Source organism: Dermacentor andersoni, chromosome 9 (genome assembly GCF_023375885.2).
Source record: "Dermacentor andersoni chromosome 9, qqDerAnde1_hic_scaffold, whole genome shotgun sequence".
In the NCBI taxonomy this organism is placed as follows: domain Eukaryota; kingdom Metazoa; phylum Arthropoda; class Arachnida; order Ixodida; family Ixodidae; genus Dermacentor; species Dermacentor andersoni.
The window spans coordinates 20970154-21089054 of record NC_092822.1 but is presented as its reverse complement, the minus strand read 5'-3'; the positions used below and the strand labels follow the sequence as shown (position 1 = coordinate 21089054).

Genomic DNA, 118901 nt, shown 5'->3' with positions numbered 1-118901 from the left:
CGTGGTCCAACTAAGTCTCTCGTCATCATCATCAGCCTGGTTACGCCCACTGCAGGGCAAAGGCCTTATTTCTCCAACTACCCCGGTCATGTACTAATTGTGGCCATGTTGTCCCTGCAAACTTATTAATCTCATCCGCCCACCTAATGTGAGGTAAAGCTATGCAGGGCCATACCCAGAATTGAGTTTTAAAAATTTCCAAGAAGACGGAGGAGGAGGGTGGGATGGAGGGACAACGGCGGCCATATTGAAATATGTAGCTTTTCTAATTTTATGATATTGCGCGTGAATCAAGCATATCGCCGATATGTAATAGTGAGAAGGGAACTTCTAAATTAGTTTTATTTCCACAAGAAAAAAAATTGGAGGAGGGTGTGCGGGAGGCGTGCCCGAAATTTAAACCTTGGTTAAGGCAAGGAATAAAAGATTGTTATGTAAGGTTTGGATCATGTATATAATAAAAAAATTGGGTATTGGGTTAAAAGTTTGGGTTCCCTTAAACAAACTTTGGATTATGAAAGTTGTTTCCAGCTTTCCTGGAAATAAATTGTGCGGAGGAGTGCATCTCTTCACTGACATATTTTGAGGAGAGTCGGGGAATCAGAAACCTCAACGCCTCCCCCCCCCACCCCCCACCCCACGACCCCTGGTTAGGCCCTCAAGCTACGCACTGTATTTAGCGAATCCTCCGATTTGGCAGTCCAGTATGCAACATGAGACCCCGTGCCAACTGAAACTCAAAAAATTTTGGAAGCGTTCACGCTAGGATACACCTCATCTCGACAACGGTGCATAATAACTTTTGTGTGTCCGATTCGCCTGATTGCTGCTGCGGAACCTGTGAATTATTCGGTATAGCGAATGGTTGGGTAGAGCGCACGCTGCACGAGAGTCGGTACAGCAAGGTCTTCTCCACAGTCACTCTCTTGTGGCGGTTACGGACAACGCGGCAGAAGCGCGGGCGACCTATGCGGACGCCATTGGCTCGTCACCGGTCAATTATTCATACTAGTCGGTATTGTCGTAGCTCAAGAAACATGTTTTTAAGTAACATATAGCTCATTTCTTTTTTCATCAAACTCTGCTAGCGGAAGACTCCGCTGTAATTTAGAAGGGGACCCGCCGATCGGTTTAGTTGCCGTCTAACCAGCGAAAGTGTTAGCAAGTGCGGTGTTTACACACGCCTTGCGTGTCGTAGAACTTCCTCTTAAAGCTGTTATATTTAAAAGAAACGACACTCTCTGTAACGCGACCGGTGGTCATATCTGTCGAGTGTAACTCGGTCTTCGTACAGACCGATGCAAAACTTTACACGCGGTTCCAGTATATATAAGCGAGACAGCGTATAGCCCTTGATGGTGAAACGTCATTCTACAACTACAGAAGCCGTTATTGCCCAGTCCGCTGCATTTCTTCGGACACATATTATATACAGTGTGAACACAGAAGACATACCGGCATGTATATTTAGATAGGGGAGGAGGGGAAGGGAGTGTCCACAAGGCGAACACGGACGAAGCGAGCAAACCCTCCGGAGGTAGCGCAGTGTATGTGGGAACGACGTATCGCTTTTATGCGCAGGCCGAGAACCCCGCATTCCTTGCAGGTTTAATCGCGCAAGGCACCATGATCGTCGCGTCTACCACACACTGAAGACAGTTTGGCGCTTTAATCTGTTTGCACAAGCGACATCACGCCCGCGTAGTCAACTGTATAGATTCCAGTGGCTCTATTATCCTGTGTAGTGTTTGTGAAATATATTTGGCTCCAGGAGTTGCGACGTCTTTCGCAAGGTCCTGATAAAACGTTCCGATTGTCGTCGGTTATCTTGTTTTTGTTATCTATTACTTTATTCCTCGCGCCTTCCTTTGTTATTGCGTCATTCTGATTCGGAGAGACAGCGCGAAGCGCCATCTGTCTCAATGTCTTGGGACTTCTGAGCCGCAAAAGCTCTACGTGGTATCCGAGTTTTAAACCCGTGCCGACGGGAGGTCCGGTTGCCTGCGCGGTGGACTTTGAAACTTTCGACAAGTACGCGTGCCCGCAGGCTTCTGTCGAGCTGGGAATTCAAAGCGAGTCCCTTGCGAAGAAAGCAGCTGTCGATGCCATATAGTCTGCTTGGCACGATACGTCTGCTCTACCACCACTGCAATGCGCTCGCTCTGTCTATAGGGCCCCCGCTGTTAGATCCCCAGGTGAACTTCGCGTTGGGGAGGAGACTTTAGAAACTCTCGGGAATAAAGGAACGCATGGTACAAAGCGTTTACCGCCTCGTGAATGACTAACCAACACCCCCGGCCTGATCTGTAATGCAAAAAAAAAAGAAAAAGAAAGAGAAACACGCCGTGGAACCATCCGAACCATGCTCGCCCCATCCACGACGGCTTCTCACGGGATCGACGTCGATCCGTGAGCAGACCAATCGCGGTGTACGACGCGGCGTCTGATGGGAGCAGACGACGCGTCCGGAAGATGAGCCGAGTTTCGATTGTCGGAATCTTTTGCAACCTGTTGGAACTTGACGGAACGGGCGGGCGTGTCCGACCGCCCGTTCGTGTCCCGAAGTGGTAAACACGGGTAAGACAGGAGAACGACTCGACGATCGACGCGTCAGAATGTATGGCCGCTTCGGCCGTTGAGAAGTCCGTTGGAAGCTCGTCGGACGCTTTTAGTGGGATATGGCTATATAGTCGGGGGCGACGGCTCGGGTGGTTAATTTAGGCTCACGTGTTCTGCGCTCTACGCTCCGATGACGCCAAATGTTGTTCTCGCGTCGTCGACGATGACGCGCATAATGAAGGGACAGCGCGCCATAACACTTGCCGCCAGCGAAGCGACGCACCGTCTCCTGCAAGTGCAGTTGCTCGTTCGAGAGGTGTGCGAAAAAAAAAAAAAAAAAGAAAGCACTCGCTATGCGGCTGCTGTGTATCTGCAGGGCCGCACAGTAACATTGAGGGTCCGTTAATTGTACGCCGACTCGACGCGCTTGAACAAACGCGTGCGCTGTCGACTGACGTCATTAACGATCCACTCATGGACAGAAATGCGGCACGCGAGTCGCGCGTAAGCCCCCCCTTCCCGTCCCCCCACCTAAATGCGAGAGACGATACGGAATCGAATAGGTGCTGCAGTTTTTAAAGAAATAGAATCCCTAAAAAAGTGGTTTTTCAGTTAAGGTTTTACTTATATTTGAAAAAGAAGACATGTGAGAACATCTTCGGGAGGGTCGAGTAATCAGTTTAAAATTTTCAACGGGAGTTCGTTGAAGTAATCAAACAGCTCAGTCGCGATCCCAGAGCTGTATTACTATGGTGCTCAAACTTCCCTCTGACGAGTGGCGGTTTTCGAAGCACCGCAGCTTTCGGGCGCGCGGTTCGCCCGGCTTCCGAATCTTCTCGTGCCGAAGGGTCGGTTGCAAGCGTGACTGACGTCACGGGCGTGTGACGTACGCGTGTACCTATGGCATCTGGCGCCTCCTCCCTGCAAGAGTGTGACGCAGCTTCCAAGTCGACGGCGCGCCAGGACCAGTGCCTGTCGTGTAGGTACGTGCTTCGATCTGTCGCGCGGAACGTCCTGTTGTCACCGAGTCGAGAAACACAACAGAACGATCGAACCTCGTCGTAACGACAAATTCGTTACGTGTCGAGAGTCGCCACCACAAATTTTTTTTGCCGTTAAGATAAACGTTTCTGTCGTGCGATTTTTCTCGTCGCGATTACGTCGTTCCTGTCGGGGCGCGGCAGCCATTTCTGTCGTAAATCCTAAACGCTCTTGTTTGTACGACAGGGTCCATTGTGCAGTGCCGACTGAAGACTCATTTGGTGGCACCGACACGAGGGAAATACTGCGCTATAGCTTTCGTTATATTTTGGGACTTGTAATCGGTTCAGACATTTTTTGTCAGTTAGCTGGTTAGCGTGTTAGCCTGATGAGCGGAGTGTCTGCTGAAAGTGAAATACGCTCTCAACAAGTTTTTATCCAATCAGTATAAACGCGTCAAATGTTTTTTTGCAGAAGCATTAATGGCATTATTTGAAAGGGATGAAAGTCATTTTCGCCCTGGCCCTTTCCATCCTGCACAGAAGGACTTTCGGCAAAGGCTATATAGTTACACTTTTGTAATTCAGTCAGGCCCTGGAAACATTTCTTTTGAGGAACGATCGCCTATTGTGACCTGCTGTTTAATTGTTAGATTACCACCAGCGCTGCTGCGGCTGTTCTTATGCGGTAGACCCGTGTACCGGGAGGTGTTGTACAAATGGCAATGCCAGTTTCTTAGCTGTTGCCACCAACTGACGAGAACACAAAAGTTCAAACACGCACTCACGCGCGAGACTTGCCGTTTTGCTTTGTGCCATGATGCGCCTCATTTTGAACTCATTCGACGATGCCGCCGCACGACTTATTCATTTCTTTTTCTTTTTCTTTTTTTTTGCGGGGTGCGGATATCATAGAAACAGCATCATTGTGTCCACATTCTTCGTGTGACGTTTTAGAGAAAAGAGGAAGAAACTGGCGAGGAAATCTTGACTGCGGCACAGTCTTCGGCCGCCTATCATAAATTATGCCCACACAAAATGTATGACGGCATACCGTTATGACCTATGAAAACCAACTGCGAGTATGTTAACATCTCGAAAGGCACGGGGGAAAAAAGGGTGCTGTAGCTTCCGCAGAATTGCGAGCCTTTGTGCGACTTCTCACCACAGTTTGTGACGTCAACACTACCGCTATGCGGTGCTTTGCTTTCGTACCGAGGAAGCATGCCAACCTAAAGCCCCTTAAACTTCGTAAAGTAGCAACATTCTCCTCCTCCGCCTTCACTCCCTCTCGTTTCTCCTCTCTCTCATGCTCCCTCCTCGACCGTGGCGCCGCCTACACCGCTCGAGCGTAGCAAAGGCGCCAACATGCGCTCCTCGCCACTCCGTAGACGCTTCTCGAGCAAAAATGGCGCTGATACACGGCGCGAGGGCCCACGTGATGCTATTAGGCCAATAGCGACGCGGCGTCGGCCAGAGCGCGCGAGGAGGAGGCGGCATTCTTCAAAGCGTGCCGTTACTTTGCGAAGTTTAAGAGGCTTCATGCCAACCGTGTGACGTCAAGAAGAGTGGCGCGGCGACGCTTGATCTCTCTGTGTGACGTCATGATGCGCCGAGATGACTCCCCGCGCGTTTTAGTGGCGGCTCTCTGGCAGATTCGCGCTCGGCTCTGAATTGTCACGTGGTGCGAATTGTGTCGATTGCATTTGTCTGATCACCGTGCTAAGAAAAAAAAAACGGAAGTAGCTTCAGGGATGCAATGTATTTGATCATCCATCACATCAACTGTAATTTGTGTTTCACCGAACGCGCGAAGACAAAAAAAATGTGCGAGCAGTACAAAAAAAACACTTAATTTCACTGTTCGCCGTTGAGTCTAGACAGCTAGCTACATAGAGAATGACGTACCACGTGCGACTGGGTGGTCAAACGAGCTCTCCCTCTCTCTATCTCTCTACTTTTCGTTTATGGAGTTCGACTATATGCCACGTGGAAGACAACGCGATGTTTTTAAAGTTTTTTTTTTTTTTTTTTCGTTTTCTAATAGTGCATTCTTAGACGTGATAGCGCGCTCTTTATCCAGTCGAAAAAAAAATACAACATAACATTTTAACGTCTTAGCAAACGGCATTCGTGTCGTATTCCGCGACGCGTCACTGTTTGCACGACAGAGACATTTGCTTCACATACCAACAATGACATTTCCGTAGTACGACCCGACGTTCCCTCGGCGAAGGATAAACTCCGTTGTGTCGTAGCTGTACAGCAATCTGTGTCGTAGACGACGTTCGGAATTGCATGACGACAAGGCCACGTCGGCCGTATTCCCGATCGATCAACTTCGGGAGTTCCACTGCCGGTGCACCCGGATTGGCTAAATTTCGGTAAAACGAGTTCTTGGGCGAGTTGGTCTCTCATTGCAGGCATAACAGCAGCGTCAAAAAACACCCAAGCTGATGTTATGCCTGCAATAATTGTAAAGTATTGGCCCAGTTCCATTTGAAGTTATTTTCACGTCACTCAATAAAAGAGAAACACGATGAAAAAAAAATTATTTATGCATGCCTTACATAAGCGTCATATTCAAGTCGCTCAGCTCCTGCATCACACTGTCAGGATGTGTTCGTCACTCAACGGAGGAATCGCACTGGAGATTGCGTCACGCAAAAGTGAAAGGACCCCCCTCGAAAGTGACCCGCAATGTGTCTGTCGTGACGTACGGAAAATTTTTTCTGCGCATTTAGAGACATCGTCAGTCGGGTCATTTTTGACGTGGTTGAACTCGTATAGTCTGTAGCTTTTACCTGTAGCGTGTCTGATTGCGGGAACGTTTTTTGTGTGTGTTGATTATTGTTATATGCCTTTATTTTCTTTTCCCCTTTCTTGTCTTATAGTGCAATGAGAGTAAGTCCAGGATTTTATACCACATGAGAGTGCTTTTTTTGTTATTGTTGTTGTTGATGTTGTTGTTGTCGCTGCGGCAATAATGAAGACACCCACACGTGTGTGTAAAAAAAAAGCGTGCATACACCACAACCCCCATGTCATTGTCGTTGAGGAGCAGCATATTGAATGAACTGCCATATTCCTTTATTACCTTTTATTTTTTTCAAGAGTGCAATAAAAATTGACGAGAGAGTTACCTTCTAGAACTGGGCTTCATCTCCATTTTCTTCCTACCCATCACACAAACATCTTAAGTGTGACGTCACGGACGCGCCATTTATGTATATATGTATGTATGTATATGTATGCGCGCGCGTGTGCGTGTGCGTGTGCGTGAGTGTGTGTGTCGTCAGGGTGTAGCGAAAGTGAAGAACCAAGACCAAGCACTGCCAAAACTGTGTTTTAACGGTCTTTAAATCTGTATTGGGCGAACTATTGGCTCCGTAGAAATAAACAACGCTCAAATCAACGATATCGGCAAGCACAGTTGTCGGTCGTCGCATCTAAGCTCACGGTTTCAATGCGTCCACTATTCATGAATGCCCACCGTGTTGGTGCAGCAGCTTTGGCCTTGACCTGATACGCCCGAGGGCGCGGGTTCGAATCCCGGCCTGCCGCGGCGGCCATATTTCGATGGGGGCAAAATGCAAACAAACACGCCGGTGTAGCGTGCATATTGGCTGCACGTTAAAGAACGCCAGGTGGTCCAAATTATTCCGGAGATATAGCCCACTACGGCGCGCCTCGTAATCACATCGTGGCTAATTGGCACTTAAAACTCCAGAATTTAATTTGTTTTAATTTATACATGACTACAGCCGTTCATTCAGAGTAATCTCTGCAGTGCTCGCGTACATTTGGGAACGTAGAACACTAGTCGCACAGCGCGCGCAATGTGGCCAGACACGCCAACTTCGAATTCGCGACAAAGCCTGAAAATTTTCGGATGCTCCAGGCGCGTCGTTCGTTGACGCTCAGTGCCCAACGCCACGATGCAACGTCCCCTTTAAATCATCGTCCACGTGCTCGAAAGACGGAAACACACTAAGATTTAGGGTGAACTAAAATATAGCTAAGCCAGAACTTAGCGTCGCTAACTAGTATGCGATAGCACATTCAAAATCCGACGATTGTGAGGTCTCGACTGCTGCACGGGCGTCCTTGCGCACGCTCACTTATCAGTGACGCTTTTATATATATCCTACGAAACACGGCTATTGCTGTCTAAAAGATGTACTGAACTGATAATTCAAAAGGTGTGTTGATCAAGACATTTTGCAGCCATGGACGCTTAGAAGTACATCAGCAAGCCCTGCTAATATGCTAAAAGTTGGCTAACGGACTTTTTGACAAGAACAACGGAAGACTTTTATTTCTGTGGCACAGGTTACGGTAACACGAGGTGTGTCCACATTACAATTTATTTGGCATGAGGCATGGACATCAGGGAAAAAAAGATGTTATTGGATACAGTAATACACAGGTTTTTTTCCAGATGTGAATCGTATGGCATTAGTGCAGCACACCCTATGTAGGCGACTAGCGCACTTTGCTTAGACCAATCAATTGGATGCCGCCTGTCACAATTACTTTGTAGATAAGATCTGTATTGTACGGCGATGTCATGCCAATGTGCCCTCCTTGACTGAAACAAGGATGTCACCTCTGCAAGAAACACATCTTTGTTGACGAAACGTGGCCCTGCTGGGTCTCCTGCGAACTGAGCAGAGAAACGTTTTGCCAGTGATGGTGCGGTTCAGACGCAAAAGCGACATCCTGGTTTCAGCAGCAGGATTGCGACAAGAGGATTGGCCCCCGTCTTGGAAGTCTTGACGTGCTGGTGGCGCCAGGTGCAAAGTGGTTTGTAGATGTTCTAGATTCATCATTGCATCTATAGACTCAGCATCTACATTGACTAGCAATTGAGAAGCAACTACACACAAAAAATATGTATTCAAGTAATGGTCCATGCTGAATTATTGCCCACCTAGCGAAAGGTCAAATGTGGCAGCCTAATCAAAGGGCCAAAGAAAATAAGTTGCTAAATTCTCATAACACCTATAATTGATATTATTGAAATAGATGACAAAGACCACAACAGGTAAAATTAGAGTTATGACAAAATTTTGCAAGGCAATTCTACATACTATACTACTGGAACCTGCACCATCATGCCTGTTCTACTCGCACGTGTGACACAACAAAATCTCTATATCGGACGTAGGTGCCTTCACACGTCATTGTGTGATCCACTCACAATAAGGTTGAAAAAAGAGTCTGCACAAGCTACCTGATGCGATTCATTCGGCTAAGGCGCAAACCAATGGTTGATGGTGGTAGAGCCAAATTGAAGTTCGTCTGGCATGGAAGCCTCTTCCCATATTTTATCAATCGAAGCAGCAAAGGAAACTCTCTGCAGCACACGATAAGCCTGGACATCGACCTGTCAAGTGTGAGAAGCGTTCGAGCGGGCGTCCCCATGTCGACATAATTGCCCTCTTCTACAAAACAGCATCACCCCTTTTATTCCCCGAGCTGACAGAAAGGACGCAGAGAAGACAAACCGAAGGGCGGGAGGTCGTCGACGACAGAACCTGACGAAAGCACTAATACTTCCACAGATTTCCCAAGACGGCAGCGACGAACACAATACCGCAAGGGGTTATTTAAGGCCTTCCTGCAGGGCCTCCGTGTTAATCAGAACCGCTCGAGACTGGATAAGAGTCACCGCCATGTACCAATGAAGTAAACACAATCCTTTCTACTATTTTTCATCATCACGATGCCCCGCTTCGTCGTCGTTTCCTGATTCTTGCGATGAAGACCCACCTCACCCGGTCGAAATCGTATCAGCTGGTTGGCAGCAATGGGATACTCCACCCTTCGTCCTGGCTTCAGCAGAATGGTGAGTGCTTGACTTTCTTTGAGAATTTGCCAAGTTTTAGCTCGTGTTTTCTAAAACAGTAAATTAGTTTCTGCACGTGCAGGCTCCTGTTGAAAGCTTCCTGACGTCACAGTAGAGTAAGAAAGTCATTGACCACGGATTTAAGAAAACGGAAAAAGCCAGAGTTGTTATTACTATATGAAGACTTGAGTATTGAGGTCAGGAAAAGTCAGGGAAAGCCGTAGCTTGTTGAGGCGATTGAGAAGTGCGGGGCTTTTGAGGGCGAAATTTCATAAGTATGGAAAGAGGTAAGAGACGAGCTGAGAAAACTGGAGAAAACGCTGCAGAAGAAAGGCAAAGAGCTGCAGAGAAAAGGCAGAAAGCTGAACAAAACGCTGTAGAGGAAAGGCAGAGAGCTGATTAAAGGGAAGCTGCAGGAAGAAAGGAACGAGAGGACCAGAGAGTTGATCAAGCTGCCGAGAGAAGGGAACGAGAGGAACAGAGAGCTCACGAACTAAAGCTAAAAGAACTAGACGTGCAGCGGGATCTGGCCATGCAATCGGCAAATAACATCTCAATAAATGAAAGACGTTCAGGTGAAGCAGGAGTAAAAATTAGGGATCTCATGCCGACGTACACACTCTAAAAAATAGTTTGCACCCTTTGGGATGTATATCTGCCACACAACAATAATCGTCCTCTGCCTTGATGCGTTTCCTTTCTTTAACGCTGTGAGCCCGGTACTTTCCAGTAACGAACGGCATGCGCGTTATCAGCATGATATAGCATTCCCGACAGGAAAGTAGCGCGAGCGGCGTTTTCAAGAAAGGAAACGCATCGAGGCAGATGACGATTATCGTTGTGTGGTAGAGATACACTCCAAAGGGTGCAAACTTTTTTTAGAGTGCAAGGCAAACGATGGCATGGGATTGTTTCTCGTTACTTTTGAACGAATGTGCGAGAAAGACGGGTTGGCACTAGAGAGTTGACCGCAACAGATTCTGACCGTTCTTCCTTGCGAGCCAACAGAAATAATTGCAAGGCTAACGAGAGACGACGCAGATGAGTATCGGAAAGTAAAAGCTGCGTTGCTAAGGAGATATCGGCTCTCAGTGGAGGTCATCGTTTTCGGGAGACAGCAATAACGCCGGGTGAGTCTTTTCAAGATTTCACCTATAAGCTGAAAGTCCATTCAATTGAGTGGCTAAAAGGAGAAGATGCGTTCGGTTGTCACGACAAGGTTCTTGAGTTAATCTGTATGGAGCAGTTCTATGGGTCCTTGAGAGAAGAGATGCGCCTGTGGATTCAAGTCGGGTGAAACAGACTTGGAACGTGCTGCAGTGCTAGTAGATGAATTCGATGCACGTCGCGAATCCGGGAAAACGCGTGTCAGGCCATTCACTAAATTCAGCAAAGAGGAAAACAGGCGCCCCGTTCACCACGAAAAGGCTGGAGGAGGCACAAAAGACGTGCAGCCCGATAATTCAGGAGAGGATAACACCGTAGTAAAAGACGAAAGAAAAATAGCAAAAGCGTTAGATCTAGAAAACCGGTCGTCTGTTTCCGTTGCCAGGAACCTTGACGCCTTGCGATCGACTGTCGGAAGCCTAGAATTGTTTTTTTTCTTTTGTAAAATGCGGCAATGACAACTTGGCCCTTCGCGACCTAGCAGTGAATGGAATGCCGTGTAGAGTACTTATAAAGACTCAGCTGCGACAATGGACATTGTCCGCCCTGCGTTTGTGAAACCTGAGGATTGCGTGAATCCGGCAGGTAGTCGAGAAGAATAGTGTTTGCTTGCCCATAAAATTAAAGGCCATTTGGACTATTGCTGAATGAAGCAGCAGCATCGCCAAATCTGTCGAAACACTATCTCTACTTATTTTAACATCACTCGGAAGTGATGTTGAAGAAAAAGGGCCCGAGTTTTGACGACCACACGGTCCAAGCTCTCACGCGTTCCAAGGCTCGCGAGATCGCGGAGGAGATCAATCACGGCAACCAAGCCAAAAATATGCCTCCTGACATAGACATTCAGGAAGCACAGCACATAGCTAGTGAAATCAGTGAAAAAAGCGCTAGCGAGGAGGCATCCGGGTCAGTGAGAATACCGCAGCAAAGACTAGCAGAAGAATTAGAGGCTAATTTGCTGCTAACACATTCGGAAAGCTCTTTAGACCTACTGAGGGTTGTTAAAGAAAGAATCGCGACGGAAAAAGACAGCAATTACGTATCGAAAGTAGAAACAAGGATTATTGCGGAGGACGTTCCTTGCGGGAACGAGACCAGTTTAAACAGCCCCAAAAGGTTCAAGGAGAGGGTGAAAAACTCCCTCGCACATCCGCACTTGGGCGATTTTCCGGAATCGTCAAAAGGCGAGGAGAATGCCAGGGCGGTCCAGCAGGGCAGAATCCCAACGCTCGGGAACTTCAGAGGCGCATTAGGCGACCGCCTGGCATGGCAAAAATTGGTTAAACAGCGCAAGATCAAGCGAGCCAAGTATTCGGCTCAGCAAAGAATGGAGAATGTCGCCACCCAGCCGCCCTTGTGAGACAAGAGAACAGGCCATCACGCAGAACTTCAAAGGGCTCGTTGGGGCGGGTGAGAAAGCGAAGGCGTCACTTAACAACAAAAATTTGTCTCTGCGAGTAGGGGTGAGGCTGGAAGGTTCAACCGGGCGGAGATATGCGTGTACGAACAGGACCAGTCAGACTGTCACTGCAGTAGAATGCGCCGCGAGAGTGAGGGAAAAAGGAGGCTGGCAATTTTTCCCGCGTTTATGGCCTCCTTTTCAGGGACGAAAAAGTAAGCCGCGGGCACACAAAGTGGCAGACGACGACAGAGGGCAGCGTATGACTGGTTGCCCTTTGTTGCCTTCGGCGAGGCCCGAAGGCCTTCAGACAGCGATCCAATCGAGTGCGCATTAAGAGGTAATAATTGTCGAATTAGGCGCGTCCATAAGTTTGTTGTAAAGGGCTCCTCTTCGTTCTTTGCTTTTCTTCGAAAGCGTTTTGTTTGTCCGTTTTGAATTTATGCTGGTTTTCAATACGTTCTGAGTCTCTCGACAACCGTGGCTTTCTCGGAAAAAGGAAACACAAGAACGTTAGGCATTAGGCTGGTTGAAATACGCACTGAAGTCTGGTTTTCTCCTTTGTTAGTTTTCAGAAATCTCGAACGAGGGCTGCAGCTACGATTCTGATAGGGCCTTATGTGAAGAACGTTAGAACTTGGCAGTTCTCATAGTTAGTTAGGTGCCCTCTACGCGCAATTTCTTATATATATATATATATATATATATATATATATATATATATATATATATATATATATATATATATTGCTTTAAATGCATCCTTATGTTGCTGTATTTGCCTGTTCCTGCCATTTGTACTGGGTCGTGGTCATAGTCGAGCCCGTGTAGCGGCTTTTTGACCACCCTCAGCATCCCGAATGTTGGAATAAAGTTTGATTTGATTTAATGTGTTTGTTGTGCCTTAGGCTTGGCGTGGTTTATTTCCAGAAGTTGTCACCTGGCAGGCCTTGAAACGATCACCGAAACAAAGCAGAGGCACGAAGTCTACCGGTCTCTTCGAGGTGCATGGATACTGCGATACCATTGGAAACAAAAAAAAACTTATGGATGCGCCTTCGAGACCTCCTGTGGGGGCGGACGGGCTGTTATGATCGACTTGTCAAGTGTGAGAGACATTCAGGCGTACGTTCCTGTGACAAGATGATTTGCCTCGTCCCAGAACAGGCTGTTACGATAAGCCTGGACATCGACCTGTCAAGTGTGAGAAACGTTCAAGCGGGCGTCCCCATGTCGACATAATTGCACTCTTCTCCGAAACAGCTTCACCCCTTTTGTTCCCTGAGCTGACACAAATGGAAGGATGAAGAGAAGACAAACCGAAGGGCGGGAGGTCGTCGACGACAGAACCTGACGAAAGCACTAATACTTCCGCTGAGTAGACCTTGAATATGATCGCTTAGGCGCAAACAAGGGAGGACGGAAGGGAGCAAGGGCAGCGTCCGTCCTTCCTTGTTTGCGCCTAAGCGATCATATTTATGGTCTACTCAGCAATATGAACCGACTAGCCCAGCAACCTGTCCTAATACTTCCACAGCCTCCCCGAGGCGACAGCGACGAACACAAGACCGCAAGGGTTTATTTAAGGCCGTCCGGGCTCTGGTGTTAATCAGAACCGCTCGAGACTCGGATAAGAGTCAGCATCATGTACCAACGATGTGAATACAATCTTTTCTATTCTTTTTCATCATCACGATGCTCGGCTTCGCCGTCGTTTCCTTATTCTTGCGGTGAAGACTCACCTCACCCCGTTCATCTCGTATCACTGTACAGTAAATTGCTGTAAATAAACTAACTCGTACAGGAAACGTTTAATAATAATAATAATAATAATAATAATAATAATAATAATAATAATAATACAGAACTTATTGCATACTGGCTTGAATATATTTGTGCATCAGGGAAGCAAGGTGCAACGTACACAGCTGTAGGAAAATTTTACTCGTGTTAATGGTAAATGATGACACAACAGAGTTAATCTGTGAGTTCTTACATAGTTTTGGCCAGCTGCAGTTGTTTTGTAAGGCTTGGGGAAACTACGTAGTATTAGTATAAGTATACTGTGTGCATTGGTGGTGAGAAACTGGGAATAGTGGTGGCAGCTTGTTAGATATCAATGCAAGAAAATGCGCGTTTGTAAGAGAACAACTATAGCTATTTTACCGCGTAGCGATCCCTGACCTTATACCCGATATACAAAGCACAGTGAAGGACCTGAGAGGATAGAGCACACTGGCTTATTACACTGATGAGAATGATGAAGTCACGTCATTCAGCTATCACCATGAGTCAAGAAGGACGTCCAGCCGATTTTACAGTGAAAAGGGCAGATTTGCAATTACAGATGAGGTGAACCACAGTCATTCATACCCGCCGTGGTTGCTTAGTGGCTATGGTGTTGGGCTGCTAAGCACGAGGTCGCGGGATCAAATCCCGGCCACGGCGGCCGCATTTCGATGGGGGCGAAATGCAAAAGCACCCGTGTACTTAGATTTAGGTGCACGTTGAAGAACCCCAGGTGGTCCAAATTTCCGGAGTCCCCCACTACGGCGTGCCTCATAATCAGAAAGTGGTTTTGGCACGTAAAACCCCATAATTTAATTTTTTAACAGTCATTCATTAACAAACGACAAGCAGTCGTGACTGTACTCCCAGATGAAGCACCTGCTAGGCTACGTCTTGCAGCCTATTTGGAACAAAGCACCAGCGCAATTTTTATATGAGCAGCCGAACGCATTCGACATTGTATGAATCAAGTAAGAACTCCAGTATATATAGATATATATACATATATATATATAGTCAAGCACGCAAGCTAAGCTGGTGATTACGCAAGCTCGTGGTTACGGCCAGCAAGTCCTCTTTGAATGCGCTCCCTTCGGTTGTTTCGCGCTACGTTAATCATATAGAATATTTAAAAAAAAGCAAAACCCTCGTATATTTAAAAAAAATAAAGTGACGAAAACCGGCAGAGCAGAAGAGCACAACCAACCATAATTGTCGCGGTTAACACACTGAAATAATTTCGGACATTGCTGACGAAAGAATAAGTGTGCAAAGTATTTCACTTACCGGAAAAGGTGATATCCGACCGTGCCACGTACAAAGACGCATCGAGAAAGACGAAGGCGGCGAACGCAGATCCCGCCATTGTGGTAGTAAGCAGTCGGCAGAAACACACAATACAGCCGATGTCACGGAGCACTGATGCAAAACACACGACAAACTGTGTCAGCAGAGCGTTAGCATAGTTAAATGATGCCAGTTAACATTCAATAAATGTACAGAATAGCTGAGAACAGCACGCAATTCTAGCATAACGTACTCAACCGAGCCCACGACCGAGGCGACGATGATGATGATGGTGATCCGTTATTCAATGGCACAAACATGTCACAAACTCACTTTGGGGATAGCATGTCTACTTGGCTACCGCCGAATAAGGTTCCTATATTATAAATAAAACAAGTTTGAAACTTGTTTTATCTAGAGGCCTTACCTACCTTACCGTCGAAGTGATTGCAGCGCCGTGGCTAGAACTGCGGTTCTCCTGCGATCTCAAACTAACCACCGTGCTGTGATCACTACTGCGATGCCAACCGGCATTTCGCTCCTGCTGTCTGCTCCTGATGCGCGAGCATGGAATACTACCTAGTTGCGAGGTGCCGTGGGCGCGCCATGGCTTGAAAACGATAACACACCCTTGATCGTTGAAGTTCCGGTGTGAATTTATTCATCATTGAAGTCAGCTAACTATGTTACGTCTTATGCGGTCATGTTGTCCGTGGCGTCTTTTGTTCATTAACGCTGACGCGCTTGGTCACCGTACATTTTACATGCCGTTTGTCATTTTACACACCTTTAACGCGCCTGACTCCGGCGCCCCATGAGCGAAAATTCCCGTACATATTTAGGTATATGTATATCCCTCGCCTTGCTATATTGCGTGCGGTATATGCGGGTTCATTGCCACACCGTTCCATCACTAAGGTTGCTCATACCTTGTATTACATTCTTGACAAAGTCATTCCACGAAATTTGGAGAATGACAACCCACAAACAAATGTCATAAAACAAACACCGACACCAAATGCCTTGTATGTTAAATCTCCTCAGACTGAAATATTAGAAGTGCGAAACAATAACAGAGACCTGATAATGATGTAACATTTTTGGTGCGGCTGTACACTGCCTCCGGGATCGGCCCAAGCAAGAGGCCGCGTTTTTACCAGAAAGCTCGCCTTCGTGCATAGCGTTCGCCGCCAGCGTTTCCCGGTAAACATTAAGGTTACATAAGCTGCAGTTGCGTCGATGCGTGAGATAAACAGTCAGGGGTCTTTGAATACTATGGCGCTCCACTCTTAAAGGCGAAAGCTGAAGCATCCTCCAATTTTTTTAGGCAGAAACATCTAAAAAGGTTCCTGAGTTGGACGTTCTGAATGCTTTTACCAAAAAAAAAAGAAGACTCTGGTGAACCAGTAGTGGATTACTACCGCAGACAGTATATATAGTAGTATATTTCAAGCGCTTAGGTTATGTTTAGAAGAAATTCAATTTTCAGCCTTGTGACATACCAAAACGTGTATGGCCGTTTGTAGCCGTTTCAAGACGTTTTTAAGAGGTTCTGTGTTTCGTGGTCGTACATCTCTTACAAACTTGCTATTTCGGGCACGCTGCGACGCGCTCGCGTACGCTCAACACACCTCGAATTCGAACCTCTGTTCGCGTGCTTCTCTAGATGTCAGGGCGCTAACTGAGTTAGTGCCCTGACACCATTCTGTATTTATTTATTTATGCATTTATTTATTACCCTCAGGGCCAAAGGCATTAAAGAGGGGAGTGGGTAACAGCAAATGAGAGAAGTAACAAATATAAGCAGTTAAGCAGTTTAAGTACACAGGCTTCTGATCATAAAGTTTTAGCTATATATAGAGTTAACAACGTCATGATATATTGGGAGCAAACTAAGGTAATAAAGCGGTAAATGCTAAGGTAATTAGGTTACAACCATACAGTAAACAACAACAAAAGTACTTGAATTACACAATGTTAGCTAGAACTGCTCGAAAATTTTGGTTATCGTAAATGGATACTTCACCAGGAAGCTGGTTCCATTCCGTGGATGACCGCAGAAAAAATTACTCTAAAGAAGTTTTAATTAGACAATGATTCAAGACCAACTTTATAACGGTGGTCGATTCGAGGCGATACGTATTGTGGCTGAAAAATGAAATCGTTGCGGAGTGTTGAATAATGGTACAATTTATGAAAAAGGACCAAAATTGCGATTTTACGACGAGAAGAAACTGGGGTAAGTGCAAGGTTGGTTTTCATGGCAGACACACTTGCAGTTCTGTTGTAATTACGTAAGATGAAACGAAGTGAATTATTTTGCACGAGTTCTAATGAATTAGTTTGTCAGTGGCGGGATCCCAAACAGCGCATGTATATTCAAGTTTCGGACGTATAAGGGTAGTATAAAGAAGTACTTTTAGGGATGAAGGGGCAGTTGAAAAGTTGCGGGGTAGGTAGCCAAGCATGCGGTTAGCATTGCGGATTACGTAGTCGGTATGAACATTGCAAGATAAATTAGCAGAGATATCTATATCTATAAGAGTGAACTAATTCCAAGGAAACATTAGTTAGGTAATATGTATGCATGCTGTGCCACACTTTCCCCCGGTGCCATGCGTGGGAGAGAAGACGGCGCATTTCCTCCTCGCTTTCCTCCCTTGTGCGCGCGAGACTGAGCCGCAATCGTCGGCTCATTCTCGCAGGCTTTCACCGCACATACAGCATTCGGCGCGCGGCGACGGTGTTATCGCCTTTGGACTTTATGCGGAACATCACGGCGACGGCAGAAACGAGCCTGGAGTGTTCATATAATTGCTGCCGCAATAAAATACTGCCGAAAAAAGGTTAAGGGCGTTTTGTACAGTACCACATAGTACCACATGTACAGTGCCACATACTTATAGATACCCAATTTGGTGTCAAAGACGTTCGTTGAAGAGCGACACACACATACTGGCACATACCTGAAGTGACCCGAGTTGGCGTCAAAGAGGCTCATTGAAGACCAGATCGAGTGACACGTACCCAGTGCTACGAATCGGCGTCATAGTTTCTTTGAACAGCGGTACCTACCCAGTCCCGCATCTACAGTGATCCATGTTGGAGTGAAAGAGGTTCTTTGAAGAGCGGCAGGTATGTATGTACATAGTGGCACATACCAGTGGCCCAAGTTGGTCCCATGGTTGGACTGAAAGTCTGTTACCTCAGCACAGCAGCCCGATACGCTAACCATTCCACCACGGACTACCAGACCTATAGGTATACAGGCGGGAAAACGGTTCGATTCAAACACACATAGATACAAACGTACATACATCGATAGATAGCCTCTGGAAAGCACGTGAAATACCCTAATAACGCGTTCAAAAATTTGGTAAAACCTATATCTCACAATGAATTTCAAAGCTAATGCGATTAGCAATGAAGCTATGTAGCGACACACCATACTGCTACCACAAAGGCACGTCATGTATGAGGCGCGTATGCAGCTGGGCATCTCTCTGGCGTTTCCCTTTGCACACGTTGTGCCATCTAGCGGTGCCGCCGCAAAGTCCGCACCTGGCGCGTGTGTGAACATATATATAGCGTGAACTCTCGTTAAAATTAACCCGGTTAAGATGAATTCTCGCATATAACGAACAACATGGAAACGTTTGTTTGGTTATCTATAGACTCAATAAAAAAAGATCCCCTTAAGACCAACCAACTCAGACACGCTCTTCGGTTAAGACGAGTATTCGGAGTGACCGACACCGTCACCGATTCCGGAGGCTAGGGTGCCTCGATGCGCCGGGGACGCGCGTATCAAGGCTTACTGGAGGCCTGCGGTGCACATCTCCCGTGGACAGAGGCGAAAACAAGAGGAGGACACAAAATTAGACAGTGACGTTTCACTTCGTGAACGCGGGCTACGCGCAAGCGTATGGGTGCTGTAGTGCTTAGGAAGCTATCGGCACACGGTGCGCCTAGACTGTCCGTATCACAGATCATATTCAAGACAGGGCTCGCGCGCCCGTGCCATACGCAGCAGCCGCCGCAGTAGTACGCCCCCTTGTAAACATTCATTTACTAATGAAATTCAAGCACAGTGTCAGCGCGTACAGGCAAACATGAGAACATCACACTCAATCATCGCGGACGCTCGCCGTCAAAACGCTGGAGTGAGGAATCGCGGCAGCAGCAGCGAGCGAAGTGACCTTTGCGCTGTTCATCGCTTCAACGAAAACAAAGCGGCGAGAACACAGCGCACGCCAAGCTACGAGTGATCGGCCCACCTAGACTGTGCCCCCAAAGAAGACGGCGTTCAAAAGCCCGCGCGACCGCGCGCGGCCGTAGTACCAACACCCTAAAGCACTTTAAACTTCCTAAAGTTGCGACACTCTCCTCCGCCGCCTTCACTCCTCCTCGTTTCTCCTCTCTTTCACGTTCCCTTCTCGACCGTGGCACCTACACCGCTCGAGCTTAGCAACGGCGCCAACATGCGCTCCTCGCCACTCCGTAGACGCTTCTCGAGCAAAAATGGTGCTGAAGCACGGCGCGAGGGCCCACGTGATGCTATTCGGCCAATAGCGACGCGGCGTTGGCCTCGGCAAGAGCGCGCGAGGAGAAGGCGGCATTCTTCAAAGCGTACTGCTACTTTACGAAGTTTAAGGGGCTTTACAACACCCCATCTCTCCCCTCCCGGTGCCATGCGCGCAACGGAAGATGGCTCGCTTACCCCCCCCCCCCCCCCCCCCTTCTTTGTGCACGCGAGATGGGGCTGCCATCGTTGGCTCACCGTCGCACGCTTTCACTCGCACACGCACCACATGGCGTGCGAGGGCGTGGTTATCACGAGACGAATCCGATACTTCCGCATCGCAAACGAAAGCTGTAGCAACTGCCGGAGGAGGTCAACCCCAGCGGTCCTCCGCCTACCTTCCTCCTTTGCGACGCTTCGCCTCGTTTCTCCTTCCCTACTTCACTCGACGTCCCCTAGACTTTCAGCTAGGTTGAGTTGCTTTGCCGCGCGCTCAGCGTGTTCCTTCGTACTTTCGCTAGCTCGGAGCCTGCACCGATGACCTGTGAGGCGGCAGATGCACGCTTTAACCCTCTAGTGAACTTTTTCCAGTGGCACGAAGACACAGAAGGATTTTTAAGGTCATTAGGTGAGATGACATCGTTTGTGGCTGCTCGCCGATTTGCACAGATGCGCCATACGTCGATCACGGACTGGATGAAACTAAGCAAGAGTGCCACTTGAAAACAGTTTTCTATTAAGTTCAGCTAAATAAATGCTTTTCTGTGTCGCAGAAAATCCGGGGTCGGCGTCCGGCGTCGGCGTTGCCGTGAGCGGAAATTTCCGTATGTTTACACTCTCTGAAAAAAGTTTGCACCCTTTGGGGCTTACCTTGTTCCACAACGATAATCGTCATCTGCCTTACTTGCGTTTCATCTCTTGAAAACTCGGCGCTTACTACTTTCCTGTCGAGAATGCATGCTGTGTCAAGCTGATAACGCGCAAGCCGTTCATTACTAGGAAGTACCGGGCTCGCAGCGTTAAGGAAAGGAACTGCGGGCAAGACAGATGACGATTATTATTTGGGTACAAAATGCAACCCTAAGGGTGTAAACTTTTTGTAGAGTGCACTCTTAAACAAATTTACACCCTTTGGGGCTTATCTTGCCACACAACGATAATCATCAGCTGTCTTGCTTGTGTTTCCTTTCTTGAAAACGCTGCGCTCGCTACTTTCCTCTCGAGAATGCTCATGCTGATAACGCACGTGCCGTTCGTGACTTGGAGGTACCGGGCTCGCAGAGTTAAAGAAAGGAAATGCGGACAAGATAGATGACGATTGTCGTTGCGTGGTAAGATAAGCCTGGAATTGCGTACGTTTGCTTAAGCGCATATATATATATATATATATATATGTATATATATATATATATATGCCACGCCTGGTTATATGACGTACGGTATATGCGGGTTATATTTCCACACCATTCTACATCAATAAAGTTGCTCATACCCTGTCGTAAATTTCTTGATACAGTTATTTCTCGAAAGACAGCGCATGCCTTTTATGTTAAGTCTTCTCAGAGTAAAATATTAGAAGTGCGAAGCGACAACAGAAACATGAAAATGATGCGCTTGGTTTGGCGCGGCTGTGCATGACCTCCGGGATCGGCGCACGCAAGATGGCGCGTTTCTACCAAAAAGTTTGCCTTCGTGCATAGCGTTCGCCACCAGCGTTTCCTTGTATTGATTGATTGATTGAAAACTTTATTATTCCACCGAGCTGGGGTGCCCGCCTCTGGTTACGTAATCATGGTTAGGTAATCTGCAGTTGCTGGGAAGCGTGAGAAGCAGTTAGGGATTTTTTAATGCTATTGGCGTGCCACTATTAAAGGCGAAGCTTAAGCGTAATGAGCTTCACTCCAAAGTTTATTTGTTCTTCCCTATTTTCATACCGCAGACAAATATCACTTAAATAAATTGTTCCTACAAAATAAAAATCTACGTTTAGAGCAGAATCAACCGGTAGCTAGCGCCATCTTTAAGTAGAGCAACAATCAATACTTTCGAGCCTGCGGACTGCCTTGACGACTCAGTTGGGGGCGCCGACGTCGCTGCGTTGGCTTCGTGGCCGATGGTTGCTGCTGACGTTGGAGGAGCCGTAGTAGCCGCGCTAGCGTGTATGCGGGTCGTTGCCGGTCGTGTCCGCAGGACTCTGGGTGCTGCAGCATGGATCTACCGCTCGGAACGGTCGTGAGCCCGCACTACGCGTTCCCCATTGTCGGCGTCATACTGTGCGCCCTGCTTGTTTTCGCCTTCGGCTTCAAGTCGCCCAGCCAGCCTCCCAGCTTCGGAAGCATCGACGATGAGAGCGACAAGAAGAAGAAGCGAAAGGCCAAGGAGTCCCAGAAGGTAGTACGGCGTTAGCTCCGCGAATGGGCCCACCACTGCATGCTTGGGCCTCCAAATAATTAGCTCAGTCCTCCTTCCTGACTCGGGCTATCAGTGCCGCAGCTGTGGTGTGGGCCAACCTGCCCAAAAGTGCATGTGCCCTCCGGGGGTCACTTGCATTGCGCCTGGCGATCCCGATCAGGCGGTGAAAACGAGTTCTCTCGCGTATGTCGCCCTCTGAGCTTCCTGCCATATGCGAGCTTCGAAAACCGGATCACCGTTTCAACGGCGGATTTTTCCGTGCTGCCGGGTGAAAGCACTAAATGTCAACCGAACAGTCGTATCGGCGCGTCGCCGTGTTTCGTTTTCAGAGCGCGTCGCCTGCAAACGGATGCACGCGTCTCTCAAGAGGCCGTTCGCTACCGCGTGGCTTCCGCGCAACGGCTTTCCAGTTTCTCGCGCGAGGACCCAATAGCAGCGTGTATCACCCGCCCCGTGCGTATCTCAAACTTGATAAGTGATTCCATGTGAGAATTACAAATCCTCGTTTGCGTGAGCCCACGTTCCCTGCACGCCAGCTGGTCAGCTTCCATTGGTCGCAATATGGGCAAGTCCGTAATGTCGAAGTGCCACGGCAGTACCGGCGCTTTTCTCCCATTTGCGTCGACGTTGCCGCGTCGCACGTCAGCTGTCGCTGTTTCGGCTAGCGCTCGAAGCACGCGAGTTCAAATTTGTGCAGCATTGTGGACGCTGTATCACGGCTGTGGTTTCTTTTCCTCTTTTCAAAGAGCGCATTTATCTTCGCTTTCCGCTCGTATCCGGACTCCCATCGTCATTGCCGCCGTGCCTCCCTTTGCTCCCGTATTTTAATAGTTTTTTTTTTATTTATTGAGAACGTACAGAAAGCTGACGGATATGCTGTGATTTGGGCCGTTGGAAACTGCTGGATCAGGGACACCGTCCGCCCCATGAGTACCACGTGTTTGACCGAACCCCAGTAAGAAAGGGTCGGGAAAAAGAGAGCAGTGCTGGAGACGTGCTCCATATCGCAAACCCCCATCTGGCAAATGCGCGCCTCTTTTGCGGGCACCGACCGTACTGCGCGAGATTAGATGCAAGCTCGGACCACTTCTCCGCCACGCTGTCGACTCTGGACGTTTGCGCCTTTTTATCGTGACGGTGCTCGTTTCGCTTTCTCCGCGGGAAGCCTCGAAAACGCGCTGACAGGCGAGAATTGCGAGCCCCTTCAACTTTCCTACGAGCAGCGCTGGCACTTAAGTTGTCGATGTGGCAGGCATCAAAAGAGATACATGATATTGGAACAACTCTTGCGGACAAAAACAACTTTTGGTTTTTCAGTTTAGCCTCACACGATCGATATTTCAAAGTAGTTTACGAAATTGTATGGTGCATGGTGTTCAGCATGCACTTTATATGGGACGCTGTCTGAGGGTTGGTACTCTAATACTGTAAAGCCATGGAAACTACACACTAAAGAAAAGCTTGCACCCTTTGGAGCTTTATGTCTCCTTCCTTTATTCAACGCTGTCTGCCTGGTAATTCCAAGTCACGAATGGCATGCGCATTGTCAACGTGACATATCTTTCTTGACAGAAAAGTAGCAAGCAAGACGGACGACGATTATTGAGGACCACATACGTCCCAAAGGGTGTAACTTTCTAAAGCATTCGCTTTTATGAGCTCGTTCCTCAGTTCGGCATCCACAGTGACGGCATCCACAGTGCCCGTGTCATGACCCCTTTAACCGTTAATGCTTTCATGAGCATCATGGCCGTGCATGGTAGGTAGCGGGCGCTAAGAATGGCACTTGCCACTGGTAGCATTGTGGCCCAGGTTGACCTCATTTCTCAGAAGTGAAGGTCAGGGCTTGACAGGCCTGAACCTTGGACAATGAAAGCTTGATTCCCTGTAACACGACCCGATGGTGTTGTCCTCCGCGTATCGCAGACGGTGGAACCCACTGATTGTAACCGCAGTGTGGTGAAAGCTTTGCTGCATTGCAATGACGCCTTGCCTGTCCCTTCGCGAGTCGGTGGTGGCATGGGAGCTTGCCATGAAGGAAGCAGGACTTTTAGACCCCCAAGCGAATTGACAAGCTAGAGACCAGGAGTGAAAATGCCTAGCCCGCATGACAGCCTAACGTTTAAACTTATGCATTACCCACTCGTAGTTGCCGCACAAGTTCTTTTGACTGTATGTACGATGTCGGTCTTAGTTGATACCGAACTTCATAATTCCTTGCAAAGCCATGATGCAGAGCAAAGAGCCACGCACATTGAAGCACAGCTTTTTCTTAGCCATTGTTGACCAGCCAGCCCATACAATGATAGTTTAAATTTTCTACAAAACAGTTTGCACTGTTGTAAATTGTGCGAGTGTGGTGATTGAATGACTGTAATAATTTGTACTGCTCTACAAATTATGTGAGCGTGCTTATTGAATTATGGTAATATATTAGTGGTTCTGCATCATTGCTGCAATATTTATGCATGTAGAGCTGACTTGTATTGTGCAACATGCGCAGATATATTCAGTAACAGCAGGATGTGTTGTTTGGAGCCTGTGTATAGTGTTGAAATTCACACTGTTGCTCAGGGCGTGTTCTCTTTTGTCCTTTCTAGAGCAAAACGCAAGCCAACGGCCATGCACCAACTGCATCCCCAAAAGTTGTTAGCCAAGCCAAGCCCAAAGTAGAGAAGGCACCTGCTCCTGCTAAACAGAAAACCGAAAAAACAGATGCGAAGGTTTGTGCGCCAGCTCAATTTGTCCTCTCAGTGTTCACAAGAGTGAGCCCCTTATGAAAGCTAATGAAACTGTGTTAAAATGAAAAAAGCCTGGCCTGGTAGCAGCACTTGACTTCGTTTTTAATTCTTTTTGTTGGACTTGTACTGGTAAAAATTCTGGAGGCCTTGGATATTTAGTCAAGCAAGCACACCAGTCTGGTCTCCTCATGCCACTGAAATTATCTGAAAGAAACAGTGGTTCACAGGAATATGTAGACTTCTACCTTCCGCATAAAGATTATGTGTGACAGTGGTCGAACAAGGCATAAAACGCCATGGTAGATCAGTGGGCATGGCCTTACACTGCTATGCTTGAGGTTGCGTGTTCGATAAATGCCATGGCAGCCACATTTTGATGGGACTGAAACGCAGAAACACTCGTATACCATGCAATGGATGTATTTAAAGAAACCCAGATGGTTTAAATTAATTCGGAGTCTCTCACTCTAGCGTACCTCATAATCAGATTGTGGTTTTTGGCATGCAAAACCACATAATGTAATTTAGCAAACAGAGATGCGGCAGTTGTTATTAAGGTGTCCTGTCACCACTCCATTGTCGCTCTCTGACACCTTTGTTGGATGCTAGTCGTGAAGGGTTACCACAATTGCACCGCTGCAAAAATAAAAGGTAAGAAAGGAGCAATGGGCATGGTATTGATATGTGGAGCCGCCCCTGCTGAAAGGAAACATTGTGTTGAAAAAGCAGCTGGGAAAATAAGCATCGAGCTTTTTATGCTTCCATTTTTATTAAGGTCATTTTCGAAGTTTTTTGCAAGAATATGTAAATTGAAAGGCGCAGCACTCACTCCAATGTGTTCTGAGGTAAAAAAAAAATGGTGCTGCAAACCCTTTAACTTGCAAATTATTTCTGAGTGAAGTGTACAAAATTTACTAGTTATTTTTTATTCCAGCAAGAAATTGCTCATTTAATAAGTATTCATATAGCATATTTAATGTGTAGATTATCTCTTATGTTTACTTTAAATGCCAGGGAAAGACATCTGCTTTGAAAAAGGGAGACATTCCCACATCACATGTGTTAGGTTAGAGTGTGCCTATCTGAACAGGTTTAACGGAAGGAATGATAAGCATGAAAGAACATGTTCAAGTGCAAGACTCAAATGCACAACAGGAGCTGGCTTGACAAGTGCCGCTTGTCTTTGGAAATATCAGCACAAACGGCTAGGACGAGTACAGCTCGAGCTTAGTAGTCAGTGGGTTAAGGGATCAAGCGGGGGCTATGTTGTGCACTGAAAACCTTTGTTTCGCCTCTGACTCATCGTAGGCTGCTCAGCAAAAAAAGCCTGCCCAACCCCAAGAGAAGCGGCCCGTCACAACCAAGGGAAAGAAGGAAGCTGCTGCGAAACAACCAGAGGACCCCGCTCCTGCACCACAGTCAGCTGAGGACGCCGGAGGTACCTTGCAGATTGTGCTGCCTATTATCCGTTTCGCACATACCAGGCAATGGTGCAGAAGCCATGCGAATAGCACGTTCATAAAAGACTCACTGTGCACATTTCACTGTGCGTGTTTTTCTTGACTCTGTGTTGCTTTCTACAAAATAGCTACTTCATACTTTACAACCACAACTTAAGCATAAGGTTATGTCAAATCCGTGTTATTTGCTTACCTTCATGCAGAAATGCAACGTATTATGTTTTTGTTACGAACTTGAGTGGTAAACTGCACCCACTGGTTACAGAAACAAGTTGCCCCGCTCGTTTGGGGGTAAATAGGTAAAGATCTGCAATACCTTCCATGTAAAAAATATATAATGTCTTGCAACATAAATGTATGGAATTTAATGTTATGTGAAATTACATGATGCGTACCCATATCTCTCTCTTTCCGTTGCGAAGGCAAACAGCAAGGGAAGTCTCTCTAGCTTTCATAGTGCTTCATGCTATGTATGAAACTGAGTACCGTATTTTCACGATTCTACCACACCATTGATTGCAACACGCAGTTATATTAGCACCCAAATATATTGGTACACGAACGAAGGAATAAGAACTGGCGACTATTTACAAAGTGTACTTACAAAGGGTAATGCAGGGCTAGCCAGTTCAGCCGACAGCTCGAGAGCCAGAGAGCGTTCGTCGTCTTCGTCGGGGCGCCCGCATGCATCGGCCACAAGAAACACGCAATATGCATGCACCAACATATTTAAAAAAAACTTGGTGCAGATTCTTTCGTGCACATCAAGTAACGAAACCTGAGTCGACGCGTACCGTGTTGAAACGATATTATGGGACCTCCGAAGGCACACAGATACGCAGCTGAATCTTAGCGGCTAGTTATTATCTGGATCCGATGACACCTCCTTTTAGCTGTTACCTGCCACAGAAGGTCGTCTTCAGTTCCATTTATTGCATTAGAAATGTCACGCATAAGGAAGCTCGCAGAACCCTCATCTGTGGGAGGGCATTCCACGCACCATGGACCCACCTTGCAGTGTCTCCGAGTGTCGCTTTCTTCAGACAACCCATTAGATGGCAATGTGTCTAGCTACCTTGCATGGAGCTTTTCTTTTCTTTTTAGCAAGAATCTTTCATTTTTTTTATTTTGAGTAGAATTAGTTACAATTGTAATATGCATGCAAACTTGAACGAACTTTTTCAAAAAAAGGTGTGCATTAGAATCATGCACACACAGTATATGCATATTGCCCATTACAGTTTAATTTTTTAAGCTAATAAGTTGTTGAAGATGATTTATCTAAAATATAGATACAACCTACCCTCTTGGTGGTGACCACCTAGGGAGAAAGTGGGAAGAGGAAGGGAACTTGGACAGGGAAAGTTGCAATTGCGCATACAAACACGTCTTCCAGAGGTGCTTTGGGAAAGAATTGCATGATTCTGTTTCTGTGTGGTGGCTCCCTCTCCATTGTTGGAGACTTGAGAGGCAGAGGGCTGTGGGCAGCCCGCTTATAATCTTGTGTGAGTGCATTCAAGGTTTTATGTTTCAATCAATACTTGGAAGAGTTGGTTTATTGATTTTTGTTAAAGCGGCCCTGACCCACACTTGGCGAAGTGGAGAAAGGCATTTGAAGTGAAAATAGGCTATTTCTGAAATGCTTTGCCACAAAAAGTACTTCAATGCTTTAAAAGACTTGAGAGGCAGAAGGCTGTGGGCAGCTCGCTTATAATCTTGTGTGAGTGCATTCAAGGTTTCATGTTTCAATCAATACTTGGAAGAGTTGGTTCATTGATTTTTGTTAAAGCTGCCCTGACCCACATTGTATCGAAGTGGAGAAAGGCATTTGAAGTGAAAATAGGCTATTTCAGAAATACTTTGCCACAAAAAGTACTTCAATGCTTTCAGCAGAAGCAGAGTCATTGGCAATCAAACACGGCCTCCGCTGTGCTCCCGTTCCTTCTTGAATGCCTTGCACTGCGAAGGCTACGGCATGGTGGGGCATGCCCACAACGCTCCGCCTTTCTGAATGTCACCGTGGCAGTTCAAATGGCGCAGTTCAAACTTCATTTTGAATGTTGACGTAGACGCCACGACTTCCACCTTTGGTGCTTACGATGCGCTAAACATAAGCCAAATGCGATTGCCCTCGGCAAGCCACAGTACGCTTTGCCAGTGGGCTCATGGCGGCACCCCATGGGCGCCGCAGTATCTATGCCATGTAGCCAACCGCAACTTGATGTCGGCTATCGGCCACTAGCAGCCACCTAAGGGAACATCGAAATAAAGTGTGCGATGACGAAATAAAGCATCCACGAGAGTGAGGACAGGGCCTTCTGTTGAGAAGAGAGCATTTGAGAGAAAGGTGACTTCGCGATCCGCATGCGAGCTTTACGCTCTGCGTATGACAGCAAAACTTGGCTGAGATGTTCACAGCAGCATATGCTACCTGCGGACTAGGTTATTTTACGAAGCTTGAGAGCTGGTTCAGTGCCCCTTTAATGATTTAAGCTCAAAGCAAGAAATAGTTTGAGTTGCTCTAGAGGACGGTCAACAACGCTGAGTTTCCAAAAGGACTCCCAACAAACTTGGCAGTAAGCGCCACGAGGTGTTTTAACTGCTTTTTATTTGTATGAAATTGTGAGCCTTCTGCTGTGGATTGTTAAGTGACCATGGAGTCACTGCTGTTTGTCTCTGACACAAGCTTCTCTTCTAAAACAGATGGGTGGGTGCAGAAGTTGAGCAAAAAAGAAAAGAAGATACGCCGCAAGGGAGAGGAGAAGACCAACGTCTCGGCTGAAAAGAGTCAGGCCAATGCACCGGCCAGTAAGTATCTGTCACTTGATAAATTTTTTGCTTAGCATAACGAAAGCACAATAATTAGGAGCGTAGCATTATGTACAACTTTCAGATGCATCTTTAGGGCCCAGTTTCTCAAAACTTCTGCATAGGCGCCTTCCATCGTTAGGCATCATGGTTGTGACCTCTCACAATCATGCCAAACGCTAACTTGAGTGGCGGCAGGGGCCCAAAACTGTCAACTGGGGAAACACTCTTATGTGAAAGAACTATTGTGGTTACAGGCCTCGGGGCTTTCGTTGGTTAGTTTCCTAACGACATATATCACCTACTTGAGTGGAAGACGTAGCAACGTACCTCAACTCGAAAGTGAATGCAGAAGTGTCGCAACTCGGTTTTTAAGTTTTGCATTTTAGATTATATACATGGGTTTTCATTCACGCTGAATACATTGCGTGGCACTAAATACCTTGCGTAGCGCATTCCACTACTTTAACTCATGCATGTTTAAAGGAAGTGCAACTTCAGATTGTGCGTAAACCTTCCATAAACTGCACATAGTGTAGAACCCAGTTAGTGTATTTTCCATAGGGCCATGGAAAATAAATACAACAGTTGGGAAAACGATAGGGCCTGGAATACAGTACATGCGAGTCTGCGGGCTCGAATTAGAATACAAAAACGCACTAATGCAGTCGACACCTGTTACAAGTCTACACACAACATAATTTTGGATATAACGGACCATACTTCTCACTCAGTTTGATCTGCCTATAATATTCCTGCAAGAAGTTTTGCTTTTAACGGACCAGATTACAATGGGCAAAATATTGGCCAAATTTTGTCTAGATGAAGCATATACTACAACATACTCCACTGTGGCAGTTGGGATTTGAGCATTGCTTGCCTTTCTGGGCCCAAGTTCACCCAAAACAGCGTTCAATTCTTAAATCACAGTTTCGGCTGTGTTTGGTTCTTTACTCCCTCTACAATGTGGCACTACGCTGCATGGCGTTAAGCATCGCGTCTGATTGATCAGTAATGTTGCCGACATCTGCAGCCGAAGAATCCAAGAGTCCTGCCACCAAGCGCAAGAAGCAGTCGAAAGAAGCCGATGCTAAAAAGGCTGAGCCAGACGTTGAAATGCCCGAGGAGCCTGTTGCCACTGAACCAGTTGCTGCAGCTGATCCTGAGGTGAGTCATGCTCTCCCTCCAAATAAACACATGTATTTGTTTACCCCATGGTCTTTCCTGCTGCTGTTGTTTGCAGTACACATGCCATAGAGGCTTTCAAGGGACACTAAATAGAAAAAAAAAAAAAACAAGCTGAGCTTTATTAATAGCTTCTAAATACCCCCCCCCCCCCTCCCAAAACAAAGCCACACTTACCATGACAGGACATTTAGGAAGCTAAAAGAGATGCAAGAACGAAAAATGGGGGGCACCTGCTTTAAATTCTTGCGCAAGATCGCCATGACGTCATGGATTTTGTTAACATATGCATGGGCCTGGTTAATTTTTTTATTGCTAAAGTAGGATTATACCCCGTCTTAATGATGAAAAGACTGAGCTTGGCAGGTTTCAAGAACTTTTACTTTGCGACTACGGTCCAAATAAGAAAGTAATACTTTGAAATTCATGATGTCACTGTGACGTAGCGGTGCTGGTGTTTCGGCACGAAATTCAAAACAAGGAAATTTCATCTTCATTTTCTCTTCTAATAATGAACTTTAATAATATATGGTTCTGAAAGAATACCATATCAACCTAAACCAAATTAATGTTCCTTTAATAAGGTGTTTCTGGGTCCTTAACCAAGAAGCTCTTAAAAATCTTTATTATTCATGTTATGGCAGAAAAGTTGTGGTTATGTGTAACCTATTTCATATATGAGGTCCACATTTGTTTGTCTCATTTGGTTCTAATAGTATTGTGATAGTTTCCTTTGCTTAATTTTCCTGAAAAATTCACAACACGTCAGTTTTCAGCTTTGCTAAAAAGAAGGTATTGGTGGCTTCTGCAGTTTTTTTTTTTTTATGCAATAAGAACAATGTTAAATAACTATGCCTGCCCGAAAACAGTAGTTGCAGCACTTCAATGTTGACACTCAGAAGAGAGTTCCTCTGGAATTTCTGTTTAAAATCATAACTCCTGATGTTACCTGAAGCGCAGTGGCCTATAAATGCCGGTGTCAGCCATTGGACACACATGCGTTATTGACAATTTTCGAGTGAACAGGGAAGCCACGGCGGTTAATATGTCCTACCCATCCCTTGTGAAAACTCTTTTGTCAGACGTCAACCTCCAAGGGTGTAACCACAGCAACCCATGGAAAAAATAAAAAGAGCAATAGACCTGAGCATCGCTGCCTGCACCAACTCGCGCTAGGGTAACCAATGGGCTGAAGGCGAATAGGGGAAAGTAAACATTGGCACTCTTCTTATTTTGTTTTCATTCATGTTAGGACTTTCTCAGAAAAATTATTTGAGAATGTATTGGTTTTACGGTTTCAAGAAAGGTGGTTGCAGGGCCCCTTTATATTTATTTATTTAGGAATTCCTTACAGGCCTTTGTGCTATTGCTCGCTTACTGTTCTTTGTGATACTTTATTGCCACATTTTGCTAAAAATTTTGTGACAATATTTCTTTTTGCCAAGTGTCGGGAAGTATCCACCTAAAGCCACGAACTGCTTCAATATTGCAATACAAAACATTGGTAAGGAGAGAACAATAATATATTGCATTTAACAAATATGACACCACCTATCGCAAATAAAAAAGAAGTGTGGTGCATATCACCTGATACTACGCCAGGGTGTCATCACTAGCCTGGGAACTCTCTCCTGGTATACTTGCATTGCTTGTAAATTTGTTTACACTCACATTTTATGCTATGCTTTGAGCAACATCTTTCGCTTCACATGTTTCTTTGTATTCTTGTAACACAATACAGTTGTAGCGCAGAAAACATTGAAGAGGTCACTGGAATTTTATGAGAGCTACATCTAGACAAATGTTCTCATGGAGCATGCTAGGCTCTCTCCACGCTCGTTCAAATATCTCTTGTAGTTCAATTTATGATCTACGTAGGTAATGCAAGTGTTATGTGCCCCTATACATGCCCCTAAATTCCAATCATGTGTTTACACAACTCTTAATAGGTTGTGCTTTCTCTTCGCAGTTCACACTTTATCGAGACATTGTAAACAAGGCAAGTGACAGTTTTATCTGTCATCAAATGGCTGTGAGGCAGACCTAAGTACCAAATGTATTAAAATTATCAAGTGCACATTTAGGTGGCCCAGCTTGCATGGGTTTGTGTTGTAGGTCTGCAAGCGGTCTTCCTTTGTTTTTTGTGTGTGTATGTGTGTTTTAGATGCCCGTGATTTGCACTTGTTTATTTTCATCTTGTATTTCTTGCTCGTCCTGTTCTAGCTGCTCTTCTTTCTGGGCTCAAGATGATGTTGCATTCATTTTTCTCTTTAATTTTGTGTATCTCTGGAATTACATTACTGTCAAGTTTCTGGACACTGTCTTAGGATGGACCTGATTTCATCTTGTTTTGCAGTTTCATGCCTCATTGCTCTTTTTTTTTTTTTAAGTGTTGTTGTCATGATTTCTCATTACTTGTCTTTGTCCTTTGTCTTGCATCTTGACTCCAACTTCCACAGCCCTCTTTGATATGAACCATTATTGAATCACATTTTCTTTAATAGCAAGCCAAAAAAACGTGATTGCTGGCTGTAGTGACAGCAGTGTTCTTTGTTCAACGTCTAGGAACATCCCAAGGATCAGAGGAACAAAAAGAAGCCAAAGTCTCCTCCTACTGAACCAGAGCCTGTGAAGAGCCCGGCCAAGAAGGAGTCAGCTAAGAGTGAGAAAGCGACATAACATCTACCGAAATCACCCCAATTCTAATGCGTACAAAGTTATTGTGGGTTCAAAGTACAAAACTAATGTGTGCCAGATCTAACATGCACCAGATATTATAGTTAAAAAAAAAGAATGGATACCAGAAAAGAAACTTGTGGGAATGTAAATTTGTCCACACTTAGTGTCCATCATCATCACTGCCAAACAGCTCTTTATTGCTGTCTTGTCTTCTGTGTGGAATCCACCGAGTTTTATAACTCCACCTTTCTTGAATGTCTCTGCAACTGTCGCAGATGAGATCGTGAGCCATGCCTCGACTAACCACTTTGGCAGTTTGTTCTGTAGCACGCACGAGTCCCCAAAAATGTCAAAAGTATGTGATGCAGCTTTGTTGTCCGTCAGATAACCATTTATTGGTTAGTGAACAGTTACATTAAATTTTTCTCACCTGTGTTTCATCTCACCTTGTTCTGCCTATTCTATTCCTTCTTTTTTTTTTCTTATTTAGTCTGTTATGTCACACGGCCCAGGCATAGCTATGAGTCCGCACCAACTTGCCCACCTTTCAGTTATTGTGCAACTATGCAATTTCATTTAACACATGTATTTTCCTTGTTTCTTTAGAGGACGTCACCAAGTCTGAGGATGCTGCATCAAAAGCCAAGGGAAAGGGTGGCAAAACTGACAAAAAACAGGCCGAGGATTCAAAGCCCAGTGATACTGCCAAAAAGGCTGCAGCACCACAGGAGAGCTCACCTGCAGGTATTTTCTCAACCTTAACATTGCGTCTTGTGTTCTGTGCATACGAAGGTGTCTAACCTCGAGAAAGCACAGCAGACTGTAGCAGTTCACAGTGAGAATAATGATGACATAAGACACAGGTCAAGGCTTGCATTCGTGCACCAAGACATTCCAAGATGGTGCACTGCCTTTGCGGGACAGTGTGACTTGTTATTAGAGAATTTCAGCTTACCTGCCTATATTATGTATACGGTTACCACTTACAGAATATACCATATCTTAGGAGGCTTGTGGGGCAGGGGAGGCAGCGGCATTGACGGCAACATTTTGTGATGCTGCATTCAACTTAATGCTGCATGCATATTCTCATCGAAGGCAAAAAAACACTATGCTGATGATTGTATTGCTGCCAAGGACTTTATGGCACCAGCTAAGTAGCGCATAGCTTGGCGCACCGCAAGTGCTACTGGTCCCACGTGGCGATGTTGGCGTCATTTGTGCACAATTCTTGCTTACAGCATGGTGGAAAGCACCAAAGGAAGCAGAGAGCTTTGATGTCTGTGATGTAGATGAGATTTCCTTGAATTATTTCTCAGCACAATTTTTAAGCAGAAAATTTCATCTGTGTTGAACTGTTTTGCAATTTTCGTGCTGGTTGTTAGGTTCATCTAGTTTGCTCAGGAGTCTGCTTTCGATTCTGCGCGCCGTTCCACACGAGATTAGAAGTACTGAGCTAGTGCACTGTTTGCAGCGGAGCCTTCTGTGAAGCCAGCCAGCAGCCCAGAGACGGCAGAGTCAAAGAGCAGCGAAGTTGCTCCACCTGCGGAGTCCAACGTGGCTTTTGACGAACTCGGTGGTAAGTCTATGAAAGAGATGTAAGAGGCTTCTGGTAAATTCGTATCGTGATAGTTTACTTTTGGAATAAGGGAGAGTGGCTTTCACTCAGGACCAACTCCAATTTTCCTTATTCAAGTGCATGCATGTAAAAATATAAATGCTCTTATTCCCTTAAAGGGATCTTGAACCGCTTTTTATCGAAGTGGAGAAAGGCATTTGAAGTGAAAATAGGCTATTTCACAAATACTTTGCCACAAAAAGTACTTCAATGCATTCACCAGAAGCAGGGTTATTGGCAAGCAAACACGGCCCCTGCTGTGCTCGTGTTCCTTCTACAATGCCTTGCACTGCAAAGGCTACAGCACAGTGGGACATGCCTACAATGCTTCGCCTTCTAAATGTCACCTTGGCATGCTGTTCAAATTTCATTTTGTGTGTTAATGTAGACGCCGCAACTTCCACCTTAAGGGCCTATGACGCGCTAGACATAAGCCAAACGCAGTTTTCCTCAGCGAGCCGCAGTACGCTTAGCCAGTAAACTTGTGGCGGCACCCCGTGACGACTGCAGTATCTACGCCATGTAGCTGACCGCAGCTTGATGCCAGCTGTCGGCCAATAGCAGCTATCTAAGGGAATGGCGAAACAAAGCATCCAATGACGAAATAAATCGTCCAGAAGAGAGCGAGGACAGGGCCCTCTTTTGAAAAGAGCGTTTGGCGATCCGCTTGCGAGCTCCATGCACTACGTACGACAGCAAAACTTGGCCGAGATGTTCACAGCAGCATATGCTACCCACTGACTATGTTATTTCACCAAGCCCAAGGCGTGTTTCAGGGCCCCTTTAACTGCTTAACTCTAACCCGCTTAACTGATTTGAATGAAATATGTTGCAGTTAAGAGAGAAAGCTGAACTTTATTGGCTGTTGCAGTGAAATTAGGTTTAGTGCCTTCTGTTGATTATGGCTACAAAATTTGCTAAAAATTGGCATAGTAAAGAAAAAATAATCTCTCTCTCTCTCCCTCTCTCACTCTGTATATATATATATATATATAAACTCAGTGTGGTTTCATTCAGTGAAGCAGGATGACCAGCGAAGCTTTGTATGTGGGCCGCTTAATGGCGAATTCCAGTTCTGCCGCGGGTCGACCCGACACTTCACTATCTTTGGGATCGGCTCACTTATGGGGAGTGTAGCACCTGCTTGGCTTCTGCTGCGGGTTCGCCCAGTATTGTACTTTCTTAGAAATCGGCCCAGGTATGGGGAGTGCTTAACGCCTGCACCACCTCTACCGCGGGTAGGCCCGGCATTGCACTATCTTCGGGATTTTTTTATACGTGCGGACACGATAGTGGGGAAAGTAGCCCTTAACAGTGTTGCTGTAAAAAAAATGAAGCACAAAACCTGTACCTTTGTGCCCAAAACAGATATTGCAGTTCTGCAAACTACAGTATTTGTTAGAGCATCAGAATTGGGCAAATGCAATATGCTATAGTTTAGAGGTTACAAGAAATTGTCAACATTTTGTAAAAGTCCCACTCACAAATGAGTAGTGTGCTTTAAAGTGGTGTAAAATACATCAGTTTTGTTTGCTTTACATGTCTTAACAGAAGCAGTTTACAGAACTGATATTGTCTTTTATTTCTAAGAGTTGCAAACTTCATGCCTCAGGGCTCTTCTTTTTTTTTTTTAGTTCAGAAAAAAAATTTCCGAAAATCAGTAGCCTAAGTTAGAAATATAGATTTTAAGCTCTCATGTTTTAAATGCTACTAACTTCAAAATCAGTGCAGTGGATGCTGACAAAAATGTTTTCACTGTTCGCATGTATTGGAAGGGTGTTTTGGGGTTAAAGCTGAGCTAAAGCAGCGAGATTCAGCTGTACGAAGTTATTTTACGAGTACTCAGTTGCAGCTGGTGCTTAGCGAGTTCTTTTTGCCTTTTGGCATCCACCTGATAGACCCACGAGTTGTTCTAAGCCATTCTCAAAGGTGCTAACTTCACTGACTACAAGATGGTGGAAAACATTTAAAAGCGTATAGTTTTTCATTGAGCCAATAAGGCAAAGCATAGGGAGAAGGAGCTCACATAAAACAGCAAAGATTATCTAAACCAGATTTATTTACGACAACCACCAGTGTAAAGGCCTGTTCACACTACACGAAATATCCGGCGAGCGAAGCGGATTCGGCCGCTTTTGACGCCGAGGAGGGCGGAAAGCGGCGTGGTCCAGCACCCATTTTTTCCCGCTTTTGCCGCCACCGGAAGTTGCGTTTTTGACGTCGCAACCCGTCTAATCTTAGCATGGCAGCCAGGATGTCTGAGCGACCGGCCTTCTCCATGGAAATGCTCGTCGATAGAATTAAGCAGCACCCCATACTGTACGACAAAAGGCACTTGAATTTCAAGGACATTGCCTACAAAGAGCAGCTATGGGACGCAGCTATGGACAGTCGCGAAACTAAAAAAGAAACTGCCGCGAGATCTCGCTGTCGTCGCGGAAAAGCCAGGAGCGGCGGCAGATCCGTCGATGCACCCGTCAACAGATGAGAACACGCTCTCTTTTTTCCGGCAAGCGAATCCGCTTCGCTCGCCGAATTTTTGTAGTAGTGTGAACGGGTCTTAAATGCTGTCTGTGAATATCATCAGGAAAATGACAAAGGTTGAGTGACTGAATCTGACTTCATATTCAGGCAGGAACAGTGCTAAGGACACGGACAACGCAAGTGCGCATAGAAAGCGACACATTACATTGTCCAACACATTGTTTGTGTCCTTAGCACTGTTTCCACCTCAGTATGAATAACCAACTAGCCAATGCCTTCGTGTTAAGAGTCCAACTTGCCCTTATGGATCAGGGCAACGAAGGCAACGAGGTGGTGGTAGTTCATATCGGCTAGCTGCATTAACTGGTAACTAAAACGACACACAGAGACATGCTTGGCCCTGAAAAGTGCTGTATAACTCATTGCATCTGGTGCCCCTTTTGTGTGTTAGACACCACGGTGGCTCAGTAGCTATGGTCGTAGACAGTATGTGCAGTTCACTAATACGAGCTCTAGCTGTACGATTTATGCTGTGTCACCTGTTGCAGTAGGCAAAGGACTAGTGAAGTTCCCTAATGTGAACTCTTGGTGCAAGATCATTGTTCAATCACCTGCCATATTTTTTTACATACAAGCCGCAGAAATAGCTGCATAAAACAGAGCTCTAGTCTTTTCAAAAACGGTCCCTGTTTGCGGGTGGGAACCTCGTACACATCGTATCTTCAGCCAGCGGCTCTGTCTGCCCCTCTACCAGCGATGCTAATAAAGCTTGGTTCACACGACGGACGCGATCACGGATGAAGCAGTCACTTGCATGTGGCGTGAATCAGATCACTTCGCAGTGCATATGGAGCAGCCCTCGAATGCGCAACGGTGATGGAGAAGCGTGACCAGGCATGGCAGGCACTGCCGTGAAGCCACACCTTAATGCGAAATTTGCATATAAGCCGCATGCCGACATTACTAGCTAAATTCTTCCAATTTTTGGCGTAGATTATACACGCAATAATATGGCATTAAAGAGGGAAGGAAAGGTAGGGAGGTCAACCAGATGCACATTCGGTTTGCTACCCTACATGGGGGCAGGGGTTTAAGGGATGAAAAGAAAGAAAGGAGACTATTAAAACACAAATAGCACTGGTGAAATTCGCTAGTTTGAGCCCTAGGTGTGAGGTCCTTACTAAGTCACCTATTACAGCAGGCTTAGTTTCGGAACTTAAACCATTGTTGCTCTTCCGGGTGCTCACGTAGATGCCTGGACGGAGGCCAAACCCCAGAAAAAGAAGAAGAAGGCCCGCAAAGACTGAAGCTGTGCCCTGCCTTCTTGCCTAGTCGCCCTGGAATCCAGGTGAAGCGACCGTCTGCTTCGACGGGACCAAACCGCCACCGCTGCGTCGAAAAAAGTCCCTGCATGTCTGCTGCCTGTTCACTAGCACCAGCAGCGAGAGCACTGGAGGGACCAATGCAGCGGGTGCCGATGCCCCCGAGCCATCACCTCTTTTCGTCTCTCGTGCAACAAGTGACTCTCTCTCTCTCCCTCGCTCATGTGACTCATGTGATGGCTGGCGAGCCGGGCGAGGTTTTCGAGCTGCCGTCTGTGGTGTCGTCGGGACGGCACATGCCAGAAGTATGCAAATGTGCTGCCACCACACCACACCCCAGCCACATCGTTTTATTAAGTCCCTGCATTTTTTTATCATTATTTTCTCGCGAGGTGTGGTGGTGGTGAAAGAAGACTTGCTGTGTAGCCCTCCTCGTTCCCCTAGGTAATGAGGGACACCAGTGTGTCGAATGTGTTCGTGCCACACTCGCAAGGGAATGCAAGTTTGTGTAGCTTGCCCCTGCACTGGTGGAGACGCTCACTCTGTGTAGTCTGCCTGGGAGGGAGCCTAGAACACACAAGAGGAGGGTGGCCTTTGTGGCAGCCTTTTCCCTCTTTTTGTTTGTTTCTCAACTTTTGTTGTTCCGAAGAGTTTTATTATTGCAAGCAGGCCACTGTACATCCCTGAGAGGATGTACAGCCAATAGTCTTTTAAAGGTCCCCGTGAGCAAATGGATATCTGCGCCATTTGCAAAGGTCAACGCTGCTCAACTTTTTGCTTCTTGAAGGTCTCCTTTTACTTTTTCTCTCTATTCTCGTTATTTTACACTGAGGCTTTTCATTTTTTTTTATCTGGGGAGAGCAAATGCTATATTTCATATGGTTGGTGGGTTGCATTAAGAGTTTTACTTTTGCCATTGTTTATATGGCACTGCCTTTTGCCACTCGTTTTTTTACTCTGACCTCCATGAGAGCACGGTTACGTGGCGGCTTCCACATTTACGTGCCACACTTTTTCACAGACACATGCATATTTTTTGTGCAGTCTCGTTCTTTTGTCTGGGAAGTTCTTTCTACACACACACACACACACATATATATATAGTACTGAAGGAACGCTGGAAGGAGCGATGGTTTTTATGCATTCCTCTTGTGTCGGTACGATTTGAGTTGAGACCATTATGTGCATATCTTTTCCAGGTTACTTTAAACGCTTCGTCTGCCGTTCTTAAACTGCGCCGCACCGACGTCCCATCCCCTGTCACCTGGGAGTGTTGTTTTGGGGCGCTGTACAAGTTGTTAGTTACCGAGAGTCGTTTATAACATAAAAGTGCGCTATGTGATGGCCCGTCAGGTCATGGCATATGTGCAGCACTGAAAAGTGATTGAGAACTTTCTTTCTTTCTTTTTTTTGGACTTGTCTGTACTTGCCAAAAGGTGTCCGCTGCCAAAAGTATGCATGCGGAAACACTTGTAGCAATTTGGCCACCTGTGTTGCTACCAGTGTTTTGTGATCTTATTCTCGCAGGTGCACCCTTTTTGCAGCAGACATGTCTTTCAGTTATAAGTGAGGAAGCGATACACTACCCCACACTTTCTTTTGTGTGTTTCTTTTTACGCTATCAAATCTTATTCCAACACACTGCATGGGTTCTGTCATTGTTGTATTGTTTCATTATTCTATATAAGTTTGCAAGGAGTTGTGATAGATGATTCAGGAAACGAATAGTGTTTTTGAAGTTGCCTCGAACTTTACCCCGTTGTTGGAGAGCAACTTGTTATAATGATTATCGAACACAAAACTGTGTACATAAGGGCCAAATGTCCATGCAAGGACACTTCCCACTGTTGTCTGCTCTCTTTGTAATAATAAAACAAGAGAAAAAGAACTTCTCTCGGGAAAATGGCGTCATTTATTTCGTCATTATTTTGAGTTCATTGCCATTTGCTCAAATATAAGTTCTAGAGTGACACTGCTAATCATCACAAATTGTCCTGGTCGGCTATGATGTCTTGCTCTTCCAATGCCCCAGGCATTGGGTCTCCACACTGCGCAGAGCATAGTAAAAAGAAAATGTGCAGGCTTTCAGAATCCATGTTCTCTGCATATTTGTTTGCAAGAATGCAAGTTGTCATACAACTGTAGCACAGATGGTTACGCAACCTACTCGTGGCAAGTACAGCAATGGAAGCCAGGACAATCGAATTGAAGCATTAACTTTCTTGCCATTTGTCATTTTCAGAATTTTCATGGAAGATTAGGCATCACAATCATGTGAAACTAACTTTTTATGCTATAGAGCAAACTAGTGCAAAGTAGTATAAGAAGATTATTTCCTGACAACTTCAAAGAACGAATAGCATGTTGATAAAGTGCTAAAGAGGAAAGTTGGTGCAGTGGTCTGAACAACATGTGTGAAAGAGATAGACTGCAATGCTATAAAAATTTTGGAACTAATTGTTCACTTAGTTGCAAAAGCTGTGCCGATTCCTTTGTGTTTGTATTGATGGCAATTGCCTGTTCTCGTCCTCCATAGCTTTATTTTAACTTGAGGCAGCCAAAACAGTGCTCTTAGTGCTGACAAGCAATCGGACAATACTGTTGTGAATGCAGATGTAAAGTCCTTGCACATGTCATCATGGCTTCTGAGTTATATCAGCTGCACTCTAAAGGGGGCAGAATGCAAAAAAAAAAGTGCTTGTGGACCAAACATTGGGTGTATGTTAACATGACCCTTGGGTGGTCAAAAATTAATGCTGCAAATATTGCTTCAATGTTTGAGTGGCAGCTAAGTCTATGCAGACCACCTGGCGCGCGGTACAGGTGCGACCACTGATAGCGGGAACACGAGAGGCCGTGGCAGTGCTCCATGGAGCGCCACCAACAGCACCTCATGAAGTCTTGGCAGATGACTCCCCGGGCTTTTCACCCATCACTTTGACTGCGCCGCAAGTCTTCATTGCGGAGCATTGCCATGGGCCCAGTGTTCCCACTAGCAGTGGCCTCGCCTGTACAATACTGTTTGCAAGGTTTATGCTCCCATAATGATGCCAGTGACACACGAATCCCGACAGTTAAAGAAGTACTGACCTCTTTCTTTTCTTTTGGTTGCTGTCAGTGAGGCCTCCATTCCTCAAACACTCAACTGATTAATTATACTATTGCTAGTGTGACAGGTTCAAGACATGCCAAATGGAGTGACGAGTGTGAGAAGTTCAAAACAGATGCCAAATGGAGTGATGCTGCAAGCGTGTTGGGTGGAACTCAGCGGCACGTCTCGCCAATGATCATCTGTGTGAGAAGCTGAGATGCCACTTCGCCAACAGCAGCATGCATATCTGCAGATGTGGCTTGCTGAAGAATGAAATACCACATGCAATCCACGCCAGCACCGTGTCCAACAGTGTTGAGAAGTTGCTTGGAGCACTGACCTGGTTGAGCTTTCGAAACTCGACGAGGCGTGTGAGCACGTGCTCTATGATGTGCTTCGGTTCACCTGTGGCTGTGCCGATGCCTAGTACTTGTCCGCACTGCAGCAGGAAATAGTGCAAGTCCTCATCGGTGCACTTATTAGCAAGCTGGGCCAGACGGCGGCTCTCCGAGCTCAGCTCTTCATCCAAGTCGAACAACTCCAGTGGTGGCCCACCGGGTTCTCTGAAGCAAGGTGGGAAGACCTGGAGAAGTTTGTTTGTCATGAGAGAGCATGGTACAATGTCGGATCATAATATTTTAACCCTTTAATGATGGTGCATACATCATAATATCCCAAGTGGATGCCCTGCCCTGTGAGAAAACCCACCCACGTTTTTGGCATGATTTCATACTTTTTTCCGAAATACCAAAAGATGGCCCACCAGGCGCAGATCAAGTTCAATGCTGCCCGCAAGGCCTTCGCATCGGTCACAGGCCTCGCGTATGTGCCAGGTGGCTGCATGTTGATCTTCCACCCGCCGTGGTTGCTCAGTGGCTATGGTGTTAGGCTGCTGAGCACGAGGTCGCGGGATCGAATCCCGGCCACAGCGGCCGCATTTCGATGGGGGCGAAATGCGAAAACACCTGTGTACTTAGATTTAGGTGCACGTTAAAGAACCCCAGGTGGTCGAAATTTCCGGAGTCCTCCACTACGGCGTGCCTCATAATCAGAAAAGTAGTTTTGGCACGTAAAACCCCATAATTTAATTTAATTTAATGTTGATCTTCCAGCCAGCAGATGTGATTTAGATGAAACTGTTTAAAGACAGCCTCTGCAAGGCATGGGCTGCCATCATCCGCACTGGGCAATAATGCCTAAGGGCACTCTGGAGAAACCCTTGTGGCAAGACGTCGCAAACTTCGTGTCCGAGGCTTTAGCATCTATGTCCGAGGAAGTTGTGGCCCAATCGTTTTAAGCTGCGTGGAAAACCTACCGCCCCTGATGGGTCCGAAGACAGTGAGCTCCACGAGCAACTGGCATCGGCAGTTCCCCCTTCTGCTTCCCTGCTGACCACATCTGACCACATGCGTGACGAGGTCATCAACATTTTGTTCGACAGTGTAGTGACTGTTCTTTTGTAGATTTTGAGGAAGGCTCAACAAGGTCACAAACTAATCTTCACAACCTTTGGTTACAATGTTTTCTTTCTTTCTTCTCTTTTTTTATTGCGATAGCAATTATATGGACACTCCAGGCACATTTCTGGAGGCAACGTTGCTGTGAGGTTCCGTGTGAAGTCCAAGGGTGATAAAATTGTCGCCGCTCGCCATATGCTGTATGTATGAGTGAAAGTATCAGTGAAAGTGAAAGCGAAGCTGAGCTCAATCTCGTGCACACAAGCAGGGAAGGAGCACACTGTCTTCCATCACACGCAAGGCTCCAGGGGGAGGGTAAGGAGGGGGGACACGCTCTACTTTAAAAAAAAAATTGAGAAAAACGAACATAAGCAATGCTATGAAGAAAAGCACTTATAGAGCAGGTCACGGGTACTGGTGATCCGAAATACTAGACACAATATGCTCAGGCTGGTCATTCAAATGTATTACGGGGCAGAGTAATGCAGATACATTAAACAAAGAAACGTTTTCGAAAATATGCTGAAGCTAAACTTCATTATCTAGACAGTGTGACAAGTGCAGAGGGGTGTCTAGTGGTAGTGGATGAGGCCTTGTGTTGTAAATGCATGCACAAAGGATAAAAACCATGTAGTTAAAGTGAATGTGATTAAATCCCCCGTACCTGGTATCACAAATATAGTGGAAAACTAACATCTGTGTACATGCTGAACTGTAAACGTTAAGGCAAAAGAGGAGCAAAGAGAGGCTCTCAACTCATTGCCTTTACCCAAATGCAGAGCTAACCTGCCAGACTGTTGCTCGTACAACTTAACTCTTGATCCTTCCTGCCATTTTGTAGGTTTTTTTTTTTTGTTGTTGTTTGCTTTCCTGTTAAAGGCCATATATATTTCATTATAGTGGTCATAGCCACATTGCTTGAACGTGCATGCACTTGTGTGCGTCTCATTTTTTATTTATGACACCGGCAAATGGTCAAACCTTGGACCAGTGTCTTCGTGCCTGCCGAGAACTTTTGAAATTTTAACTGCATAAATCTAGATGACTGCCAACTTACCGCAGGTTGAAGCGGTGGCAGCGGGCATTCAAATTGTGGACTGATCAGTCTCAGAGGCTCGTGTGGCACACCAAGCTCTTCATAGGCACTGGGTGACAACAAATTAAGGCTGACATAAAGACATCCACTGCAATGGGCACTTACAAAGCCTTTCTTTCTCAGGCACCTTATCCCTGTTTATAACCTATATACCACAGTGTGATATTCCATCTGTCAGCCCTTCTTGATTTTGGATTTCCTGTATAATGGTAATTCATGATGTACATACAGCTGTTTGTTTGGGCATGCATAAAGAACTCTAGGTGTGATGATGTGGACATGAAAGAGAGGGTGCAAACGTGCAGAGTAGCACTCAAGTCTTTACTCATTGCTCTTTTGGCGTGCTTAACATTGTTCCAAATTCAAGCTCGGCGCTTGTTTAAAAAACAAAGTGCTACATAGACTCAACTATGCTTGAGCTGAAGAAATACAATGCTATCAATTCTGTGTAGGCAACAGCACAGGTGATTTTGTACAAGAACAGAATTTCAAGCGTATAATTAGCCAGAGAATTTTAGTTGTTCTTCCAATGGTCACTCCGGCTTAACCCTTTCAGGGCCGATTATTTTCACCATATGCAACCGCTCAGGGTCCTTTCTTTTATTGCAGATTTAAATTCTTCAGAGGGGCCTATTTCGAAAAAAATTTACTGTAACTTTTGTAGGGTGATCTTAAAGTGAGAAAAAAATAATTTGCATTGGAATATATGTACTGTTTATTCATGAATAACAACAATTAAAAAAAAGGAAAGAAACTTATAAGAATTAAGATTTGATGCATTGCTATACGCATAGCTCAAGGCTTAGAAAATGTGCACACAAGAATATTTCACAAGTCTCAAATGTTCCTGCTCTTGCACTAATATTTGCGTCCATAGTGTAATCAAACTGCATAGGTGAGCGCATTCAAGAAAACTGTGTGGTTGTGTGCCCTTAAAAAAAGCAACACGTATGACAAGCTTCGGCTTGTCATACGTTTATATATTCCTTTCATTATACTGATGTTTATTTTTCCCGATTCCATACTAATGTTACTGTATTTCCCCCCTTACACAATGCCTTCTCGAAGGCCTGTAAGGTACATGTAAATAAATAAATAAATAAATAAATAATCTTCATCTTATCTCCAACCAGAGGCAATTAGTTTTAGCAAGTCTCCAAAAAAGGAGACGCATGCACGACGGCATCCTTTGTATGCGCACCCCTGTGAGCAGTAAACAAGTGAGTAACAGGGGGTTGCCTTTTGAGCGATTAGTAATGAGGTAACCATCAGTTTTGTGAGCACAAGAAGCCGAAATCGCCCGTGGAATAGAACCCAAACTACTGCCCGTCTGCACGCACGCCAATGCGCGAGCAGTAGTATATAGATGCTTCGGAGCAAACCGAGCAAACAAATCATGCAACGAAAACCGAGAAAGGGAGTCATGAGAGAAAAATTCCCTGTATTCCCACATAGTGACAGCACATGCCAGGAAAGAAAAAGTTAGGAAATTGGCGCACTTTTTAAACGTACAGACGGTGCCGTAAATATACGGCATCAACCATTTTGGACTTGTTCGCAGCACCGTATATTTATGTCACTGACCGTGAAGGGGTTAACGTTTGTCTTGTGCGAGTAACCAGCGTAAGCCTAGAAGCTAGCCAGTTGCTGTTTTCTGGTCTGTTAATTGTTGTCTCACTTGATAACTGCAGGAAGCATAGAGTTGTCGAGGGTGTACAGCTGTTTGCGGAACAGCTCCATGGGGTCATTGGGCAGTTCCTCCCCCTCTTGAAGGCAGCAGAATGGGGCATCGGCAATCGTGCTCAGTGATGGAATGGGGTTGTAGTCGAACACCTCAGGGTCTCCAGCATCAATGGCATTCAGCTGCACTTGATCATTGGTCAGGAAGTGGAACAACACATCCTGCACAGTAGGTCAGGGAGGAAGGTAAATGCTTGCACGTTAATACCAACAACATTCATGGCTGTTTGAGAAACCTTGGCTACTGCGCTGAATAGGTGAAGTTCATTAAATCTATGTAGCATCAAAATAAAAAAGCACAAAATCAAGAACAAAGGTTGCAATGAAGGACAAACCTGGCACCGAACTCGCAAAGCATTTTATTCGTATAAAATTTTTGTCATTGGCTAGCCGCTTTTGCTAGTAGGTATGTTTGCTGTCACAATTGGTTGGTGATTGGCCTGGTGTATCAACTGGTTGGTGAATATGGGCATTGTTCTTGGTTTATCCCTCTGAACAGCTCTATTTTGATTATGTTACATGTTGCTTTTATTTTTGTTTAGAGCTTAATGAATGCTGAGGTGATTCAATTGAAGCACTTGTTTACTACTCCAAGGCAGACAAAGGGACCTGGGCTTTTTGAAGCAATATATGCTCTGTTTGCCCATACAGTTCAATTCACCGATAGTTTGTATCACACTTAAAAGTGTGGTTGAAATTTCACATAGCTGTTATAATTATACAGCAACCAGCAAGATATGTGTTTTCTAAACATGTGATGCTTTATCACTCTAGCCATTTACTGAATGCCACAAGAACATTATGTCACATTTTAATATAACTCGAGCAAAACTGAATTGTTTCTACTGGTGCATGGTCCATATGTATCTTTAGCAAGCCAAAGAAAGGTTTGTGTTATGGAATATCATTGCCCCTCTCTTGGCCGTAGGATCAGCAGTCTATCTTAGACTGCGATTAAATTGCAAGGCCGGTGGTAGACAATGCGCTCTGTTTACAAGTGACTGCATATGGCCTGGTGCTTGAAGAATAAGGAAAACCGAGATTCTCAATCTTTAGAAGAGGCTAACAAGCAATGAAGCCCATTGGGAAGCATAGGAGAAATGATAAGTAGTTGTAAATAATTAAATATAAGGGTTAAATTTACAATAAAACGACAAAAAATAACTTTGCCATCGGTGGGCTCCCACTAGTGGCACGGCTTTCCACGGCTTCCTATGGTTGGCTTGGCACACAAATAAAAATGGCTTGGCACTGCCTGGTTTGCCCTGTCTTGAGAGACTGTGTGGAGTACCGTTTTCAAAATTTCATTCCAAATTTCAATTGGCAATTTATTGTTGCCTTCACACATACGTACATGCATCAGTTCTTTTTGGTCAGCCTAAGCATGAAGGACAAAATAATGACGGTGTTAAAAAAGAGTTTAGTGCAACTCTAGCCAACGCACCTTGACCTTGCTGTTGTCCTCCTTGTCTAAGTAGTGGTCTGAGAGAAGATGGCACGAGCCGAGAACCACTATTCTTCCTGAGACACCCTGCATGGTAAGAATGCAAGTTCAGCGTTTTTCATACACATGGCCCAAAACGTCAAACTCTTTCTTTTTCTTTAGTTTTTGGCTGTATATCTTTCGTTTTTGGATGTATATCTCACATGCAGTAATTCTACTTACACTAAAAGTTCACCTCCAGAGATTCACCCGACATAATAATAACAGATGTGTGAATGACTATAATGTGCGTGCTGTCCATGTTTCCATTAATCTGTTTAGTAAACGTTGCAAGACCACTTGCTTGACTAAGACTGTTCATTTGTTTAGAGGCTGTCTACAGCTCTGTTGCATGTATAGGTGGAAGGCAATTAGAAAGCAGGAATAATTTTTCCTTTATTATGAAACATGGTGCAGGTCACTATTACTAGAGTGCTCCTACTTGTTTATCCGTGTGCCTTCCTGTGTCCGTGTCTTAGAAAGTGCCGCCCATACCAGTATGCAATTCGAACTTGCCCAGGAAACAGCACTCTTCAATGCCAGATTCTGGGAATCGTCCCTATGTGCATCGCATGCTATACCTTAAAGCTTTATACTTTAAAGCCACAAGAGTGCTACTATGGTTTCTAGAGCCACTCTCGGACTGAGTGGCCATCTGATAGAACTTCTGAATGAGAACCTCCTGGGTGCTCCGCCATAATGCGCTCTGGACTGCTGCAATCTTGCATGAGCCCCTGCTCAAAAACCACTGCAGAAGTTGCGGCACGTGCCTTTTGTACTTGAGCACAACAGTTAGGACAGGAGGTGTTCTCCCCCATAATGACCTGCTTAAAAGTGTAAAAAGGGACAGGTTGGCAAGAAGACAGACAGACAACGTGAAGGACAAACTCTCAATTGATTTATTTCCATAACGGCATGCACCTTATTTATACAGTTAAAAAGAAAAATAACAGCGAAGCAAACTGGACACACAAAACAAGAAAGCAAGAAAGACACAATTTAAAACCATACAGCACACGTCCCCAAGTTCCTTCATCAACATGCGCACCTAAGACATTTAAATATGTTTGTTGTTCTGAACATGCGTTGAGTTTAAATATTCCATTCATTTTAGTCAGAGCTATCGATAGCACTCTTGCACATCTATCAATATGGTGCATTTCAAACGCCTCATCAATTTCTCTTTCCATTTGGTCAAAAGAGCGTGTAACAACTTCAGTGAGTTCACGCTTAATCTTGTCTGACTTCTTGTCACTAACTTAGCTTGTTATGGTTTTAATTAGGCAGCATGTTCCCACCAGCTGGCTCCAGTCGCAGCATTACCCCTCGTTGGAACAATGAACAAGGCAGAGCTGCAGATTCCAGTTTACCTGCATCTTCTACGTGCTTGAACTCTATCCTGTCTCGTCCTTTTATTCTCCCCCCTTTTCTTCTCACTCAGTGTAGTGTAGTGAATTGAGCTCACTCATGGTTAAGCCTTTCTTTTACCCTTGTCTCTTTGAGTGGAGTGTGGGATGTTTACCTTTTGCCCGACGTAGAGTGCACATACGGGACGTGCCACAGGGAAAGAGCAGCCCCCCGTAGACAGGAGAGCCACAGCAGGCTTGGCAACATTTAGCGTGGCACCAAACGGGTAGACAAATGTCAGTCCTCTGCAAGAACAACATCACTGCACTTTTGAAGCGGGCACAAACCTTTGCGTGAACTGATAGTGATAGGTGATAGGTGAAGAGAAATGCTCAGTGCACCAGAAAAACTGCAAAGCACACTGAACCAAGCACGAATAAGTTACATCAGATGATCTGAAAAAGGCTTCAACGCCTGGCCCTCCAGATAAACACAAGAAAGCTGTCCGGCCAGCCACTGCCATGTGTACAGGTGCAGACCTTCATTTGTGGCATGGTGTATTTCGGGCAGACGCAAGGGCCTACAAATGAATTAGGTATGCAAGGCATGTCGTCACTGTGACTAATCAAAATTTATTTGCTCCGTAATTGCAAAGAGTCACTAGCAAATGCACAGAAGATCATCTTAGCATCCTGGCTTTCTTTCAATGAAGTCTGCAGAACCTTGGTATGAAATTACACTACCCTGACATGCTTGTAGAAGCACTTGTTGTTGGGCTAGTTGGTGTTTGCTTACCGACATAATGTGGCACGAAGGCATAATTACAAAGAAGAGACACAGATGCACGTCACAGGCGCTACATGCTTACTGACTGTGAGCAATGCAATACAGTACATCGCAGATTGTGACCGAAGGAGAGAATGTTTGTAAGGCTCTGCAATGACCTCACCGGCTATCACCACTCAAAGTGGAGCCAAGCGCCGTCTCCTCAAGAGCCCTGCTCACAGCTCTGTTGAGGATTCCATCAGAGATCAGTGCTTCTTTTGGATGAGGGTACTTGTGATAGGCTGTCCTCACAACAGCATCTAGTGGTTTGAGAAAAGAGTGTTTTTTTGTAGTTTCTTTTTCCACACACTTGTCAGCTCTGCTACGCTGTATCAAGCAACACAATGTAAAACAAATTTACCCCACCAAATACACAGATGAAAAGATGTCTATACCACCATCGCTTGTCTTTTATTAATGGACCTTTTCAGAAATGAGTGTGCAGCTTTAGCGGCGGCAGCAAGGCAGTATGGGAAGTCAGAGCGTCGTCCGCCGGAGATTCACCTCAACAGTGCAGAGACTCAATGGTGCACGCTCATTTCTGTAAATTTCCATTCTCATTGTTTCTGTTAAGAATTAATAAAGACAAGTAGTAACACTGCCTGGTTAATGCACAATGTGTCTACAAGATATATGCGTTTGTGGCTGCAGAACGTGCCAGCCCAGATTATGCTATGCTAAACCACACAAACATATGTGATCGTGCTCACACCTGTTGACTGCTGCAGAGTAAGGTTAGCCAAAGTACAAGCTTATAACTTGCAAAGTAAAATGAATCATACATGTACTTGCAGGTTCTTTTATTAACCTTTGAGTTCAGCATGCATTCTACTTCATGACAAAGCACTAAGTGGTTTGTGACACTCCAGAATGGTGAGCTGCTTTTTCTTTCATTAAATAGTGTACCTACCGCTGTTGACAACAATGCCGAATTCTTCAAGCAGGAAGTTTATGTTGGTCTGGAAGCGGCGTTCCCCACCTTCACCAAGTAAAACCAGTAGCCTCCCTCCTTGAGTCACAAAGTCTCGCAAGGCTGAAAACTGCAAAGGCATACCAGTCGAGTCAAACGTCGTTATAAAGAAGTCGCATAGGACACAGCAATACCTTCTTTATATTCAATGTTCATTAATGCATACATGCACATATGCTGGCAACAAAAAAAGAAACAAATATATATTTTTGTATTTACTTCACTATATTTGATAATTCATTATATCAAGGTTCAACTGTATATCCTTATCAGAATTGGCACATCTACACTGACATTTACATACACATATACACATGATCAAGCTGCTAGAATTTGCCTGACCTGCAAGGTAATGTGAAACTCAAAACATTGATAAACAATATTTGTGTTCCCTTTTAATGTGTTAGCATTAGGAGTGTCAAAGTAGAAGAAAGTGCATGTGTGCAAAATGTGAAAAGCCAGTCATGTTAAGAGGTAGAGAAGGGATGGGATAGCTTAGAAGAGAATGTGTGTGTGAGCACACGCGCGCGCATATATATATATATATATAGAGTCTTAGGTGCCCATTCGGCGAGCATCAGCATAACCGAGTGAACAAGCACAGCAAAGATGAAAGAGTGAATGTGGAAAGCAGCGGTGAATGATAGACACGAGGAGAAAAGTGAAGGAGGAGAGTGAAGCCGAACCATGAGGTGGAAAGCGGAAAAGGAGGGTGTGGCGAAAGCATGAGAAGAAAGCATAGTATGGTGACGATGGTCACAAAGTGGCACCAGAGTAGCGCAAGTCATCTGGGAAGTCTGTGATGGCTGCTGTTAGTCGTGCCCACACATCACCCACGTGCTGCCTCTCGCAATTTCCGGATTAGTGAGGCAGTAGCACCACAATTCGCCCTGCTTCCAACGTGCCACATGAGCCAATATATCGTGAAATGAAAACATGTATAGAGCTGTGCTCAAATTTCGCATCAGGGGGTATCGTAATCGTCAGTAATTATTATTTATTTTTTTATCAAAGCACCTGTTTTCACTTGGAGATTCTATGCGATTTGAGATTATGTGTGAGCTATCACTGCTCATATGACATTCTGTGCCAACGGTAGAGAGAAGTCCAGTGCCCTTTCTCACTGCAAGAGGAAAACCTCGGATGAAGCAATTCATTGCCATCGTTGAATGTGACCTTGAAGTAATGCAGGGTTAATTTTGCGGCAGAGAGAAAGTGATGACAATAAATTCGAGACACGAAACAAGGCTAACACAAGGTGCATTTTGTTTGTTGACTAGTGAGCTACTACATTTGCACTGTTTCCTTGACATAAGCCAGTGCAGCTTATGGATGTTAACAGCCAATATGCTATTATTTTGCTATTCTAATTTAAGTAGCCGTTTATGCTACATGCATCAGTTGGTCAATATCTGAACTTCAGAGGCTGCTAGGAATGACCCAACGTGAGCCAATATGCTGTCACACTCTGTTAAAACAGCGGCAGACTGGCTCATAAAATGCTGTCAGCTTCAGGTTAAGGAGTTTTGTGTTGTGCTATTTGTAGGTAAGGAAAATGGCCTTTGCCTTTTGAAGTTTACCATACTCAATTTGAATTTGATATCAATACAATGACGATGAGGTTGTTTGTCATTGTTTGCACTGACGAGAGGGTACTTAGTGTTTTAGGAGTATACCACAAAATTTTTGCCTCATTTTCATGCTAATAATGGATAGCTGTCAACTCAGTAATTGTCAACTCAGTATGGATCCTCAATTCCTTGATTATCACAAAAATATTAATAATTAATGCATTACGTTTTAGCGTGACAGCTTAAAACATGCACCAAGTGTAGTGTGGCTTCAGATGTGAAACAGAAGTCTGTTCATATCACCAAAACTCCAATGTAGCGGTCTCATGGTACGAGACATAACTGATGCATACACACACACTATGAACATGCTGCGAAAACAAAGATGATCGTTCAACACCTGACAGGATAACAAGGGAGAGAGTCCTCCTGCATTTAAAAAAGAAGCATACAATTGGAAGGGTCAGTTTGATGGCTTTTAGTGACAATGTTATTATATCACCGTCAACTAATGCATTGAGCTTTAGTTGAGCATTGAGCATTGAGCGTCAACTAATGCTCGTGCTTAAGTTGTTTGCGACACCGCATGAATGCAAACTATGGTTTCGGTGACGTGAACAGTCGCCTGCTTCACGTCTAAAATAGCTCTGCACCGGGAATACAATTTAAACTAGCTGCATTTTAAAAGAGAGTAATAATTTTGATGCACAGCTTGTTTTATACTGTTGATGTCTTGTTTTAACTTGTGCAGAATACTAGAAACCATTGAACCCACCAATCCCTGTGCAAGCAGCTGCATCTATTCATGATGTGGCACGAAGAAGCAAATCCCTCAACCGTGATCTCATCGACCAACTTTCTGCATGGGAGTCCCACTTGTCAGTAGAAGATTGCAACAAAGTATTCCAAGGTGAAAATTAAGCCTTTCCAGTTAGCAGAAATGGTGGGACCCCTAATTAAAACATGGCAGCTCCAGGGCCCACAAGGAGCTCCTCATGATAGGCCAACTGGTAGAGATTTTGAAAGCACCACAAATCAGTTTGTTTGTTTGTTTGTTTGCTTGTGTGTGTGTGTGTGTGTGTGCGTGCGTGCGTGTGTGTGTATGTGTGTGTGCGTGCGTGTGTGTGTTGTGACAATGGCATAGTTTTGCAGCCATGATTTAGGTAAAGTAAGTCTTTCACAACATTAGTTACTAGAAAGATATATTCAAGAATGCATCGTGAATGCACTTTTGCTGCCTTCTAAGGTTACAATTCCGCCCAAGTCTTAGCCTGTTTTTTCTCTGCGCTGTTTGCTTTATTTGAAGATCAAGTGTACTACATTTAGGATGCTCTCAAAAAAAGCTAATTGGTCCCTGTACCTGTTTATAGATATCTTAATACTTTTTTCGCTAAGACAACTTTTTTTTTGCACATTCATAACTACGATTTCTAAGTTCTCTAAAGAAGCTGCACTTACTAAGGACTCACTATACGAGTCATATTCATAGCAACCATACTGGCTCATATTTGTATTTATGAAATAAACCGCTTTTTTCACTGCTCCTTTAAGTATCTATAAGAAATCATGCAAGGATGCATCTGCGTAGAAACAGGAAGCAGCCTTTCTGCATGCTGTTTTATCTTGCTTAATATGTATGCACTCTCCACACACTTGAACTCAGTTCTGCTGCCGTTAGTACTGCATGCAACTGTTTAGAGTGCAGTTTACCTGAGGTGATAGTGGTATTTATGGGCTGTATTCGGTCGTGGAAACAGCATACGTGGCTTTTGCATATGGATCCATGCGTTTTCATACCAGTGCAGCTGGCACATAAGATGCGCATGCAGTGCAACCTACCCATGGCCTGTGGAACAAGGGGAATTGAATCGTATATTTAGTGCAATTTTTCAAACAGACATGCTTATTAAGTGCACTGCTACAGCCGGCATGCATGGTATAGTATGATTATACTGATTCACTAGTGTCACCAAACAATGGTTCTTTTCTGCATGACTCTGAAAATGTAGAACAATTTACAGATATGGTGCTTGAACGTTGAGAATGACTGAACAAAATGAGTGGACCGCAACACTTGTTTAGCCTGTATTCTTAAAAGTAAATGGTCATAATGAAAAGCAGCTTTTTTTCTGCCACACATGTGTAGCGGGGGACATCAGACTTTATATGAAAACCTCCAATAATGTTTCATTACCAACTTTGGTGCACATTAAAGTTGATGAATGCAGACATCTTTTGATCACTAGAAATGCTCATACTTGCACGAGCTCAGGAAAAAAAACTTGTCTTGCAGTTTAAAAAGAAGGTCTCGGAGAAGAATACATAGAGGACAAATACATTTCTTAGTGAACGTTGGGATAACTATTCCGGTACTGGTGCTATGTATGGACAAAAAATATGGTTGCACTGGATTTATTAGTTCATTAAATGAATATCAAGTTAGTATATTTGTGCAATATTACAGTGACATGAAATCAAGGGCTTGACAACAGCTCATCTGGATGGAAATTGGCAAAAGAAAGATACTAACCGCAGTCTAAGTTAAAATTTTACTGTGGTCTTTCTTGTGCTTTTGTAGTGACATGCAAAATAAGAGTTTAACCTTCCTGGATCGTAAACATGGTTAGTAGAGCTAACTACAGCACCTGCGAGGTTGAAACAAGCCTCAACATTAAATGTCTATGCCGCAGATACAGCAGTGCTTCCCAAGGTGGGTACTGGCTAGCTGTAAGTGCTCATTAGCTGAGCTACCAGCTGGCTGGTAGAGGTCTAGGTCTAGAGTACAGCTTCCAAAGACGACTACTAGCTGTGACCTTAGCTAGCTGGAAGATAGACGTCTACTTGCTATAACTGCGTACTCCCTGCTAGCTGAGGTAACGTCAGCGGTGTAAATGAATCCAACCTAAAAACGTAAACACGCCATCTGGCACTTACCTCCATCTCCGTAAACTTTTGTCGTGGACCGCCAAGCACGAGGGCGTCGATGCCGGACAACAGATCGGGCGATATCTGCGTGTTTCCGCTGATGCGACAGGTTTTGTGTCGCTTTAGTTATGACCGACGTGCTTTTAAAGAAATTTGATACAATAAAATTTCGTTACCTCTGGACTTGCCACATGCTTTTGAGCCGCCTCTGTAGCACCTTGTAGCCATCGCTAACGCTGAAAAGCTCGTGCTTAGACGAGTCGAACAGTATCGTGAAAACTTTCTCGCCCATTGATTGCTGGAGCACATGCTCGGAGCGTTCCAACATTTGCGAGTTTCAGTTTTGTTTACACGCCGCTGTCACCATGACAACGCTTTCTGCGACAACAGCAGCGCCACGCGGTGCAATCTAGCATAGCGTCCCATTTTATGCATGTTGGTGGCATAGGAAACGCATTGGCATGCGCTCGCTCCGGCGTCCCAATAAAGTTCCTTGGACCCTTGGATGTCGCTGGTGAGTTGCGGAACTGTTTCCTTTCTCTTTATTTTTTCTTTCTTTTTAGTCGCAGCGGTAACATAGAAAACCGTGTGATAGTCGCGAGGGGATCACTGAATCTGTGAGATTGACGACGAATCGGATAACTTCAATGCCTTGGCGCCAAATGATTACGCTATGCCTGTGGATCGGTTATCAGTGCTTTCTGCACCGTTCAGGAGGTTCGCGGGAGCGAAAGCACATCTACGTGTTGAAACACATTTAGCACGCTTGCTGTTTGGCAACTGATGCCCAAATTCATTAGCTACTTTCTCTTAAAAGTTGTGCTTTTAAGTGCTGCTCTTGCCGTCACTGTCAAACTGTTCTTTGTGTAATCCGTTGTATGGTTTTTGTCCCCTTCTTCGGACATGCGTAATCACTTTTGTTGGTCTCTCTGTGGCCTTTTGTCTACAGTGTCACTGCATTTCTTGGCCAAGCTTTTGCTTAGTTTTGGTATATGTGCTGTCATGCCACATGTTCACTCTAATGATTTATTTCACCAAATGCATGAATTGTGAATTGCTCAAAAAAAAAAAAAAGACGTCTTGTACCTGTAGGGTCTCCTGGAAACTCATGCAGAGCTGGAAATGAAAATTGTGCTTCATCCCTGGCCACAGCTTATCGTCACATCAAAACCTTATATCACCATTACACCTCTAGTGTTACGTTCCCTCTCAACAGAAAAAAAAAAAAAAACAGTTGCTGCACTTTACAACGCAAGAATCCATAACCTCATCTTTTTTTCTCTGCCTTCTCAGCACATTACCTTGCCTACTGCACCTACATACTTTTCATCCATGTTTTTCTTTCTGCTTTGGCACCACACCTATGATTCTTTTCTTTTGGCTGGTTGTCAGAGCCATAGCTCCTTTAGTGCCATTGCTATTTTCTCTGCCTTCATGTATTTTATTGCGGTCACTAGCATCAAGTGTCTCTTGCCTGTATTTAAAGAGGTTGTATGTTTGATTCGGAGGGTTACTCCAGCCGAAACGTTTGACAGTAAAATCGAGCTAGTGTGCCTTCCACCGCCACATCATATATATATATATATTGCCATGCTGCCTGCTGGCTCTCGATGTGTGCTACAATATGCGATCGAGCTGATGCGGGAGGAAATTCACAAGGAGGCACTGCTTCCTGCCCAAAGCTATGACACGGCCTTGTGTACAGCGTTAAGACAGAGGCCTTATTGCAAAAACAACGTTTCCTTATTAATTTTTTTACCCTACTCCACCTGTTCAATGCTTGTACACGTTGTCCTGGTCTTTCTGTGTCTTGTTACCTCTTTGATTAAATGAGTAAGAAGGTATAGTCTAATCAGGCTATTATTTTACTGTTGCAACACAGCACTAAAAGATGTGTGTCTCTATGACTTATTTCTATCTTGCATAAGGGTGGGTTCAGGTAAGTCCAGCCAAGCATGTGTGGTGACAATCGTTAATTTTTATTTTGAAAAGTTTGCTTTGCCACCCAAGTGTTGATTACAACGAAATGAATCATAGTTCTGCAAGAAAACGAAAATTGAGCTCACTTCTGTAGTGGAGAATTGCCGAGTATTTAAAAGAGACACTGGGAGGATGAAATCTCATTTCCATGAGTGTGGTTTTGGTGGTTAACTTGGGTGCCGCAAGTTCTGCTGTACACTCTCTCACGTACCGTATTTTCTGAACTCAAACCATTGTGCAAGTCACACTCCACACTTCTCGCAAGTTTCAAAAAACAAAAAAAAAAGTGTGTATAAGTCATACCATTGTATATAACGCATCTATTTTAACTTGGTCAGCATGATGAAATGCAATCGTGCATGTTTGTGGCATACTATGTCACCAACCGCACAAACCGGAAAGCCATGCTCACTTTCTTTATGGCAGTCAGGTCCAAGACTGGCGAAATAGCAACTCAATCCTTCATGACTGACGATGTGCCTGCTTTCTACAGTGCTTGGAAAGAAGTTGTGGGGTGGCCTCAACACTGCCTCTTATGCGCTTGGGCTTGGCATGTGGGCAAGAACAGGCGTGAAGCGCAGGCGTACGAGACGCAAACACGCCTACAAGACAAGAGCCTGAGAGCCTTCACATGCAAGGTATGTTGTCCCAGTGTATAAATAATGTGCCTGATTGTATTAACTGTTCAATTAGGCTCTGTAGACAGCGGTGTAGCATACAGAGTCATTTTTACTAGTAATTACATCACTACTACACTATGACCTTAATCATATTACTCGTTCACGTAACACTTGAAAAATGAAACTATCACAAAGTGCAAATCAAATTTCCCGTAAACATTTTAGCAGTACTTGGAAGTATAGCACTGGTTACTCCATTTTCATGGAAGGGGCTGCTTAGGAATAGATGGGCCATATTAACGCCAATTTCCCTTGGCAGCCACACATTATGTTGCTAATTATACTTACCACATGCTTGGATACCTGTGCCATAACTATACAAGGGCCCCTTCCGTTTAATTAAACTGTTCTGTCAAATTATGGCACATTCCTAAGTGGAATATGTGTCAGCTGTGTGGGATCTATTCATTCAAAGTCTCACTGGTGACATTGTAGCTGTACAAAATTGTAGCGCATGTTTCATTTGCAATAACTACTCTGGTCTTTCCAGCATTTAATCAGTGAAAACAACGTTATGCGTCTCATAGCTTTCTTCACAGAAAAAAATGGCACATCCTGCCTTATTTTTTATTACTGCAATCCTCATCTTAAGAATTACTTTCACATCATTCATTCCTATCATCTCGTATGGACCAAAATCATAAAATGTGTGTTCCTTGTTGTCATGCTAACCAGCACTTTCGTTCATTCATTCTTCAAGCAGTAAATGACGAACCAATTTACTCACCACCATTGTGTTTATTACTGGTTAGGGCGACTTTAAAAGCCAGTGAAAATCATGTTTCGACTCAATATATGTATTTGTAGTATTTGATGTCCCCACTCCATCCTGCAATGCCCTACGGGCCCTAAAGGTATTTCAATAAAATGTATGCAGGAGTGTGCTGAACTTCGCTGTTTTGTGCAGTCCTAGAGGGAAATCTAACAACGCTTTTGAGAGAACAAAGAAAGGACAACAGGGCCGGTTTTGCAGGACAGAATTTGGGAGTGAAAGGGTTAACAGGTGTGACGAATATGAATAATTGAAAACATGCAGTAAATTTTAAAGCTCTGGGCAGTTAAAAAAAGGAACCTTTAGCAAGAAGTGCACAGTCAAAAAAAGCTTTTAATTTCTTGGTTGCTACGCACTTAGGCTTAAAGAACAGCTTGTTTTTCCACAAAGACAGTTTAAGGGTGCACGTAGTCACATGATAGTATTTTTTATATTTTGTGGGCTTTATCTCTTCAACGGAAAAAACAAAACATGCAATGCATATCTTGCTGGAAGCATCTACTTTTGATGTTTCTTACAGTTATCTACAACTCTACTTGACATTCTTATTTTGACACTATAATTAAATATAGGTAATTAGTTTTAATTCACTGAATTGATATCAGGGCATTGAAATATTACTGGCAGCTTCTCAACTGGACTCTGAACCACATGCATTTTGTGTTATTTACATAGGATGATTCATCTTCTTTAAAGCTCTGTGCATGATATAGCTGGCATAGCCTCCATAACCCCTGAATGCTAACCAAAAGTAGTGCCTGGAGGTGCACTTTTGTTCTGCACAAAAAAAAACCACAAAACTAAATGAAAAAACACACATCTAACATAAAACAACATTTAAAATTTCCTAACAGGTATTGGCGGCAAGGAGTTACGGAGTCGCCATCTATCGGAAGCGCCTCGCTGGCGTAGTATGAGGGATCACGCGGCGTGTTCCTCATAGGTTTTGCTGTCAATGCTCACTGAAAACCCCACGCGTGAGCTCTCCCGGACATTTCTGTAAGTACTTTCGAAACGAGAGAAGTTTTTTACTGTCTAAATAATAATCTTGAGCAAACTGAAAGCACAGAATCGTTTACAGACGCTGTCTTTACCGAATACGTACAGTGGACGCCACTGCACGCGGTCCCCACGATGGAGTCTCCCGAACTGGCTTCTTGCGTGAAAGGTAGGTAAACGCTGAGAGCAAACTATGTGGAATATGTTCTTATAGTGTTTGTATAACTAAATGGAGCATAATAGAATAAAGCCTCAATGCAGCGATCGCACGGATTCACAGTGACCGACTGCGCATCTGCATGCTTGTCCACGCACTGTTTCGCTTTCGCCGCGTGCACGTTTTCACACCGTGCCATGAGTTTTAGGACGGAGAATATGAGCATTTCACAGTATACAAGCAACCATTGTTGCGTGGGCGCTATCAAAGCTGTTCAAAAATAATTTCGTTATAGAGACTTCGATGCCTACGGGGAAGGGACTGTGATGTGCCTTCGAGACGATTCAATCTTTTTGTTTTTTCTTTGAAATTCTTGGACGTTTCAATATTATTTCTCGAGTTATGTCACACTGTATGTTTATCGGGTGTTCTCAGCATGCGATTTCCCGCTGCTTCTTTTTTGTAATCCAGTGCATTAATTCATAACACAAACATGACCATATGCCATGCTTTTTTTTAATGTGCTTCTTACCGCTCCCTTTCCACTCCAGTGAACTTGCCAGTATCTATAGCATCAACACGTTTATAGACCAAACCGTCATGACATTAGTCGGGCAGCGGACTCGGGCGAGCGTCTCAGTGCGCATTTTCCGAACATCGCAGACCCGACGCCGTAGCAGAAATCTTCCTCGCGTCTGTGCTTGCTGCATACCCGAGTCGTAGCCGATGACTGTTTGCCGGTTTAATGTTTCGCGAGCCAAGCTTCACGCAGCTTCTTGTCCTGCGGCTATGTGTGAATAAGGCTGACACCGGGCTCTGTTGCGTACGTCCAGCACTGCGGCACCAAGCAGTAGCCTACCATGTTGCGCGGCTTCAAAGGCAGCCACTACCTGTTGTAGTGCTTTCAAGCATTGTAAAGGAGACACTCGAAGCAGGAAAATCTCGCCACTAAATGAGGACCGTAGCGTACGAGGGAATTGAAACTCTCGTTTTCAGCTCGCTTCGGCACTCTCGAAGCAGCCGACGCGGCCGCTATGTCCACGTGATCCCTAATAGCACGTCACACCAACGATGGCACCAGCTTTTTCAGTGGTGGAGCTCGAGGCCAACATGTAATACATGCCAATCCATTGATGGAATATTGCGTTCTGTTCAGTGCCTTTCCTTGATTTTTTTTTTTTTTTTGGTTGAGCCAATCGGTATGTGCCATTTGGTGTGTGCCCAATCTTTGCTAATTATGCAGAGTATCTATGTGCCACTATGACACAAAAGATGCATAATTTTTACATGTAACTAGATCTGTGTTGTGCAAGTATACACATTCCATCATCATTCTTTCCTTGTCAGGCATCATACATTGCCGCATAAACGTCTTACACACGTCTTACACTGTGAATCCATAGGGCTGCCACCTAGGCGGTTTTTCACTGGCACCCAGGTTCTCCCCTGAATCAGCACATGTGTGCATGCGTTTCAGCAGGTTGTATCCTATATTTCTTTTTGCAAGGTAACTGCTGCGGCTGGTAGCATAACAGAAAGCAGGTTAGACAGGGCAAACTTGGTTCCATGTGCTTATTTCATTGATGACGTAACCATGCCGATGAAGTCATTGCTCTCATGTTTCATGCATAAGATGCAAATAAATCCTTATGGATAACAGTAGCAGAATATTTGGTACAACGATGAAATTAGGGTATCATTAGGTAACGCATGCCACTCACAGACTTTCACTGCCATCTTTATTTTGCAGGCCTGTAGGACCATTGCGCCTGCTTCAGATGAGGGGACCCTCGAGAAGGAAACTGAACACTTCTATAAATGGTGTGACCAGGAATCCAAAGATGAACCAGGCCTCCTCAATTTCGAAAAATACTTTGCAAACCATTATGCACCGCAGGCTGAAAGCTGGGCTACATGTTTTAGAAAGAGCTTAGGTATAAACACAAGCACGTGTTTCGAGGCGTTCCACAAAGTGCTCAAGTACTGCTACCTGCATGGCGAAACGAACGAAAGAGTGGACACGTTAATATCAGTACTTCTAAAGCTGACAAGAGATAGGATATTCGACCGCCTTGCAAAATTTGAATGTTGCAGCCTGATCAGACATACAGAAGGCATAAGCATCGAACCTGACCAAGTCAACGGTGTAGCTTTCCATCAGTGGTCAGTCTGTTCACGAACATACCCCAAGACCAAATATGCTGTGATGCTATAGAAAACACATGCAGCAATGCATGCAGATTTGCATACCCCAAATGCAGTCTGTATGCACAAGGCCATGTGTTCTCATGTGGGCAACAAGTCAAGCAGAAACCTCCGTAAGCATGTCCACACCGTGTTTCCTAGTGGAACTGCAAGAAGCAGCGACCTGGAGATCAACATAGGCGATGTGGACATACCAAAGGTAAGTTTAGAGAATATTTATGAAAATTTCAGAATATGATGTACCTTTAGAGCTGCCACAAAATATATCTTAAGCTCCTTCTGTGCAATAAGCATTTCCATTTGGTGGAGAAAACATCCTTTCAAAAAAGTTGCGAACAGTTCCAGAAAGGAAACGGTTCTGCCTTTCGGTGCTTTCAAAGTGGAAACTGCCTAGTCCAGGCGCCTTTTGTGGCAAAGGTGTGTATTCTGTGTGCGAACAGCTATTTTGCGACTCCTAACAGCTGCCTACGGACTACGCTGGACTATGGTGCTGCTTGGATGTTCCCACCAGAGCTATAGAGTGGAGCCTTCCATTCCCACTGAATTCTGGAGAGTGGGAACTAAAAGGTATTAATTCAATGCCTTTTAGCTCGGAATGGTGATGGTTGGACCATTTCCACTCCTGGAGTGGCTGAGCAGATTCATTCCACTCCTACAATATGAGTAAATGAAGCGCTTGCTCTATAAATGCTTACTACTTGCACGGCTCATAACAAAAGCATATTTTTGAATCATTAACAACATTAGAAATCATGTTACGTATTATTACTCAGTCACTTTGAAGAAACGGAATGCATACTTATCTTCTGCAGGATGGTCTTTTTTGTTCATTTATGGCCCTATTTTAAACGGCATAATCTTGAAGACAGTGCCTTTTTAGGTGACTTCAGATGGATTCAGCACACCTGGGTATCTCGTAATCAATTCAAAAAAAAAAAAAAAAAGCAGTGTTGGGTGACTTGCAGATGTCTTATGAACATCAAAATGGAATAAAATGATACCCCTTCATGCTGAGAACATGTAGCAATAATGCGCAACTAAGGATACAATGAAGATTAAATAAAAAATTAGAAGATTTAGCCATAAATGAGCTGGGATGTGAGGGCCTGTGTCGCCTACTAAGTGCCCTCCAACTTAACTGCAACTGCCACTCCCTCTGCTAGATGGTGCGAAGTGCCAGAGTTGGAGATCTATAGGTAACCTAAGCATTGGGGCGTGCGCACTGTCGTGAAACTGGTGCACTGGCCTTAATATATCCCTAGCACAGTCTTAGTGCAGCCCAGTAGCTTATAGTTCATGAGGGGATTTGTAACTGCAATGCAGCAGCTGACACTGAAGAGAGGAAGTGCCAATTTGGCACAGGCACACTTGATAAAATAATTTAAAGATAAATACATGCTCTTCTGATAGGTATGTGTTGCTAAAAAATGGAGACTTATGAAAAAGTCATACAACCTTATTTTTGGCGCTTCGTTGCATGACCAACTATGTTGGGAATAAGTGCAGAAAGTTTAAGTTGAAAAATTCGAAAGGAGTTACGCTTGTTGATGTACGGAAGAAATGCAATAACATGGGTTCTGAGAAAAAAAACAAAATGTGAAAAGCCTGAGGAGAGCTAAAAATTCTCAAGATTTGTAGCTTGCTTGCCCCCTTTCAATTATAATTTTTGTCAGCTTGTGTTGCTCCATCAGCATGGTAACTAGAGGCCCTTGCACTTAGCATATGGTGATTTGTGAGACAGGTTTTGCTTGTGTAAAGGCCAAGTTCCATCTAAGCTTGTTGCAGCACATTAGGTATGCCTCTCTTACCACTGATGAAATGACAGAGCAATGCATAGAGCCAACTTGCGAGTCGAAAGGTGCACATTGATATTATTGGTTGTACTTTCCCATTATGTACCATTAAAAGCACTCGTTCAGATGAAGACAGTGTTTGACAAGTTGCTAACATGTATCATAGTTTCCTTTCAACACAGACCTTCACTCCAGAATACTGCAGTCACACTCAACATTAATTGCCAAGTTTCAGTGCACTTCCTGAACCACTCCCATTGCCAGATCTGTCTACAGTAATTTTGTGTATTTATTCCCACAAAAATTCCATGTCCTTTGTCTTGGCACTCAATGTTGCTATACTGTAGCTACCAGTATAAACGAGGAAATTATGCCATGAAAGCATGAGCCGTTCCACTCTGTGAAGGTGGATGACCAACAAAGCTGTGTAGCACAAGACAAAGAGGTCACACAGAATTTTAAACAAAGGTTTGAGCACATTTATTGTCTTGATCGGTGGTCATTGTGACGAAAGGTATGCACACACATTTACTTTTATACATTCGCGTTCATTCGTGTCACACATTCATTACACTCACTCATTATATACATTTGTGTTTCATTTTGCAATATAGTGAGGCAAAGAATTCGAGACCGAAATTATCGCACTGACTGGTAGTGGGCTATTGCTGCAGTATGAGCAGTAAGAGCAGTATGAGAACACTGGCATGATGAGTGGCAACAGAGCCAGCTGTGGAAGAAGATGACGATGACAAATGTGCAAGCAGTGGCACGAGCCATTGCTGGTGATGGTAGTTTTTGCTCGCACGCTTGATAAAATTTCGCGGAACCTTTGCCCTAAACAGCTTCACTGTAATAAGCACAATGAAAGGCAATATCCAAAGCGCACAAACGCATGCAGTTTCCTTTAAGGCACAAAAAGCATGGATAGCATGCATATTTCAAATTCATATTTCAATTTTCACCATGTGAAAGATTACGTTTACATGCATGGAAACATGTTACAAATGCTTCAAAGCATGAATTACTTGTTAAAGCTTAATAATTAACATAAAATATACTACATAATTTGGGCAATCTAATGGTTTGCTTAAATCCAGTACATTCAGTTTTGCAGACACTAAGTGGGCTCGTATGTTATATGTTTTGAAAGAAACAACACAGGAACGCAATTTTCGCTGTAAAATGTTTTCCAGTGAAACATCTAGTTGGGCAAAAGAACAACCAACATTTTGAAAAAATAATAATAATAAATAAAAACCAGGTTTTTCAACTTGGACTGATTACAAAGCAAATAAGCAGTGATTTTAGCCAATCTGTCTTGCATAGTTCTTTAACAACAACAAAAAAAAAATGTTGCCACGTGATACTGTGTGTACTACACACAACATTCTGTGAATGACAATGTCTCCTTAAAAATAAAAAAAAGAAGCTTCCCACATGTTGCTAGCAACGACTTTGTAACATTGGTTGTAGGCACTCAAAGTTCAATAGTCTCAAGCGAAAATGACAGTGCACAAATGCAAATAAGTAGGTTAAACGGAAAACAATGTATTAGGCAAGCTTGCACGTAATACAAAAGAAAACTCGACAAACTCGATGGTAATAGCAGCTAGCAGTCAGCGTTCACTGGGTCGCATTCTGGTACCTATGCCTGCCCGGTATGCAAGTATTCAAAGTTTTGAATACAAATTGAATACTTAGTATTTGCTATTTGATTCAAGAAATCGCAATTTGAAATTGTAGATTTTTTTTTTTTTCAAATATGTAAGGGGTAACAACACTTATTCCAGGATGAAAGGAGAGAGAATGATAGAGGTGAGCACAATTCCCAATGTCCCAATTCCCAACCACATACCAAAAATCCTCGACTGTCATTTCCTGATGGCTAGTGGAGAATACAAGCATAGCCTGTTAATGTGGAGCAAGTGCATAGTTGAGGTGCCCCCGCAATCAGATTTGCTCAGGCCGGAATAAGTAGCACATTTTTGCAAATAAATGGGCATTAAGATCACTTGCACAAGAATAGATGTTTTCACTGAAACAATTGAAAATGTCTGGCAAATCTGAAGGCACCATTTAGACTGCTATAAACAAAAAAAATGCACTGTAAAATTCTGTACACTAAATCAAATGCAGCTGTTTTCATTCCTCTTCCAGAACTCAAGTATAACATTGTTAAAAATGCTGGGGTACTTAAATGGATAGTGCGTTCCTTGCTTGAAGCACACAGTTGCCACTGATTTTGCATAACTGTAATGAGACGGAGGTCTTGTCGTCCCTGCCATTGTAGACGTGCGTGAGAGCTGGTTACACGCCCATCATGGCAGCCATCTCGCAGATCAGAGCACCAATAAGCGTGTCTCACTCACCATACAGCATCAGCATTGGCACTCCATGGCATACCATGGGCCCTGCTTCATCATATTTGGAATTCATAACATTGATCATGGACAGGACGGTGCCCTTTATCTGATGTTTTTTGGTTAAGTTGGCTATGAGTGAGCAGTATGTACTATTGAAGCAATCTTGGCAAAGTTGCAGGGCTTTCAAGAAAATTTGGGAGTGCCAACCTGAGCCAAGGCGCAGCACATTCTTCAATTGTCCAACTTTTTCTCTTTAGCAACCAAGCATACGGATCTTGCACCTGGTGGTTCGAAGCTACAATGCAAGTCCCAGCACATTGCCTCCAAGATTTTTTAGTGTGTCACAGGCAGACTGCAGTCATTACCTATTCTTGGAGGGCATGCTGAGGAGTTGTGCTATCTGAATGGCACATAACTTCGGGTAACATTCTTTCTTCGCATTCATTCTAATTTAATAAAGTTGCTTTGAGTAGTTCAGCTCCTGGCATTCCTTGTCGCCCCACACATGCTCAGAATGAAGCGTCTGTCGTATGAAATCTTTAAAAGAAGGTTTTGTCATTGATCGTCTGAAGTGGCCTTGTCAAAGCAGATGGTAAATTTGTAGTTGGGGGATTGTGGCACATATAAATGTACATGCGATGGCAATAAAGACTAGTTGTGCGTCAACAACCGTCATATGTGATATGTGTCCCTGTGTGTTTTAGCGCTGCTTTCCCAACCGTTTGGCCATGAACCAACTCGCCCAAACCAAAGTTCTGCTTGGGCAGTCTAGAAATGCCTTGTTTTATTTCTGCCCGATCATGTCGGTGTTCTGATGGTCTATGTTTTAGGTAGCCAGAGTTGTCACTTCCTTGCCTACTGTCATCGAAATCTTCATAGTTCACCTTTGTGGAAATTGAAATTGGCGATTTACTTGTCGCATGGAACAGTGACTAAATACAAATGTCAGCTTCTCACAAGAAAGTATGCAGTGATTCATGCATGTGCACTTTTTTAGCCCAGTGATCCTACCAAGGCAGCTATGTCAGAATAACTTATTATTTGAAAATGAACCAAAGTAACGGGTGAAATGTTCTGTTTCATACTCATTTGAATCACTCTAAGAAGCCCTTCTACTTATGGCTTAACCAGTTATAGTTGTAGTTGGTCAACATGCATGGTCAGGCTAAGGTGTTGCCACTTAGCCAGAAATTTACTGTGATATTAAATTGCACCTTATTGTACAAGAATTTGTGTAGAGCAAGTTATTCTAAACATAGAAAGGCTTCTAAATGCATCCCTTTAACAATTTTTGTACATGTTTAAATCAGTGCAGTACTACAATGAAATACAGCACCAAACAATTAAGAGATCTACAATGACTGAACACGAGAATCCTTTGCCTGGAGCCAATGTTTGGACAAAGGGTCTTGTCTTCATCAGGGCAACAACCGATTTTCACCTAACTCGTCACTCCCAAGGGTCAAGGAAGATAAGCAAGTGCGTAATAGTAAAATGAAGGATATACATAGAAGTGGAAATGTTTGAAGGCAAGGATTACTTTGTGTTAGTAAAAGGGGTGTGCTAATGGTTCTCCTGAATGGGGTTACAAAAAAAAATCGGAACTAGATATGAGCCATTAAATGCAAGTAGGTGTCATTCTGTTGTGTCAGCCCACTATGAAAACCTTCAATGGTAATGCTTGCACTGTCAGCTTTGTGAACAGCTGAAAGTATGTCTTAGTTGTTACCTGTAATGTCTTAACCATGACCAAATCTGGAGCTCTTAATGTTCCACTTGTCCTTTGTGTTTACTATGATATGGTGTTACCTGAAAACACATCTGCCTAGATGGACAACTTTTGCACTGGCTAAGGCTTTGCTTACATTAACATACTCGGGCATTTTAAGCACTATCACAATTTTATGAGCTTTTTGCAATGGGTAACTTTTCCATGATCATCTGTTTGAAATTTGTTTTAACTTCTGATGGTGCTTGCTTGTACAATGCCTCCCAGTATTGCACAACATTTAATATTTAAGGCAGTTGCAGGATAACTGTAGTGACTGATGAAACTAGCCACATGAAAATATTTCACTTTTAATACTCTCTTCATAGTTTAATTTCATATTTAAGTGTTCAGTGAGAGAGTCTATCATTTGAATTGGTGAAACATTAAAATGTGGTCAAATACACTGTGTTACAATTATTATTGGATTGTGCCTGCATTGGAAAAAAAAAAAATTGCTGCAGTACAGTGGGTGGAACACATGGCCCATAAATGTACTGTAATGAACTCAAACCCCAACAGGAATACAGATTTCTTTTTTTTTTTTTCTACAACAAAAGATATATTTTTTTTGGGGGGGGGGTCATTTCTGATTGCTTACTCAGCCATATCACTTATGAGTGATATATATGATGGCTAAATTAATATGTGGTACGTTTCGATATTTTAAGCATGTAGTTTTTAAATATGTACATTAGAACTGACTTGGAAACCTATGGTTGAGGAACTTTGCTAAGCTTCACTTTAAATGGTTAATATGTGTTTCAAGGGTTCATGGCACCTCTATTTTTAATCATCGGTTTGTTGTGACAAGCTAAATGTATCAACAAACATCACGTTCCACTTGTTTCTCTCCTTTCAAGTTAAAAAATAAAGGACCGCACTCACTAATAAAGTAAATTTTGCTTTTAGTGTACATTTATGATTAAACCTGTTTTCCATACATGCTAATACAACTGGGAAGACATTACAGCATGGAGACTATCTGGTTGCTTGTAACTTATGAGAACCATGCAGCTGTAATTGACATCAATATTGGTGACCTTTCCTTTTTATTTGTTTTAAGTTGTACGTAATGAACAGAATTGTGAAAATCTATAGGCCCCGTGCTGATACTAGTAAGCTAATAAATTTGCCAAATAACATTGCTACCCGATTTGTGTGAAGCCAACCTGCAACTTCTCTTTATAAACTTTAGATGTTTAAACAGCAGGTAACATTACGAACCTGACAATAGAGTTGTCATTCTAGAGAGAATCTGGTTCATATTCCTTTGATATTTGATGATATTTCTATTTCGGAACAGGAATCGGAAATTTTACTGATGTCACTTTCCCTTGTTAATAATGTGTGGGCACATCCTACATACTGTATTCTCAATATGCAACTAATGATCCTCCCTCATATTTCTTTGTATAAACATCAAAGATAAAGATTGGAGGATGCTTAAGCTTCGCCTTGAAGAGTGGAACGCGATAGTGTTATCGCACCCCGTTTGCACCGCCCACTCATTCACTCGCCATGCTCTTGAGCGACACAAAGACTTAGTTTTCATATACAACACTTCCAAGTCCACAGCAGAACTTTTTTTTAATTATTTGTTCCAGGAGCACCACACAGACGCATGACTCCTCGCCAGCAGCACGGCACGCATTGTAGGGGACGCTTTCCCACCAGACGAGCTACGGCGCAGCGATCACGTCAGAGGCGTCCCGCATCGGACGCTGCATCTAGGAATGACGCTGTGAACGGAAAGAGGAGCCGCGTCGCCTAAACGTGAGGGTTCGAGTGACGCACGATGGAAGTTGGAAGCGGAGAGAGCGAAAAAACTTATTAAATGCAAGGGTATTGGGGCATCCTCGCACCGGTCCCCGCACAGCCCCAATGCACTCAAACGAGACAAAGGGGAGAAGCGGGTTAGTGGCGCACCACCTGTTGGTGCAGCGCCGTACATTGTGAGGAGGGGGTCTTCTGTGTTTGCCGCAAGATGGCTCTGCGTGTGCGCCAAGTGCAGAAGAAATGTAGCGGAAACGTACTTCGCTACTCGTTTAACTGCTACTTTTGTAATTTACATGCTCATAATTACCGATATAAACCGCAGTATAACTTTCTACGGCATGTTTCTAAGGCAACACCGCATTCAGTAGAGGCACTTTTATCCCGCTTTGAACCATCGAACTCATGGCTGAGTGGCAGCATCTCCGTCTCGCACTCCGGAGATCCTGGTTCGATTTCCACCCAGCCCATCTTGCAAGTTGTTTTTTTATTTATGAATTGCCTTCCACCCGGGATTTGGCACTAATGCTGATATTCCTAACAATGCTATCACATTACAGTCACTTACTGTGGATCTAGCTTCTTTGCGTCTTCCAAGTTTGGCGTCGATGTCTCACTAAGTAGATGCCCCCCCCCAGCGGGGCTCTCTCATACATCTGTACAACAAACGGGGAAAACATGAACTGGATTTACAGGAAGAGGACTCCTACCAAATAGACTTAGCGGAATGCCTTTGCACTTGTGTGATGGGGGGACATAATAGCTCATGCAATTCGGAGGCGTTTAACCATTAAACACATTTAATACTTCTTTATACATACACCTCTGCTCATGGTGCTTCAGTCTCAAGTCACAAAACATTGCATTAGCCTATAAGTCATTATTGCATTCACATAATTTACCATGAGGCCTTGTGAATTTGCATTTAAGCAGAAGGGTTAAACAATTACACAAGCTGTAATTCGAAAGAAAGCAGATCCCATGCATTGTGGGAATCATTGCTATGCGAAGCATTTTGCTGGTAACTGGCTACCCAGCTTCGTTAGGGTTAACGTGAAGCATTACCAGGTAGACCAACATGTTTTTGTAAAATTAACAACTATGTGTGTGACGACAGCAGAAAGACGGCAGTGACCACGATGGTGTGATGCCAACGGCATGATTTCTACTCCAGTCATTCGATGTGAGCTTACAATATGCCGCTTGTTGGGTTCTAGATATGTACAAGACGAGCATACGCAAGAGAGGCATGGATAATTGTGAAGCCATACAGTGACTATGTGTTGCAGAATTGTACGTGTGACGTATGTTAAAACAATGGCGGCTTCACGGGTTTCTCAGTTGAAAGAAGTTTTTTAGAGGGTTTCTTGCAGAGAAAACCACATTGGTTTCTCTGAAAGCAAGCTTCATAGTAGAAAAAAAATTTGTCCAGATTTGTGGATCAAATGCGGGACATTGTGCTAAAGTCAGGTAAATTACAATTTTCCTCTCCGTGTACCCTCCTTCTGTACATATCTGTTTATTCATGGCATGAATTGGTGTCACCACGTGCGTTTGCATGGAGAGCGATGGTTGTGCCAATGTTGTAATAGCCTTACCTTTCCAGTAGGCTCCCATCTGGTCCCACTTCATCCTCAGGTAGTCCCAAGGAACCCAACCCAAGGTAGTCTCAACCGGAACCAGTTAAAAACCAGCTAGGACCAGAAGCTTTTTCTCCCAAAAAAATCCAATCTGCGCAGTCTGAGCCTGCTCAGCGAGCTGCATCAGATTCTTTAAAGGACAAGGAGCCTTTCAAGTGAGCCGGAGGTTAAAAAAAAAAAGTAGTGTTTGTGCATAGCAGGTCTCCAAAAGGTGCAAGCACTTGTTTGCAGGGTTGCTCCACTGCTACAGGTGCGATACTCGACTGTTTTCAACCTTCATAGACAACTTTACACTGCGATTCGTGTTGCAGTATATCACATTTAGCATCTCACATTATAGTATAGGCAGTAACATCTGTCGTGCTTTCAGAAGCTACATACAGATGTTCTGCACTGATGGAATGAGGCTAAAAACTGTAAAGTTACCTGGTCAGTGTGTCCTGGTATAGAAACAAATGAAAGTTCCATTTTGTGAGTCGGGGTACACCTTTTTATAGTTAGCTGATACGTGTGATAAACTCGTCTGCATCCGACGACTGGTGCTTGTTCATGCTCGCAGTACGCAGTGTTTGAGGTAGGGCTCAAGCCTGGGAACACAGCAGACACTCGCAGCCCATAGAAATTCTCAAACCCAGTGAAACACGAAACAACCAATCGGACCAAGTTGAGTTTCTTCCAACAGGCTTGCATAATTTAGCAAAGGCTTTCTTTTGGGCAAAGTCACTTGTATTAGTGTAAATGCATGACAGGGAAACGAACTGAACCAGTTGTAATGGAATTTAGGTGTGTCCACAGCGTTGGAAAGCAAACTAGCAGTGCTGTGCGTAGGGCAGGCGCTCCAAAGTTGGAATCGTTGCTTCTAAAATTTTTTGCCAGCGAATGAACTGACAATGCATTGGATGAGAAAACAGCATTTTCTGCTTGCACCACTAAACTAAAGCATGCTATAAAAACGGTGTTGCCTCGCAGCATAACATGTCATGATCAACTTCCGACCTTGCGAGGCAGTTACCATTCCTGCTACCGTGCCTGCAGACAAAAGTACATGCTGGGCAGAAAACTATATAGAAACAAAAACCAAATGAAACTTAGGTGCACATCACTATAATTTATTAAAGTGCCTGCCTGGATAAAGTACACTCCCCAATTTGAAACGCCGGCAAGATCTATAATATAAACAAAAAGAAAGCAATGGTCTACTCACCGGGAATAAAGAAGTTGACTTAGTGAAGTATTTCCATACCGGTATAGTATCAGTCACTTTTTCCTAACGTGGAGGTTTCTTATCCAACTCGTTCTTCAATGCGCATCGTCTGCTTCTTTCAAGAAATGATGAAATCGTACATTGCTGTGTTACCACCGCAGTGACAAGTATAATAGTACGCAACAAAAGTCTTCTGATAGCAGTCCTTTCTCATTTTCGGGCTTGTGTGCAGCGTCATCACGACGATTTGAGAACTACGAGGCATTCAGCGTATGCTGCGCTAGGACGCCCTCTTTTGCTTCAAACCTAAACCTAGACTATCTGTGTTCCGGCACGGCCGCTAGGTAGCGAGCATTTACTTCGACTCGCGAATAGTCATGTCCTCTGTCGTTCGTCACTTCTGATACCGGTGCTTACTTACCCAAATTTCCAAGCACTGCCACAAACAACAGTGCGGACTCGTGGCAAACGTGAGAGGCAGTGAGACCACCCATCTCATCTTGCACACCATCGCGAGCACTGTGCATCCTTGTAGCTTCATGTATTTCATGTCATATTCAATTGGCTGTGTGTGTGTTCTTGCAAGCAGAAGTAGCTGGGACAATCCAGAAATACTGATGGCATGGCGTCTGGCAACAAAACAGGCAGTTCAGCTTGTCAAGACAGACTTTGCCCTTTAGTTCACTGTAATACTGCCTGCTCTCTATGTCGCTTTCAGAGACATGCTTCTCGCAAACATAGTTGCAAAATGTTAGGGGCGTTAGCTCTCTCTTTCCTTGGAATTGCACGCGCACACAACCACACCAAGTCACTACAGGAACCTTGAAGGTAATTTAATTACCTATTCCTTGCAGGATGCATAGCCACTGCTGCAGTTCAGCACAACATATTTTCACTCTCCTCAAATTTCGCAGATCTTGAAAAGTGCTCGCCTTTATAGCAATGCAAAAAGCGTGCATGCATCTCTGAGAAATGAGCACAATGCGGAAGCCTGTAAGAACAACAGAGACAGCCTGCAAACTGTTAAGAAAACTAAGAGTTTGCTTGTCAGTGCACATCACGCCCTAACTTATTCGGGTGTTGCCTTCCACAGTCACTTATGCACGCATGCGTGCACATCACATGCGAGCAAGTGAATCCGTGGAGCCGGCAGAAGTAGTCTGCTCATCAGGGATACTGTTGGTAGCTTGTTTCACGGTAAGCACGGCACACAATTTGAGCAGTACTAAGCATTTAATGCTGCTAAAATGTCTGTCATTTCTATTTGATGTTATTGATTGAGCTGCGAATATTTACAAAATATGGGACGATATCGCAATAGGTGGTGGTGGCGGTCAAATCCATGCACCATAGAGTGGCGCCCCTCTGTATTTAATATGCGAATCTTAATGGTGATGCTTTTGCTGATTGAATGCGGCAGATGCGACTTTGAGAGCTAAAAACGTGTCATGGACACTGGGTTTTGGACACCACCTATTTCTGTGCATTATGCCCATAGAAAAGTATGCAAATGATGGGAACGCGCCTGCAGTCAACGTTACTAGATTAGCTTCAGTTTTAAAACTCGGTGCCGCTGCGCGGAACCGCCACCCTCCCGCGCCGTCGTGGCGCTGCAGTCGCGCCCGGCTTCACTTCCTCACTTGCCGGCTACGCGGGCGGGCAGGACTAAGTACGCGGTGCAGCGCCGATGTATTCTCTGGTTCGTTGTGGACGGCGAATTTCAGCAAGCATGTCATCCCTAGCCTTCCCCGAGTTTCTTAAGAATATCAGCAGACGATGCCGACGAGAATAGGCCGCTATCGGAACGATGTCGACAGTTCGGCGCACCACTTTTTCTGTGCTCCCAGCAATGCGACGCTTCGCTCGGCGTGAAACAAAGCGATTCCTCGTGCCGACCGGGAACTCTCTGCAAAATCAACGGCACGCACTCGTGCCACTGCTCCCGCGTTCGTCGTCGTCTTCCACAGCTGGCTGCGTGGCCGTTCATCTTTCCAGCGTAGAATTTCACTTCACTTCTGTCGTCGTAATGGGGAGGCCTCGTTTAGGGGGGTATGAGCCACTCATGGTCTTACGTAACGGAAAGATTTAATTTTGAAGAATCACAAGCGGCAAATCGCAGGCGAAGGCTGCTAACCACGCCGCCAAGCAAACTCGAGACATCGAACACAAGCAACAACTACGGACTGCGGGCTTACCTTCAGTGAGGTCGTTCTCTCCGTCGCAGCCGATTGTGTTTGTAACCTCATAACTGAGAAACACTTTAATAAACCCTTGGGATTAAAACCCAGTGATAAACACAGTGGCCGCACCTTTCAGCTTCGCTGATTAAGCATCTTCACGGAATGAAAAATCCGACTTCCTTTTTTTTTCTTTTTTGTGTGTGGCTTGTGTGTTCAAACACTGACCTCATCTTTCTTTTTGTAGCGCTTCTTTGGCGTGGTGAGAAGCTTCGGTGGGGATGAAGATCACCCTACAATAACGCACTTTGGCCAGATATTCAGGCTCGTGTGCCTACACTGCGCGAAACGTTAAGACGACAGGAAGAAACACACGACATTTAGAAACGCTCATGAGAGTGGCTTGTTGGGTTAGTTGGTACGTGGTTATACTAGGAAAATGCCAGCAAACTTGGACAGTAGAAAAAATCGAGAGGCAGACATAAACAAAGAGACAGGAAGACGGCTGGTGGTGACCAGGAAGGTGGTGACAAGCCACCTTCCTGTCCCTTTGTCTATGTCGGCCTCTTGATTTTTTCCACTCTCAAGTTTGCTGGCATTTTCCTCGTATAATTTAGAAACGCAGCTTCTGCGCTTCGCTGTATGCGTTTATTCCTCTCGTGCAGTTTACCCTTCTTTCAGTATTAACGAACTGGCGCGATAAATCTTATTGCTGTAGGTGGATAGCGCTTTCTCGTGGTATCGCTAATTCGGACAAGGGAGAACGCCAGCGAGCGCGAAACACGCGCAAACTGCCCGTCCGCTCGAGCTCAAGGCTGTTACGAGGCGTCTGCTGTGGAGCCCGATGGAACAGCGTTGCCCTCTGGCGGCTGTCACAGAAGTGGCGACAGCGGCTGTAAGCGCACGGGCGGGGAGTTTTACAACTGAAGCTAGTCTAGTAACGTTGCCTGCAGTGTCATCTGTTGCGCTGCGACGAAAACTGCATTTCCTCCTTGCCAAAGCATGCACCGCCTGCGCTGTCATAGCTGGACAGATTCCCCTCCTAGAATACTTCTTTCTGTACGACTGTAGGCTGGCTACGCTTCAGTTAATTGGACTGCAAGATTCAGACATCCACATTTACAAAAGACTGCTTGTGCCCATTGCGACATGTCCACACAACCTTACTAGGTAAGGGCTGTGGATAAAGCTTTCTATAATCATACAATGACAAACCAAAATTTCCATAGTTGGCACCAAATGTAATGGCGTGTGCATCATATTGTGACGCGCCATCTGCTGCCTTACTGATGCCTTTCTTTTTATGCTTAGAGGTGTCCTTGTTCCTAATGCAGTTGAAAAGCAACTCCTTGATTTCTCTATGCCTTGCTCACAAACAATATATTGCAGAGAATGAGGGTATTGTTAAAGTACACCACACACAAAAATCTAACTTGGCAATCAGTTCTCGTTTTTGATCATAATTCAAGCTTCAGACAGAAGGAAGCATGAACAGAAAATTTATTTAAAAATGAAGATGAGCTGCTCACTGCATACTCATGTGAGCAGATGCAGTACCAACACATTGCTGCCTTGCGCTAATGAAACAAGTACTCTACTTCGCGCCTGTTACATCAATATGCAGCTTTCCCAGAAACTTGCGGAAAGTACAGGTGATGACTTAGGTTGGACAGAATGAACAACAAAGTAGCAGCCATGACAACTAGATGGACTGCAGCGGGCACTATAGACAGAACTGATGAAACTTTTCTGTAATCTACGTACACCAGGCAACAGCAAAAGGAGTAAAAGTTCATATGTATGGTAGACCTTTTGATATACAGGGTGCAACAATTTTCATGATCTCGCAAACATATTTTAAGACTTTAGAGAAGCATGGTTACACTGTACTGCCTTATGCAATGTGGCAATCATTTGAAATGCATTCCAGGTTTGGTGCCAGTATTCAAATTAATGGCAGGTTACTGTTGGCAATACTAACTGCAATTACAGGCGGGCCCAGCCACTAGTTCCGATCTCGTGATGCCAATGGTGTGATGGTAATCAATCTTTTACATAAAGCATGTTCATCTGTGTTCACTGAATGCATAGTCTTCAAGATGCTCAGTGGTGAACATTTTGACTTTGACGAAACGATGTACAGATGTAACCTAACCTGCTTTCTTTGCAAAACTCGCCACACACACACACTGTTGGCATATGACCTGTGTGCTTTACGAGATTCTAAAGTCAGTGACATAACCTCCTCCGGGTAGGGGAAATACCATTCAAGAAAACTGGCACAGGACTACTGCCAGTGAAGTTGGTACCATTTGAAAACGGGTTGGCTGCATAGTACCTCTCATATTGGTGCTTGCTAGCAACCAGAGCTGTCATTACGCATAAAACTTAGCTGCTGCTTGAAACCTTGTTACTCATTTCTTCATGAAAGAAATGAGAATCTTGCTGTGCTGCAGGACCCCCCCAAAAAAAACCACAACATTTTTTAAAGTTGTGCGAAAAGTCGAGATCAATTCTTGCCCTTGAATTGTTTGGAAAGGGGTGGGAGGAGGGGGATGGGGGGAGAAATGGCTGAAGTACACGGTGAGAGAGGGTAAGCACAGTAGCCGGCACTTTCCACAGCAGGTTCAGTCCTGTTCCATAGCAGACTCGTCGGGACTCGCCACCTTCTCCTCCTCCTCCTCAATTGGCGAGTCCTTCTGGGCAGAGCTCTCTGCAGTCGTGTCCATTGCCTCTGCCTGACCATCTTCTGTAGGTGACGAGTCTGCCTTTGAACTCTCCTGTGCAAATAAAGCACAATGCAAACACTTCAGTTAAATTTGTGTATGAGAGAGTGATGCAACAAACTGAGCCATGGCCATGCTGGAATGCCAAGCAGTTAACAAAAGTTAACACGCACAAATGGAATTTAGCGACCTGTGGGAACACAACCACCGGACTCTCGTGTACCTTGCACTGGTAGTACATTGAAGTGAGTCCAACGGCTCTCTTGACCTAGGCTGCACTGATGTGGAACCCACTGAATATCGAAGCCAGAAAGCCTCTTCAAAATGGACGTTCGGTTGCTAGCTCCAGCTGCTAGTCAGAGCAAACGGAGGCCACAAGTGGAAACGTTGACGCTACTGTTGTAACTAAGCATAGCAGACACTCAAGGCCTCGTCAAGGAGCCCATGGCAGCCGCAGCAGCCACGTGATTGGAAGCCTGCTGGATCTCGGTCACACTCTTGGGTTCCACTGAGATCACCTCGAAGTGGTCTGAATGTATCAGGAGAATATGTTCCAAAAGAACAATCTCAGCCAGCAGAATGTAAAGGGTGCTGCAAGAGCACTCGAAGGTGAACAGTTGTGCAATGAGAAAATCAATTTCATGAATAAGTCTTATTGGTTGTTGGCCTGTCGGTGGCTCTCTCGGCCTCCTTCATTGAGCGCGACACGAAATGCTGCTACGAGGAAAGTAGCAGCATTTCAGCAGTTAGTAGCTAATAATGCAGAGTGTCCCTTTTTTATATGGTGCAATGCCAATGCTTTGTTGCGCAGCAAGCTAAGAAAGAGTTGTAATGCAAAGATGAGCAGAACCCAGTAACACACTAATAATGCTAATTCATAGTTTGTGCATCATTTTCTCAATGCCTTTAGTATGCATATAACATGTGGGATGAGTTGGGGCTCTAGCCTAACATCGTGCCACCACAATTGGTTAAAGTAATCAGATCATAATGCACAGTGTGCAACTTGTGCTTAAAGTGACTAGTACTGAACTGCGTCAGGGGTGGCACACAAAATTTCGGAGTATGAGTATCTTTCCAGCATCAACAGCTACCAACAGAAAGTGTGAGCCAGATGTCTGTCAACCGTGGAAGTCTACAATGGACGAGAGGCCCATTGCTTCCCCAAAGAAAACACTGGGTTGGTAGCGCATTCAAAGACGACAATGTTTCATCTGCGCCAAAGAATACCACATATATCTGACTTTCGAGGTCAGTGTGTTTACTGGAACTCACTCACATGTGCAGCATGAGCTGTGTACTTTTGACAAAAATTTGTACTTCAGCCACTGCATTACAGAGGGGCTACCATTCACAAAATGCTATGGCTTACTCCACCACCTCGAGGGGATAAAAATCTGATATTAGGATGGTTCATCTGGTGCATTACCTTATATAAAAAGCATTAGGGAACATGTTACAATGCCTTCTTCTGCTCACCATAGCTTCCTCTTCAACGCTATCGTCCAGTGACACCGATGTCGAAGACGGCTGTTCCTGCTCCTCTGTGCCCTGTTCTTCTGTGTGCGTTTCAGGTTCAGGATGAAACTTCTTCAGTGGGGGCTCCTTCAGTTCTTCCTCGCTTTCTGGCATTTCAGAAATGCTGGAGTCGCAGCAGTCCACTTCCGACGAGCCTTCCTTAACCACAGCCAAAGTTTCCGCCGGTTTTGGCTCAGAAGCATCAACTGGCAGGGCATCGGCTTCCGAGTGGTCCTCCGCTGAGACGGATGGCTCTGCGAATCAAGAAACAGTACAATTACTAATTGATTCAGACTGAAATTTAAATGGCCAACTGCAACAAACATTTTGGACGGTGTAAAAAGCTTGGCAATGTAGCTATAGAGCAGCCTTCGTGCAAAATCCTACGTTTGAAATACAAGCAGACGTGTAACAAAAAGATAGCGGAAATGTTTTTGATGCCCGAATAAATTTTAAAAAAATGCCACCATTGCCACTAGCTGGTAATGACAAAGAAGCCCAAAAGGTTGAGAACTATCACAGTGACTGGCCGTTATCTCTGCGATTAGGTGGCACCCAGGGCGTACTGAAATCTCCGTGTCGTATCTGCTAACTAAAAGGTGCCTGCATTGTCCTGCTTAGACGCTATTTAAACAAACTTCGACCATTACCAGCCCTGCAACTTTGCCAAAACAGCTTCAATAGTAGTATATACTCATTCATAACCAATTCAGTATTAGTGATGTTTCATTGCAACTGTCGTTTAATGTGTTGAAACATACATGCACAGTGTGCAATTTATGCTTAAATTGACTAGCACAGAACTGTGTCAGGGTAGCACACAAAATTTCAGAGTACGAGTATCTTTCCAGCATCAACAGTTATGAACAGAAAGTGTGAGCCGGATGTCTCAACTCTGGGGAAACTAAAAAGGGCAATGTGAAAATGCTGAAGGGCCTGATGGGATCTGTTGTGTCTAACACATTAGCAGGCTTTAAATTAAAATACTATTAGTTGGCAATATGTTGGCAAACATATTACAAAATTTTTATTTGAGAAACGAAAGAAAATTAGGACTCGTAATTTAAAGTAGGATAATTAGCAAGCTCGAAGAGACATGACCTCTTTGGCATTGTCCTCTGAAGACACCCCGCAATCAACATCAAAGTCTTCTAAAGAAGTTCTCGAATTAAAAAAAAAATTGCAAGGCAAGAACTAGAAGAGGACAAAGAACACAACGCCAAGATGGGCGCCATGTCCTGTCCTGTTGTGCTAGTCCTGACGTGTTTTTGTCCTCGTCTAGTTTGCACCGTGAATTTGTTTGACTTATGAGCCATCAACTAGCTCAAACAGAGATTTTGATTACACATTTCTAGGTAACAAATTGCTAGAATTTCTGCACCGCTAAAAAAATGTGTGGGCTTTTTGCGCCGGTCTTTCATGTCGTAAAACACTTGACATGAGCAACACCGACGACAGCCGATGAATATTGTCAAGCTATCTGCGGCGTAAAAGCAAAACCTACTATAAAATGTTGGTTTAACTATCGAGCAGATGACGCAACCAGTCTACGGAAGTTTAACACTCGCAAATTATCGCAGGCATGCCCAGGGCCATGTATCGGTTGCCAAAGAAGTTTACTAAGGCAGAGCACTTAAAGGGAGTCACTGCTCATTGGAGCCGAAAATCAGCCCAAACATTTTTTTCGCGTTCCTTAACTGCAGATTGGTGTAGAGCATGTATTTTTGCTTGGTTGAACCACAGAATCGTCCTTGACAGATCTAGCTTTTGCCATAATTACCATGAACATGTTGTGAAATGTCTTTCCTCGTTTTTCTCAAACCAGCACATCTGATGGCGTCACAATTATGGAGTAGTATCTCTGATTCTACCTATCCTATTGCAATAATTAGGAAGATAGACAATTAAAGAGTGCAGTAGGCCAGGCACATGAACAAATATTATTACAGAAATTTTCAAAAAGCAATAATTTGTCCTGTGTGTTACTATGGGTGTTCTTACCATAAAAACTTGACGTGCTATAGCTCTGGCACAAATCAGCTTGCAGCATTTGTCCTTGTAGGCACTGCAACATCTGATCACTCACGCCATTTCGATATGCCAGTCTCCTTTATAACAACCAATATTTCACTAAGCTCACCTCCAAACTAGCCCACAAAAAGAGCATAAATTTTAGGAAACTACTCATTGCACAGAAAAATTAATTGCATATTTGAAGTCAGTTTGCCAAAATAGATAAGCAATGCAAGTTTGATCAAAATGTTCCCATAAATAAATTTTAAAAAGGTGAAAAATTTTTTGCGTTAAAAAAAAAAATGCTCACCTTTCGCTAGAGCATCAGATGCTGGCTCTTCCCGAGTGCCAGACACATCTTCAGCACCACTTTCACTGGATGCTTCAGCAACCTCTTCGGTTGCATTTTTATCACACGGGCTTTCTCCTGATGGTGCTTCCTTCACAGGCTCTTTGGTGTGCGTAACAGGCTCCTCGTCGCTGGTGGATGGTTCAGACTCTATGCTTTCTATTGGTGCCTCCACAGCGATTTCTTCTGTAGGTTGTGGCTCTGCTCCTTTCTCAGCTTCGGCTTGTTCCACTGGGGCTGAAGGTTCAACATCTTCTTCTTTATCACCTTCTGACGACTCTGCATTGGTCTGCTCGGTGGAGCCTGACGGCTCTACTTCTTGCTCTTCAACAACTTCTTCTGTAACTGGTTGCGGTGCTTCACCTAAACAGAGAGCGAAAAAAAAAAAAAGTTTTTTTGAGTTCAGCTCCATTGGTGAGACATCACAACACACCTTTACTACATTCCTGAATTACTGGTCTACATGAAAACTAGCATATTAATACACAGACTGCACATTTTCTCCTTAGTCTGCTGCTGCCAGGATTCAAGCTAGTAATGAAGACTAAGTAGCAGCTAACGACACATTTATCAACCGCTCTAGTGATACAGCACATGTTCTGCACATCACAATGTTACAAAATGTGCCACATAACAATGTAACAGAATGGATAGCTGGTCTAGTTGGTTTACTTGCATCTTGAAACTGTAAAAGTGCACAGAGACGAGAACGAAGACAGTGCGCCTTGTCCTGTCCACTCTCCTAGTTCTCATCTTTGTGCGCTTTTACAGTTTCAACATAACAATGAATGGACATTTACCCAATTCTAAATGTGCCCCTACTTTTCAGGGGTTCAAAGTGAGAAAATAATGTGCACCCACCACTTACAAGAAAAAAGCAGTATGCCTCCGATTTTAGCGGTAAAAGAAAGTACGCCTGCAGAATTTGCTATCGCAATATGTAAATTCATTCGCAATAAATGTGCGTCTTTGCTACTGTTAGGCAGCCCTCTATCACTACCTATGGCAAACATCACATCCTCTGTGCGGTGAATTGTGTTTCATAGCCCGCATTTCCTTAACGACTCCACAACAATCGCTCACAGGAAGTGGACCAATCACTTTGCCAGCTAGCCATGTGAACATGCAATTCTCTGGAATGCCAAACAGACATGATGTGGATCTGTTGCTGCCAGCTTAGCATGTAAATAACTGTCTTTTAGGCCTTTAGTAATGAAAGCAACACTATATCAATGCAAGGATTTGTTCTGTTATCTTGTGATGACTGTGGCTCGGACGGCTGGTGGTTGTGCATGCCACGAACATGGTTGTGTATCAGACTGTAACGCACACAGAAATTTCCGGCCCATCTTCTAGAGAAAAAGATGCACTCATGAATACGAATTAGGTAATGCAAGCAAAGGGCGTTTCTATGTTTCAGCTAGGAGTACAAAAAAAAAACTACTAGAAGTTTCGCGTGCAGCGAACCGGCTGAGATAAAGTGCAAATGCCATGCGAAGTGCTCACACACACCCAAGCTTGCGTCGTCAGCAACAGAAGATGGAACCTCAACGTTGGTACCTGGGTCATCGGCACAGATGCCCTCATCTTCACAGTGGCCATTTTCACCATCCATGCGATTAAGCGAGTCCTCTGTGGTGTCAGCGAAATGGCCATTGATTCCACCATCTTCCACTCCAGGAATGCCGTTGACCATGGGCATTGCAGCAGCATTAGCTTGCTGTAGTGCACTGTAATTAGTTCAGAGAAGAAAAAGCTCTAGCTATGGCATTACAACAACAAAAAAGGTTTCTCAGAATGTCAGTTGCAAGATGATGAGGCTGAAGAGTGGCCTGACAGTTGAGACACTATAGTATTAACATTACAAAAAAGAAAGTGTTTGCATTTGCAATAAGTAAGGCAATGACAGGCAGCGTGTTGTAGCTTTTCCTGAACCACTGTTGTTCACCTTCAGTGCCAACCAGCTGTGTTATCTTTCAAGTCATATATGCTTAGGCTACATGTGATTTCTATATGCAATAGAAAACAATCTACAGAGAAATATAATGAAGACAGCTTAGCTTTAAAATTTCACATCAGGATACCACAAGGCCTGTATGGGATCATTTTCCACATTCCGTCGGCATGATTTCCCAATTCTTAAATGATGTTCTTAAAGCTCCCTCTGTGGCTTAATGCAAAAGACTTCCAACATTTCCTGAACTTCATGCTTCAACTTGGCTATGCCTGCCCAGGAGTAATATAGCTGCTAATGAATATTAACTGGTGGCAAGACTTTCAAAAAGTGAACTTACGCAAGAGACTTTGGTTCAATTGTGCTCACAACCAGGACATTCTTCTCAAGGCCACGCATAAACTTGTCTGTGCGCTTGTAGTGCTTCCTAGGATCGACCACAAGCTCACACAACCGCTGGATGGTGAATGGTGCGCTGCAGTAAAACACGGGAGAAAAAAATACACTGAATGGAACATACCCTCAGAAAAAATATACCAAATCAGTTCTGAGGAAGTCGACAAGGTGGAGGAAGATTCGCAAAATTAAAAATTGTCATTGGGCAAATGTCAACTTGTCAATTCAGCTCCACCCTGCAACACGCTAGCCTCCTCGCCAGCTCAGATGGTAGAGTGACTGTCCCAGAGGGACCTTGGTCTTGGTTCCAATTTCAGGACCAAGACGAATTCTTTTTTTTTTTTAACTGCAAGGCTTGCCTTCTGAAAAACCTGTATGGGGTTCTTTCATAACTTCGTGTTATGATAGAGCGGATGACAATTTTTTTACTTCCAAAAAGAGTGCAAACAATGGCAGGAATAATAGAAGTGTCAAATATTGCACATGATATCAACTGAAGGACATACTTACAAAATTCACAGTGCTACCACATCACAATGAACAAGGTTTCGGTGGCAACTGACATATATGTCGCAGACAGGAGCATTGAATGTTAACCCACCTGTTGAAGCAGTTGACGGCCTCCAGGACCTTTTCTTTCATTTCCTCGTACTTGAACACCTCCACGTTGGGTAAGGCCGGTAAGTCGTCTGTTGGCGAAACCTTGTGGAATTCGTTCATGACAAGTTCCAGCTTTCGACATAACAGCGGCTTCAACTTGTGCCATGGGAACCTGAAGGAAAGCCAGAGCGACCCTGTGACATGCAGGCTGCCAGCTGCATTGCGCGCGGGAAACAAACCGCTCCTCCCGCACCTCCGCTACAACTAGAGGCAGCATTCATAATCGCTAGTGGCACCGCAGGCTGTTACGATGAACCCAAGCAAAACAAAACGTCCAACCAAACCTGCAGTTGCTGGAGTTACTTCAAAAGCACTTCGAGCGCGAAACTGCGATTAGATGACACCGAGCTATTGCATCACGACAAGGCAAACTAACTTTATGAATGCTACCCTTGGCAGTGCTGTAGCCTGCACTAGCAAGGGTAGAAGTTGGAACAGCGACAAGCAACACTATGCAAAAGAAATCGGCGAGCTCTACGGGAACGATATCTAGTCCATCGTAAAACACTCGATACCGTTGAAGACCAATCAGTGCGAAAAGCCTGCACTTACAGAGTGTCGCCAGTCTTCGCGATGTGGCACAGGTACTCGTCGAGGACCGAAGGAATTTCAGCGGGCTTTTGGCTCACGAAATCTGTCAAGCAAGGGAAGCGCGAGATTAAGGGTGACAGGAACACGACCACCAGGAAAGTTGAGTGACATCGGGCGCGGGCCAGTGCGAGTGTGGCGCAGCCGATGAACTCGGCTTGAGGACACAGTGGGTCATCGACGCCCAAACGCAAAAGCCCAGTGTAAGCACAGCAAACATGGAAATGACAGCCTCCGGTTACAGCGAGGCCAACTGCGAACGGGGGCCCGCCGCGCCAGACTTACCAGTGAGCTCGTCTAAAAGAGCCTCTTTGTTGCTGTTCATTTTGCAGCAGAGTTCAGTTTTCTCCCAACAGTGCAAGCTTCCAGGTCCACGGAGAAGCACACGCACATGCACGCATACACACACTGCCGGCAGCTGGGACCCTCCTGACGACAACAAAAAATATGGCTGCCGCACAGTTGTCGTGACGTCACTTTGTGGCGGCTGCTGCCCCTGGTGACGATAAGCGAAGTCGGAGTGCCTTTTGAGGATTTCGAGGCCAGGCTGAACAAGACATACGACAGAAAGTAGGCCGAATGCGATGGCCAGACAAAAAGCATTGAGAATCACACACACTTTTGGGGCTTTAGCGTTCGCAGCGTTTTGTTGGAGCGTTGTAAGTATCTCGGCTGGCTCGCACCATAGATTTTCCTAATAATTTTTTTTAGGAAACTCTGGTATGCCCACACAGCAAGGGAAGCACCGTAGTGCTCAGAAAACTATGTGATTACCTCGCCAGTAAGGCTACGCGCTCACGGAAGGACTGTTGTCAAGTGCAAAAAAATTCAGAAAAAAAGTAGACCGATCTGATGAATGTGATCACTATAAGGCGATCAACACGGCTTCATTCATGCGTGAGCTGTCCACTATCCATACCATCTATGCACTTCGTATGTTGCAGATGCCCCTAAATCCCCTACCCAGCAGCTCACTTTTCTCCAAGGAATTCGAATAATCAAAACATCTTGAGCTTCTGACGTAACCAGTGAATGCTTTAATTGGGTTATTTTTTTTTTCTGAACACTCTTATTGCAGTCTCTTATGGCAACGTAAACAAAATGACATCGTCCCTCACACAAAATATAGCAAAATCCGTCCAACGTTTTCGCGCTAACGCTCGCAGCGCCCCTACAGTCTATAGGGTTCACTTTGTTCGGGTGCATTGATGTTCCTTACTTTGCAATTTTTAGCACCTGCGTGAAATTTAATAGAACACTGGGTGGATGCGTTTTCTGTGGGCTGGTCATGCATTTCTAAAGTAGTGTTGTTGATTTGATACGATCATTACTGTTCCTTTGGACTCCAGATCATTTGGATATCGCCCAGACGCATACAGACGTTCGATGTTGCCTGTCATAATAAGGAAATAGTAGTGCAAACTCGTAACCGCGCACGTGCAGCTAATGTAGTGGAAGCGTTTACAGCGCCATTTGCGGCATTATTTAGAGTTTTGTTCGTTTTGTAGCAGACTATGTCATTTTATATACATGTATATGTGCCTGTGGCAGCTGTTTCTTTTGCTGCATGAGCCGTGACTTGTAGCTCCCGTGCGCGCAATCGCCGGTGGCTGCGCGTTTCGGCGTTTCGTACGGTCCGTGCATACGCTACTGATCCAATTTGCGGAAAACAAGCAGAGCTCCAGATTTGTGCGCTAATAGGCGCCGCGGCCGCAATCACTTTAGGATTAATGGTTTAGCTCACTGCTGCGGTTTGCAAGAGAGAAGGGGAGAAAAGTGGAAAGGGTAAGATCGCTTGTTGTCACCGCATCCGCTTCTTGATGCGTCGGAAGAGAATGGGATTGCCGATTGTACGCGCCGTGGCAAGAGCAAAGAGACAGCCCAAGACGCCGCCTCGAACGTCGCAGCGGTCAGCAGCAGCTGTGGTCTGCGCAGACCCTTGTTGCAGCTTGCGTGCGTCGTCCCTGCATCGGTAGGGCGGCCGCGGAAAAGGCTCGCCGTCGATGGAGCTTCGCTCCTACGCTGGCACGAGCGATGACTCTGGCGCAAAACGGCTCGATTGCCCGCTCTGCGAGACACCGTCCAGCATGAGAGATGCCCGCGGTGACAGCTCGCCGTTTACCGGCGCGGCTGAGCCCGGCTGGCAGCCTTGCCGACTGCTCACCGCCAGCGGACATCACAAGAGTGTCGCGGACTTGGTTTCAAACGGGTATCCCCACATCATATGTTCCTCGCATACCTCTGCAAGCAAGACTACTGTCGAGCAGGTACTTCCCAAGTTGTGGTTCGAAATATCGTAGCGTAGCGTTTGTATGTTGGAAGAAGGCAAACAACGATAACTATACGGTGGTATACTGCGTGTACGTGGTGCACAACAAAAACAGAGCAACGCGATGGCGTATTTGTTTTTAGCGTGGGATGAACACTCTATCTAACCGACGGCGTCTACGCGGCGTCTTCGGTAAACCTTGATTGATGGAACAGAAGTGCTGTGCAAGTGCAGACCGCATTTTATATCCGGTCAACGCATCTGAACTAAAATCGCGTAATTTTCCTTGCTTTCTGTGTTAATTAAATGCATTACAGTGTCGACTCTCCGCTGAAACCCTTTCATTTTTCACGCCTGGCAAAATATTTTGTTGCACTTCCTCTAGATTTCTATATCTGGAGGATGTTTGTTTACACCTGACAGGTGCTCCCAGCATTCCAAAAGGTGCAAGTACCCCGCAAGTGCCATAGTTTACCACGAAACTTCAAATTCCGGCCATACCAGCCCAAGGTTACGTCAGATGCCCACACAACACCGTTGCTGAGCAGACAGTCGTCCGAAGTCGTTGGCCCTTCGGACTTCAAGTCACGCCTGGATGTAAGCTTGTGCTAATTTGTACACATCAAACTTTCAAAAGTATCTAACTTGCATTTCACCATTACTAACAAGCTTTAACATTACATTTTTCTAGGCCATAAAAGATTGGTTCAGCACATTCACTGATGATCAGAAGAATGCCACATTGAAAGCACTTTTGGTAAGTGTTCCCATGGCAGCTGTGCCCTTTCTTTCTTTAATGCTGCAAACAAGATAAATAGAATCGCTTGAGTTACCCCAACTTGTGTGAAGTACTAGAATTTATTAAACAGGGAGTAAGTACAAATACTGTCATTAATGAAGAAAACAACAGTGGTTTTAGCCAGATAATGCAAAATCAATTATAGCCCATGTGAACACCTTTGTTCAAGCTTTATCGGAACATGTTGGAAAGCTTTATGATGTTTCACATTGTTGCACGTCACTATAATTTGCTAAATGACTCTGTAGATTTGCTAGTCTACTTCTGAAGTAAAACTTATGCACTATGAGAGTGAAATTTCACTACCACATTTAATGTGTTCCCTTTTTGTAATAAATGTACCACTGTATGTCACCAAATTTCATGACCAGTTGTCCATAAAGAATCTGTGTGCCCTTTGGTGTCAAAAATTTACTACATGCGACTAAGTGCACATGAGTAAAGGACCTGTAGTTCTGGCCTACACCTTCTTTTAAGACGAAAGCTTCTAAAGCTGGCTAAAGGTTTTTCTTAACGGCCACAGAACAGAAGAGAAGCACTCAATCAGTTTAGACTGATAAAATATTCATTGAAAATTCTGTCATCGTTAATTTCACATTAGCAGGTTGAATATTAAAACAAAAAGCAAAAGTTAAATTTTCGTTGTCTAAATTTCGTGCTGAAACCTCTATGCCACTATGTCAAGGTGATGGCAAAGATTTCAAATATTTGTTTATTTTAATTTTTTCGGCGCGTGGAATCGGTAGAAGTTCCAAGAACTTGTCCTTCGCTCCTTTAGAACACAATATGTAGTCTGTTCTTGCATATAAAGAGTTACCTTGGCCCTAGCAGACGTCAAAATCTATGACGTCGCGGTGACCTGGTGCAAGAACTTCAAGGCAGTGTCCCCACTTGTCTTTCTGTTTTCGCACTTTTCTTTTTGCTTATCAAGTGCCACTCTTGCAGTAAGAGTGTCATTTTTGGTATTGTAAAATTGCAGTGTACTAGCACAGGTGAAATAATTTTTTTCTTGTGTCACTTTAAGAGCAAGGTTAAAGCTAACAATTTTTCTGAAGAGGAAGGTTTAACTCGGGGCCAACTCCGGTTTCCGTATTCAAGTACATTTACTAAAACGCAGAAATTATCTCATGAGACAACTGCTGGACTGATTTGAATGAAATCTGTTGCATATTAGAGAGAAGGTTAAATTCTAGCAGTTGCAGGAAGCAAAATGTTTATTTAGGTCATCGTACACATGACAAAAATTGCCAAAATCGGTGATGAGGAGTGCTCTTGCTCTGCTGCAAAAGTCATATAAAGACCGCATTAAACTTGTGCTACTAGAACAATTAGGCCTAGTTGTGATAACTTGACTTCATTATTGCTATTGCAGATTGTTTGTGCCCGCACTAAAGCACAGTTGCTGCCTTATGCACCTTTGCAATGCTCCTGGGGTGCTCTGAATTGACCTACGTCAAATTTGCCGCAAACTTGCCGATCTTAATAATAGTAATAGTAGTAATAATAAAGCTTTCCTGGCTGCAGTTCCCACAAACTGAATATGTGTCCTTTGTGTCCCATTAAGCCCCATGAATGATTCACATTGTCTTTCAGCTAAAGCTTCCTTTACAGGTTGCTGCTGCTGCTGCTGATAATGATGATGGTGACGATGATACTGATGATGATACTGATGATGATGGTGGTGGTGGTGGTGGTGGCGGTGATGATGATTTGACACTGCTGTGTGCAGGGCTTGTGTGGCCAATCCCAGAACCATCTCCTCTCCGTCCTGCTCCAGCCAGTTCTGCACGAGCACTGCCCCGACAATTGCCAGGACTGGCTCAGCTCCTTACCGCAGGGTACGCGTCCACGCACTTTGCCAACCTTCCCAGACAAAATGCGCGCAGCCTTTGCCAAAAGATGGAAGCTGCTGCATTCGTGGTGGCAGCTGGGGATAGTTGTACCTCATTAATGAAATTGCATAGAAGGGAAAATTTGCCATCCACTCAACTCAGACACAGGTTTCTAAAATAAATAAAGCTTTGCAGTTGAAGAAAAAGTTTGTTCTGGCCCAGGCATTGAACCTGGGAGCAACACTTTGCTGGGATGGTCGCTCTACCATCTGAGCTAACCAGGAGATAGGAGATCGCAGAGCGAGGGTGGATTAATTGACAACTAAAGATGCAGGGACTAAAATATCGCAAAATTGATACGCAACAAAATTGAATTAGAAGGAAAAATACTTTCATTATATCTGATACTTGTTATAAGCATATCTTCATTAAACGCTAATGTCGGTGTGAACACGTTGGCTTTTCTAGCATTTATTTATGTATTTATTCAATGCTGTTGGCACCATTTTGGCAGCCAAAATAAGAGTGGTACAGCTCTATGAATAAGTACAAAGTTCGCACAAGTCATCAGCATGTCAATATCACATCAATTATATTTGTGATGACTACATTGAAGTTTAGTTGTACGGAATTTGTTTATTTATTTAATGTATTCCCATGGATTACGCAATACGAAGGGAAGGGACACGACACATGTCAGAAAAAGTAACGACACATTGGTGAGAAAAATATTGAAATTGACGAGAATTCTATCAAAAACAGCAGTCAAAAGTGACGTTTAGAAAGAAGCAAATGGGTTAAAAAGGAACACTATCAAACACTGGGCAACACACTTTAGTATACCTAGCACCAAAAGAAAGCATGTGGAAAAAAGTTCATGAAGAAACATAATACATAATGGAAATCAGTAGATTTGTATGCCAGTGAACAAGACTTTGGTCACAGTACCGATAAGGTAGAAACTTGGGCTGGTTAGTATGTGTCCTTTTTTTTTTCCCTTGTGTTTGTCAAAGTACTCGACTTCGAAAATTGGAAGTTGGTCATAATATAACAACAAAGTTTCGAGTGGGTAAATTAGATATAGCTGCACAATCATACTAAGATTAACTGCTGTCAAAATTGTAGTAATTGGAAATAATGAAACTTTGTTACTTAATAATACAAGTGGGACACAAAATGAGGGATGGGGGATGCTTGGAGTTTCATGCAAGGCTTTGTAAAACAAAATAATTTTGTTAAATGCCCATTTTTGTCTGGCTCTCTCTGTAAGCAAAAATAATGTTTGCATCCACAAGAAAGACGAATGAGCTGTGCTTTTTCATGAACCTCCTCCGTTTTGTGGATTCATGGTGGAGAGTTCCTTTGGTTAAAACTGTGGTGTGTGGCCACTGCTTTTGTGGAGAATGCACTTTCTAGATTAAGTTTTTCAACAAAGTACCATTGTGTTGCCTGTTAGCTTTGGAACAATATTGTTGCTGCTGTTGTTGTTGTTTTGTGCAGCACATGAGTGTTGAATATCTGGAACTAATTCAATTTATTGCATAGTTTATTAAGTTGATCTGTATCATGGGTATGATATTTGTAATGTAGCACTCAACTTTTTTCTTTTTATGCTTCTGGCAGTTTATTTCATTAAAAGCTATTAGATTCATGGCAAGCAGTAGTCAGACAGAACTAATAATTGCTTTCTTAGGAACATTTCTTAGCATGTTATGAGTGTTCAGCATTCATAACTGCAGTAAAATGCAACTTCTGTATTTACTTTGTTACATTTATTACTTTGTTATCATGGTTGTCTGCCCTCATGAGTGAAATCAACTGCCATTGCTGTTAGTGACCATCGGGTGAGCCAATGCAAAAGCCTGTGGTGTATCACCTAAAGGACAACAAAAGATTGTTTTCTGCTGCGTCTTCATCAGTGAGATGACTGTTGTCTCTAATGTTGCTGTCAACAGTAATCCATATCTGCTGTTACCGAGCACACATGAGTAGTAGCATAACAGGTCCTGCAGAATTTTGTGAGTGTGCTGACGAAGCACTGCAATTCTCTGATTCATGTATCATTTTACCATGCTTGTCGCTGTACATAAGTAGACAAAAAAATCAATTTTTATGCTGTTGTTCAGCGATGGCTTGCAGTGTTCTCCTGGTATGTTCAAGGAATGCTGATAAATTGTGTGACCGGCGAAAATGAGGGCACCGTATTTTGTAAAAATTAATTCAACTTTCATTTTTTATCATTACGTTGCGTCAAGTGCTCGATCTTGGCGATAGTGACAGCACAGCTTAATCTGTGCCAATAAAGATCAGAGAAAAGAAAAAGTGGAAAATGAAATAGATCATTGTAAAATATAGTTCGTGGTGGTGGTGCCATCTGTCGTCATTACAGTGAGACATGCCTCCCGCCATAAATGGCAGATGGCGCCACTGTTTCGTTGCAGCAAAATCAGCATTACTTTTAGTGGTGCTCGTGCAGATCATGGCTTTATCTTGAACAAAACAGGCAAGCAATCTTTGTAGATGTGATACTTGACCGAACCCGCTGCAAAATGCTACTTCTGTATGAAATCTCAGTGGAAATCAGCCAGCAGTTTAGCTGGAAAAGGCTCAACGGTGTCTCCCGGTGCCATCAATGCAGGTCCTCGGCTGCTCATTTTCTCATACCTGGATCCAGTGTCACTGTTGCGCTGTGCCCAGGTGTGCCATGCATGGCGTGACCTTACCCGTGATCCTTACCTGTGGCAGCGCCTGTGCTCACAGCCACAGTGGCGCGTGAGCTCGACCACTGAGCGCAAGCAGCTTCAGCTTCTGCGTCGTCTCGATGGCCACGTGGACTGGCGTGCTGTATTTTGCCAGCGGTTCCGCCTGAGGCGCAACTGGCTCCGCGGCAGCTGCCATGTGCGCACATTCCACGGGCACACACAGGTGGGTGGAGCGTCTGTTGATTGGGCTGGCACAGGCACATTTTTTAAAACTGTGAGGCACAGAGAAGCTGCAGCTTATGCAACCGTAATCTTTACTGGGAAATGCTTGCGGCAAATGCTACGCACGAAGGCGAGCTTTCTGGTTCTTTTCTTTCTCTCCCCCGCACGGCAAACGCCGCGGATGCGTGGAGTTGAGCGTCATCTGATAGTGCTTCAAGGAACTTGCGCCCATGCGGTGTGCACCTGCTGTTGATCTGCTGTGACCATGTGACTTTTTGTACCATCTCCGGGGCTTCATGAGCCATGTAATGCTTTCGCATAAAAATTTACGACTAGGCACAACTTTGATGCTTGAGTGGAATCACTCTGCCATACCCACCTAAGCGTGGCAAAGTGGTTCAAGAGGGAGTCCTCTAAAAACAAAGTTGACAGCAAGAAAAAAAAATTCTTTTCTGGCCTTAAGCTTTTAGTGCTTTGAGTTGTCAGTTATTTACCCTCATGCTTTTACCTTCTGGCTTACTGGTGAGCACAGATGTTTTGAATTGAATTGAATTTTATTTCTCGTTCATTCAACGAGGGTAGGCTGAGACCAAAGACATAAAGCTTGATTAAGATCTCAGCCCCCGTAAGCGACAAGTTTGACAGCAGATTACACACATATGTGCAATTTCCCAAGTTACAACAGATTTTATTGCTGTAAAGAAAAGTCATAGGAACAATGTCTGTTGTCATTGTATTCAAATACTGATAAACTTATAATGCAATGCACATCACGACTAAGTACAAATAAACATTTCAGATTTTAATGATGTTCTAAAATTATACAAATCAATTTTCTTTGTAAAAATAAATGTTATCGAATCTGTAGAGCATTATAAGCAAAGCAACAGCATGTGCACAAAAAAAAAAAGATATCACATATGCTAATTGAGAGCTAAAATAATACAAAATAAAATGAAAAACATTGAATAATAACACTGAAGAAATGTTGGTCTCGGGTTCAATCCCTGCACTGGGACACATTTTTCCTCGGTTTCAAAGTTTGTTGCTCAAGTTAACTGAGAACGGTGCTTTTTTTTATTACTCTCTGCTGCAGTTAGTGTGGATGGAAAATTTGTCCTTCTATGTATTTAATGCACATTCACAGAAATGTCACAATGAACCTCAACTGTAGTTGCTAGTGTTGTATGTGTTATATAAATTCCAAATGAAGCAGTGTACAAAACACAACACAAAAAAGGACCTCAGACTTATGTGGCCTCACAGAATTACGATTCGATGTCTAGCGAAGCTGTTTCTTTTGAGCAGTTGCAATAAGAATTTTGAGCAGTTTCAGGAATTTCAGTTATTAAAACACATACTTGGAAATGTTGCCTGCATATAGGACTTTCAAGCTCTTGTTAAGGAATTTTCTTTGCACAAAGAAATTCATGCATACATTTTACTTTGTGGGAACATTGGCCATAATGTTCTATTTTCACTAAACTTGATCTTCGTGGCATTTATAGTTGCCTTAGGGCAGCGTGTTCAGTTCTGCGCCATTCATAAAACATACTTATGAAGCTCCGGAGTGCTTGCATAAGTAATTTATGTTAAAGTCTGCAATTAAACCCACACTTTGAACTTTTCCTAAATATCAACTCTTTATTTTCACCAAATATAAACAAGGTGGCTCATTTCGTTCAAAGTGGACACCGGGAAAACCTACTACAAACCTTTTATAATGCATAAAAATAGGGGGGAAAACGAGGGTTCAGTAATTATTTGCAATGCTTTTAATTAAGCAAGAAATGAGTTTCACCACACATTTCACTTAATATGCCCCCATTTTCACCAAATTTGAACTCAGTGTCATGTACAGTTCTTTTAGGACTCTAGGAAACATTGCTGATTACGACAGTATGGTATTATGGAGTATTTGCATTAGTCATATTGAACAGAAACTGTAATTAACCTATACAGATAAAATATTTATTGTACATCACCCATGACATACTTCTTACTTCAACTAAATAAAACGTGTGTTGCATAGCTCACTGAGGAAGACTAGGAAAACAAACTAGATGTCTCATATAACGCATAAAATTTTTCTGAAAACGAGTATTCAGTAATTATTGTCAAAACACAATATTTAAACTATACAGTTGAAACTTGCAGTACATGTCACCCATAGCTTGGTGTCTATTTTCTCTAAATATGAAATTGCTGACATTGTTAGTTCTCCCAAAGCAGTGGGGAAACTTTGTGAGTGTTTCATAAGACGCGTCTAAACAAGCCAAAAACGAGAGCTTAATTATTCTCATTTAGCCCCTATTTAACAAACACACATCAGAATTAGTCTGCATATTGCCTTTAAGGTTTACCTCATTTCCTCACAATATAAACTTTGTGAGCGATCAAATTTTTTCACTAAACCATGATAACAAACGTATAACATTTGGAGCGCTTTTAGTCGCACTGACAGCTTCACTGTAAAAATGTGTACAGTCCATGTCATAAGTTTACGGACTGCAAAATCAGAAAAAAGGTCAAATATTTTCACCTCGTGTGCACCTAGATTAGTATTCGGATTTCTAACCTCTACTTGTACATGCATACAACATAGTGTGTTGTACAGTTTTACTTGTTTGGGGCACAAGCTGCTGGGGGACTCCACTTTTAAGGAAGCCCATGCTCCCATAAACTATTGACACCAACTCCACAGTATAGCCGACTCTTAAAGTGAAGTCTTGGTATAGTGTTCAAGCCAGTATGGCTTCGTTGTTTCTTCAGATATACGAAAAGACAGTATCCAATATGATGTGTTCAGCAGGTGTACGCTAATAAAAAAATGTTGTCCTTTATGTCAAACCTCATCTGTAATCTGCATTGAAATGCCAATCAAGTGTGTCGATCTTGTCTTTTCCCATGGTCATGCTTTTGAGTTAATGACTTGTTGCTTTCACTGAGAGATGTTGGTGTTCTTTATGATTTCCTTCTTCTTCTTTTTTGCTTTTGTTGGATCCGATACAGCTCTGTTCAATTTTGTTAACATTAATTGGAATTGGAAAGAAGGCTCGAAACCTTGTTTGGACTTATAGTCAACAAGACTAGTACTGGATCCGACAGCAGTACAGATGCTCAAAATAACAGCATGTATATCACTATACTACTTCATTTGTCAGCGTAGCAGGGGGCGGCAGAAAGTTAGGTGGGCAGATGAGATTAAGAAGTTTGCAGGGACAACGTGGCCACAATTAGCACATGACCGGGGTAGTTGGAGAGGTATGGGAGAGGCCTATGCCCTGCAGTGGGCGTAGCCAGGCTGATGATGTTGATGATGCAGATGTAAGGATTCAATACTCCTTGTGTGACAGAGGCAGGTACCCATTTTGGGAGACTGATCGAGAACGGGCGCATCCCTAGTGGCTCATGAATGGAGTAGCCCATATATGAGAAATTTAAGACAATCAAGGAATCTGTTGAATATTGTAAGCTATTCCATTAACCCTTTCATGGGCAAATTTCTCGTGTGTAGCATAGGGGTTTACGTACATGGTTTTTTACACAAGGCATGGTTGCGAGTGTTCTGTGTAAAAATTTCAGATTCTTTCAAGTAAAATTTACGGAAGTACTCTGGTCTCACTGCCCAGTAGCTGCTGCCCAAAAACAAAAAATTATTTTCGTACACATTACTCTAGAAACTTCAGAACACTTGAGGGGCCTCAGGGAAAAAAGAAAGATGGTTGTTCACTTTCTGTGGTACTGCCTGAAGCAGGGATCTCTGCACTAAGTGGCACAATGCAGCTCTGGCAAATTTATGGCAAACACTTCCCTGCTACCTTCATGCTGCAGTGCGGGTATGCAGTATCTACAACAAAACTGACTATCATCAGGTTCCGAAGAAATTAAGCTTTTTTTTTTTTGCTAAGAAAATTGTTTCAAAGCTTTTACATACCTTCTGAAAACACAACCGACACGAAACAGTCAGGCAGACAGCATCACTGAGATTGGCTCAAAGCACAGGAGATGCTGTAGGTTCATTTTTGCAGCAACAGAGGACATTACTGCATTAAAAAATTTTTACGCAGTTTATGTAAGATGTTTATGTTTGTGGCGACACAATTTTATGGTGGTAATAAGGCTTCCCACAGGCTTTGTTGCACACATACAGCAGGTGGGAAGTCTACTTCCATCGCCCATACTTTAGAGATATACCTACGAGGTGACATCATACTGTTGTAATCGCACCGCTGGCACGAGTTGTTGTAGTCTCGGTGCTGACGCCCGTTATTGCCAATGGGTCGCAAGCCCCAAGGGTAGCGTTGGCCTGGCGGCCTGGGGCACTGGAAGCATCCGAAGGTCCCGGCAAAGCAAGAGAAGACTGGTAACAGAACAACTTGTTTATTCTAACATAGCAAAAGAGCGGCCGGTCAGTTCGACCGAAGTGGAGAGACGGGAGGGCACGTAACTCAACAGTACAAATCGGAGTCTCTCTCCTGGCGTCCGGGGGCAGCTGCTCTTATACTCTCGGCGTCGCGGTCCAAAAGGGAAGGTCACGGGATGAAGGTCACGGGATGAAGGTCACGGGATGAAGGTCACGGGACGGCGCAGCAGGAGCCCACGACGGCGCGAGCGGTTGAGCCGAGAGACCTGCTGAACCGAGTGTAGTGACGCATCGCCAACCGCCCACACGACGGCGCGAACTGTTGAGCCGAGAGACCTCCAGGCTCCTCATTCGGGGAACTCCGCTCCCCGGCTGCCGCGCTTTGACATGCGAGGGCACACACACACACACGCACACACGAAGACACGTGGCACTGAAACACGCCTGGACACGCTTGGCGGGTAGGCGTCGCGGCGTCGTCGGGCGGGCCAAAATGTCCGCCGCTTTGAACAAAGCCCCGGCGTCCGTTGCATCCGCGCCGGCATTACCGCGCGTTGTAGGCGAAACGTAACAGACCGCCCCGCCGGGGGAAGGAGATCCCGATGGTCAGGGGACTGCATCCGCTGTCCGGAGGGATGTCGCTCGATGATGCTCATAACCGAAGTTGGGCGTCCTTGGGCGTTTCTTGAGCGCAGCGCACAGAGAAGGCCTCGTTCTCACGTTCAGGTGCACACAGGACACTGCAAAGTGACTTCGGGAGAGTTGACATTTTTGTTCTCGTTTCCGGCAAGCGTTAGAACCACGCCAAAAGTCAACCGCTCAGTCAGCAAGCACGGCACAACCCTCACTAAGCCCTGCCAGGCTCTTCCCCCTTTTATACTGCTGCCTAGTTCCTTACAGTAGTTTAGCAGCACTCAGAACGCGTCCACAAATCGGAAAAATTGCACTAAAAAGCACATCATCACTTTGAAACACTACACAAAAGCAATAGGTTAAAAATCCTGCCTCAGGAAGAAAAACATCAGTAACAAGTAATTTTGAGGCTGATTCCCACGTTAGGGGCTTCGACTTAAGCCATCGGCGTTACCGTTGAGACTCCCCTTTTTGTAACGCACCTCAAAGGAATATTGTTGCAAAGCGAGGCTCCAGCGCAGGAGGCGGCCATTTTTGGGAGAGATGGTCTGCAGCCATTGGAGAGGGCAGTGATCCGTTTCAATGATAAACCTCGAGCCGGCTAGGTAACATGACAATTTCTGAACGGCCCACACGATACACGCACACTCTTTCTCGGTGGCGCTATACGCCTGCTCACGACTCGTCAGCTTACGACTAGCATACAGGACGGGGTGTTCTACTTCTCCATTTTCCCGTTGGCACAGTACAACGCCCATGCCTCGCTCACTAGCATCACACTGAACAACGAACCCTTTTGTGTAGTCGGGCGATCGTAGCACAGGCTGGCTTGTTAGGGCGCTCTTTAGGGCGCTAAAAGCTCTTTCCTTCGTCTCATCCCAGACGACTGTTTGCGGCTCTGTCTTTCTTAGAGCATCCGTCAAGGGAGCCGCGATATCAGAGTACCTGGGGATGTACCTCTGATAGTAGCCGGCGACACCTAAGAACGACCGAATATCGGTCTTCGTGCGCGGTTGCGGGAAGTCTCGCACAGCGGCCACCTTTATTTCAGAGGGGCGGCGTCGACCCCGACCAATCACGTGTCCGAGGTAGACAACCTCGGCCTGTGCTAACTGGCACTTGGGAGCCTTGACTGTCAAGCCCGCATCGCGCAGGCGGGTTAGCACTGCCCGCAAGTGCGCCATATGCTCAGGCCAGGATGCGGAGAATATCGCTACGTCGTCTAGATACGGTAAAGCGAATTCTTGCTGTCCCCGCAACACTTTATCCATGAGGCTTGAAAAGCAGTATGGCGCGTTCTTCAAACCAAAACTCAAAACTTTAGGACGGAATGTCCCCATTGGTGAAATGAACGCCGCATACCTACTAGCCTCTTCTGTAAGTGGAACCTGCCAATAACCCCTGACAAGATCTAGGGTGGAAATAAACTGAGCGCTACTCACTCTCTCAAGGCGCTCCTCGATGTTAGGGATCGGATAAATTTGATCCTTAGTGATGGAATTAAGCCTGCGGTAGTCGACGCAAGGACGAGGTTCCTTGCCCGGTACCTCAACTAAAATCAAAGGGGAGGTATAATCACTCTCACCCGCTTCAATAACACCGAGCTGTAGCATTTTCTTTACCTCAGCCTCCATAATATCGCTCTGGCGGGGTGACACCCGGTACGCCTTGGATCGTACTGGCTCTGGGGAGGTAAGTTCTATGTCATGAGTAAGGACAGAAGTCCTACCAGGCCTCTCAGAGAACAGACCTTGAAACTCTTGTAAGAGCTGGTGTAGTTCGGTTTTCTGCTCAGGCGACAGCGATGCTTTACTTATTAAGTCACTAATGACTTGATCGGTGTCTTTCCTGTTCGTCACTGAGCCTAGTCCCGGAAGCTCGACCGGAAGCTCTTCTAACTTTCCCGCATCGGGAATTTCCTCTCCAGTATCTGGTGCCTTTAACGCTACAGGCTCAATTTTATCCCGTTCGGGCGTGCCCTGAATACCAGCTTGCTGCGCCTCTGACCCTTTCTCATCGTTCAACAATGTCGGCCCCGCAACTACCGCCTTTGCAGCGAGCTCCCGAACCTTCGATCTGGTTAAGGCCTGAACGCTAGCCTCACCAAACAAAAGCCCCTTCTCGCGCAGGAGGTGATCGGACCTGTTCGAAAATAGGTACGGGTACTGGGGGGGCAGCATAGATGACACTGCGGCCTCCGTCTCAAGTGCTCCGAAAGGTCCTTCAATAAGCACTTTTGCTACCGGCAGACACACGCTATGAGCTTCCACTGCTTGCTTGATCCATGCGCACTCGCCCGTGAACATATCGGGTTCTACGTAAGAGGGGTGAACTACATCCATTGTAGCTGCGGAATCGCGAAGCACTCGGCACTCTTTCCCGTTCACGAGGAGGTCTCGCATGTAAGGCTCGAGAAGCTTCATGTTCTCGTCAGTGCTGCATATAGACAAAAACACGACTTGTGTTTTTGTTTCTGGACACTGCGCCGAAAAGTGACCCGGCTTCTGGCACGTATAACAAACGCGCGCTTGCCTCGTCTCGAACCGCTTTCTGCGTTCGGCTTCGGTTGCCGCCGTCTCCTTACGTTCGGTCGGACTGCTTTCACTCGCATCCGCACTACGTGTATCCCCCTTTGCTCTCATGGGTGTGAACTTCGGCCTCTCAAACTTGGAGCCAAATTCACCCTTTTGACCGTCCTTAGCTCCACGAGCCCGACGCGTCACAAACTCCTCGGCTAACTCAGCGGCTCTAGCCACCGTACTAACGTCTGGCCTATCCAAGACCCAGTACCGCACGTTCTCAGGTAACCGACTATAAAACTGTTCTAGCCCGAAACACTGCAGAACTTTCTCGTGGTCACCAAACGCTTTCTCTTCTTTGAGCCACTCCTGCATGTTTGACATAAGCCTGTACGCAAACTCTGTATATGACTCACTTTTGCCTTTCTCATTTTCCCGAAACTTCCGACGGAACGCCTCCGCTGACAGCCGGTACTTTTTTAGCAGACTCGATTTCACTTTGTCGAAATCCTCTGCCTCCTCTTTCTCCAAGCGAGCGACTACGTCGGCCGCCTCGCCGGGTAGCAAAGTGAGCAAGCGCTGTGGCCACGTTTCCCGAGAGAACCCCTGCTTCTCGCACGTTCGCTCAAAGTTAACCAGGAACAAACCAATGTCCTCTCCAAGCTTAAACGGCCGCATCAGGTCAGTCATTTTGAAATATACTCGTTCTCCTGCACCGTGTGCCTGACTTCCATTACGAGCGCGTTCCATCTCTAACTCGAGGCGCTTCATTTCCAAAGCGTGTTGACGGTCGCGCTCTCTTTCTTTCTCTTGTTGCTCTCGTTCTATCTGTTCTTTACGTTCACGCTCCTGTCTTTTTGCCGTCTCCCTCTCCTCAATGGTCTCAAGGCATTCCGACAGCTCGTCATCCTCAGCTTCTAACTCAAGAATAGCCCTTAGCAGTTCTGGTTTTCTGAGTTTGTCTGAGACATCCAGACCCAACTCTCTCGCAAGCTCTAGCAATTTCGGTTTGCGCAACGACTTCAAATCCATGGCTGCTCTGAATGCTGCTTTCTCTACTGTCCACTATTGTCTTGCCGCAAACTAACCCGGTAGCAACGACAACCACAATTACCAGCTCTGTTTCTGACACTAACAAAAGCCTGGCAAAACTCAGAAGAAGAAAGTCCCGCACTCACCAAACCTCGCAGCCAAGAATTCCGCGCAGTCGTTCCGCTGCAGGCAACCAGTCATCACACAGGGCTCGTTGCGCTGCTCCCGGATGGTCGTTGAGCTGCTCAGCATACAGTCAACCGCATCTCTTCGCTGCTGGCCTCCGTTGTCGCGATCTCACCGCTGGCAACCAGATGTTGTAATCGCACCGCTGGCACGAGTTGTTGTAGTCTCGGTGCTGACGCCCGTTATTGCCAATGGGTCGCAAGCCCCAAGGGTAGCGTTGGCCTGGCGGCCTGGGGCACTGGAAGCATCCGAAGGTCCCGGCAAAGCAAGAGAAGACTGGTAACAGAACAACTTGTTTATTCTAACATAGCAAAAGAGCGGCCGGTCAGTTCGACCGAAGTGGAGAGACGGGAGGGCACGTAACTCAACAGTACAAATCGGAGTCTCTCTCCTGGCGTCCGGGGGCAGCTGCTCTTATACTCTCGGCGTCGCGGTCCAAAAGGGAAGGTCACGGGATGAAGGTCACGGGATGAAGGTCACGGGACGGCGCAGCAGGAGCCCACGACGGCGCGAGCGGTTGAGCCGAGAGACCTGCTGAACTGAGTGTAGTGACGCATCGCCAACCGCCCACACGACGGCGCGAACTGTTGAGCCGAGAGACCTCCAGGCTCCTCATTCGGGGAACTCCGCTCCCCGGCTGCCGCGCTTTGACAAGCGAGGGCACACACACACACACGCACACACGAAGACACGTGGCACTGAAACACGCCTGGACACGCTTGGCGGGTAGGCGTCGCGGCGGCGTCGGGCGGGCCAAAATGTCCGCCGCTTTGAACAAAGCCCCGGCGTCCGTTGCATCCGCGCCGGCATTACCGCGCGTTGTAGGCGAAACGTAACAATACATAGAGGTTTTCTGCCATGATTTTTTGCTTGTCGTGATTGAACAGAGTTGCACTGGCACAAATTCGTCGCTCGGCATTCCTGCCTATATAAGTAACATACTTGGTGAGAAACTTCCGTCAAACCTCAGGGGTGTATACAATGAAATCGTCACTTTAAATGCTTTTTGAACATCGGTGACAGTGTAAGCTCAGACATGTACAGTGCCCCTTTGCCCTTGTCTCGCACACAGGCCGTGTTCTGCGTCCAGTTCGACGACACGCGCATTGTGAGTGGCTCCTCAGACAAAACGATCAAGGTGTGGAACATGCGCACAAATAGTCCCTGGTCGGTGATGACTCTCGTCGGTCACTCGGGCACGGTGCGCTGCCTTCACCTGAGCGGCAACCGACTAGTCTCGGGCTCCAGTGACTGCACGATAAAGGTATGCTGCACAGCATCACAGCACTCGATACAGTCTATACAGTCTATACAGACCTGCTCGGTCTGTATAGACTGCAGTATGTACAAATAAATAAATAAATAAACTCGTAGGACGGAAGCTTTAGCAACTATTTTATTGTCGTTCAGAGGTCAGAAAGACTTCACGCGAGCGGTACTTCAATTGCAGTGAAGTCCTTGTATCACTCTTTACAGTCTAACTTTTCATTTCTGACATGACACTTTCAACTTGTCGCATTTTATGGTAAGCGAAGGTCCAAGCCTTCTAAACCCTAAAAATATACTGGCAAGCATCAGAGCACTCATAGGAATTTACCAGAATGCTTGTTTGTACTAATCAGTTTCGGTACCCAAAAGGTGGGTCTGTCTTGACATCACAATACGTTGGCTTGCTCCCTTCTGCGATAATTGGGTTGCAGTGCGCGGTGAGCACAGCCTAACAGTATCTGTGCAGCACTCATGCTTAATTTTTTTATGAGCACTGTCGTCATGCCAGCTGTACTGCTACACAACGTCAGCAAACCTTGCTCTGTGTTGCGACATCACAACAATGTCGACAGCACCAGGTTGGCCCTTTCGAGAGCAACTTCATTATCAAACTAAGATGTGTTATAAATGCTTCCCAATTTTCATCCTTGGGGAATTCCTTTTTATGTGTGATAAGAGTGTCCTAGAGTATCTTCACCTTCAAAAATATATGTCTGTATTGCAGTAACATGTGTTTTTGATCCCTTGACACATACCCATAGAGCATAATGTGTTGGAAAACTTTAAACAGCAAAGTAAACTCAGACATCTTACCCTATTTAATGAAGCTCTGGGGAAAATATGGTAGAAAGCAGATAACAGGGAACCTGTCGGGTTCACAAGTTGCCTCGAAATTTTTGCATGTGCTCTTCACTAAAGCCATTACCATGCTAGTTTGACACAGACTGCTTTCTTTTTATAAAACTGCCCATTGCAGGATTTTGGCTTCTGCAAGCTTGGCATTGGCTCTACCAAATGGCAGCAGCTGCTCTTTCCGCAGCCAAACTGAAATGTGTTTCATCTTCACAGTGCAGTCTCAGCTCGCAATTCCTATTTGTCCATGCCAGCCGAATTTTTGTTTTTCTGCTCTTGAATATTTGTTCTCTTATTCGCATGAGTGTTTTAAGTGTTCTCAATTTAATGAAGTGCTCTATTTAACCAAATCTGTCTCAGGTCCCGTCCCGTAGACTTTGTTACTTCGAAGTTTTAACAGTGCCTTTTCTGGCTCATTTTTTTTTCTTTACACGCATCTGTAGGTGTGGGACTTGAGTACGGAACACTCCTGGTCCAGCATAGCCTGTAAGGGCACCATGGTTGGGCACATAGACACTGTGCGATGCCTCCAAGCTGATCAACGCCAAGTTGTCAGTGGCTCCTACGATCGCACTCTTAAGGCATGTTCTTTGTTTTTTTACTATTCGTTATAATTCTTGGAAATGCTAACTTGTTTATCTACTTCAGGTGCTGTGTGCACAATTGTGCACATATGTCCATGTTACATGCTTCCTGAAACACTTCTGATTGGGCCTGTGCTGCAAGCTTGAATAATATGCGTAAAATGTTTTAGTAAAATGAGTTGAAATGTAGACAGCTGGGCATTTTCTCTCGTTATGCCATGAGGAAGCAGGTTCACTTTGTAGGGTCTCAAACATGGTCTTAGGACAAAGGAAGAACAACACAATAGGGCAACAATCACAAAGGCATTTATTGCACCTTTGATACACTAATGCCTGCTAGTCGAATTACTGTCCACAGAACATGCCAATGGGCACGTGACAAATCGAAGAAGTCCGACTCACCATGACCGGATAGCGAGCGAATATTGTCACATGGTAGTGACGGTCGAGAACACAGTAGCAAAACTGTGAATGGTGAAACTAACTCTTTATTGGGCGAACCTGTGCCTAAAAGAACAAGCTACAATCAAAGCGCAATGATAGTGGCGATCACACTCAGAGATCGACAAAAATCTGATCTGGCAGTCAAGCGCGTCGGCATTTATACATGAGTATCGTTGAAGGTTCCAGAGTAATTGCTGGTGCCCGCTTGTCTGCGAGAAAGTTCTACATAATTCGCGTCGTACATGCAATCAGATTACACAAGCGTCAGTGACAACAGACAGCAGATAGAACCATCGATAACATTCGAGAAACTTCCAACACGTTAAGGTGCATCCCGCGCTGAACGATAACATTTGTTAGATGATGAAAAGCTGTCTCCCCAAAAAATATAAACTAGTAAACGTGTCCATATGTTCATCCCCACGCTGGACACCAACGCCTAATCGTTCGCATGTATGGTCACGTGAACAGTGGCGCGTTCGAACAAATGTGTTTGTCCATTCCAGTGTCCTGCTCCTAAGACTTTCCCAGGGCAGTCCCACGAAGCAGGTTGGCAGATGTGTGAAACATCTGCACTGCTCGCCGACCCCAAGCCAAAGGGGAAGAGCACCCGTTCCCTTTTCCCTATTCCCTTTTTTTTCATATTCCCTTTTGCACCTGAGTAACCCCGCCATTAAGTGACGTTAGCAGCGCAACACTCGTGCCATCTCTCATGCTAATCTGCAGCCACACTGCCTGCCGCCGGCACTCAGCTACGCGGAGAAGCCAGATTACAGGAGACATGAGAGTTATGCGGAGAAACCAACATCAGGGGACGCGTGGGAGTCCCCGCAACAACTTCCATTGTTTTTTACAATGTCCTACATCTGGCATATTTTTTCACGTGGCTCTTTAAGAGCTTTCCAAGTATGCTGGACATGAAACAGTTGGTGTGCTCATATCTGACACGTCCCAGTATTGAGTTCTCTCCCACATGGAGTCCGCATTCTGTAAACTTGACAGTACTCGGTGAAGAGTTGAACGTTTGCAAATTATTCTGCAGCTGTTCACTTTTCATAATTTTGAAGGTGCAATAAATGTGGTGAAACTAAACTTTCGATGGACATAATTGATTAATTTCCGAAGCATGAGCAAACACAGACATGAAAGGAACTGCAAAGACAAAGGTCACTTCCGAGATGTATTTGCGAACCTATCACAATATGAAAATCGTTATACAGCATTTATACAAGAAACCTTGCACATACCACACTTTTGGGCTAACTATGGCCATCAAATGCTTATATACCATTTTCTCTATGTACTTAACTTGAGTTTAGGTATACAAAAACAATAGGCAGTATTCTTGTTGTTGCAGTTTCTGTCTATTGTCTTCTGCCATTTTGTTGCTGTACGCTATATAGTTAGGAATGCTTTGTAGTGTTTCATGGCTTGCCGTTCTTAGGTTTTTCCCTTTTCTTCCTTTTCTTCCCTCTTCGTGTTTCGTTACATATGAATCAACTTGTCTCGTTAATGATGTAAGATTAATGTAAATGGTGTGCTGTCTGCACAATTAGCTGTTCTTTGTACTTTAATACATAAAGCATTAAAAATAATCATTGTACGTTCCGGTGTATTGTGTTGAGCCCATAAATAGATATTCTGCTCCCCACAGTCAGTGAGTTCAGCTTTCTCTCTTAAATGCAACATAGTTCATTCACATTGCTTCAGCAGTTGTCAGTCGAGAGGATTTCTGCATATTAATTAGGGGTGTAGGGGTGTAATCAAATACAAATCGAACGTAGGATACTTACAAAATAATGTTAGAATAATCAACAGCCCCTTTAACCATTAATATTTTAAGATGATCTTGACATCCTAGTATATCCACGTTAGCAAGTTTCTGTCATTGCATTGCACATTGTGAAACATTGGTTATTAAAAACACAAATAGAGCATCGGGGGGGAGTTAAGCAGTTCATTTGCATAGGTTAGTGCATAGAGTATGGTGATTTAGTCAGAAAAGGCTGGCTCTCTGTGTGGCATAGCATGTTTCACTACTTGTAACTTTTTATGTTTTATGTGTGTTATGGCTGCTGGGATGAAATTTTTCTGCACTTTAATTGCGATCTTATGCTTGATGATGTACAGTTATAGGGAAATATTTGATTCATTATTTCAAAGCTTCAAATATTTGCACACCCCGAGTTTCACTTTATTTGAATAGGGAAACTTGGAGTTAACCCAGAGTTAAAGCTTCCTCTCAAGATTTTTTGACTGGGTAGCCACAGCCAATTTTTGAATGTCTTGCAATGTGTACAGGTCTGGGACATGCGGACAGGACGTTGCCTGCGCACACTGGTCGGTCACACCGGTGCGGTACTGTGCCTGCAGTACCACGGAGACCAGCTTGTGTCGGGCTCCTGTGACCGAACCATAAGAGTCTGGCAGCTGGGCACTGGTCGCCACATGGCGACCTTTCACGGTCATCAGGATGCAGTCACCTGCCTCCAGTTTGACTCCATGCAGGTGAGAGCACCTTCTCTTCATGGAAGACCGCCTGGTTTTAGAGTGCAGTTCTTATGTGGCCGTTCCTGTGGCAAGCAGCGACAGCATAACTGAGCAAACGAGCGCAGCCAAAGATGGACGCGAACGTGGAGCGCAGTGGCAGATGAAAGATGCAAGAAGGAAAGCAGAGAGGAGGGTGCAGCAGAACCGTGAGACAAAAGTAGAGGAGGGTGTGGCAAAAGCGTGAGAAGAAAAGTGTAGTGCAGCGACAATGGCTACGAGATGATGCAAGAGTAGCGCATGTCGTCTAGGAGGTCTTTTGGCGGCGACTGCTGTGAATCGCGCCGCACTTCGCTTCATTTGCATTGTGCTGCGCGAGACAGATTGTCTGCACCAGCCAATATATCGCGAAATGATAACATGTATAGAGCTGAGCTCGAATTTCACATTAGAAAGTATCGTAATCGTTGCTGAATTAAAAAAAAAAAACTATTTAACTAGCAACATTTTGCTTGGAAAAAAAACAACTGCAGAAAATCTCCCATAATTTGGTCTTACTTCCCTGAGCTTTCACAAGCAGCGTACCGATTCAAAAAGCAAAAAAAAAAAGTTTAATGTATGCTCTCTTTCTTGCACTCAATGAAAATATTGATTAACAATGCTTTGAGAAAGACAGTTTTTTTTTTATTGTTGTTGTTGCTGTTGTTGTCCTTTTTCCGTACCTTTGCTGTAGTGCACACCGCCTTACTAGAAAGGCATTATAGAGAATATTGCTAAAAACCAGTCTTTTCTGGTTCATAGACATGCACAAATAGAGCAAGCTTGAATGTTGCGTCACACAAATGCTGACTCACATTACAGGACGTTCACTTTGCAGCTATTAGGGCTTTTGATTGCAGTGCCATGCCAGCAGGGCCGGTGTAATGTAAAACTATTCCAGTCTGTTTTTATTCCAAATCAGCCATTAGCTTTTCGCGATAGGTCAAAATGGCTCGGGCTCTGCCCATATGGGTGTGGCATCCGACCATACAGACCCGAACCAATCTGACCTGTCAGGGAGGGCTAATGGCCGATTTGGAATAAAAACAGATTGGAATAGTTTTATGTTATAGGTCCCCTAGCGGCCTCCGAAACAGGTGCACAGGCAACAACTACTTTCAGAATCTGTATAGCGCGCAAAACCCCACGCCAACTGTCAATCGACAGAGCTGCAGGATAGTGCAATGCTTAGTACGTGTGGTTCCCAATTGCACATTTGTGAAGGAGAAGGAGTTTGATTCCATATAATTGAGAAGTCTTACTTTTCTTCACTACTATATGGCCATGCCGTTATGCAGTTGTCTGCAGTAGTTCCGTGATTGGCACTATTTGTGGGTCACCACCAGTCGCCCACAGATGAGCATTTCTCTCCGTGTTCGCAGCTTGAATTAGCCACACACTCTTCGTGATCCAGAATTTTCGAGACAGTGCTCACAAAAATGCATGCTATGGCCTGTACTAGCGCTTTTAATAAAGGCATTGCGCACTGTACTGTGCAGGTTGGCTCTTTTTGCCCACACTGAGGCCTCTTCGTTTACATGCCTTCATCTTGTCTATATCAACTTTCACTTGTAAAGTGAAAAGTAATGCTGACACCATGTGCGAGCCTTTGCTCAGGTGTGCACCGATTCCTCTTGTGCCGCAGGTGGTGAGCGGTTCCCTGGACCGCACTATCAAGCTGTGGGGCCTGTCGAGCGGACACTGCCTTCGCACCCTGGACTGGATCAAGTCTGAGGGCCACACGGGCGTGGTGCGCTGCTTGCAGGCCGACCAGTGGCGCATCGTCAGCGCTGGTGACGACCGTGCGCTCAAGGTCTGGGGCCTCGAGACCGGCCAGAGGCTCGTCACACTGCGCAACCACTCGGATGGGGTCACCTGTCTCCAGTTCAGTGACTGCCTCATCGTTTCGGGCTCCTATGACCAGACGGTCAAGCTGTGGGATTTTACCGTCTGCTGAAGGGCCCTGCAAAAAGCTTCGAAACGGTGTATCCATCGTGACCGTGTGCTCTGCAGGCAGCAGATATGGCACATAAGGTGCATTCACATGGATAATTGACAGAGGTCGCGCAACCTACCACTACTAGCGACCGAGGAGCTACTCAGGGTGAAAGGTGATCACACTGGCAAACACAACCTGCCCATTGCCACACTGAAATGCCTCACGATTGATGGCCTTCATGTTTGCTCAGAGCCTCACACCGCCATCGCCGCATAAAATAAGCGTCAGTGTGCACAGACGTCTTGCTCCTATGTCACCAATTGGTTCAGTACGCTTGCGACTGCAGTTATGCGACTGGAAAATCGAGCAGCTGACCTAAAACAATGGCTTTTCACCCAAAGTGACCATTTGCGACCAACTTGGTCTCGCTACCTCTGCAAGTCACCGGTGTGAATGGGCTCTTGCCATCTATCTCGTGCACAAGTAGAGAAGTGCTTTGTTGCTTCGCAAAAGTGCGGTTCGCCAAACTTGGTAAAAGTGCTGCATTTGTGAATGTTCAGAAGCATGAGTACAGTGCCAGCAGTGGCGGGGGGGTTCTACACTGACAACTACTATTTTTCCCGCTCCTTCACCCTCTCTCTCTCTCTCTCTTACACATGCACGCACACACACGCGTACACAGAGAGAGAGAGAGAGAGACAGACAGGCAGACAGAGGTTGTACACCACGCAAAGACAAACTTTTAGCACTCCCCAGAGAAGAATGATTTAACAGTGAGGATGCACATTTTTGCGTTGCCAAAACAACACCTTGCTTAACTTCTGACAAAAGTTTCTTATTGCTAAGATAGTTATGCTATCATTCTTATGCTATTTTTAGTAATAATTATATAAAAAGACTAAAATTTCGTTTAAAAATTGATGCATTTCTATAACGTATGTTGATGACCTAGCTGGTACATGACTTAGAAAAATGAACAGCGCTAAAAATGGGGCCAAACAAAAACAAAACAGCGCACTCTTGTGGGTCTTCTTGTTTGCAGACCAGACTCGTTGCAGCCCAGGGGACAGTGGATGTCACCGTTGTTTTCCAGCCAGATCTTCAATTGAGTGGTACGGTTACAGCTATGTATGCAAGAGGGAGGGCACTATTTTGCAAGTCACCTATCACTCAATGGTGCTTTTGGCATTGTGGGCATGCTATATTATTCTAGATTTAAATATACAGGAATTAAGCATTATGCTAGAACTTCGATAGTACCATATGATGCAAGTTTCATTCACTTTCGGTGACCTGCTGTGCGGCTTGTTTGAAAAGATGTTTTGAAGTAACTTGCAATCACGGTATTGTAGGCATCACACAATGCTACATATTGTTATTTGATCACACTAGGAATTGATGAGGCAGACAGTCTGAAGCACAGCTGCTTCCTGTTTAGAACCCTTTGTCAATATTATAGCATCCGTAGTACGCAGTAAACTAAGGGCCTGTAGCTCTGAGAGTTTTGAAAGTATTAGGTCACCTGACACATTTATTAGACTCTGCTGATTGAGTTTTTCTATTCATTGCTTAAAAAGCTAGACAGTGTCATGCTTCCACAAGCTGTGAGCATCCTTGGGCCAACCGCAAGGTTGCAGAGCAACAACAGCCTGTCATTCTCACTCGATGCTGTGTGTCACGACATTGCCACTCGGTCATTAGTCGCTCCTGCTAATCTCCTTCAGTGGCAAATTTGCATTCAGTTTGCTGCACCAAGCTCCTTGCCAATTTGCAAAGTCTTAAGAGCTGTTGCCTGAGTCATACTGAAAACTCGCCACACGTTTGTTCTTTTTTCTTTAGCTTCTTGTACCATGTTGCAAGGCACATGAAGGCTTTGCACGTACGGCCAAAATGCCGAGCTCTGTGTTCGCTTAACACGTCCACTGCGGCAGCATTTCTTGTAGTCTCGATTCAAGAATTTTTTCTCTCCGTTGATTGCTAGAAAAAAATGTTGCTTGCACACTGCAAGAAAGCCCTGCACAGCCGCACAGGGGGAATAACTGCTGTGACCCACCGTTGACCCACGCCGCAGTGAACGTGTTAAATTGGTGGTTGAGATATGCATGTATAGCCAGCCTTGTGCTTAGCACTTGCAGCACACGTGCGCCATCACCTTGTGTATAGTATACCGGTGCATTCCAGATGAGACAAGTAGTGCCAAGATCACTGTATCTGTTTCAGGATCACTGCGAGGGGTTTCTACACCACTTCGGCGTGGGCTTTTACCTGGTGTTATCGGTGTTGTTTGTATACGCAGCTCTTGCACGTGGCATTTTTGAAACCTCTGCTGTGCACCAGACAAAGCTTGCAGATATTGTTCTTTATTTATCTTAATATTGCATTTATGAATTGTCAAGTCACCCAGCAAAGAATGCAAACCTGCTGGCAATCCTTTTGTGGTTGTGAGTTCATTTTCAAGCAGTAGTAGTAGTTATACATACCTTATGCAGGCTTCACACTGCTGAATGTTGCGTTAATAAGGGAGCACAGTATAGACCTCTTCAACAGCAGAAAAGTGATGATTAAGTTGTGCCAGTTTTGGACTGTTAACAACACCCATTCTTGGCATCTGGTGCATCAACTTTCTTCAGTTCTACTACACTCGAACCTCGTTACAACAAAGTTGAAGGGGGAGCCGACACCACTTCGTTACATCCATTGTTGTTCCATTTTGATAGTCTTTTGCATCCACTTTCCACTTAGCTCATCGTGGTCGAACAGCACGGGGCACACAACACAGCGATCCGCTGTGTGATATCAAGGAGGCAAGCGAACCTTGCCGCGCCAACTTGGCCCGGCCGGGTTGCAGCCTCCGAGATTTCATTGATGCCATTGCGATCTCGCAGGCCACGCCCATCAGGGAGACATTAATGCACGGCTTCGATGTGTCCCCCAAAATTACGCTGTGGAGACCTATGACGCCATGCCCAGCTGCAGCTGCCTGCGCTGCGTGCCGTAGAGACAGTGAGAAGTGAATGCACTAATCTTTCGCAGCGCAGAGCCACACAGCTCATGCTGCCAGGCTTGCGCAAGAGTGAGATCAGTGGAAAAGTGTGATAGGAAGCTGCTCCTTGTACGCAGGTGCATAGCTATACGTGGCGATGAGAAAGATTAGTGTTGCTCGACAATGTATTTGATGGCGGGGACGCGGGAGTTTTGAACTGCCACGGCAAAAGAGTGCCAACCCAGTGGAAAGCGATGTACTCGGCGCTCGACAGTTGGTTATCTTTTGGTGACGAACCTAGTTGATTATATCCATTGACAGGACAAGTTCACTTCGTTAAAGCGAAGTTTTAAATGCATGGATCTCTATGAGCATTTCAAGGGGAATTTCATATACTTCGTTATATCCATTATTTCAATGTATCCTATTTTGTTATGACGAGATTCGGGTGTAACACGTGTCTTTAACAGCCAAGCTGCCAGCTTGGCATTGGCCACAGAGCTCTTCATGAAAAAGTGCAGGAATATCTCATTCAGCTGAATTGATGCCTCGTTCGTGCTCCTTTTCAGACAGAGTTGGCATTCTGTGGCACATTCTGTTTAACACTATTTCTGGATGCCTTATTGCCCTGTTTTGATTAAGAGTAAGTCAACAATACAAATCCATTCCAGTGGCGTTGCCAGACAAGAAATGTCAATTTGCTCAGGGAAGGGAACAGCAGCATCTGTCACCTGGAGCTTGCAACCACTCTGCGTGGTCTACTTCTGCGTGACTTTTTGCGTGCCCTCAACATGCAGAACCACCGTCTTGTTCAGTGAAAAGACTTGTGTCTTTCTCTTGGCATCACTGTAGACAATGTGTATTGTGATTATGCTGAATGAAACAGCCAATTAGTTGTACATACTAACATGGCACCAAACAGATAGCACAGTGAAATTCCCACCTCCATGAAAAAATTCAGTGGGAATGAGAGAGTGATTTAGGAGAATGAATTGTTTAACTCCTTTATGGACTGCACAATGTATGCTAAAGCTTAAACTTCAGCAGGTTGAATGAATCGGCACTTTAAAGGGCCCCACACAAAGCCACGCAGCAAATTTTGGTTATACGCTGGAAGTTGTTACGTGCCTTCTTGGGAGCGTTCTACCGCAATAATTTTTCAAATTGGTTCATTAACAGCTGAGATAGAGATATTTCAGTGCTGCGAGCGTATTATTTCAGTGCCGCGAACCTATAGCCACTGCCAAGAGAGACACTCTCTCCACTTGCCCCCATCTAGCCTCTGCAAGTGAAATTCCTTCCCTGCATTCTCTCCTACCGGAACTGGAGGATTGCGTGACGCACACGTCACGGGCACCGCATTCTCTCTTTTGTTTTTTTTCTTTCTTTTCTTTTTTCACGCTTTATTTTTGCGTGGTTCACTTCCTCTGATGGTCACACCTGCAAGCTGTTGCGTTTGTCTCATTTCGCGCAGCACACGATTTTGCACGCTGTGCACTTGACTAGCGGCATAAGTCAAGGATACACGAGCACTGAGGCAGACGCAAGGAGATCACAGAGCATAATCGCGCGCTGGAACATGGTAGAAAATGATACAGTTTTCTTCGCTCTCAGCGCGCGACTGCACGATGTAAGAACAAGCAGACGAAACAGAAGTACAGCTCTCTTGCTGTGGTGCATAGTAAAACAGAAACATGCAGACATTTGGTTTGTGTGGGTTATTATTTCTTTAAGCATTAATTCGTCTATTGACGCAACAGATTACACAAACAGATGTCGTCTTGAATAATTCTCAAAGTGCCACGCATCGCTATGAGCAACATCGCAGCATATATGTATACGTAGGTGCATTTGCTGATATACGTCATCCCCCTGTCTTGAAGCGCGGCACCCACGAGGAGAAGAGAAACAACATTTAGTTCGAAATTTCAGCTCTTTCTGTGGCGCATAGCGATCTAATTCTTAGGAGACACGATCGTGAGCACGCATTGCATGCACTGTGCTTGTCAGCTCAAAATGGCCAGACCTGGTGAGGAGTCCTTTAAGGCACGATACTAAGCCCCCTTATTGACGTATGCGCTTGCTGTGTGAGATTATCACTTTCTAAAGAATGTGAGCGAAGCTGCTGCAAAATATCCTGTCTCCAGAAAGGATATTTTGTACTGTTGCTTGCAAGTGGTGTGGCTTATCTTCAGGTGATGTCCTGTGTGTTGTGTACATAAACGTTTTAATTTCCTAAAGGAGCTGCATTTAGACACTTGTTGAGTATATGTACTGTGGTAAAATTGACAAAAATTGAATAGAAAAGTGCGAACACTTATTCTTTTTCTGGATTTCAGGGTACAGAGACAGGTGCGCATTTATTTTTGGTTGTTGACACTTTTTCTTGAAAGGTGTTAAAATGTAAAATGATGTCCAAGTAGTAATTTTGCATGTGGAAAGCAAACTTAAACTAGGTGTGTTTGTTTATTGGTCAGGCGAGGCACCAAAATAGATTACGTGGCAGCCACTTTTGTTTCAAACAGTGACAGCACTCCAGCAGTTTGACATGCATTCTTGCTATTAGGTTTAGTATAACAATGACACAATATCTGTAAGCATTGCATTACATATTGTACTGTCACGGTGAGATTAGTCACTTGAGGGCACACCTAGGCTAGCTGAAATGATGTTGGTAATACAGAAGCGTTCAGTCACTTTTGCCAAGATGAGTTACCACTAGAGTGAAAATTATGTGAACACAGGACGGGAATAGCATCACCATTGTGAAAAGAAGGAACTAGATTTCACTCTAGTGGTCCATAGCAGTAGTGCAGTCATGGTTTCACTCAGTTCACTTGTTTGCACATTTAAATGACATCGAGTCATTCTTTATTGTATTTATGTTCCTTCTTTTTTTTGGATGCAAGATGTCTTGTGCAGTTACGGAGGACTGGGACACATTGTGGCTCAGGCTATACTTGTCTTGTGACATGCTTGACTAAATCGCAGTGGCACACATTTTTTTCGATTACAAAAGCTATGCGCTCAAACGTTGAAACAACATATTTGATGCAAGTCCTCAGGTTGTGTCTGTTCTCAAAGAGCCATTGACTGTTCATAAAGCATGTTTCAAATTCGCAGAGTTAAAAGAAAACTTTAGCTCAAGGCCAGCTTTGATTTATTCTTTCAAAAAGCCCTGAAGTGTAGAAATGCTCTTGTTGGGCAATGACTGAATCAATTTCTGTTATATTTGTTACATTATTTGTTACAGAAATGCTAAACTCTAGCAACTGGTAGTCTTAGAATTTCGACGTAGGCGGCCTTCATAAAGTTTGCAGGAACTGATGGGGAAAACAAAAACAAGACGGCCCTTTTATAGCACTTTAGCCCTATGATAAAAGCAAATGTCATGATTCCGTAATTTGTACCTTACGGAGCATTTAGAGAGAACAAACTTGGGGTACTATGTACGGCTTTAAGCTACCTTGGTGTTTAGGAAACCCAACTATTTCAGAACCTGTGTAGCTGAGCAAGTCAATGCACACAGACTACAAGATGCCTATTTTGTTTGCTTTGAACAGTTAGCAGCACTTCACAGAACTATAACAGCTGTCTTTGCTGCAGTGTTGAGTAGTAAACTTGCCAATTGAATTTTCCTTAAATTTTGCTGTTCTTGTCAAAGTTTAAAAAAAATTTTCTAAACAAAAGTTCAAAACAAAAAGCTGGTGTATGCTTCTAGCAAGTCACCAGAATAATTTTTTTTAAAGGCAACAAATATTGTACTGCAGTTCAGTGGTTGTCTAATGAGAACATTTGTAAATATCGTGCAAACTTGAATGAGGAAATCTGAGCTCGCCCCAGCTGGACCTTTTGCTTAAAGGAGTACTGACATAATATTTTCGACTTTCTCTTTTGCATTAAATGAAAGTCCAAGCTCTCAAAACCCTTGGACAAAAACAATTGCCGGATCTTACGCTTCTGTCGGAATCAGTGTGAAGCGAAGCTTTCAGTGATGTTTGCACAGATGGTAAAGTGAAAGTTATGCAAATGTAACACTAATGACTGATATGCTTACAGAAAATGACATAGGTATATGAAGTGTTATCTTATGCAACTAAAATGTTAATGATGCAGAATGCTATGTTTAACCAAACATAACTTAGTTGGGCAAGTGTAACCTAATGACACAAATGTTTAGGCGCATGTGTGGCCTCTATTTAAGGGTGACAGAAGATGCACAAAATGTGCAATGCTTTTGTTTATTACAACTTTTTTTTTTTTTTGTAGGAGCACTTTACGTTATTGCTACAAGATGTCAGTGAATTCAGCTGCATGTCATGGCTTTGCAATAACATCAGTGATGTCAGGCCCGGCATTTCAAGACCAACTGTAGTATCAAAATAAAATATGTCCAGTTTCCTAAACTCCTTGTTGAGTGTCATCTGTCGGCTTGCAATCTGTCGACATTCGAAAATAAATGTCAGTACTCCTGTAAGAGATCCTTTCCCAACGTTCAGCACCATGCATGGGGATGAGCTGCTTTGCCTTCTTGAACACTGGTGCTTTACAGCCAAAAGAGCATAACAGTGCAGTGCAGCTTGCGGAATTCTCGAGTAAAGCGCTGGCTTCCCTGCGTAATAGCTCAGTGTTTCTACCAGATTCATGAATGTGTGTTCATAATGGTGCATTTACGTGTTGAAAAAAAAATGCTTGGGAACAAACTCTCTATGTGCTACCAACAAATGCCCTCTGCACTTGTAGGGGTCTTACTCCAATGCCAGCTATGTACTGATGCTTGTCTCTTGCCCCGTTTCTTTGGGGCCACATTGTGGCTGAGGTGAATTTTGTTAGAAACTGTTAAAGGGACACGAAAAAGAAATCAAAGTTCGGCTGCATTTGTAAATTACTCGTCTGTGACGCCAAAAAAAGCCACTCTTGCAACATGAAGAGGCTTGGCAAGATACAAAACGTGCAGAAACGAAATAGGTTCCTTGCCAGCTCAGCGTGATGTAGATTTTGACAGCGCCTGCTCTGGCCCAGTTAAATTTTTTTTAATAATTAAATATAGACCACATTATACTCTAAAAGAGTCAAGGACTGAACATAGCATGTTTAGAAAATTTTTAATGAGCCACAATACGAAGAAAAATACGAAAGACTCTTTGAAATCTGCGACGGTACGGTAGCTACCAGCACAGGAGTTCTGACTCGAAATTACAAAAATTGAACTTTGACTTCCATTTGCTCTTATGGTAATCGACCTCTTATCATTAAATTAGAAAAATAATCGTTTTGGTTAAAGAATACTTGATCGGTATAAACTGATTTAACGTTTCTTTTTGGTGTCCCTTTAAGCAACAAGCACATGGAATGCACTTACAAACTATTTTTTTGCCAGCGTGTCCATATCCCTCCTCGCAATGACCGCACTGTTGCCATGACTGAAGCACATGTCACGGGACTTCAGCTTTAGTTGGTAAAGTGCATTGAATATGTTTTAGTAATACTTTCAGGAGTGGTCATGCAGTGTAACATGGACCTACTGACATCAGGCGATGCCACACCTAATGGGAACTGAAAACACGTTCCTCGTGGTTTCTATTGCATATCCTGTATTAGTTATGCAGTTAGAGCTCCACCACTTTCTTGGCACAAAAGGGGAGAGTGGTTAGGACTGTGTCTGGGTTCATCTCACGTTTCCAAGTTTGTCTGTTGTGCCCAGGATGCTATTATGTGGTGCTTAGCTGTAGTCTTGTTGCTTGCTTTGTCGACTGCAGGGGGAACCCAGAAGAAAGAAAGAAAAGTGGCCTCCCTAGCAAGATTAAAGTGATTGTGACATGCTCTTAAAATATTTCTGGAGTGCACAAATTATTGTTTGAGGCTACATTAGGCATTAGGATAGCGTGAAGCTATAACACACAACATACATTTGCACATCACCATTAGGAGGTCAACTTCCAACTCGGATGATGAAAGATTGAGTGTTTAATGAACAAGAGTAGCCATGCCAACATCTCGTAGAAGCGTCAAATTTTAGAACATTGTAGACAAATTTCATTTGTGCCGTGATGGACAAACCTTGGTTAGTAATGCTTAATCCTTTTTATCCCACCTAATAAAATGTTCAGTAGCAGCCTGTATGTTGTAGATGCATTCCTGCTTGCGTAGAGTTCCTTGTGAATTCCATTAAAGGGGCACGGAAGAGAAAAATAATTTGGGCTGTATTGGTAAATTATCCTTCTGCAATACCAAAAAAAAAAAAAAGCCACTCTCATCATGATGGGAAGGTTGGTAAGCCAGAAAATATGGAGTTTCCACACCAGCTCGGTGTAACGTCAGGGACTTTGATGGCGTTTACGTTGGCCTGGTTAATGCTTTCATTGGTAAAGATAGACTGCATTCTATTCTAAAAAAGGCAGAAGCTGAACTTGCCGAGTTTCAAGAATTTTTACTGAGCCATTGCTGCCTATATATGAGGAAATGTGACGACCATGACCTGACACCGACGTGCTGGTACTGGAATTTCAGTGCAAAATTCAAGAAATAAAACGTCTACTTTCTTCTTTGCTTCTAATAAACAACCTATTGCCAATGAAATTAATGAAAGTAGAGTTTTGTAAGAGTGCATTTATCAGTCTAAACTGATTTATTGTTTCCCTTTAGTGTCCCTTTAAGTGGAATGACACACCTTTAGGCTAGGTAGAGGTGTTGCACAGAAAAGCTCGGTGTGAAACCTTGGACAGTTCATTTAGCTGTGCACCTTGAATATGCAAAGGCGTTGTATAATTTATTATATTTTTTTAAAACCTTGGTACCACGTGGCATAATTGTGCCCACCTGTGCTCGTCTCGGTGTTACCAAAGTCCGGTTTCCGTCCCTTTCGTGTATGTTCAAAGTAAGGCGCACTTTCTTGCCTGATGAGTAACTGTCTGCTTCTTTGAGCAGCAGTGCAGTGTCGCTGATGTGTAAGAAATAAAGTTATGCAATGCACACATTTCTATTTCCTTTGTTTACTGTGTTCTGTTAGGCATTGCTTACGGGGGAACAGCGTAAGAATATGATGAAGACAAAATAGTCCACTTGCAATGGTGTACTTTCAACAAACATTTATTTTGCCAGTAGACAGGCTTTTATACAGACCACAATAAAATGAGAAATACCAGGCATATATACTGCTCCCATAATCATGTCAATACACCAATTGCCGGTGTCTTCTGAAAAAATAAACTCTTTTCCACACAAAGCTCTACAGGAGAACAGCCTACGCATTT

General features: G+C 44.5%; 4 protein-coding genes and 1 long non-coding RNA gene across 12 annotated transcripts; 3 read left to right on the top strand and 2 right to left on the bottom strand.

Moving 5' to 3' along the window:
* Positions 1 to 21621: 21621 nt before the first annotated feature.
* LOC126527217 (uncharacterized) lies at positions 21622 to 40168 on the top strand. Of its 2 annotated transcripts, XM_050174972.3 has the most exons (10): positions 21622 to 21947; positions 24569 to 24691; positions 26018 to 26147; positions 28873 to 28977; positions 30011 to 30144; positions 32132 to 32161; positions 32728 to 32824; positions 33448 to 33585; positions 34316 to 34420; positions 38195 to 40168. In XM_050174972.3, the coding sequence occupies exons 1-10, from the start codon at positions 21765 to 21767 to the stop codon at positions 38248 to 38250; spliced, it is 1101 nt and encodes a 366-aa protein (XP_050030929.1). In that variant the 5' UTR covers positions 21622 to 21764; the 3' UTR covers positions 38251 to 40168. The 2 variants fall into 2 exon arrangements, with proteins under 2 accessions (XP_050030929.1, XP_050030930.1); XM_050174973.3 differs by lacking the exon at positions 32132 to 32161.
* On the bottom strand, positions 39666 to 55176 carry IFT52 (intraflagellar transport 52). Its single transcript, XM_050174966.3, has 10 exons — positions 54947 to 55176; positions 54780 to 54867; positions 50215 to 50344; positions 49429 to 49564; positions 48655 to 48784; positions 47094 to 47180; positions 45588 to 45811; positions 43871 to 43958; positions 41697 to 41939; positions 39666 to 40313 (listed from the first exon to the last, which is right to left on the bottom strand). The coding sequence occupies exons 1-10, from the start codon at positions 55096 to 55098 to the stop codon at positions 40248 to 40250; spliced, it is 1344 nt and encodes a 447-aa protein (XP_050030923.1). The 5' UTR covers positions 55099 to 55176; the 3' UTR covers positions 39666 to 40247.
* A 23-nt stretch (positions 55177 to 55199) lies between these two features.
* LOC129383783 (uncharacterized) lies at positions 55200 to 66404 on the top strand. Of its 5 annotated transcripts, none has more exons than XR_008611659.2 (7): positions 55200 to 55284; positions 57244 to 57388; positions 59057 to 59201; positions 59284 to 59370; positions 61109 to 61762; positions 62025 to 62130; positions 65980 to 66404. It is a non-coding gene; the product is annotated as an uncharacterized lncRNA (long non-coding RNA). The 5 variants fall into 5 exon arrangements; XR_008611660.2 differs by lacking the exon at positions 55200 to 55284 and adding an exon at positions 56630 to 56709; XR_008611658.2 differs by lacking the exon at positions 55200 to 55284 and having other exon boundaries at positions 57307 to 57388; positions 59310 to 59370.
* A 9365-nt stretch (positions 66405 to 75769) lies between these two features.
* Positions 75770 to 84956, bottom strand: PPP4R2r (Protein phosphatase 4 regulatory subunit 2-related protein). Of its 2 annotated transcripts, none has more exons than XM_050174964.3 (8): positions 84777 to 84956; positions 84456 to 84537; positions 83845 to 84015; positions 83188 to 83322; positions 82454 to 82623; positions 80855 to 81256; positions 78493 to 78785; positions 75770 to 77067 (listed from the first exon to the last, which is right to left on the bottom strand). In XM_050174964.3, exons 1-8 carry the CDS (start codon positions 84814 to 84816, stop codon positions 76915 to 76917), a joined length of 1446 nt encoding a protein of 481 aa, XP_050030921.1. In that variant the 5' UTR covers positions 84817 to 84956; the 3' UTR covers positions 75770 to 76914. The 2 variants fall into 2 exon arrangements, with proteins under 2 accessions (XP_050030921.1, XP_050030920.1); XM_050174963.3 differs by having other exon boundaries at positions 82406 to 82623; positions 84777 to 84955.
* Positions 84957 to 85575: 619 nt separating this feature from the next.
* LOC126527208 (uncharacterized) lies at positions 85576 to 118624 on the top strand. 2 transcript variants are annotated; one of them, XR_008611656.2, is made up of 10 exons: positions 85576 to 86758; positions 87184 to 87357; positions 87452 to 87517; positions 89289 to 89397; positions 92030 to 92316; positions 102124 to 102315; positions 103616 to 103753; positions 106502 to 106708; positions 108372 to 108837; positions 109708 to 118624. XR_008611656.2 is itself a non-coding variant. In XM_050174955.3 (9 exons), the coding sequence occupies exons 1-9, from the start codon at positions 86495 to 86497 to the stop codon at positions 108681 to 108683; spliced, it is 1749 nt and encodes a 582-aa protein (XP_050030912.1). In that variant the 5' UTR covers positions 85576 to 86494; the 3' UTR covers positions 108684 to 118624. The 2 variants fall into 2 exon arrangements, 1 of the variants encoding a protein (XP_050030912.1); XM_050174955.3 differs by having other exon boundaries at positions 108372 to 118624.
* Positions 118625 to 118901: the final 277 nt, after the last annotated feature.

Bases quoted from the DNA above. Each gene is read 5' to 3' on its own strand.
- IFT52 (XM_050174966.3), bottom strand. From the start codon at position 55,098: ATGTTGGAACGCTCCGAGCATGTGCTCCAGCAATCAATGGGCGAGAAA. The intron at 47,181-48,654 runs GTAAACATCCCA...CTTACCATGCAG, and splicing joins CACTCTACGTCGGGCAAAAG to GGTGTCTCAGGAAGAATAGT. The intron at 45,812-47,093 runs GTGCGTTGGCTA...CCTACTGTGCAG, and splicing joins AGGACAACAGCAAGGTCAAG to GATGTGTTGTTCCACTTCCT.
- LOC126527208 (XM_050174955.3), top strand. From the start codon at position 86,495: ATGGAGCTTCGCTCCTACGCTGGCACGAGCGATGACTCTGGCGCAAAA. The intron at 87,518-89,288 runs GTAAGTGTTCCC...TGCTGTGTGCAG, and splicing joins CCACATTGAAAGCACTTTTG to GGCTTGTGTGGCCAATCCCA. The intron at 103,754-106,501 runs GCATGTTCTTTG...CAATGTGTACAG, and splicing joins CCTACGATCGCACTCTTAAG to GTCTGGGACATGCGGACAGG.
- PPP4R2r (XM_050174963.3), bottom strand. From the start codon at position 84,816: ATGAACAGCAACAAAGAGGCTCTTTTAGACGAGCTCACTG. The intron at 84,538-84,776 runs GTAAGTCTGGCG...CTTGCTTGACAG, and splicing joins TCTTTTAGACGAGCTCACTG to ATTTCGTGAGCCAAAAGCCC. The intron at 77,068-78,492 runs GTGAGCAGAAGA...TTATTTGCACAG, and splicing joins GCGTTGAAGAGGAAGCTATG to GAGAGTTCAAAGGCAGACTC.
- LOC126527217 (XM_050174972.3), top strand. From the start codon at position 21,765: ATGGATCTACCGCTCGGAACGGTCGTGAGCCCGCACTACGCGTTCCCC. The intron at 30,145-32,131 runs GTGAGTCATGCT...TTCTCTTCGCAG, and splicing joins TTGCTGCAGCTGATCCTGAG to TTCACACTTTATCGAGACAT. The intron at 33,586-34,315 runs GTATTTTCTCAA...CACTGTTTGCAG, and splicing joins ACAGGAGAGCTCACCTGCAG to CGGAGCCTTCTGTGAAGCCA.